At 39.8% G+C, this 122,481-nt stretch overlaps 4 protein-coding genes and 1 long non-coding RNA gene across 7 annotated transcripts; 2 read left to right on the forward strand and 3 right to left on the reverse strand.

Annotated features, from left to right (window-relative positions):
* Nucleotides 1-19,531: 19,531 nt before the first annotated feature.
* Nucleotides 19,532-29,764, reverse strand: MRPL39 (mitochondrial ribosomal protein L39). Its single transcript, XM_068180674.1, has 10 exons — nucleotides 29,636-29,764; nucleotides 28,160-28,366; nucleotides 27,800-27,939; nucleotides 27,062-27,161; nucleotides 25,726-25,793; nucleotides 24,343-24,455; nucleotides 22,760-22,825; nucleotides 21,382-21,535; nucleotides 20,321-20,368; nucleotides 19,532-19,668 (listed from the first exon to the last, which is right to left on the reverse strand). Exons 1-10 carry the CDS (start codon nucleotides 29,676-29,678, stop codon nucleotides 19,582-19,584), a joined length of 1,026 nt encoding a protein of 341 aa, XP_068036775.1. The 5' UTR covers nucleotides 29,679-29,764; the 3' UTR covers nucleotides 19,532-19,581.
* A 13,156-nt stretch (nucleotides 29,765-42,920) lies between these two features.
* On the forward strand, nucleotides 42,921-88,846 carry JAM2 (junctional adhesion molecule 2). Its single transcript, XM_068180678.1, has 9 exons — nucleotides 42,921-43,105; nucleotides 70,100-70,165; nucleotides 72,924-73,037; nucleotides 74,512-74,664; nucleotides 77,691-77,896; nucleotides 80,482-80,584; nucleotides 81,999-82,106; nucleotides 83,075-83,090; nucleotides 83,833-88,846. The coding sequence occupies exons 1-9, from the start codon at nucleotides 43,051-43,053 to the stop codon at nucleotides 83,933-83,935; spliced, it is 924 nt and encodes a 307-aa protein (XP_068036779.1). The 5' UTR covers nucleotides 42,921-43,050; the 3' UTR covers nucleotides 83,936-88,846.
* On the reverse strand, nucleotides 45,690-47,922 carry LOC137466324 (uncharacterized). Its single transcript, XR_010995122.1, has 2 exons — nucleotides 46,322-47,922; nucleotides 45,690-45,777 (listed from the first exon to the last, which is right to left on the reverse strand). It is a non-coding gene; the product is annotated as an uncharacterized lncRNA (long non-coding RNA).
* A 426-nt stretch (nucleotides 88,847-89,272) lies between the features above and the next one.
* Nucleotides 89,273-93,142, reverse strand: ATP5PF (ATP synthase peripheral stalk subunit F6). Of its 2 annotated transcripts, none has more exons than XM_068180679.1 (4): nucleotides 93,016-93,142; nucleotides 92,501-92,680; nucleotides 91,046-91,170; nucleotides 89,273-89,396 (listed from the first exon to the last, which is right to left on the reverse strand). In XM_068180679.1, exons 2-4 carry the CDS (start codon nucleotides 92,668-92,670, stop codon nucleotides 89,368-89,370), a joined length of 324 nt encoding a protein of 107 aa, XP_068036780.1. In that variant the 5' UTR covers nucleotides 92,671-92,680; nucleotides 93,016-93,142; the 3' UTR covers nucleotides 89,273-89,367. The 2 variants fall into 2 exon arrangements, with proteins under 2 accessions (XP_068036780.1, XP_068036781.1); XM_068180680.1 differs by having other exon boundaries at nucleotides 92,501-92,683; nucleotides 93,016-93,122.
* Nucleotides 93,143-93,410: 268 nt separating this feature from the next.
* On the forward strand, nucleotides 93,411-120,444 carry GABPA (GA binding protein transcription factor subunit alpha). Of its 2 annotated transcripts, none has more exons than XM_068180675.1 (10): nucleotides 93,411-93,597; nucleotides 97,453-97,553; nucleotides 100,273-100,417; nucleotides 101,273-101,357; nucleotides 106,690-106,935; nucleotides 109,094-109,288; nucleotides 110,026-110,082; nucleotides 111,129-111,269; nucleotides 112,633-112,825; nucleotides 117,567-120,444. In XM_068180675.1, the coding sequence occupies exons 2-10, from the start codon at nucleotides 97,477-97,479 to the stop codon at nucleotides 117,793-117,795; spliced, it is 1,368 nt and encodes a 455-aa protein (XP_068036776.1). In that variant the 5' UTR covers nucleotides 93,411-93,597; nucleotides 97,453-97,476; the 3' UTR covers nucleotides 117,796-120,444. The 2 variants fall into 2 exon arrangements, with proteins under 2 accessions (XP_068036776.1, XP_068036777.1); XM_068180676.1 differs by lacking the exon at nucleotides 93,411-93,597 and adding an exon at nucleotides 93,764-93,892.
* The last annotated feature ends 2,037 nt before the right edge of the window (nucleotides 120,445-122,481 follow it).

Below are 122,481 nucleotides of genomic sequence, written 5' to 3' on the forward strand. Positions count from 1 at the left end.
ATGCCTTAGCAAAAACTCCAGTAGTTCTGGAGGAGCTGGAATCTCGGTCCCTGCTGTGCTCCACTGTGCAGAGTTTTATGGAGTCTCTTCTGAAACCAGCCATTCTCCTGGCCTTCACACTTCATAGTAGGATTCAAGCACTCCTGTGCACCAGAGATTCTCTGGGTTGAAATACCTGCCCACAGTTTGATGGCTGCTAGAAGCAGCCACTGATTAGCCCAGACCTCCAACTGCGTCACATTAGAGGAATCTCACTTCACTTTCATGCAGTGACCTATGTTTCCAGGTTAGCCATTCTTAGGCTGAGGTAGCTTGAAATACTGGAATATTCATAGAACTACAACCTACATGGAAATTAGATAGATAGATAGATAGATAGATAGACAGATAGATATACTCTGCTACACTGTCACACTGTCAGCCAGTTTATTAGGTATAATGCTGCTTCTCTGCTCGTATGTGTTTGTTCATATATGTTGTGGCAAGCTCTGTTCTGTAGTATTTTATTTTGCTTTTCTCTAGTTCCAGAAATGTAGATGATCCAGATCCTACTGTTAACAGACATGAGTGTTTAACCCAACACACGACTGGCTGTGTGGGGAAGGACTCTCATCTCACAGTCCTCAGTGCTACCATTCCTTTTTTAAAGAGATCATGCTGGTACATGCAGCTGTAACTTTTCTCAGTGAAGGGTTTTGTTGCTCTCTTTCTAATAAGACAGACATATTGCTTCATCCCTCCCTCCAACAGAGAAAAAGTCTGTTGAGGCTGTGACTCAAAATAAAAGTGATGGCCCCACTGAAGACTACTGCCTCTCCTTTGAAGGCCATGTTAGATGTGATGTAATAACATGATTTTTAGGTACATAATTACTAGTTGGTTTCCCAAGACAACCTGATGCTGGCATAACATGCTGTTATACCCTCAAGGCTTGATTATTCTAGTTCTGCCACTGCCACTTAGAGAAGGCTGTGATTAGGAGCCCTAGAGCTCCTCATGGCATTGAAACACCCTGTCCTCCCTGCAGCCATGAGCTTCCAGGATGCCAGCCCAGAAAAGGCAGACCCCATTTGTTTCCTTTGTTCTAAAAAGCTAAATAGAAGTGAAGTTATAGTGAAACTGGTTATAGTGACATCTTTCCTACCCAATGAGTTTCTGCTCCCAGCTATGACTTTGTGACACTCTCCTGCCTAAAAATCTTTCTCAGAGGTGTGTTACCACCCTGAAAGCCCTCTCCACTTGTTTATGTGTTGCTTTTATTTTACTCGCCTATTCACCCATTTCTTAAACGCAGAATGCTTGTATCTAATGAAAATTTTTGATGACTGTGATTCAGCAAATGAGTTTTTATATTATTTGTTGCTGTTCTTACTATTGCTACTGCTATTTATTAATAAACTTTATTGATGTTTATTAATACACCTTACTAACATTTAAGGACAAAATACAGTTGTGGAAAAATTTATAAAGTTATTCCATTTTCCTAGGAACATGGAAAAGCATAGAATACCTCTAAACATGTAATTTTTCATTCAACATTCCTCTCTCTCTCTCTGAGACAAAAATACTACCATATTACCAGGCAATTTTTTTCTTTCATTAATGTCATGTCTCTGTAGTACCAACCAATGTTGTCATTAAGGGTATCCTGTGAAGGAAATACTCATCATGGAGAAAAAAAGCACAAAATCCCATGTACTTTACAGAAAGAAAAATCATTAATAGAAGACTGACTTCTTCAGAAATTTTTGAACTTTTCTATAGCTCGTAGAAATTCCCCACCCACATTATTGTCTTTGAAGATCTCACAGAGCTGCTCCTTCCATATCTTGCCATAAAACTGTCAGCTGAGTGTTTCATGGTGTGATACAGCTTTCTATCGTACAGGAAATTGACCTAAGTCATTTTCCTGTGAGTATAAAAGAAGGAAATGAACTCCATTAACCCTTTCAGTACATGTTATATTTACACACTTGTAACCTTGCATGTCTTAAAACAAGGAAAACAGTCTCAGTGGGAAAAAACAGTGGCTGTGAGGAGGGTTTTTTTCTTTATGAACTTTTTGTTCTACTCATTGGGTAATTTATTTATCCACAAAAATATTTGTGGATGTTTTCATGTTCTTTACAACATTGCTTTCACTAACAGCTACGACATATTTTTCTCATACAAAACTTCAGCATACTCTTTCAGCCTAGAAAATTAACATCTGGTTTTCTTCTTGATTTGGCAGCTTAGTATGCTCTAGTATGTTGTTGAAACAGAGCTGTGCCATGAGCTCAGACCCAGCTGTAGCTCATAGTAGATATTTCTGATTTAGTTCTTTCTGAAGTCTTTTGCTGGATGATTAGAGATGGGCAGACTGCAAGAGATTAGGAGCTGTGAATAAAATATTGCAAATTCATTATCCTTATCTAAATTTTCCTAGACATCTAGACAAATTGTGGAGCCGTAAGGATATCTTGCACTGTGGAATTCTTAATGATTCTTAATGTTCTGCAGATAATGGCTTATCAAAATAGACACTCACTTAGAAGTATCCTAATATTCCATATGGATAAAATTTGTGATACAAAGGGGAGATGACAGGGCAGACGTCCTTAGTTTACACCATAACAAGAGGTGAGCTGTGATCATAAACTCAAGATTCAAACCCAAAATATGTACCATTAACTTCATCTATGAGAATGTTTTGTCTACTACCTGTGAGTTTTGCATTCTTTTCCAACAAATCCTTTATCTATGCTATATTCTACCTGAATTCTCCTGTTGGAACCCCCAGATAACACCAGGTTGGAAAGAAATTAAATTACAAGATCAACCTAATCTTGCTGCATCTGACCATAGGGCAAAGTGAGTAAACACAACCACCAAAGAGAATACATGCAGCTCAGGAAGGAACAGCATGTGAATCATCTTTAAAGGCAAAATAGGTCTTATTTCAGGGAAAGGATTTTTGACTTTCCAGTAGCATTCAGAAAAATATATATGCAAATACCCCCTAATATATTGCCAACTCTTCTTTTGTGAGGAAACAAGAGGCTTGCCATTCTTTTGCTTTGTATTCAGTCTTACATTCTCATAACTTCTGAACTGCTGCTCTACTTCCCACACTTTTGCTGAGGATATGTCACCATGTACTTTTGGAATATAATAATATTTCAGTAAGTTCAAACAGTTAGTGATTATTTTTGAAGCCAGATGTCCCTTGGTCCAATTTCACATCTAAAACTACTTACCTGGGGAAAGGTGGGAACAAGAGAATAGAGCATTTCTTTCACAGCACTAACCTGGCTTATGCAAAAAACCTCACAATCACAACCCTCAGAAATACAATAAAACTTCTGAGAAAATAAATTCCACAGGCTTGCAGTTTTCTTCAGCTTAAGTGATCAGTAATCTATAGAAATGTTCTTCTGATTCCCAAAAAGTTAATTCGGACTTTTCAGAAGGAAGTAATAACTGAAGGATTATTAACTGGTCTGCCCTTGGGGGCATTTACCTGTGACCTACACATTTTTCTGTATAACTTGTATAAAAATCATACAACTACTGTTCTGACTACTCAGGATACTTATTCTCAAATGCAACACAAAGAAGGCATACAGGAGTAAATGGCCTACAGATAGAAGGAGCTTCCACAACAATGAAGGCAGTCACAGTTTTCTGTTTTCCCCTTCTCTGTGAAAATACAAGTGCAACAGTTGGCTAGGATGAGAGAAAAAATTCTCTTTTGGTTTTGGGTTGAAGCTTAGCTGTGATCCCAGCTAAGACATGTACTGGATTTTTTGGCTTAGTGAGGGACCTAAAGGGTTTGTGAAGGTCATTTCTCCAAGCTGGAGTCACGTTGTCCCATGCCTACCAACACCAAGGGTAAAAAAAGCAAAAGAAACATAAAATATCCCTGCTTAAGCTTACTACATATTTTTGTGGTCCCAGCTTGGACTAAACACACTTTTTGGGTGATTAACTTCCTCAGTCATATTTTCAATGCCTAATGCAATTGTAGACTATATTATACAGCTGAACAGGAAAGCTCCAATAAGTTCTTCATGCGGAGACACATGGAAATTCAACTTTTCTAAACTGTGCTACAAAAGCATCTTTTGCTATTTCATCACACAGGCAGCACTTCCCTCTCCTCAATCCTTTTTCCTCCTGCCAAGCCCACGAGGGATTTCTCTTCTACCTGTCCTATATTGTCCCTTTCTTCCTAGAAACGAAATGGAAAAAGCATGGATGATAAACATAATGAAAAGTAAAGGACTGCATCACAGTCTGCTAGAAATTAAAATTACTGAAAGCCTGGTTCTCCTTTAAGAATTACAGGCTGTAATAAAGAAAACATCCAGAAACTATGCCAGCTCCAACTGTAAGTTGAGGATTCTGTTAGGAAAAATGACATTAGGATATACATGCAAACATTCTTTGATGTGTGGATACAATTCAAAGCACTTAAAAATTACACAGAGAATTCAGGCATTAAAAAACACCTTTTTAATTATACCTGAATTCTATTCAGTCACATTTAGACTTATCCAGGATGCATTAAAATGTGTATTTTATGACCATAGCCCATTCTGCCCTGTAAAGTTAATCTCAAAAGCAATTCACATTAACATCCATTTCCTTCTTGTATTAAAAACTGCTTACTAGTTCCAGTTTTCATTGCTTTCTGAGACTGAGTTTTTGCTTTAAAGAAGTAGAAGAAATCTCTTTTCCATAGGATCCAGCTTTTCAAGCAGTTTTCTCCATCACTGCTGTGTCTTTTCAGGGCTGGGCATGAGGACTTTGGAGTTCATATTCAAATTCTGATGTCTGGTTTTTTCACTGGAACACCCTCCAAGCGGCACTCCACCATCTGCATCACCTATTTATTGTTCTGGTATGTGCTCCTGGATTCCTCACTGTCCATTTTGACAGGAGTGGAGGAGGAATACAAGGTTTTCCTGAGCCTGCACTTCTCCTGGGGCACTGGTTCTAGCTCTAGGTCTTCAGGAAAAACAGGTTCCAAGCAGGTCCTGCAGAGCATCTTGGTTTTGTGGCAGATTTAGAAAGCAGCATCTCCATTGCAAGGACAAGAAAAGAAGGCACTGTTCATCAGGGGCAAGAGAAGGCACTGTTCATCAGTGTTAAAGCTCCACCAGAAAAGGAAGATAGATCTGAGCAATCACATTGTCTTCTCTTTGGCTCATCAGTACAATTTCATTATCACAGTAGTAGGCACTTAATGAGTAGCTTGGGCAGAATTTTAGTGTCCACAAGAAAATCATATTTTCCTATCAAAGCAACTCATTTTACTTTAAGACGCAGGATTACACAACTTGAAGTGCCAGAAACTGCAGCAAAGGAATAGAGGAGAATAGGGAGAGATGATTTTAAAAAGCTTCAAACATCCATCCCAAATGTTTTAGACTAAGCAGTGTGACAAGAACTGATTAAACCATATATACTTTTTGGCTAACTGAAATGGTAACACTTAAGGAACTTTTGTTCAAAAATATCTTATCTAATAAATGTCACAATTTCCATGAAAATATTAGAAGAGTACTGAAGATAAAAATTTACAGGCAGCTTCTATTGCAAAGACAAGTTTTAGCAATTTTGAAATTTTCAGTGGAAAAAGCCTCATTAAGTAACAAAACTTATTTCAAAAGGGAGAAGATAAATCTGGACAGTCTGAAAAAAAATTGCAGCTAATTCAAAGAGAAGCTTGCACATCTAAATTTTTATTACCTTTTCCAGTGACCCATATTTTAAAGCTCTGCATTTACTCATGGAGAAACTCTGTTTGAAAATGGTACTTCTGTCATTAAGCAACTTTAATTAAACCTAGCATTTCCACCTCCTTCATTGTCTGTTTTTTAATAGAACCCAAACTGTGATTTGCTCCTGTCTCTGGTAAGTTATTTGGAGCCTTAACCACTACCTCAAGTGAAGTTAGTGCTGAGTGTTATGGGTCTGACTAGTGTCAAACTTATCTCAAACTCACCTTGAATCCCATAAGTTTTGGACTGGAATCTATTCTTTGTATGAATATATTGCTCACAGAAGACAGGAAACCTAAGCATCTTTGCCTTGTCATCCAGGAGATTTATGTTTCTATGTGAGCTGGACAACTAGAAAGACTCCAGGGTTTCTTACATTCCTGTATGGTGATATTGCTTTGGGCCTCAGAGTCACCACTGGAATCATATGAACACACCTGAAAATGCAAATAGTGTTTATCCTCTCCCCAGAAATTATGCTGCACCATACTCAAATGCAGAACCATGTTGATAATTGCTGAAAGGTGCAAAATAGAGTTTAGGGAGTGAAACCCAGAGGAGCAGGAAGAGAACTTGGGACAGCCTCAGCAGCACCCCAGACCACAGGAATGCCACCAGACCACCTCACAGCATCTGTGGTCTGAGCATTTGGAGCTGCTTTTCTACCTGCCTTCAAACAAATGCATGTACAGAACCCTAAACAGTCTAACCCTAATTAGGCATCAATACCTAGTTGACAGTTATCCTGCTAAATTAACCTGTGCATATTGTTCTAAGCAACATTAGGATTTTATATGTTGTTTAACCCAAAATTCTGTATCAATCAATGTATCAAGTGGTGTTTTCATACATTTAAAATAATCCCTTACAAACCTGGTCATTTTTTGAGTGGCAAAATGAACAAAATTTTATTGCCTACGGAATTGAAAAATTGTCATATTTAATAAGAGTTGAACTCCAATTACCATCCTTGCCACAAAAGGGAATTTTAATAATGTCTTTTCTAATCATCACATTTGTTTGCACAGAAATTATAGGAGCTTCATATCCTCGAAATACCCCTTCATCATCAAATGTGTTCAAATTAATCTCTGATTTCAAGTTATTAGAAAGGAGACCAAAAGATATGCTCACAGACATACAAAATAATTCCCTAAGTCTCATCTCCTTAGGAATATAGGTTTTCAATTTATACTGAAATCAAGTGAATCAAGCAAGTTAAAAAAAAAAAAAAAGAATTTGAGGTAAAAATAAAGAAATTGTCTTGTAATATGATCAGGTTGGACACAATCTCAGTGTCTAATCTCACACTTCCTTCCCATAAAATCTGGCCCCACATAAAGTACCACACAGGAGAAGATCATTGGGGAAGAGGACCAAGTAGCTCAGGATTTTTTCTTTTTCCTCAGTAAGTGCCCAAGAGAAATCCAGCCTTGTTTCAAGCCACAGATGCAGGAAGAACATAGAGGCAACATATGGTGTCTGCCATAGCCTCCTCACCTATCCAGAGGCACGAGCACTAGAGTTCAGCCCAGCTGACCACCCTCCTCTCCTCCAGCAGCATGGGCAGTAGCAGTGTTCCCAGAGCAGGGGGCCTTGGAGACAAAATTGTGTTTCCAAGAGCTGCTTTGCTTGGGGTGTGTCAGGGAAACATCACAGCTTCAGCCACAGCTTAAATCTCATCTCTATAACCATGAAAGCCAACCTCTATCCCATTGTTAATGAGCAATGAGGGTCTGATGGAACCATGGAAGTGCAGATCTGAGGACAAACACCAGAAACTTATGTGAGCTTACTGGGGAAAATTAAGACATTTGTAATCACACACCTAAAACAAAGAGAACAACAGTATGTTTAAGAAGGGACTATTTTCCTTAGATTTCAGTGGTAGGTAAATGGAACTATTGTATTTAAGATGGAATTTGACAGAATTTTTTCCTTATATTTCAGTGGTAGGTAAATGGAACTATTGTTTTTCAGCCATCTTAGTGATATATGAAATAAAATATTATTAAAAACATCATAGAACTTCCAAAGCTCAAGCCAAAAAGATCCTGTATTCACAGTGAAAATGTATTAATTTTGAAAAGGTACAAACCTCAGTGTCAGAAAAATCAGGCAGTAGCAGCCACCATTTTTGCTGCTGGAAATTAAAATAAACTGGATTTTTCAGGGAATATGTTTAGAACCTAAGGATTGTATAATACTCTATCTCCTGCCCGTTTAGACCAAACTGTCTTTCCAGTCATCTGCAGAGGTCTTTCAATGGTGTTAAAAATGCTATATAATTTTAGTAACAGGTTTCCACAACCCAATGGTTTTCAGTCCTCCACATACATCCTAATTTCACTAAAGTATGTCCCTGGTTTTAGAGGTTTTGCAACTGTTCCAGCTACAGCTGTCCAGTGTCTCTGAACATTTCTTGAGGTTTATTTTTTTGGGGCTAGATCTGCCAGGGTTAATTGTTACACAAAAAGTCCATGCAGGACAGACGTGGATGTAAAAGGAATATAGAGAAAAGTAGGAAATGCCTCACCACAGTGAACTCCGTCTTCAGTCAGAAGATACTGGCATGAACTCTCTCTCTCACACAACATACCCACAACCTGTTTAAGTGTACCAGCACCACTAAACAATCATTTGCATTTAGTATTATTATTACTCAATTCAAAGGCTGATGTCAAGATGTCTGAGACAAGGAAAGTACATGGTGCATTTTTTTAAAAATCCACAATTTCATTTGAGTTTTCTGTTTTCCTTGGGGTTTCTCTACTTTTTTTCTTCTTCTTTCTTTTTTTTTTTTTTTTTAAGCTCCGTTCTAAGAAAAGGAAAGCGGGGGATTTACTAAAAGCAAGGCAAGTCGGTTAGTTATGAGTCACCTTCATGACTTATAAAGGGTCTCAAGTTGTTTGGAGCGGGCTTTCTTCACCTAACTCATGCTGAAGGGATATCAGGAGACCAGCCAGACCAACAGATCTCTGTGGCAACTGCTCCTGCCTCATTTTTCATTGACCTTCTTTCTCTGTCTCTCTTTTGCTCTCTTCTTTAAAAGGAAAAAAAAAAAAAAAAAGCCAAGCTGAGTGATCATGGTTAACCTGTGAGATGGAACAAAGGAAGTCTGTGGCCTTCTTGCTGCATTGGTTTTGCTTGTATCTCTGTGTAAAGACACTGCCTCATAGCAGGTAGGTTTTTCAGCTTGGTTCTTTGGTGTTTGTTTATTTTTGCATGCACTCTTTTTTAAAAATGAGAAGCTCATGTGCTAAAGGAGATGGGACCAGGCCAAGGGAAGGGCCCCTAGGGCAGGGCTTAGAGGACTCAAGAGACAAGGAGGCTGAACTTCAAACTTTTGCACACATGCAGAAATACTCTAGAAGGCATCCTTACGGAATATGCCTCCAGCCATCCAGACTCACACAGCCTCCAGGGAATGCAAAGGCGGCCCCCTTGCTGTTTTTGAATTCACCTTCATGGTGACCTCATTTATGTGGTGGGACAGCACACACAGGAAAGGTGCCTGCATGCTGCTTGTTAGCTCATGCACTCCTCCTTTTGTTCTAAGGTCAATAGTTTAAAAGACCATACAACATGGAATAGAATTTCTACAGCATTTCAATTGCCTACTTGGAAGAGTTTCGTGATGCATCTGTAGTTACTGTCTTGCCTACAGCTTGTCAGAGGCATTTTGAGGTGTGGAAAACTAACTCTGTGACTTTTTAAATTTTGACCGAAGAAGTAGTTTTGGATAATGCGTCAAGTTTTTGTCCTCATTTCATAAATAAGCAGCAGAGGAATGCCTTCCTTAAAATATACCCATTAGGCTTGCATATTTAACTATAGCTTGTTTTAATTATTTTTAAAATAAACATGATTCAAATGCTGATACAAGAACTCAACATAGCTTTCTTGAAATCCCTAATCAGATTAATAAAACAGGATCTCAGCATTAATACCTGTCTGGCAAAAACTCTAAGGTTTTATTTGATGATAAAAATTTGCTCTGGATTCAAATTTTGGCAGCAAATATCTAGGATCAATAATTTATTCTACTAGCTTTTCAATATGGTAATTTTTAATTTACAAAGGAGCAAGCAAAATAGTTGAAAGTTAGTATTAAAAAAATATATTATGCAGCTACTGAGCCACAAAATGGAGGCATGTTTTATTATACAGGAAAGTTTTCGGCAGAGAAAAGCTTTTTCTATCTTTATCCACATCTTTGGAGCTCTCCCAGTATCTTAAAAACCTGAATTCAATATTTTTAAATGTTTTTTCAAAATAGCTCTACTTTCTGAGAAATTAGATAAGAAGACTTAAAAACCTCCTGAAAATGTAAACAGGGTATCTGAAAATGGATGGTTGTATACTGTTCATATGTAACAGCCTTTTGTAGGTGATTACAACATTCATAGAATTTTTAAGTTTATTAACTCTAATTCTCTTTCAGTCAAAATTAGATTTCTGCTATTCAAAGCTAAAAAACACCTCTGAAACTGGTACATTCCATTTTGGTTATATTTTTTACAAAAAATAGCTTTTTCCATGACTGCAGAACAATAAGGATTCAAAAGACACTCTCGTACTACAAAAGCATCAGGCTTGGGGTCTATCACAGTCTGATTCTTCCCACATGACTGTGAGTTTGCATACTCATGTATGAGCACTGCAGATTTCTGGCCTTGGTGAACTACCTTTCCTCCCACCAGAAACGGACTTGTTAAAGGTGACAGCACAACCCTAAGCATCAGCAGATAAGGCTTCCCAAAAGGCAGGTTCTAAATTCTTTTTGCTGTTTGGAGAACACATTTTCTCTTTCTAAACTGGCTACTGAATTTTGCAGAGTTGGCATTACTTTCCTAAACTGCACATGCTTTTCATTAAAAAAAAATTATATTGGGAAGTACTACCAAAGCTTGCATGTCTTCTTCCTATCAACCCAGGGACAAAAGGTTGAATTTTATTCCAGATTTATGACAAAGAAGCCCCTCCAGCTGGGCAATAAGTAAATAAGAATTGGAACTGGAGAGGCAAAACTGGCTAAGATTCACATGACTAATGAGCTAGATGCTTCTAATCCTTCAGTGGACTACCGTAAGTCCCCTCAGAACCTTTAGGTACCATACAAAATTGTCCAAATGTACAGGTGGGGAAAGAAGCATTTGTCACAGTTTAACTAAGTACTTTGAACTACACTTTTGATGATACTTCTGAAGGGAATCTGACTTTTTAATTGGACAGCTTCCATGGAGGCAGTAGCAGTGAAAGCAGATATGAAGTCTTAAAATGAAAATAGAACACACACCTGTCTGAGATCACTGCAACAGATGAAGGAACAGAAAAGCAGATGAGTGGATAGGACCTAATGACCAGAGGTCAGCAGATAAGATAGGAAGGATACATGTTTTATTCTGATTATAGGGGAAGAAAAACAGTGCTGGAAAAGAGAAGAGGAAAGTCACACCAGATCTTATTAACTTTTTCTTTATTAATGTTGCAAGGGAAATAACAGGGGATTTTATTTCATTATATTTAAACCTGAGTAGATGGTCACTGTTTCCACTGATGTCAAGGCCACATTTTTAGAGCTGTTTGAGAAGACAGCAGGGAGCAATACAGGTATTTGTTCATGTAAAGGAAACCTGACAGCTGTACAAAAGGCTGTTACAAAGGTTCAGCAAGAGGAAACACGTGTCATTTCTCACCACTTCCTGATAAAGCATGATTTGTATTTCTGCCTTTAGCACACAGAAGCAAAACAGTTTGCAGTGTTGGAGGTGCTGTGCAACTTTTAAATCCAAAACTGAAATGCAAGTATAGCAGCCTAGGCAAAATTATTCCAATAGATAAATCCAAGATCATGGGAGTACAAAAGCCCCAAAGTAAATTCTCATCTGTGGTTATGGCCTTGTGCTTTTGCCAGGAAGGGCTGGCTCTGGAGTAAAGCTACAGAGACCAAGTGCTGCACAAAGTCTCTCACTTCTATCACTGCTCAGCAATACTGCTGGAAGTTGGCATGGGCAAGTACAGCACTCATTCAGCTTCTTTAGAGAAACTAATAATTATTTAGAGAATCTAATAATTATTAGATTATTCAAGTGATCAGTTTCAAAACTATCACTTCTCCAAGTCTGAACACAGGTAGACTGAAGAAAAAAGTACTGTCAGCCACAAAAGTTAATACTTTAACTTGGATCTTTTATCCTTCTCCCATGGCCTGTGTCCCTCACCTTATGAACACATACCACAAATAGACATGCAACATTTTATCACAGGTTTAAAAACTGTTCACTTCACTGCCCACAAATGCAAATCTTACACCACAGCTCTCTGTGCTCAACTTTAGTGGGAGTTTACTCTTAATACTCACCAGAGTTCTGAATCATCACTTAAAACCTGAGGTTTGGAAATTTCTAAACCACTTTTTTTCTGCCTACCAAAATTCTGTATTCACCTTGGAATTTTTGCTTGCCACTCACATATTGCAGACATGTACAAGGCTGGTTTCATTTAGGGTGGTACAAAGTGAAAGGTAATTTCCCTAAAATCTCTAAATTAGATCACACTCTTACTATTACATTTTAACTTCCTCTTAAAACATGTGTTAGTAACAGTAAGGAAGTTATAAATGTACATCAGTTTCTTTAAATTTACATACACAAAAAGATCTCCAAGATTGCCTCATATATAATGTCGCATTTCTCATTTCTCTCTTGTTACTTTTTGATTGAAAAACAAAAAGGTGGTTGTTGTTTTTTTAAGTGGTTACTGGGAGACCAAAGAGAAAACAAACAAGGTTCAACTATTTATGAACACTGCACAGGATCTGATATTTTATTTCAGAAGAATAGATAAAGAAAAATATATTTCAATCAAGACATACTTAGCGGAGAACAAAATGGGCATTACTTAGGCCCTTTAAAACTGCTTGGAAAGACTGTCTCAACAATTCAACCCTTATTATTGATGTAAGTAACTGAAAATTGAAAAAATAAATCAGGTAGTTTAATATATAATGATGATTCTCCATCCTTGCTTTTACTGAGTGTATTTCTATTTCATTATGTGATTTCTTTGCAGATTTTTGAAATTGCTGATTTGTAAAACTGTATCTCCTTGTTTGTTTCCAGAGGAGAACTGATAATAGGCTGAAAGAAGTAAAAAAATGCTCAACTTCAGTCAGAAAGATTCAGCACATTAATTTTATAGTCAAAGCTTCAGTTAATGGACTGGTTAATATTATGAAACAATTAGCAAACAGTTCAACACAGACAATTATATTAATTCATCTCATTCTAACCTACTGGTTAAAGGTAGGTACAAGGGTGTAGGAGCCCTGCATATGGATTCTAGACCAGCAACTAAATCTCTCCAAAAGGTTTTCTTTCTGCTCATTTATACCAGAATCCAAAGGAATATTCATTGCCTAATCATCAACCTTGAATCCTGATGAAACTATGATTGTGTTTTAGCGCTGTTTCTCACATCTCTTAAAGAGTCAGCTCTCCTGAGAGGCATTTTTTCTTAGTTAAATCAGAATAGATCAAGTCGTTTTTGGTTTTGTTTTTGGGGGACTTTAAAACATTTTGAGGAACTAGGCTTATATTAGAAGTCTTCATTAACTGATATCTAAAGGGATACAAAATTAAGCAAGAACATGCTGCAATCTGTATTCTGCCTGCTCAGAGCAGGCTCAATGCACTCACTGCTCAATGCACTCTAGTTCTCTCTCTCTAACTAAAAAAGTGGCAAGTTTGACTGGGTTTAAATATACAGCAGATGGTTCCTCTGTATTTAACTGCAAAAATTCCCTCTCTGATATTTCTCCATCCTCTGCCATAATTTCTTGATATGTTTTTTTTTTCTTTTTTTTTTCCTTTTTATTTTTTTTTTCTTTTTTTTTTTTTCTTTAGGTATGTCAAGGGGAAAACCCAGTGCTTTGAGTTCTTTATGTCTCATACTCCAGTCTCAGGAGTTCTTCTGTTGGCTGTATGTTGTTAATGCTAATCGTGATAGGGGTTTTTACCTATGACTGACTCCTACACATTAGCATTAACACTGTACCATGCCTCTTACCAGAATTCACATGGAACAAACTGTTGCTGTGGGAGGAGGACAGAAATCATGAATCAGTCAGTGCTATGCTGGAAAAAACCTCTGCTCTACATACATAAAAAAACAAGTTGTTCTGCATACAGGCATGCTTGCTAGAATGCTTGCTAGGTATAGAGTCTGGGAAAGTGAAGAAAAAATAGCAGCAATGTGTATTATCAAGTCCTTACTAGGAGGTCGAATGTGTAACATTTTAAATGCAACAACCTGGGTTTTACTTTATCAAATTTTAGCTCTTTTGGTTTTACTTCCTGCACAAATATTTCATTTCTTCATTTTAGAAAAATGATGGATTAAACTTCTGGTGTGTACACCTTCTATTAATTTCTATTGAATTTTATTATACATAAGAGAAAAATTGGCAGAAAATGTTTCTTTGAATTCCATTGTCACTTCTTTAGGAGGAATGGGTCAATGGGTCATTAGGAGAAAATGAAAGTATCTTTAGTTTACTTCAGGATTACCTGTGCATTTCAAACTTTAAGAAGTCTTAGAAAATTGTAGAGAAGCAGGGAAGTATTGTTATATTTATTTTGTGGAAGATCAAAATAGTTCCCGAATATTCACAGTCACAAAACCTGAGTGACAGAGACAGTCCTTAAAACTCTCTCTTATCTCTACTTAAATCCTCTCGGGGGATAGTTTAGCTATGAAACAATAATTTGATGGGAGAACAAAAGGGAAAACTAAAAAACTCAAAGTACTCACCATAAATTAAGAAATATGTTTAATGTTTGTGATGTATCAATATGAACACCTCTTTATGTTATCAGTGTTCTGCCTGTGAATCCCCAGTACACAGAATGATTACAGAGCACTCAAGACCACAGACATTTACAAAGCAGTGGTCTCATAAAAAAGTGTCCCATACAAAAAGTCTCACTGAATGTGATTTTTACACTTAGACAGAACTTCTGCAGGTCAGAAATGTTTTCCAAATCAGGCTTGAGGTTAAGTGGCTCCCCCAGGATGTATACAGCTGGGGGTGGGGGCATAACCACCAAAAAAGAAAAGCCACTTTTATCCCTTCCAAAGTCAGAGTCATAGCTCTGAGAGGGAATTCTCAAAGTGGTGCAGCATATTTTGGTAAAGAAAAGCATACTCCTATTAACTTGCCAGAGAAAATGGCTTTAAAAAGCAGGAAGAAAATTGTGTCAAAAGAGAGAAGAGTCCAGAGACAATCTCATTTCTTGGGTGACACTGAAGCTCCGTTTGATTTCCCTGTCCATTTGAGGCCACATTCAGCAGCACTGGTTTGCTGAAGCAAAGATGATCCCGGAGTGTCTATCCTGTATAGACACGTTAATAGAAGGTGTCTTAAGGAAGAAAACAGATCTTTCCCCTCACTATCCTAATTCATAGTCATGCCATAAAAATCAAGTATTTGTTCCCTCACAATTTCTCTCTTTAAAATGTGACTAACTTGCAAACTTAAGAAATAGATAGCAATTATAAATATGGTCGAATATTAGACCTATTATGTGTATTCTTTCTGCATAGCTGGTTCCCCAGAAAAGCAGACATAGTTAGGTTGTGGATATTATAATAGCAGATACTAAAATAATAGGTTTTCTTTTCACTCTGAAAAAATGTTAATGCTGTCCATGACTGGGGTTAAGTCTCATGCAAAACCACAGCATGATAGCATTACCATTTTCAGATGATTGGTGTTCTTCAAGAAATACCCACTGTCAACTCTTCCAATCAAATGCCTTTATGCTGCCAAGTTTCTGTGTCTGTAAAAACGAATAAAATAAATGTAGCAAGTTAACTGGCTTCAAATATAACAAAGTACTGTGCTGAGTGGAATAGTGCTAGATAAGTTACCAAAAAGCAGTAGAAGATTACTCCTTGACAGAAGTTAAAATTGAAAGGGAAACTTGTTCCTGCTGCTGTCATGAAAGGACTTGGGGTCTACTGATTATTGCTTTCATCACTTGCATGTGTTCAATTTCCCAGGGAAGATCTTTACTGCCTGGTAAGAAAAGAATAACTCTTTCTTAGCATTTAATTCCTTCTGTTATTAAATAAGTCATACTATATCCCAATTGCCTTTTCTATCTCCAAAATCCATGATAACATGAAATACCGAATATTTCTTTGGAAGAAAATTTCTCAGTTGGTTATATTTGTCAGCTGAAACTGCTCAACCTTCCTACTGCCATCTCTTAGGATTAAGACACCATGTAGCTTTAGCCTTAACATAGGGTTTTCTTTTTTTGGATAAAACCAGTAAACAAAAGGGAAAAATTAAAAGTTTCAGCTCTTTCAAACAAGATGCAGAAGGAGAAACAACTTGAATGTGAGAAGCCATGAAGCTATCACTGAGATGTGCAACAAGGAAGAAGGCTTCAGTTCCTGCCTTTTCCCCTGTCACTATAGAATCTTGGAATGGGTTGGATTCAAAGGGACCTTAAAGATCATCCTGTTCCAACCCCCCTGCCATAGGCAAGGACACTTTCCACAAGATCAGGATGCACCAAGTTCCATCCGATCTGACCTCGAACATTTCCAAGGCTGAGGTACTCACAAGTTCTCTGAACAACACATTCCAGTGTCGCACTACTTTCACCATAAAAAAATTCTTATTTATTCCTTATCAGAATCTGGCCAGTATCAGCTTCTGCTCATGTATGTTGGCCTAAGTGACCCTGCCCTCCCCTTTCTTGACTTTGCAGCATTGTGTCCTCCTAGATACTTCCTTACTTTTAGCTGGTTCTGCAGTTCTTTTGCTGAATAAAAATTGCCTCTTTACACACAGAAATGTAATAAAAAGAAATAGCCAAGAAGGGGAATTGGCAAAATTCTGAAGTGTCTTTTGCCCATCTATCCACCCCTAGCCCTTCAGTTTCCTATAGTGTTCAGTATAGAAAATAACATCATCTATTTTCTCATCTCTTTTTGAACTGATCAATGATGGTGTCTTCTGACTATTTCTAATGGAGAAGATTGGACCAGGCCCCAGGGTAGGCAGGAGAGTGCACAAACATCCAGAATCCACACTCAGTCAGAGCTTTGCTATACCCATTTTTGTATTTTATATAACCCCATAGCTTTAAGTTTGGTATACGGTGATAGTTGCAGATATGTGTTTGAGCACTGCTCCTAACAGCCAGCTGGAACCACCCTGCAGTTCAGCTGAAGTTCAGAAAACCTAAGTCAAAAAGAGAAAGGAAGCATCACTCTAACTCAGCTGCTGCAACAGCCTTCTCAGCAGACAATTTCAGCATTTTATGCACCAACAGTCAATGTTAAAATAAATGGCCTTGAACTCAGAGTCGTATCTCCCTGCTGCTCTGTGGCTGCTGGGGAAACTGAGCACTGCTTCCATTTGTTCTCACACTCATTCAAGGAATGTTCAGGACTTTTCTAGCAGTGCCATCACTTAATACAGATCAGGCAGGGAGTACTCAAAATATCGTCTGAGCCAATCCCCCCAAAAAACACAGATGTTTTTCTCTGCCCATATGGCTCTGAATCCCATATTGGCAGAATAGACTTCAATCTACATTCCTATTTCAAAATGCGCTATGCTGAGAAAAGAATGAACACTATTGCTCAGTTCTCTTAACTGTTGCTGTGCTCTGTGAGGATCCTGGTGCTTTTCCAAGACATTCTCCAGATACATCTCTCCCTAAGGGAGACCTGTCTTCTGGACCCCATGGAAGTCAAGGTGTGAGATAGCACAGAGTTCTTTTCCAAGAAAAGAACTTTTGCTTTTCCAAGACATTCTCCAGGTACATCTCTCCCTAAGGGAGACCTGTCTTCTGGACCCCATGGAAGTCAAGGTGTGAGATAGCACAGAGTTCTACAGAAGTTTGAGCTTCCACCGTTTTATGCACAACCTCCAGGGAAGGGTCTGCTACAGACGTCAACAACATTTTCAGTATTGTAGTCGCACACTTGCAAAAGTCCCTTTTGTGGGAATTCACCTGTGGGATGACTTTCGTGCTCCTCCAACCAAAAAAAATTCAAACCCCAAACATAACCAAAAAAAAAAAATCCCTCTCCCCACCCCCCCAGAAAAGAACATATCAGGAAAGCTCTGAAATTGCAGCCAGGGTTAAAAAAGGTATAGTCCTAAGTAATAGCAGCCCTCTCACCTTCCTCTGCAGCTGGTGGAATCCAGGAGAAATTCTGGATACCCAAAATAGCAAGCAGACATCAGGGGGCTTTCTGGGTTGTAATAGAACAAGCTTAACATTCAAACCAGACCACCTGGATTGGATCCCAATAGCAAAATTTCTCTGGTCTTGGGTTAATCAAAGATGGCAAGTACTGCATTAAACAAAAAACAACCAACCGAACAAGCAAAACTAAAAGAAAATCACAACAAAACCCAAAAAAACCAATACAAACAGCAAAATTTTGTGTTTCTCAAGACAAGAAACAATGCCTGCTTCTTCAACAGCACCAGAACAGGTTCAAAGCCAAAGTACACTCCGGCAAGTTCAATTTAATGAAAATATACTGACTGTGTAAATGCATACGTGTACATTGAAGGTAAACTTTGAATCAACAATCTTATTTAAAAAAATAAGCATCTGATACCATTATAAACAGTCCTCTGCAACATTAATCAAGAGGAAAAAAACCCATCTGTTTTCCAAGCATCCTGAGAAGACATGGGTTATACCTAAACATATTTTACTGAACTACTACCCTGCTCCCACAAAACTGTGGTAATTACACCTTTACATACTTTTAAGGGTATCTTTTTAAGATACTATTTGTCTCAACTTTCAGTTGCAGTAGGCAACAACATATGGAGGGACACATGCAATTACTGTTATCATGGTAAGGACAGGGGTAACTTGCAAGTTATTGCAGATAAAAAATTACCTTCCCTCCACCCGCCCTTTTTTTCTTTGAGGAAACCTTTGAAGTGGACTGAAACATTTTGTGTATACCTGTGTCTATACTTATCTATGATTTAGGTCACAGAATTCAATTACTGTCCTAGGGTGAGGTTATGTTTGCATCCCCAGTTGTGGGCTCTGTTTATGCTGGATATTATATTCTGTGCCTTCAAGACTGGCTCTGAGAGCGAAGGCTCTCAGAGAAACACAGAGTTTGTTATCAGCCTGCACTCACTCCTCCACATTCTGCTGGACTGTGTTGTCTGGGTACAGATGGGGCAAAACAGAGCACTCCTTTGCTTTTAGGTTAGTTTAGCTAGCTGAGGCAGAGAAGTTTTCCCTGGACTGGTTTTCTTTCCCTTTTCTTTTAACTGTTCGAACCTGCTCCAGACTGGGACCCAGGGAGCACAGAGAGTTTGCACTCCGGACTGGGACCCAGGGAGCACACAGAGTTGCCTACCAGGGCCAACTCTGGGCAGCAGCCTTTCCCAGCGCCGGAAGAACTGGTAGCAGAGCGACCACCCACCAGAGAGATTTTCCATATTTGTCATCTCTTCAGAGCAGCAAACGAGTTTTGTCATCTGGTATTGTTCAGTTTTTGTGCTGGGGAGTGCTTTGCCTGTTTAAATAAACTGTTCTTTTTCCACTTCTCTCCAAGGAAATTTTTCCTGAACCAGTTGAGGGGGAGGGACCATGTGGGTTTGCTATCTGGGGGGGGCCCCTTTTGGAGGTTTTCTCCCAAATTTGCCCTAAACCAGCACAATTACCCAAGACATTTTTGTAAGAGGCACAAACAAGTCATTTAAAAATACATATTTTATTATGTACATTTAGAGGTTCAACTTAATTTAAACTGATACAGGTTTTCCTTCTTCAGTTCCATCTTTTGCCTCAAGACATCGTGCTGCTGCTTCCAAATATTGTTCTTCAGTGACCTTCAGAAAGACAGCAATTTTGTAATATTTTTTAAAATTATTTCACTCTCCTTGATCCTGAAAATCCTCTCCTCATACTGTCACTGTAACAAGAAAGGACAATCTGCAAAGACTATTATCTTCTCCAAAATTAAACAACCTGAAGGACAAGAATATTCAAACTAAGTTCAGGGAAGATGCCATATCCATGGCTAACAAGTTTTAGAAGACATTAAGTACTTTTTTTTCTGTCTCTTGTCAAACAAGTAAGTAAAACGATTGATTGGAAGGCTCTACAACAGCTGCTTTTTAATTCTTAGAAAGACTTCCTATGTTTAAATATGTCTTGATAGTGGTTATTTGGTTATATGTGGGTTATAATATTTTATAGTTCCATTTACCTTGAAGTGTTTTTTAATTGGACAAATCATATAAATCAAATAGTATATGTTTTTTAAATGGCGCGATGCTTTTTAATAACAGACCTCAGAAACAGTGCTACTGCATCCTCTAATAAATAAGCAGTTAGATTTCTGATTTCCATTCACCTGTGAATATTTCCATTCCTAAAGATATGTTCTTGAGTATACTACCTAACTCTAATTCAAAGTGTCCTCTATCAGAGCATACCTTGGTATTTGGTAGCTTGTACTACACCACTAGTGAGACTTACCAGCCTCTTTGATCTTTCCAGGAGTTTGTGCCACACAGTATGGTGAGCCTGTGTAAAATGTCATTAAATGAAGTTAGCAGAGGTAAAAAATAATCTTATCATAGAACAGGTTTGACAAATGTATAGAAATGATGGTACAAAACCATAATAATGCCCAGTTCAAATGTTCCGTTTTATCAACTTAAAATTTTGGTGTACAATTTGCCCATATTCATGTTGGGGACTTGAATAAATGTCTACCCACCACATGTCCCATCCCTGAAGTGTTTATGGCCAGGTTGAATAGAGCTCTGAGCAACCTGGTCCAGTGGAAGGTGCCCCTCCCCATGGAAGGGGAATTGGAACTGTATGAACTTTAAGGTCCCTTCTAACCTAAACCATTTTATGGTTCTATGATTCCTCCACTGTGTGGAATCCTTGAGGAATTAATTGGCAAAAATGGGAATTATGCTTAGGAAGGGAATACAGAGATGAGCTGAGGAACCCCTGAAAACTTCCACAACTATGACAGTAGTACATGTGCTAGACCACAAGGTCAAAATCATGTAAGTCAACATGAATGGGAATAAAGACACCTGCCTCCACCTTCAGTTCTGCAAAGCCTTTAAGACTCATTAGAGCTAGGAAATTTTTTGGTGCTGCTACTTTTTACTTTGGTGTCATGAAATTCTTTGAATGGTATATTTATCATGAGTATAAATACAAAGCTCTTTTAAGCACTGTCAGTAGCCTAGATGTAAGAAGACTGGCATGCACAACTTAGGCAAGCAGAATGAAATATCCATGCAGGAATTATACAACCGAAACAACACTTTCCATACTGAAAAATAACATAATGGGTCCTCTCATGCACACTTTTCTAGTTCTGACTGCACATCCACAACTGTTTCAGGAAAATGAACCCCAAATATCCAACACAGTCACCATCAGGGGCCCTCCCTTTCTACAGTTCTCAACTATGAATTCAATTTAGCTACCAACACAGCACCTAACAAAGACGGAAACACAGGTAAAATGCTCTAATTTAAAGAAGGAAAACCTGTGCAACATTGATTACTTACCTTCAAATGGACTGGCAAGGACACACCCTGAAATCTCCTGATCAATTCAGACTGGTCAGTCTGAAGATTATGGGCTGCTGTTATCTCGTACTGGAAACAGAAACTTGTCCTTGGAATATGAGGACCTTCACTAACATCTACAAAGTCACCAAACCTGGGAGAACAAAGAAAACCCCAGCTTATATGCCAAATATATTTGGAGCGAAATACAAGGAGATTAGGTTTTATTTTTGATTAGCAAATTCCAATGAACAGAAAGAAAATCCACACAAACCCCAAACCAAATCTAAACAAATCTCCAGCTCAGCATTTTTAAGTTTCCTAAACCAAAAGTACAGGTCACACAATTTCCTTAAATGAACTTAGAAAATTTAAACCTCAAGTCTAGGAAAGGATCTTAGGTTTAAAAAGTTTGATGTCATATTGGCTCTAAAACTGGGATAACTGTCATTCACTAGAAAAAGATTTGTCTCCAAGATCACCTGTTTTCCACAATACAGTATTTACAACCTGCACAGTTGTTGGAACCCTTTCCAGTTCTTGGAAAACTGCAAATCAATTAAGAAAAGAGAGACAACATAGTACAGCAAATAAATACTGAGAATTTCTTTCTGAGAATGAACCTCTCCCAGAAAGCAATAGGTAAGCCCATTTTCCCCTTTATTGAGCAAATCAGAGTGGAAGAAAGGAGAGAATGACACAACATTGTTCTAAAATTTCAAGAACCACCACTGCCAAGTCATCTGTTCCTTTAGATATATTATGCTCTTTAAGATAGAACAAAAACAAATTAGGAACTCTTTAGACATCTACACAACTGAATATCCTACAATAGCCTAAGATAGAGAATTGCCTATGATACAAGCAATTATCCTGCCTCCAGACTAAGAACTCTGCATCTTACACTGTATCCCCAGGATGCTGGCCTATTCTCATCTCTACCACTACAAAGCAGTAGACTGCAAGTTAGGAAGATCATGACAATCCTGAAAGAAAAATCTATTATACAATGCTAACTCTTGTTTTCAAACCAGTATTTGGTTTGTATTTTATTTAGCCTGTCAAGCTCTAAAGATTTACTTAGTTTTCATGTGAAAGCACTGAAAACATTAAGACTTCTCTAGCACTTAGCATCCTTAACATAACAAGAAATAGAAATGTAGCATCACTAAGTATCACAAAATAATGGTTATATTTAAAAAACCAAGCAAACAAACTACACCAACAACTTAAGACACCACAGACATTAATGAATATAAGTGATCTTTAAATTTAAAACCATCCCAAGTACCTCGCTCCTCTCACTTGCAGAGAGTACTTGCAATATACTCAAATGTTCCAGTGAATCATTAAAGAATGGGAGTTCAGTTTTGCTTACCTATGTAATGGTACAATTCCTTCCATATTCTGAGCAGCTTTTCTTTCTATCATCTCCATTTTGTATCTGGACAAGAAAAAAAATATTTTAAAAATCCTCACCTTTAACACCTTGCTCTTATAAGAACACTTCAGAAACTAATTTAATTCATTTTAAATTCCTAAAAATCATGCTTGTATTTATGTGAGCTTTGAGACTGGTTTAAATTCCTAATGAGAACACATATTGACATGCTTCATTAACAGACCTGTTAGTTAACCTCAGTTCATGGAAAAATTACAGAGATTTTACTGAGCACTACTGAAAGGCATTTTAAAAATAGTGCAATCATCAGGCACAGTCAACATGGGATCCTGAGACAGGATGTTTGGGAATGGCTGAATGCTATGCTGGGAGGCAGTTCAAACTAGACATTTGGAAACATTTTCTTAGGAGACAGTGTTCAAACACTGAACAGGCTTCTTGGAGAGGTGGTCGATGTCCCAAGCCTATCACTGATTAAAAGGCATCTGGGCAATGCCTTTAATAACTTGCTGTAACTTGTCAGCCCCACATCAGCCAGTCAGCTAAACTAGGTGGTTGTTGTAGGTCCCTTCCTACTGAAATCTATTCCAGTCTATTCTGTACATATTTTATAGGAGGCTGCTCCCACAGCAGTTTTATTCAGAAAGATACAATGGACCTACTACTACAAATAAAGAGTTTTTCAGGTCACCTGTAAAACTAGAAGACACCATGATATCACCTAAACTGATTAGATGCAATGTGTAGCCCTTAACAGCTGGTTGCCTGCAATACAGGAATATGTTCTCTGTGCTTTCTATACACAATATCTAAAGGTACCATCAAAAGTCAGCTCCCACCTGCTGTCAATGCAGCCAACAAAGTGGAGACAATGATCCATATGTCACATTAAAATGACCTTCAGCATTAAGCTAAAAAATTTGCTATTTTGAAACTTTAACTTTATTGTAGTTTAATTTTGGTTCACAAAATGATAAATTATTTCTCATTTCCCCCCTACATCTCTCCAACTGCCAAAAAGCTGTGAACCAGAAACATGGCTGAGGTATTTTTTTCAGCAAAGAAGACAGGAGGTTTTGAACAAACGTTTTTTTACAGCACAGACCAAAGTATTTTACCCATTCTCCCCTACACAGCTCAAAAACTGCATTTCATTAAATCTTCATTTCAAGATACCAGGACATGAAAAATATTCATTTCTTTAAGTATGGAAGCCTTTCAGAAAAGGCTACCATGTCAAGGCTAACCACCAGAGTTTCAATTTAATACTAGTGGAATCTTGAAGCTCACTAGTGAAAAGAAGATGTCTCAGTCTTCCAGTTTGTCACAAAACTACATCCAGTAAAGCTGCCTGGTGTTGGCTTCTGAAGAGAACAATAAGAACTAAGTAAGTTGGTGTAAGCTGGTGGAAAGAGAATGAGGCAGGCTCATTCAGAGCAGTGGGAGAAGTACCTTCTTACTTCACCTGTCACATCTTATTTTAGATTTATAAAACCAAGCAGAGATTTTACTTGATTTCTAATTGCCTCTTTGAAAGAAAGGCAAATTCAGACACTCACATATTATGCTGAAACATTTCACGTGCTACTTTTGCTTCAACATGCAGTGTTTCAAAGGGCAGGTCTTGACAGATTAGCTTTTTGGCATCCCTTGTAAGAGAACAGAAGTTGTCCTAATAGAAGAACATAAAAACTGTAACCACCTTTTCATAGCTGTAGTGAACAGATAAAGCAAACACTAAATATTAGTCAAAGCAACAAAGATCATCTACTCTAAACCCTAAATATAGCAATTTTACTGTAGGAGTGTCTTACTATTATCATAAGAGCACTATAGATCATCATTGTTTTAATGGACAGATTCAATGCCCAGTCATTTCAATGAGAAATGGGCAGTTTTCCATCAAAAACAATATATATTAATTAAACTGCCCATATAGGCAGTTTAATAGTAGGTTTTCCCTACATGGTACTACATACACAGTCTTGCTACTGTTGAATACTCTTCTATAAATCTTGTTTCCCAGAGTGGTGTCTTCACTTATAAATAAGCTCTATTATGATAGATCAAAGTGAAAAAAGGTACTGAATATTTAATAAATAAAAATTTGTCACCTTGGACCAGAATCTGAGGTTCTGCGTAATTCAGATTTACTTGTAAGTAAGAAATTGTTATGAGGTGGAATTACATTTAAAATGTCATGTAGAAAATATTTCTAACTAAATTACTTCAGCTACAAGATCATACTGAAGAGAAATTTTGCATTGTACCAATATTGCTTTGCTAGCCATACACTCCTCTGCTGGTTTTTGGGCACAAGAACAAGAATGGGCACCAGATGGCTAAAACATTTGTGATCACAAATGTTTCTGAGATTTAGAGTATTCAGATTATTAGATTTACTGCAGAGCATGAAACATAAGCAAGCTATTAAGGAGAGCTGCAGCTGAATGTGCTCACAGATTTTATTCAACAACAAACTGATTCTGCTGTAAACCACCAGAAAATATGCCTTATACACACTTTTGTTTTCAGAGACCCTACTCACACAAAGACTGTGGCTGCATCTACATTACCAGGCAAGAGCAGCTGAGGAGGAACACATCTGTACAGTAACAAATATGTCACTGAGGTCCCAACGGCCCCATCAACTGTTTCTGAACTTGTGCTTCAGACTAGAATTTTCTCTAGCTCCACAGACCTAAAGCCTGAAAGCATGTGGGAGACAGCACAAGGTTGATTTTTGTCTGAAAGGAAATGTGAGAGCACTCTGCATAGCACCAGTGTGTGGTAAATGCAGAGATCAGCTCCCACAGACTACTCTAAAAGTGCACCAACAAAAAGGGAAAGAAAGCTCTGTCTCTTTCCCCTATTAAAAAAGAACAACTGGACAAGGACACAAGGTGTAGAAATTTTTGGGTTTACTCCTGAAAAGTGCTTACATTTGTTGGTTTCCAGTCATTCAGTTTATTGTCCAAAACCACATCACAACAGAAAGCTCCAGAGATCACTGCAGTTCCATTCCAAAGATAAAAATATTAATGTTTGCAAAAAAGTATGCATTTCACAGTCATACTATATTCTTACAACAAAATAAATGAGAAGAAAGACAGAATTACTTCTAGAAATTCATCATAAAACTAAATTTTTCAGCTCTGATTATACTACAAAATGACAGATTGAACTTGTGTTGTTTTAATTTCATTTCACTGAATAAGAAAGTAATTTGAAAGGAGTTTTAATGCAATGTCAGTATAATAGAATCCCAATAAAGAGGGGAAAAAATAAACTGCTTCACAAAACTGCATCTAACACTACAGAAAAAAATCAAAACGACTCACTTTAAAAACACTTCGCTGTTTTTCCATTGTAGGCTTTGTACAATAAATGTGAGCTATTTAATTATAAAGAGGAATTTTTTGCATAGAGAAATCAGACAATATTAGAGCTGTTTATCCATGACACAAGCATGGCACAAATTCCTGGTAAAGGCAACACAAATTTATCTGACAGTTGTTAGGTATTTCGTATATATTGAGTTATGGCTATTTAGAAATCAAATCTATGAATCTAGTAAAATCACACTGTTTCTATACATGCAGTACAATGATATATAGCTGAGCATATCCAAGACTATTCCAAATTCTGGTAGAACTGAAATATTTACCTGTACTCATCAATCACAACAAATGCTAAAATTGCTAAAAAGAGAAGCAGTTATAGCACTCCACATGACCAGCAACCAACCTTCTCATATATTAAATGCATAATTATGCAGGTTTTGTTATTGAAACTACCTCTTCTCTTGTGCATTTTCTCACTTTTCTAAATCTTAGATCACAGATGAGCAGAAGTTGTTACTAAGCTTGTTTGTACCTCAATAGTCTTCCAATTTGGTGTGGACATTGTCATTTTTAGAAACTCAAGGGATGGACAAGGATATGCAGTTATTAAAGCAAATTCCACAGAAACACATCACATCACATCTAGAAACCTTGCTCATTTCACTTCACAATACAGAGGTTTAGTTACTAATTTCAGCTATGAAATCCTAAGTGGTCTGAAACCCAGTGGCCACACGGACCTATTTTCTGAACATTGAAAACAAAATTGGTTTTAGTGTGGTTATTATAAATTAAAGGCAACTACAACAGCATGTAATACACATATCAATGCTAAGTACCATCAATCACTGGAAATAATTTTTTTCTAAGTTTGGTTATTAAACAGTCGCTTGAGAAGCAGCAAAAGACAATCAATATAAAACACTTTTATCACCTGGCACTTCTGGAGATTTAACTAGATTGACTGAGTATTCATCCTTGAATGCTCGCTTTAGCACACACGCCATGATCATGGCACAGGAACGCCAATATGCCTGCAAAGAGAATTTCAGAACAGGAATTTAATGCCTAGAAGCTAATTATTCAAAAAAAATCCCCCAAAACTTAACTGCACGATGCACAAACCTAGCTGCCAACCCAAGCATTCCACCCCTGGAAGTGTTCAAGGCCAGACTGGACAGGGCTATGAGCAACTTGGTCTAGTGGAAGGCATCCCTGCCCATGGCAGGGGGTGGAACTGGATGAGCTTCTAATGACCCTTCCAACCCAAGCTTTTCCATGATTCTATGATTACTTTCTTTAGTATTTAAACTTCTATTCAGAGATGATTCTCCAAACAGAATCAAATAAAAAAAATCAAAACTGCACTTAGAATGCAAGCCAGATGTAACCCTGGAGATATTTAAATCTGAAATCACAGAATAATACAACAGTTGAAAGGAAAGCTAACAATTCACCCAGCCCACACACTAGCCCAGCTAATGATCGCCATGGTGCACCATTAAAAAGACATTAAAAATGTCTGAACTTTAATGACAACAAAGTTCAAGAAAGCAGACAAGCATGGAACTGAAAAGTGCACACAGAATCAAGTGGTCATAATTAGAGCCACCTGCAAGACAAGGTACAGAGAAACCAGGGTCACCTACAATGGAACAGGATAATAACTTACTTTATTTACTTCCTCTGGATCTTCATCTTTGAAGGTAAGGAACTGAATTTCACATGATTTGGTCAGGGGCCTGTACATGTCCCAGATTTCACCATCCACAAAAGCCAGAACAGAGTTCTTGCAATGCCATTCACTTAAATCTAGAGACAGTAAAAAAAACCCTAAAATATTACTTAGTTATTAACCATATTTTTCAAGATCATCAGTTCAGACTGCTGCATTTCTAACTGCAAGTTTCATATTTGTAAATGACCTGGAAGGATGAACTGTGAAATAAGCCTCCAAAAATTAACTGTTTCTATTTCAATTGGCAGCACAACATGCACCATGATGGGCTAGTTCAGAAGTCCATCCACTTACGCATGGCACAGTTGTACGGTGTAGACAGAGCCTTGTTCATGACAAACACACTGCCAGGGTGCAACTTCCCAGTGTATTTCACTTCAATTTTCTCAATGCGTGGGTGAAGAGACAATTGTCTCTCTTTCTCTTTGGTGAAGAGCTCATTACGCATCCGAACCACCTCATCAGGTGTCAGCTGAGAGAAAGCTGGTGTGGAGATGTACCCTGGTGACAGAAGAGATACTGAGTAAGCAAGAATCCTGGAGTAAGCAATCCTCAGGTGAGTCCAGCAGAGCATCCCTCTTATGAGGAAAGCCTGAGGGAACTGGGCCTGTTCAGCCTCAAGAAGAGATGAGTGAGAGGGAACTTCATCAATGTCTGTCAGTGTCTGCAAGGAAGGGTCAGAGTATGGACCAAGCTCTGCTCAGTGGTGCCCAGCAACAGGACAAGAAGCAAGGGGCAGAAAAAGACTCACAGAAGTTCCACATAAACACGAAGAAGAACTCTCCTGTACAGTGACCAAGCACTGGAACAGATTTCCCAGAGAGGGTGTGGAGTCTCCCTAACTGGAGATATTTCAGAACCACATGGATGCAATCCTGTGCCATGTGCTCTGGGTTGATCCTACTTGAGCAGAGAGGTTGGACCAGATGACCCAATGTGGTCCCTTCCAACCTCAACCATTCTGTGACCCATGCTGAGTTTTCAAAGCCTCTTTATAAGGTTTTAGCTTCTACAACATTACTGATCACCCACCTGTCTGTCTCAGTATGTACAAGGTAGCACTTCTGCAGCTCCAGCAAGTGACCATGCTGGGCCCCTGCACTGCCTGCACAAAATCACAACAGGAGGCAACAAAAGGGGTCAAAAGATAATGAGGGGTCTCAAGCATCTCTCTTATGAGGAGGGACCACGGGAGCTGGGCCTGTTTAGTTTGGAGAGGAGAAGACTGAAAGGGAATCTCATTAATGCATATAAATATCTCAGAGGTGGGTGCCAAGAGGTTGGTGCCTGACTCCTTTCAGTGATGACCAGCAACAGGATGAGAAGAATGGCCATAAACTAAAACACAAGAAGTTTCACTTCAACATGAGGAAGAAATTCTTTCCATGGAGAGGGGCAGAGCACTGGAATGCTCCACTCCCTGCCCTGGGAGGGTGTGGAGTATCTCCCTGGAGACGGTCCAAATCCACCTGGACATGTTCCTGTGTCACCTGCTAGTGGTGACCCTGCCCTGGCAGGACTGGATGATCTCCAGAAGTCTCTTCCAACCCTAACTACTCTGGATAGTTGGTCCTATGCAAAAGTTAATGTCGATCCCTAGCTGCAAAGGCCTTTCCCTCAGACAGGCCAACTCCCCCGCGGCCTAATAAGGGCACCTCAGCCCATGAAAGTACCGCCGCAGTACGAGCCCGAGCTCGGCCCAGCCCCGCACTCACGGCTTCTGGCTCCCTCCCGCAGTCCCGTCTCCCTCCGGCTCTCTCCCGCACTCACGTTTTCCGGCCCGCAGCCCGCGAGCGGCCCACGGCCCAGCCATGCTCCCACAGCCACGGTGCCACCTCCCCGGGCTCCGCCGGAAACACCGGCAACAGCCGCGCCGTTCCGCCGCCGCTCCGCGCGCGGCCGCCGGGCGGCAGGAGCCTCCTGGGTCGCGGCTGTCACCGCCACCTTCAGCAGCCCCGCCACAACTCAGAGCCACAGAATGCATTCTCCGTTGGAAGAGAGCCGCAACGATCATCGGACGATCTCATCCTGGTGGGTGAGAGGCTGGACATTCCTCGGCCGTGTGCTCTGGGAGCCCAGAACCCCCCGTGTGCTGGGCTGCCCCCAGAGCTCCGTGGGCAGCAGGGCAGGGAGGGGATTCTGCCCCTCTGCCCCGCTCTGCTGAGACCCCACCTGCAGGGCTGCATCCAGCTCTGGGCTGCCAGCACAGGAAGGACAGGTACCTGCTGGAGCCAGGCCAGAGGAGGCCACCAAGTTTATCAGAGGGATGGAGAACCTCCGCTATGAGGAAAGGCTGAGAGAACTGGGACTGTTCAGCCTAGAAAAGAGAAAGCTTTAGGGTGTCCTAAATGTGGCCTTCCAGCACTTGAAGAAAACTTACAGAAAAGAGAGGCAAGACTATTTACCAGAATTTGTCGTGACAGAAGAACGGAAAATGGCCTCAATTGAAAGAGAGTAGGTTTAGATTAGATATAAAGAAAACATTCTTCCCTGTGAGGGTGGTGAGGCCCTGGTACGGGTTGCCAAGAGAACCTGTGACTGCCTCATCCCTGGAATTGTTCATAGGTTGGATGGGGCTGGAGCAACCTGGTGTAGTGAATGGTGTCCCTGTCCATGACAAGGGGTTGAAATTAGCTGATCTTCAAGGTCCTTTCCAATCCAAACCATTCTGTAAATCTATGACTGTGATTGCAGTCCAGCTCCTGGTCCTGCACAGGAAAATCCCAAGAATCCCACCACCATGTGCCTAAGATAGAGGTTGTGGAGTCACACCATGTTTGCCCAGAGAAATCCTGGAGTCACCCTCACTGGAGATATTTCACAACCACCTGGACACAATCCTGTGCCATGTGCTCTGGGATGACCCTGCTTGAGCAGGGAGGTTGGACCAGGTAGTGTCTTCCAATTCCATTCTGTGATTCTGAGACCATTGTACAAATACTTTGTGAACTCTGACAGTCTCAGTGCTGTTTTCAGTGCCCTGGAGAGTAGTTCTGAGCATTACTGTAGGCAGGAACATCATCCCAGAATGTTGTACCTCCATCACTTGCCACCTGCTCCCCTTTGCTAACACTGCCCACCTGCACTGGGTTTGCATGGCTAGGCTTTGAGAAGATGTGGCAGTTTCAGTTTGAAACTGGGCAGAAATACCAATTTCATGTAGTGGTTTTGGTTTGCTAATTTGAGATTTTTTGGCCAATGCACTAATTAGTGTGGTGGGTTCAGTGCTGGCCAATCACTAGTATACTCACTAGCATGTACTTACTCGTCTCCTTCTGTGAGGTAGGATTAGAAGAAAGGAAAAGCAAGCTCAAAACTTTAAAAGGGTATAAAGAAAAACTTATTAACAGTAACTAAAGAAAGAGTAATAAAAATCAGAACAAAACCTTCAGTACACTTCTCCTCCCCATACAATGTTTTCTTTCCCACAGACAATGTAAAGAGACAAACTTAAAATTTTCAGTCAGTTTACCACCTCTAGAATAGTCTTTCTTCAGTTCATTTAGGGAGAGAATTCCCTCGTGTTAATGTTATGGAGACTTCTCTACAACAAAACAGTTCTCTCGTGGCTCTCCATTTCTACAAATAGCAGTTGCCCGGGGAAATCTGCAATCTTGAAATCGCTCCCATGTTCCACAAGCTTTTCCTACAGCTGCGTTTATGGGCCATATCAACTTATGGGGTACTGATTTAAAGGTGAGCTGTTCAAAAGCAAAGGTTTTCATTATCTGTCTCTGAGATCATCTCTAGGAACAGAGATCTTCTCTCCCTGGATCTTCAGGAACTTCATCACTCTTCTCTCTTTCTCTATTCAAACTTCTTATAGGATCATAGCTACTTTAACATCTACTTACTTTAGCATGGGGACCTTTGCTTGATATCTACAATTTGAACACTTTCATCTCCCCATACCTTCATGCATTACAGGGAAAAGAGAGTCCTTCTCCATAGCTTTACAAGAGGATTTCAGCTTAAGACTAAAGACATGTCCTTATCCCTCCCATCTGAGACCTGACTTCTTCACTGACATCAGTGTCTTCATGTTGTTTCTTTACATGTCTGCACTTTTGTCTTGTTTGCTCAGTTGAGGGAGGATTGAAGCACTGAAAGAGTTAATATCTTGCCCGGGGTCTGTAGATGGTCACTAACCCTGGCTGGGCTGGGTAGCTTGCGGCAGGAACTGTGTCTGGGGCGGGGGAGCAACTACAATCTCAGCAGCCAACACGCATGGGCTTCTCTTTTCCCCTTGCCCGGCAGCCAATAGCGGGGCCCCAGTGGGCACCCTGCAGCAGGGTCTGTCCGGCCCAGCCTGGCCGAGACAAGGGCCAGGCTGGCCATGTTACGTGTTTGCTGGCCAGAAGAGAAAAGAGAAAGTTAATGCGTTTCTTTCATCTTTAACATGTGTTTTTCACAGAGGCGTGTACAGCTTTCCAGTAGTAGTCCGGTGGATTGTCTATTCCCAAAGTCAACCACTGATTAGTTTTCTATCAGACATGAAAGAAGCTGCCAGCAGCCTCTCCCAAAACATCACTTCCATGATGCAAAACCAACACAGAAGCAGAGCAAAGGAACTACAGGTGAGCACCACTGTATTTTTATGTGAGGAGCTACCAGAAGCTTTCCTGGTGTCCAACAGAGCCAATGCCAGCTGGATCTAAGGCAGACCCACTGCTGGCCAAAATTAACCATCAGCGATAGTGGTAGTGCTCAGGGATAACAGATTTAAGAAGGGAAAAGAGTTACTCTTCAGCAGCAATTGTAGGCAGATAAGGAAAGACTGAGAATGTGTGAGAGGAACAGCCCTGCAGACATCAAGGTCAGTGCAGATGGAGAGGGAGAACGTGCTGCAGGCTCCAGAGCAGAGGTTCCACTGCCCACACTGTAAAAGTGTGGGTCCTCCTCATGAGGAGCAAGTAGCAGCAGGGACAACATGTGACAGACTGCCTACAGCCCTCATTCCCCATCCTCCTGTGCCACTGAGGAGGGGGAGAGGTAAAGCTGGGAAATCAGGAGTAAAGTTGAACCCACGGAAGAAGGGAGAGATGAGGGAAGACTTGTTTTTATTTCTCAGTTCCCTACTCTGATTTGTCAGTAAATTAAATGAACTTTCCTCAGTTTAGTCTGGTTTGCTGGTGATGGTCATTTGCGAGTGATCTCTCAACCCGCAAGCCTTTCACTATATTTTCTCTTCCCTGTCCAGTTAAGGAGGGGAGTGATAAAGTGGTTTGGGGAGCACTTAGTTGCTGGGTTTGCACCCGCCATGGCCTCTGGCAGCAGGAATGCCTGGCTAGAGCTGCCCTTGCAGAGGCCGTGGTTGCCACGTGGACGGGTGCTCCAGGGCACCGGCGTTCGCCTCCCTGCTAGTGCTGAGCACTCCGGTGTGGGTCTGCAGCTTCGGTAGCTTCTCTTGGAGAGGAAACAAAGGGACAAGAGAGGCCCACTTTGCCGGCAAGGCTGAGAACTTTTATTTCTCGCGTGGCCGCAGCGGTGGTCGGAGCGGTGTTCCCAGTGTGAATGCAGGGCAAAATGGCCCCGGGACAGCAAAAGCATTGGGTTAAATAGGGGGCGAGCAGACAGGGGTGGAAAACCCCCTCACCCAATAGGGACAGACAACAGGGGAGTGTCATAGAACATGACAACCTATGGGAACATAACAGAGGTGGGTACAGCGTTCTGGGACAAATGGGAATGCAGAGGTAGGGTGATTGACACAGAACTTTCTGTGAGGAAACAGGGAGTGGTTACAAGATTGACAGGTAAGAGCTCCTGTAGTACATAGCTTGGAGCAGACCATTGTGAGGGGGAAATTGGGGTACAGAGAACCAACCTAACTAACATTTATTAAAATCCCTAACTAAACTAACCCAAACTACAACACTTAGTGTCCAGCCAAGGCCAACCCCTCACACTGTCCCAACTGTCCTTCCTCCCCAAAAGATGGAATGCAAGTAGAAACTAGCTGCTGCCCATGTAGGAAAACCATGGTTCATGTTAAAAAAAAAAAATTATGAAATAACTGAAGAGTTCATTTTGATGCTTTACAGTTTAGCTGATGATGGTCTTCATTGCAATCCTGAGCTGGCAATGATATAAGTAGCCATCATGAAGCCAATGTCAGACAGTTACACTGAATTAGTGTCATTAAGAGCTAAAGCATATAATTAAACTCAGCATCAAAAAAATAAAAGACATGGAATTTTCCACTGTGGAAACACATCTGTGGAGCAGTGGGACAGCTGGGTCCCCTTGGTTACCTGGCACCGGCTTCCCTCTTTACCTGGGCTCTCATCCATCAAACCAGAGGTGTGAGTAAGGTAGCTATTTGTGCCCTTGGTTACATTATTTGATAGGTTAAGAATTTCAGCAACTCAATCATCCTGCTTCCTCATTTTTAAAATGAGTTAAATACAAGTTACATAGAATGATGTCAATATTTGCGTAATTACAGCTCAACTACACCATTTCTCCTATTAACTCAAGGAGTCATATGCAGTCAATGATCACATGACATAATCATTTTGGTTTAAATGGTTAAAAAAACATAAGCAGAACAAGGTTACTAGTGTAGGGTATAAAAAAAACACATCTATTCTATAAGTAGATCATTCAGAATGTTCAGAGAAAGAGAGAGAAACAACCATGTTCTCTCACTCTCAGGGAGTATTGAACGCCAGGAGTAAAGTCCTACTTAATACGGCACACTTTATTATACATATCTATTTTAAACTGGCACTTCCTAATCTCTCAACCTTCTTTTGTACAATCTGCTCTGTCCTTTTACTTGTTTGATGTAGCTCTGGAAGCACAATGTAGATTTAAAAAAATCTGAGATTTGTAACACACTGAAGGCTATAGAGAGGAGCAAGGTCATCTGCCTTTTGGTAAACCTCAGCCAACAGAATGACAGTGCAAAGCTGCACCACTCAGAGAAAATCAAAATACATCCAAAGGTGCTGGAAATTTCACACAGTGTTCATTGAGAGCAGCTTGATGTAGAAGGACTTAGGGGTGATGGCTGATGAAAAACTGAACGTAAGGCAGCAGTGAGTGCTCATAGCCAAGAAAGCCAATTATGTCCTGGGCTGCATCCAAAGGAACCTGGGTAGCCCGTCTGTTTATCCCTCAATGCCCAAAGAAAAATGAAGAAGAGATTGCTTAACAGAACTGTCCAAGAAGAATTACAACCTATCAGTCTTCATAAAGCCCTTTAACTTACAGGAAAACCATGTCTATTATTTTGTAGTGGTCAGAAAATACAAGGTTTCCCTCTGAAGCAACAGGAACCCTGTAATTGCTCTTATGCCATGGTATGTGACCCAACAGGAGTGTGTAAGCAACAAACCATGACTGTTTATCACCCTCAAAGTTCCAAAGCCAGCTCTGAGCTCACTTAAAGATTGCTTCAAAAGTAAAATTGGCTTAAAAATTCCTGTGCCTCCCTTTGCCATTCTTGGCTGTTTCTCACTGCTCATCCTCTAGGTAAACAACTGTAGCAGCACTGTACAAGGCACTGAATGCAAGGTCACTGAAGTGATACAAAATGCAGGATGAGTACTGCTGAAAGATAATGTTTTAGTCATATGATTAACATTATTTCTTATACTAATTTTCATGCACAAGCAAAATGAAAGCAGTAATCCATGGCCAGAAGCAGCAACAGCCTTGCAAGACAACATGCAGTGTAACTACATCTTAAGAGATGTATTCTTCATAACACCATAGAATTATAGAATCATGAAATCTTTGAAGTTGGAAAAGACCTCCAAGACCATCAAGTCCAATCTTTAACTGAAAACCACCACATGTATTAAATCATATCACAAAGTACCACATCTACTTATTTTCGGAACACTTCCACCACTTCCCTGTGTAGCCTGTTTCAATGCTTTACAACCCTTTCTGTGACAAAGTTTTTCCTAATATCCAACTTGAACCTCCCCTGGCATGACTTAAGACCATTTTCTCCTGTCCTATCACTTGTTACTTGGGAGTAGAGACCAGACTGGCTACACCATCCTGGGAGGTAGTTGTAAAGAATAATAGGATTTCCCTTCGGCTTTCTTTTCTCCAGGCCAACCAACTCCAGGTTCCTCAGCTGCCCCTCATCAGACTTGAGCTCCAGATCCTTCCCCAGCTTCATTGCCCTTCTGGACATGGTCCAGCACATCAATGTCCTTCCTGAATTAAGGGGCCCAGAACTGAACAGAGGTTTCGAGATGTGGCCTCACCAGTGTTGAGTGCAGGGAACAGTCACTGCGCTGGTCCTGCTGGCCACACTTTTTCTGAGATAAGCCAGGTGCCATTGGCTTTCTTAGCTACCAGGGCATGTGCTGGCTCATGTTCAGCTGCTGTAACCAGCCCCCCCAGGTCCTTTTCCTGCTTTCCAGCCTGTCCTGCAGGGGTTTGTTGTGACCTAAGGGCCATTCCTGGTAACTGGCCTGGTTGAACCTCAGACCACTGGCCTCAACCCATTGATCTAGCCTATCTGGCTTCCTCTTGCAGACCCTTCCTGCCCTCCAGCAGATCAACAATCTCACCCAACTTGGTGTTACCTGCAACTGACTGGGGATGCACTCGATCCCCTCATCCAGATCATTACAAAGATATGACATAGGGTTGTCCCCAATATTGAGCACTGGGGACAGCACTGGTGACCATTTGCCAACTGGATTTAACACCACTCACCAGAACTCTGGGCTCAGCCATCCAGGCATTCTTCTACCTAGTGAGCAGTAAAGCATTATGAACACTGTGGCAAAATAATTCTGAATTTTCCACCAGTGGCATTGTGGCTAATGCATTGTCCACTGTTGCTTAGGCTGAATTGTGTCCTACAATGCCATCCTATGTGATGGATCTTTTTTAGAAATGTACCTTTATTTGCTACTGAGCTGCCTACTCAGTGGCAGTAATTTTGCAAGTTCAGTTAAAAAAAGAAAAAAGAAGAAGAAGAAAAAGGCATTGATTCTGTACTTTGCAAGTCAAAGATAAAATCATAAAAGACATTCCAGAAAATGAAGGTGGGCTGTAGGGGGTTTCACTGAAAAACGAAACTGAGAACAAGTAATTTGTATTGCTCTTTACTTGTTCTGCCCTCACATTTTGTGGCCTTCTTGATTGAAGTTTGGCAGTCCCATTAGGTATGAAATATTTTAAGTCTAATAGCAATACAGTGTTCTATCACTACTCTAGTACATTGCATTACAGCTAGGCAACTAATCCATGGCATGCTCTGTCTTTAAACAGCCATCAATGACAGCTTGGAGAAAAGAAAAAGTATCTGAAAATATTTTTTTTGCTTCTTTTCTCAAATATATACTTGTTCACAGTTTTTAGTTTCAAATTACAAAACAAGCAGATAATTTGTCAGATAAATCAGGGGTTTTTTCCGCAGATGTGCGTTAAAACAATTTGCACGAAGCAGCTATAAAAAATAATAAAATGCCACAGAACTCAAAAGGAGACAAGGCCTTCTGTAACCAGGGGAGTGGACAGCCATTAAAGCAATACCCCAGGACATTGTAAAAAACCAGGTGCGGTGATAACAAAAATTGCAAAAGAAGAAAAATGTCCCTTAAATTGGAAATATCAGCCTGTCCACACACTTACATATGGCTGCTGATTACTCTTTACACTAAAGGGCAAGGCTTTCAAGCTGATAGATTCAATGTACTGCAGGCTGGCAGTCAAAGCTGCACAAAAAAATGCATAGCACATCAATAAATGGACTTTAGGAAAAAAAATTGTGCTACTGATTATAAAATATGCGTATTGGCAATTGAGCTAAATTAAATGGAGGCTGTTTTAGCAGTTTTACAAAATAGTTTTCCATCAACTTGTCCCATAGGTATGCCTGGAATCACATCAGAATGGTCACTTCACAGCTGTGTGCTACTGTATTCAGCATTTATTAGAGCAAATATATGTGACAACAATTTTGTGTGCTTAGGAAAAAATGTGTACAGAGATCTTATGCACAGGCTGTGGCACCAAATCTCAAATGGCACTTCTAACAATCTCAAACATGACATTTCTCTTTTTAGAAATGTGAAAAAATCTGTTTCTTCTTTGTTAAATATGGAAAAATATTCATAGGTGTCTTTTTGATCAAAGCCTGAACCATGTAAGTTCCAATAACAGTAAGCTCTCAACTGTCCATATAAAGAATGATAGGCATGCTTATGCCCAGGAATGCTTTTTTTTTTTTTTTTTTTTTTTTTTTTTCTGTGTCTTTCATTTTCTCCCTTTGTGGTTCCATATTCTACATCTTCCCCACTGCTACTCTTATCATTATCAGGCACATTTATCTGCTAACTTGCTGGGTTATCTGCTATTATAGATGAACCAAGAGACACTAAAAGATTTAAAGAGCAATCATGGTAGGAAAGCACAGGAACAAAAAGGAAAAGCAGCACAGAACTGTAATCCTTTATGCTTTCACTGGCATTTCACTCTGCCAACAAGAGAACAGCTACTCCCAGATCATCACACATCTATACTACCTGCTTATCAACAGGATAAAAATATGTGTTTTCTTACATGGAATGAGGGTTGCATTATTTAATCTACTTAAATTCAATGAGTAAACTTGAGATACGCCTGAATGTGACAGACCAGGGAAACATTGTCTTTCATTAAACTTTTTTCTAAAGTTATTTTTAATGGCAGTGCAGGGATGAACATTCATTATCTTTCCTGCAACTATCTTCTAGTCTGGCATGTGTAAGCCATAACAGAGAAGAGATTCTATAGAAAGTAGCATCTTACTCTTCAAGGTGCTAATTAAACAGCCAGTTCTCTTCATGAACTGCACAGCTTTTGCCCCTCGTCTATGCAGGTTTTTAAGAGGAATCAGTCATCTTCCTTGGTGATCTATCTGTGATAGGTGTTTGAGTATCTACATTGCAACACCTTTGCAACCAAATTTAGCAGTTCTAATTTGTTATACTGATTTTTTATTGTTGTTATTTTACATCAAAGCTATTCCAGAAATCAGCATGCAAATTGTAGAAGAATAAATCTAGAGAGATTTTTTTCCCTCTGCAAAATAAAATATATTTTGAGTAGAGAAATCACCAAAAGGAGGATTCTCTTAATATAAATTAATTTCTCTTTATTCATTTTTAGCATCCTACAGCTAGGAAAGATAAAATGTTTCCCAAGTGAAGAGCCAGAGGCTTATGGTCTTTCACAGAATTTTTCCAAATTATTTTTCAAAACAGTTTTTCTGTTAGGTGAGGAGAAAATAACTCTTTGACTGTGTGTCACAGACTGAAGTGGTTCATGCCTTAAACATTGTTATGAAGGAGTTTTGCCCATTATAGCAAAAACTGTATAAAGAAGCTACAACCTCAGAAGCCCACCCCCTCCTTGAAGATGCCTGACTGGAACTTTGCACTGTGAGTTAAGCCACCTAGATAAGATAAAGGCAACATTATGTTAAATCATTCCAAGTCTGGGGAGAAACAAACAAGGCTGAAGAAATGAATGCATCCACAAGAAAGCCAAATGCAGCAGAGAACCATCCCTGGCTGGTTGTGGGGTGGGGGAGACCACAACCCACAAAGGCCAGGTTTACACAGACTCCCCCCTACCAAGGGGTGAAGAGGAGGTTTCGGATGCGTGGCGTAACCTCTGGTCAGAGGCAGTGAACACCCATACTCCCTTACACAAACCAGACCAGCTGTGAAACCCCCCACCCCACAGGCCACATGCATGGGACATTCACATGGGAGGCAGTTTGAGTGGGTGTCATAATTCATCAAAGATCCCAAAAGGGGTCCCCAGAGGCCTTGCACCACAGGACTGCATGGATGCAAACTGATGCAACAGATCCAGAGTCTGCTGTTAAGAGACTGCCTCCTTCCAGAGGAGGTACCTGGGCATTCCCAGCTGGCCTGGCCTGAGCGTATATTAATCCATTGGATTCTATGCTTTTTGGGGGAGACCTTCACCACCAAGACCAGGTGGCAAGGATCAACAGAACATCGTTGAGATTAACACAGTAGTGATATTTTCTTTGATCTGTCTCTGTCACTCTCTTTCTGTCCCCCCCCCCCGCTTTTCTATTTCTTTCTTTCTCTCTCTCCTTTTCTCTCTCTCTCTGTCTCTCTCATATTTATAATTAAATAAAACCCATATTACTGACTTTGGCGTATGGTCTTGTTTGCACCTTAATTCAAGCAGAGGTATTTCTAATAACTCTAAAAATTGGACCGTAACACAGTGGTGATGCAATAATAAAAGATGTAAACTCATTATTAGAACAGATTATCATCAGCACTTCACATTTGCAATAGAAATTTCATTAAAAAGAGGAAGAATTCCATTGCAATGTAAGAATGTAGATTTATCTAAAATATTGCCTAATAAAATGAGGACAGTCTTTCATTTTCTTAATTCCTGGGATTGTTACAAAACATCCAAATCTTAAAATCATGTTGTAATTACACTCAATTTTTCAAGGCTTTTCTATACAAAGAACTTGACTAGAACAGCTATCACAAAATAAGACAGCAATTGTTGAGTAGTATTTTGTGTGCAGATGTTAAATAGATTATTTTTATTATTCTAAAAAGGAGTGTCTATGGAAAGTTCTCCAAGAATAACTGTTACAGTGAGCATCTCAAACAAATTCTTCCATTTTGGGCTCTATGTGTTATGAAAACATTTCTACTCCAACTTTAAAAGGTAAAAAATATGGATAGCAGTCTTGTGCCCTTCTAACAAAGTACGTAACAGTAATTTTAAGAATACAATTGTCGAGCAAAGTACATAGAGAAAAAGTGCATATATTAAATGAACTATATGTATTACAACCATTTTTCCAGTAATTATGTAATTGCCTTCAAAAGACTAACATTTAGTTGCTGGTGTTTCCTGTAGCAAGTGGAGAAACCATGATCTAGTAATTACTAAAATAAAAGAAGGGAATGGAAAGAAAATATGAACTGTACTAGAAAAAGTCAGAGAACTGTAGGGGAAACACTAGGAATTTGCTTCACTTGCAAGAGAAATGAAACAGTGAACAGAAGAAAGGAACTTTAGTCTGACCTCATGCTTGTATAAAACCTTTTCATTTAAATGGATTTACTATAGTATAAGAGTTGTGTTAATGAATCACAGAATTGCAGAAATCCTTAGGTTGGAAGGGACCTTAAAGTCCATCTCATTCCACCCCCTGCCATGGGCAGGGACACCTTTCATTAGACTAGGTCACTCAGAGCCCCATCCAGCCTGGCCTTGAACACTTCCAGGGATGAGTCAGCCACAGCTGCTCTGGGCAATCCATGCCATCATGCTCACTGTAAAGAATTTCTTCTGTATGTGTAAACCTAAATTTTCCCTCTTTCAGTTTGAACCCATTATTCCTTGTCCTGTCACTACATTTTCTGATGAAGAGTCCCTCTCCTGCCTCCCTTCAGAGACTAGAAATCTGCTGAGAGTTGTCCATGCAACCTTCTCTTTTCCAGGCTGAACAGCCCCAAATCTCTCAGCCTGTCTTCATCAGAGAGGTACTCCAGCCCTCCATCACCTTGGTGGTCTCCTCTGGGCTCACTCCAACAGGTCGATGTCCTTCCTGTGCTGGAACCTCAGAGCTGGTTGCAGCCCTGCAGGTGGGGTCTCACCAGAGTGGGGTGGAGGGGCAGAATCCCCTCTCTTCCCAGCTGTCCACGGGACTTTGGATGCAGCCCAGCATAAGGGGGGGTTTTTGGGCTTCCAGCACACACGGCCAGGGCATGTTAGTTTTTCATCAACTATCAGTATTAATAACATCCTATCCCCTATCCTTTAATTTAATTCCATACTGCCATTTCTTAACATTCCCCATGTTTATAACTTTTCCACCAGACTCTTGCCATATTGAAATGTTATATCAAGACAAGATTTCCATCATTGTCTGACTAAATAGTAAAGCAGTTCTACTGAAATCAATGAACCTTTGTACTTGCCTAAAGCTATGATGTGCTGGGACACACAAAAAACTTTTCTGTTTTCAATGGGACAGTTTTGATTTTATTAAATGCATGTCATGATGCCAGTAATATATACTGGACATACATACATACATGCATATATTTATGCAGATTTTTAAAAGTAAATATTACTTGTGTTCTGTATACATTTTTTCCACGTGAAAAGTAAACTAAGATTTTGCCATGAAGAGCATCATGGCATCCTACTTCCTTGCTCTCCATTAAAATAGCTGTTAGAGATTTTATTTATAAATTATCTTTCTTCATTTCGTTGCCCTCTAACAAAATATAGCCATCATTGCTGTTCTGATTACCAAAAAAATACTTGTGATACTTTTCTTGTTATAGAACTGCTTTACATCAGTGGTAATGCATTTTTAAGATGTCATTGGAAACTACTCAGATACACTACTAACTGTCAAGATGAGTAATTTTCCTTGATTCATAAATTCAAAGAACCATTACACCACCTGTATATGTAACAAAAACCTCTCATAGTCTGGTGTAAAATAATAACATAATAAAAACGTTTTGAAGGTCACCGTGTGACCCATCTCCTGCTGTAGGTGGGATTCTGTCCAATCCAGCTGTATAGACAGGCACACAAGGAGTCACTGTGACTTCTTTCGCCTTAAAACAGCGCCTCGGCCTCACAAGGCTTTTTTGTTAGCCGGGATAGCCGAATGTTTGTTCCGTGATTTCACCCCGTTATCCCTACTTCCTCCCTGGGGGGATTTGCCTGAGGAAAACGCACCAACAGGGACAACGCCCTTCTTAGAGAAATGAAATCTTTTCCTAACGGAAAGTTTATTCTGTTGCAACAAATGTCCTTGAGTTTATGAAGATGTCCCAGCTTAAAAATAAATAAATTAACAAAACGGAGAGAAGAACTGCTGGATTCAACACAACACAGCCCCCGGGATGCGCGGGGGCATTGCGGGGGCGGTAGAAGAGAGGGATGCTCTCGGAACCGCTGCCCGCCGCGGCTCCCCGCTGTAGGGCGGGCGAGCGGGCGGGTGGCCAGGGCACATCCCCGCGTCAAGCCCCGGCTCCTGCGTTCGGAGCGGGGAGACGCCTCCTCGGACACGTTAAAAGTTTCAGGCGGCTCCGGCTTCGGAGGAGGCAGAGCACGGCCGGTTACTGTAATAGCTCCGCGGGCGCTGAGCCCCCGGCCCACCGAGCACCGCCCCACGCCGCCGCCGCGGGAAGATGGCGAGCCGTAGTCTGCGCCTGCTGCTCCTCGTTTGCGTGGGGTTCCTGAGCTGTAAGTGGCCGCGTCCCTGTCCCACGGGGCTATCGCGAACCGCCGCCTCGGGGAGCTCCCCGGGCTTTCCGACCCGTTACGGCGCTGAGCTGTGGGGGGATGGTCCCCGCGAAATCTTTATGTGTATGTTGAGGGGGATGGCTCCTAGAGATGTCGCTTCCCCTCCCTCATCCCGGAGCGAGAGGAGCCAAATAGGGTCTCCAAGAGTGAAATGCAAACGAGCGCGTCCCCCGCCACAGCCGGAGCGGTGTGCGCTGCTTCTTTCCGTGTGTCTTTCCATGTTTTCGCTCAGATGTAACCTGTTTTAAGGCCGGCCTGGTTAAGTGCAAGTCAGCGGCCGTCTGCCGCCGAGCAAACTTTAGGATGAGGGCTGCATAGTTTGTTTTTCTGATGGCCTTTACAAGGTGAATGAACGAGGGGCGGGAGCGCGTATTCTGTTGCCAGCACTGGATGCTGCATCTTCAGAACAGTCTTGAGATTGCAGTATTTTTATGGTCCTAACTCCTTAAAAACAAAAGGGTATGGTTAGAATAAGTTGAGCAAAGATTCTCCAGCCGGAAAGCACGCATAAATAATAGGAAAAAGCAGGTATGTGCAGCACATACCTGCAGAGAACCACTGAATTAACACAGTGTTAGTATTACCAGTTGTGATAAGGCTGTCACTTTCAGATCACGTCTTGCAGTGCTTCTGTTCTATGCTTTTTGTGTCTTACTGATGTTTGGGGAAAGGGCTGTACGTGAAAATAGTGTTTTGAAAAGACTTATGTTGCACCATCTTCCAATGAAATGACCAACTAGGATCAGCCCAGGATGGGTTCTCAATCCATTGTAGATGTGGAACATCCATGGTACTGATTCTGGGTATATTTTGAGGTTTACCTTTCGTTCCTCTTAACATAATGTTACCTAACAGAAAGCTCTGTGAACGTAAACTCCCTTTTTTTTTTTTTTCCAGAGTCCTGCAGTGGAGATACTTGAAGTTACACATGTCTGATAGGTCTTTGGCTTGGAAATTTTTTTTCCTCTCTTTTTTCTCCTACAAGGCCTTATGGAAATGTTGGGCTGTTAAATGAACAGCTAGTGCAGAAATTCTCTTTCACATAGTAACTAATAATAATAAACAACATGGTTTTATTTTTTTTTGCTACTTCATTTCTTCTAAATTGCATGATATATCTGAGCAGGTGAAGCTGTTGTGATTTTTTTTCTTTTTTGCAACAGATTTCAGTGTGTTCAGGTTGCTCAGCCTTCTGATTAGTTGTCTGTTGGCAGTGCTGGCTTTGACTGCTAAGGAGATGATAGAGCGTGCAATACAGTGCATCAAAGTCTGGTGCCTTACATTGTTATCAGACTTGGAGGTTTCTTCATGGTGGGCTTTTTCCCCTTACTGTCCCAATTCCAAAGAAACGCTAGGTGGAAAGCAAGTTTACACGAAAGGTGCTGATAAGAAGTCTTTTCATGAAGAAAGTGATTGTAGGTGCATGAGTGTGCAAATACCTATTGCTTGTGGGAGCCAGAGGAAACCCAGGAAGAAATCCAGGAACCAGAAGTCTGCTGCTGCTCCTGTGGCTGGAATGTGTTTACATGATCAGTAAGGCTGAGTAATTCAGGTGTCCAAGTCAGGCATATGGGCTAAACAGTCTCTTATGTGGGACCCATGTGCTCTGGAGATGGCGGGGAATGGGCAGAAACTAGTGAGGAAAAGGAAGTAGTGATACCTCACAAGCAGCATAGGGGTTGGCCTCTTCTCCCAGGCAACCAGTAAGGTGGCAAGAGGACACACCATCAGGCTGAGTCAGGGGAGGACTTCAGGAAGAACACAGAAAAGGTTGTTAAGTATTGGAATGGGCTGTCAGGGAGGTGGTAGGGTCACCATCCCTGGAAGTGTTCAAGAAATAGCTGGATGTGGCACACTCAGTGCCCTGGTTGTGAAGGTAGTGATTGGTCAAAGATTGGACTCAATGATCTTAGAAATCTTTTCCAGACTAAATGGTTCTGCAATTCTGTGGTTAAATTGTGAAACAAATATAGAGACCTTTCTTGGTAGCTGAGCTGCAGAAATTAAAAGCTTTTGGTCACAGGGCATCAACATAGCCAAGGCAGATGATGTTTGAATTGCTTTTCATTGAGAACTTGCTGAGAAATATTCATGCAGAAATTGTTTCTGTGAGCTAATCTTCCCTTCCACCTTTAATTTAGGGAAAGTAAGGGAGCTGGGAGTCTTTAATCATGTTCTCTCTCAGCACAAGCTTCTGGAACTGACAAAGTTGTAAAAGGTGCCGCAGTGTAAGACTGGTGAGCTCTGTTGGCAAGACAGAATTTGTACAGAAAATGTTATTAACCATCATGGCTTCATGGGAGGAGATAGTATGTACTGACCAAATGGCCTTTCTGAGAAGCATCTAGGTGTGATTTTTCTTAATATTAGTGTACATTGAAGTTAGACTTCAGCTGGTGATTCTGGAAGCAAATGCAGTACCATATGTGTGCATGAGGACAATGCAGAGGCAGTAAATAGTAGTCTTACATAAATATTTGATGGAGCTTACTGGGGTAGTTTGAGCAGTAAGTAAGGTGATATTTTGTTTATTTGTTTTGGCTCAAGAAAACCCCACTCCTTAATTCTCAGAAATCTTTCACTCAGATACAGAGATTCTGGACCAAAGAATCCTTTTGTTTCCTTTCCCTCCCAACTCCGACAAAAAAATCATAAAGCATGACTGCATTGCTGTAGGAAGTGTCAGTGGAAGTGTTTAAAATATGCTTTCTTGACTATATGTGATAGACAACTGATGTACTCAAAATGGAGACTATTGTCAACCCTCAGCCTTTTGTTGAACCCTCTTTGTTTGCTGGATTAGCTTGGTAAGAACTGATTTCTAAATTAGGCCATATTCAGGTGAGATGGGATTTCTTAAATTTGTAAGACTGCATACTTCTCTAGTAATATCTGTTCAACATAATGCTATAAAGCAGACAGCCTTGTTTTGGAGCAGGAGTGGTGGAAGAGACATTAACTGAATGATCATTCTCCTGCTGGTTGAGGTGAGAAGCAGTATTTCTTTGCTAAAGGCTGCTCAAAGTTTAGAAACATGCACAGACTCTTAGACACTACAATGTAAGTTGTAGGAGGATAATAAACTGCTAATATATAAATAAACAAATGAAAACTAAGTACAAAAAAGCAATGTTTGTTTCTAGTCTTCAGCCTAACATTTTTCATTGATCACTGTGGTGAGACTGCACAAGATACCCAGATGCTTCTAAAACTTACACAAATTGACATGGTAGGAAAGACTGTTTCTGTCTTTACAAGGGATACATGCTTCTCTCTAGCTTATTTAGTAACCTTTACAATTTTGCCCTCTTGCTTAGATCCTCATGCCTCAGAAGAAACTGGCTGTGAGTTACTGGCATGTCTCTCAGAAATCATGGCTTTTGCTGCATTTCAGCAAGTCATGCTGTTTTCCTGGGTATGCTGCTTAGAAGGGGCTCTGTATTCCTGAGAGGGCTCAGGCACAAGTGTTGCTGTTCTGTCTCCCTCCTTACTCTCTCCAGCAGAGAGGAGGCAGAGAGAGCTCTTCCTTGGTTGGCCCCATGGTATCATTCTTCTAGGTTACTGGTGCCACAGACTACTTTTGGATGCGCAAAAGAGAAAATGAGGGTGGCTGTCTTCCCTCACTGTATACAGTAGACAAGAAACATGCCTGGAAATGTTACATCAAGACAGTTGCAATTCCTTGTTTCTTTTTTAAGGTGTACTTATGCAAGAAGAGAACTTTGTTATTGCTTGGCCTCCGAGGTCCCGTTTTCTCAGCTTTAAAGTTGCAACAACTCTTTGTTCATGTTGTAGGATACATATTTCTGGTAATTGCGAATATCATAGGGCATCTGGCATTAATAATGACAGTTAAAACTACCGCTGTGATTGGCAGATCTAATTGAGCCTGGATGAGGTCTTCCCATTGGCTATTTAACTGAATTACACAAAGATATTTATGTGATTATTTCATGTATTACACCTGTAATTCCTGCTACAGCCTATTTTGGTAGCTTCCATGTTCTGCTTCCGAAACTGGCTGATGCCACTGCAAATGATTTGGTGAGAATACAGAAGTAGTTGTATTTTGACATCATCTTTTCAATTGATTGATTGAACAGAACACCTGGTTTCATCTTTCATGACCTAGAGCTACCAAACTTGTCTGTTTTCACTGACTAACTCCAAATGCTATTTGGGGTGTGTGCAGACCTGTTTTTAAAGAAGTTAACTAAAAACATTACAGCAGACGCTTACCCTTCCTCCAAGAGTGTCCCAGGTGCTTTAATTTCTTCTCAAGTGATAATAGTCACTAGGGAGAAGTCCTCTTGTGAAGTATGGGAGAATCTTCTTGTACATCTGATATTAAGAAAAATCAGTTTCCTCATAAAGTCACATGAGTAAATAATAGTAGTATTTCTTCACTGAAGATAGACAGTGATATGCATGCAAACCTTCTGCAGTAGCACTAAGCAAGCTTCCTTTGCTCGAGGGGGAATAGATTTGGGTTGGTAGTGCTTTTAGAGAGCCAGGAACAACTAGAAATACAGTTCTGCAGTTGGGATGTAAAATTATCCATCTGGTATGATCTACTTAGAATCCATCAACACTCAAAATGTAATCCTCATGTTGGAGCATTTCTGAAGACACTTACTCCCTGCACATGGTGAACCCTTTTAGGAACACTTTTCTTAAAGTAAGGCTTAGTGTCATACTTTCCCTTAGAAATGCTAGAGGTGACTCCAGAACAAATGCTTATGTAAAGGAAGGTTACTTAGAAATGTGCGCACAGCCAGAAATGTCCACATTGCAATATAAATATCTTGTATATTAAAGCAGTTGAAGCACAAGGTAGACATATGTATTTGTCCTTGCAGACTGCCTTCCAGGGCCATATGGAATGGCTAAACTCCCTTGAAGTTATATAATGAAATCAAGCAAAACAAAATTTGCATAAAATAGTGTCCTTGTGGATGTGTACAATGAGCTTTCTTACTGCTGCTTTTTCTTGTTTTGCTGGTTTTTTTTTTTTTCTCCACCATGTTAACTTTGTGGCAGTTTTGCATATGTGTGGGGAAATGAGATGGTTTACACGTTCTTACTGTCTAGTTCAGTGGCTAGTTCAGTTCTAGTTCAGTACCATGGGGAGAGCACTTTAATGGAAACTGAGGGAAATGTTATGTGGAAGCTGTTTATTTTGTTTCACGTCATTCATTCTATTCTGGTTAGCTCACCCCCTCTCCCACCCCACTTTTGATAAGCTAACTTTGTTACAGTTTTACTTTGTAGCATGCCTTCTCCCATCCCCAGTACCTTTGAAAGAACCATCAGTTTCAGCAAAATACTTCTGCAGAAAAGCCTCTGTCACATCTTCCTCAAAGCACTGTGATTGTTCTGTAATTCAACTTCAGGAACCTTAAAGCAAATATTATGTGTCTTGTAATCAAGACAAATTATTTGTTTCCTTCATGTAAATGCTAGGGTTTTTTAGAGAATGGAATATGTATTTCAAAGAATGAGACAGCAGATAAGGCTGTAGAAGCATTTGAATGATTGCCATTGCTTTTGTTCACCTGTATTTCCAAAATCACTTTTTTTTCTGGAGGATTGCAGCTAGTTTTGTCACCTCTATGCACACAATATATCATCAAGCACTCAAGTACTTACATAAAATTTCTTAAACAGGGCAGAAAGTAAGTTTGGCAGCTGAACATCTGGTCTTGTTCACTTGTTGGTTTCTAGCACAGTGGGAGGTGGAGGAGCTTTTGGAGAAAGAAGAAGGAGAAAATGGCAATTTCTGAAAACAGCAAGTCATATAACAGTCATAGTTCTTAACTACTACTAAGTCTGTAAACCTTTCTGGTTAATAAAAATTAAAGCAGGCATCCAATTTGTCCCAAAGATTATTTGCAGAGAAAACATGAAAAAAAAAAAATCTGGTACTGAACCTTTTTGAATTATTCCTTTTTAGAAGTTCAAAATTTAGCAGTTTTCAGGAAGAGATGGGAAAATAAAACTTGAATTGAAATAGCTACAATTTGATTCTGATTTTTTAAAGAGGTACAAAATGGTGAGATTTGAGCTGGAAAGAACAGACCCTACAAGTATTACGTTTCAATAGATCTATTTCATAGCTCTTAGGTGGATTAACTTCTTAAGGATTCAAAACGCTTTTGACCCCATCCAAACCACTGGATCAGATTCAAAGGGAACAAAATGTATTATTGCCTGGATGGAAAAATTATGTATCATTTTTTTTATGCTAGATAATTTTAACAAAACAGTCTATATTTGTTGTTCACAAACTTCTAATATACTTGGAGGTAATGATGGAAGATTCCTGAGAAATTACATTTGGTCAAATTAATATAATACACAAACAAAAATTATTGTATCTCAGCCTGCAGAAAGTGCCCAGTATGAACTGGGAGACAATCTTGGGGGTGTTATGCACACTTGTGTATGTTTGTTAGAGTTTGACAAGCGTTTGTGTTTGGCACACTTGTAAAAATATGAGGAAAATATATGCAGTGTGAGAAATGACCGCTCACTTAAAAATTTTAAAGGTTTACTGAACCTTAACAAATATAACAAATGACTGAATAAGGAGAAAGAGCAGTGCTGAGAGCATGGAACTAAACCACCACGTGCTCACCCACAAAATGGCTGCTCCACCTTTTATACTCCTGGTGTTGCATGAGGTAACCCTAACACCTCCCAAAGTCCATCAGTCAACTCTTCTTCACCTTCCACTGGTGGAGACGCCTTTCTTGCAATTTGATTGGAGGTCAGGTGCTGCCATGCCGCATCCCCTAGCAACAAGCCTGCCCTCCCCCCAAATGCCCCGACTACCAAGGCCATCCAGTGGCAACAATAAAATGGGGAGGGGAAAGAGGAGTATGGGGAAAGCATATCACAATTACATAACTACACATCAATAAAACTTCTCTTACCATACACATAATATTCATCCCATAATTGCAAGAGCCAACCATTGCATTACCTATGTATAACATGCAGAAAAACAGCATTTTAATGCCTATTATGTGAAGCAGACAGTAGTTTGCCACTAGAATGTATAGACAGTACTTGTCTTTGGAGGCCCTGTCTCAAAACTGAAGCCGTCTAGTAGCTAGCAAAAATGAGTAAAAAAAATGTTGTAGGTTAGGATTTTTCCTTTTTTTTTCTTCTTTCTCTCAGGGAATTTTCTTCCATTTGCTGCCTAAGAAAGGATAATGATGATACTTATGAGACAAAAGATGTAGCTGAGAGGAGGAGGAGGAGGAGGGGGAAGGGTGCAGTTGGCTACCCTCTTAGCTGGCGGGCTTTCTCTTGGGAAGTGCAGAGATACCATGTGATTTTGGCTGGGGCAGGGAGGGGCTGGTCACTGGAGCTAGGCTCAACTCCTTCCTCTTTCTTGCTTTTCGGACCAGAGAAGAATGGTTGGGCTGGTGCTGCTGCAGGGAGAATTTGCTGCCTCCAGAGAGTTCTGTTCTTCACTGCTTCTCTTACTGTGGGTGAGCCTTTGATCTTAAGAGGGGCTGTTGTACTGGTACCTTTTCAACACCCGACCTCACTGGGAAGGACCCTCACCATCAGCTCGGGTGCCTTAGGAGAAAACCCAGGACCCCAGCCCATCGCAGAGGAAGCATCTCCTGGCTGCCACTGTGCAGCTCCACTGTCTTCCACGGCTGCTTTAGGCTTTTTGCTACAATTTAACCTAACAGCCCGTGCCTGCCCAGACATGCCACAGCTCCAGAGTTTTCGCTACACCTTGTTTTGTCACCCTAGTTGTGCTCGCCTCTGCTGTTTCAGCTTTCTGCTCCGAGATTCCTGCTATAATCCACAGTGCCATCTGGAGGGGCACCGGTACTGGCTACCACCACCCCCGCCATGAGTTTGTAAAGGAAGCCCCTTTTCTATATCTCCCACCAGCCCTCCCACCATTGTGGCTTGGCAAGGTGGCTGAGCTCGTGCTACAGCGCCCCCTGCCCGGCCAGGGGCCAACAGCGCCCCTGCTGGATGTGACTATAACTACACCAAAGGGGAGATTGCTTGGTGCACAAGAGAAAGCTGTGATTGGGTCTCTAGGGATTTTTCTGTTTGTTGCTGCTGCTGTTGTTGTTTGTTTGCATTTATGAGAAACGACTGCACACTTTAAAATTTTTTAAAGGTTTATTTCAAACTAAACAAAAAATACAACAAAAGGACTAAATAAGGAAAAACAGCGCTGGAAGCCTCCCTGTGGCTGGCTACCATGTGGCTAGCTCATCTTCAAGATGGATGCTTCGTCTTTTATGTCTCTAGCCCCTCCTAGAGCCTTGTCAGTCAACTCCTTCCTTGCTGTCCAGTGGTGGAAGTCACTTTCTTACATTCTGATAGGAGGTCAGGTGTAACAAGCTAACCTTCCCAAACGCCTGGATTACCAAGACCATCCCATGATAACAAATGCTAGGCGGGGACACATTGCAGTAACATAGCTATACATTTATAAAACTTCTTTTAACATACATATAATGTTCACTCCTTAATTGTGAGAGCCAACCATGTCATTACTCATCTATAACATGTTGTCATATATATACATACTTTCAAGTAAAGAACTGTTATTCCTTTTCCTGTATCTTTACCTGAAAGCCTTGTAATTTCGAAGTTATAATAATTTGGAGTCAAGGGGATCATATTTTCCATTCCAAGTGAAGTTCCTACCATGATTGACAGGCACCTGTCTTTGAAACCAAGACAAAAAATATTTCTAAAATTATATCTGTAGAATGTTTTGGTGTGTTTAGGTGCATTCTATGGGTCGCTTTTGTGTTCTAGTACCTTTACTGTTTTCCATAAAATGGTCTTAACAGTAAATATTGATTCTTTGCACTTTATACTATTGGGCCACCTAAGCTGATTTTTCTGCCCTTTCTCCAGTCTGTGAGGAGGCCACCAACAAAGGAGAGAAGTTCTCTCTTAAACTGCTGGCTTGTTTGTGTCTCTCGTTTAATGTACCCCTGAGCTAGATTGACTGGGATTTGGGGAAGTGTGACAGGACTTTGATTCAGCTTTGACACTGTCCAAAACAGTGGTGCTGAGTACTTCTGAAACTGGGATTCAAGCAAGTCCAAGTTATTTAATAACAAAAGGCAATATTCTGTATTTGGGCAGTCTGATAACCTGCCTAAATAGAAAAAGTCTGTGTGGGGATGAGAAGTGATGGCTTTGGTGTGGCAGGACATAGGAGCACTGCTGGCCAGGAATCCCTGCAGTGCTTCCCTCTGAGGATGGTGAGGCCCTGGCACAGGTTGCCCAGAGAAGCTGTGGCTGCCTCATTCCTGGAAGAGTCCAAGGCCAGGTTGGGTGGGGCTTGGAGCAACCTGGTCTAGTGGAAGGTGTCTGTGCCCATGGCAGAGGGGGCGGAACAAGATCTATTGTTATTGTAGAAGAAGGTATATTCTTTAATAACTTCCACCAGATACATGCCTATTGTTTAATTCTCTGAAACGTACAAGTTTCCAGTCAGGAATTTATACTGCACATGAACAACTCCATCTTGTTCCAGATGTTTGCAACACTTGTAGGAATGATTAAATAGAAGAGGATTATCCCTAAACCCAAAGTATTAGATTATCAAAGAGAGACATCTCTGATGAAAATAGGGAGATGCATCTGTAATGGAAATATGGTTAAATATCAAAAAGTGGCCTTTTGGGCTGAAGTAGTGTATGGTTTTGTTACTTGCCAGTCTAAGAAGCCTTCACATAATTCCACTTATAAGTCAATTGCTTTTTTTTTTTTCCTCCCTTTCATAAACAAGACCTATATCCTGGACATCAGCTAGTGCTGTTTGAATCATATGATACAGAGGTTTTCTGAAATGTATTAGGCATAAAGAGTAAATGGAATTATTCTCTATGTGTTCAATGAAGTGTTGTTGAAATGATGGCATCATTTGTTGAAATGATGGCTCAGGGGTGTTGTTGAAATGATGACTCAGGGGTATTTGCAGAATTCAGAATACCAAGTGAAGATGAAAATACACAATCCATTCATGCAGGTCAACTCCTGCTAATGTCTCCATTCCTTTGCTTCCTCACAGTCTTTTCCATTTTGATTCTTCGTCCTTCAAGTCATCCAAACATTACCCATTTTTTATCCTGAACTTTACTAATAACCATTGTCTTGTCTAAAATGGGACATGCAATAAACTAAAAGTGCACACAGGAGTAAACTCTTGGTATTATACTAAAGTCTACATATGAAATGTCACACCTTAGTGAACAAAATTCAGTATCTGTCACACTTAAATATTCTGTAGCTGCCAACACATGTATGCTTTACTAAGTCTACACATACAGTATGTAAACAGAAGTTAATGTATTTGTCTTCTATAGTAGTTGTCTTCAGACTCTTTCAATAAATAGTATTTTGGGGGATAAAAAAAGTCATCTGGGGAAGCTCTGTCAACAGGGAATCAGCTCTATTTGTAGAGACTGACAAGATTTTTTCAGCTCTGCTTTTTCCCTGCCACTGCACATTGTTTCTTATTTCATTTATGTTCCAGTTGTGTCCCTAGCTGAATGCTCAAAACAGGAACAATCCTCATGCAGTTACTACTCGCTTTCCATTTTTGTTTAAATTCTTAGCCACCTTTCTAAGGGGTAAGAAGGGAAGGAAAACAGTGCTACAGAGGCTTTGCCCAGTTGCTGAAAGACAGTGGCTTTCTAACATAAGTAGCTGTTGGGAGGACTGATTTTTGTGAGAGAAGAATGAAGTGATGCCTCTGTAAGCATTTGCACATATTTAAAGTTTATTCAAAGCTTTTGAAAGCTATGTGAACAGAGAAAGAGGAGGGGGACAGCCAGTTCTTTTGTAAGTACGGACTTTCAGGTGCAGAACATATTTCCTGAGCTAACCTTGTCTCAAGGCATGCTATTTAAATAGTATGTTCAGTGTAGATATATTAGTAACTTAAACACTCTCAGTTTTGAAATGGGACTAATTAGTTTTGAAATGGGAAAAAATATCTACTGCTTTGTGTTGCTATTAAAGCTGCAATCCTGCATCTATATGCTGTGTTTGAATTCCCTGTACCTTTATGGAGCCCTGCTGAAATCTTGCATGCAAAAAAAAAATCTGGTTATTTTAGATTGCCAGTTGTGTTGACTGAACGGTAGACAGTTCATTCTTAAGCTGCCTCTGCTGTGGGATGGGACACATGTGCTGGGTGGACACATAATCTCCAAGGAACTTTTTAAATGGGACAGGAGGCTTTGATATAAAATTAGACTGTTTAAGATATGTGTAGACTTGGCTATGAAGAGTTGCATACAAAGAGTTGCATTACATATCTGTAAACTCTCAAGTGGATAGTCTTTCCTGTATAAGAGTAATTAATTTTGTACTGTAAAGGAACCTATTCAATTTCTGCCCTGAAACAACAACTGATGATCATAAACATAAACAATAATTACTTATGGGCTTATTTTTCAAAGGTTCTTTCAGCAAAACTGTTGAACTTTGACTGAGTTGGTGATGAGTTTCTCTTTGGGAAGAGAAATGCTGGTAGCAATGTATTATTCAACAAGCTATCTTGTTCCCTTTCTTGATTTCTTGGCCACTCATAGAACTGCTGATGCTTTGTATCATCCAGGCTCATTGCAATACGTTCAGCCCGGCAACAACAGTGGGAATAAATCTGTAAATGTACCTAGATCCTGTTATTAAAACAAAACTGTTCTGTGAATTTAGAGCTGAACTCTGAAGACCTTATTTTGTATTCAGGTTCCTTGTGATCACAGTGTTTATGCTGATGTGCATCTGCCTGAATAAGTTGTTTCCCAGTATAGTCCTTGGATTGTTCTTCAGTCAAAGTGGTGTTATTTTGTCTTAATGTAATCAGGACCAGGGCAATGATTGTCCTCCTGTCCTGGGCCCTGGTGAGGCCACCCCTCAAATCCTGTGTCCAGTTCTGGCCCTCACTGCAAGAAAGTGCGGGAGCATGTCCAGAGAAGGGCAACAGAGCTTGGGAAGGGTCTGGAGCACAAATCTGATGAGGATCAGCTGAGGGAGCTGGGAATTTCCAGCCTGGAGAAAAGGAGGCTCAGGGGGCAGCTCACTCTCTACAACTCCCTGAAAGGAAGGTGTAGCCAGGTGGGGCCATGCTCTTCTCCCAGGGAAAAAGTGACAGGACAACAGGAAATGGCCTCAAGTTGTGTCAGGGAACATTCAGGTTGGACATTGGGATGAAACTCTTCTTGAGAAGTGATCTTGAGCATTAGAATGGGGTGGCCAGGGAGGTGGTGAAGTCCCCACTCCTGGAGGTGTCCAATGAATGACTGGACATAGCACTCAGTGCTGTGGTCTTTGAGACAAGGTAGGGGTTGGTCACAGGATGGACTTGATGATCTTGGAGGTCTTTTCCAACCTTAATGATTCTGTGACTTCTAAAGGAAACTTTAAGCAATAATTGTGTCACCCAAGTTTCTAGAGCATCAATATGCCATGAGCAGTTGGTTATAAAGGGAATACAGGCAGAAGAAGGCAAAGTAGATGACAAAACATTAGCTTAAAGGAGCATATATGCTTATATGGCAGGCATGGCTTAATAAAATATGTTGATTTATTGACTCTAACAAGTATTCTAGAAATGTAGTGTTGATTTCTTCTAATCAACCTTGTCCTTTGAGTGTGAAAAACATCTGTTTGTTCTAGCTTCTCTCGGCATGTGTTAGCCTTAATGGCGTTAGAGTGGCTTCAATCTTGTTCACATGTGCCAGAAGATGTTTCTATAAAATTTGGTATTAAAAAACTAAATTGAGGATATTATATCTGTTATCGAAGTATTGCAGACAGCCATTTTGGCCACCAGACTTTTAAGCACAGAAGTTATGCTAGAGATAGTAGTGACCAAGGGGGCAGAACCCTTAATTGCATGTGGTTTACTCTAAAAAAAAAAAAAAATCATGGCTTTAAAAAATATTTTTATTGTGTTTTTACAGAATTGCAGGATTGCTGACATCTTTTTTTTTTGTTTCATTTTTGTCTTAGTTTGAGATGATTTAAAGGACAACACTCTGGAATGAGTTGCTTCCTCTAAAGGGTTCCAACAATTCCTTTCCAGCAATAGGAAATTAATACTAATAGATGAAAATTAAAAAACTGCACAATAGTTTATTAAGAAACAGAATGCCCACAAGGCAGGGAAAAAAGTGAATAACTGCTAGATATCAAACTGATAGATTTCACCGCCCACACACTGGAACAAAGATCCAAAATGCCAGAGATTACCTGCTCTCAACATGCAATATGGGATGGTGTCAGCTTCTATCTTGGGAAGGCAGAAGCTTTCATGGAGCAGTTCCAGCAGCAGACAGAGGCCTGGTGGCTCATCTGACATCAACCTTCTCCCCAGGGCAAAGTACAGCAGACCATGGCAGCTAAAGCAGCTGGGCTGGAGCCTCTCAGTGTGTTTTCCTCCCATCTCAGCGTGGTTCACTGGGGCTTGCATCAGAGTAGGGCAGCTCTACTCCTGCTGACACAATGTCCCTGGTCTCTGACAAGAAGCTGCTCAGTTCACCTTAAGGCAGCCCAAAGACCGCTACTGCAGCGTCTCTGAGCCAAAGAAAGGAAAATCTTTTTGCCTGGGCCAAAAACCAAACCAGCCCAGCAAAACCCATGCCGCACAGAGCCACAAAAATGCTGGGCAGGGAGCTTTTAAAAACACTTGTGCAAAAGCAAAACTCTTCACCCTCCTGGTCTCCCACACACCAGATCTTCGGCTACAGGGTCTTAAAGATACAATACCCATTTTTGAGCACAGAGCAGAGGATCATGAAATACACTATCATAATAAATCACTCTAAGACAGTTTTTGCAACAGTGAAACAGCTTAGTGTAAGTACCTGCAGGCAAGATCATCAAATCCCATTACATGAAGGAGCAAACCACTGAATTGGGAATATTGGCTCATGTACTGAGCTTTCCCTTCTTCTGATGCAAAGCTACCAAGTGTTTCATCAGGGAAATGCTCTTGAGGATGTGGCTCCTAAAACATCTTTCCTGTGGAAAGCTGTGATGATCACCGAGTTAAAATTTATGCTTGATTTAAAAATAGATAAGGCATAGAGTTTGTTTATTCTTGTTTCCTGTGTAACTTTCCAGTGATGTTCTAATGTTTTCTAATCTGAATACCTGTATGTTTTGCTGGTGTAGCTTTTACTATGATGAAGACTATTGTGTTTTGTAGTTAGGTTTTTTAATTTTCTTTGTTCCCTTTAAGGAAAACTTGGCACCTCTTATACTGTGACCTATTGTTCCTAGCTCAACCTTCCGGAGGATTTCTTCTAATCAACCCTCTCCTTAGAGTGTGAAAAACATCTTCTCTTTGCTGTAGCTTCTCTTGGCATATGTTAGTCTTAATGGAATTAGAGTGGCTTGTCTTGTTCAAATATGCCAGAAGATGCTTCTATAAAATTTGCCATCATCAAACATGGCTGTTGGTTGATTCTGCCAGGAAAGGACTATTGAGCAACCTTGGCAATGTAAAAGACCAGTGTTGGAAGGACTTTTTTTTTTTTTTTTTTTTTTTTTTTTTTAATGAGCATGCTAAATACGATGAAGTCATATTAGTGTGTCCCAAAGTCAGTAAAATTTGAATGAGAAAAAGCATGTGTAACACCCTTTTAATAAACTCACCTCAAGGAGTTACATGGATTGCATATAGAAGTATATTCTAGGTCAATATTTGCTTCAGAGAGAGTGGGCTTATAAAAAAATTTAAACTATTTCAGATGTTTTATCTCCTTCATTGGTGGAACATAGTGGGATATAAGGTGGCAATGCTGACTTGGTCATTATACTTTACTGCAAATGAGACATTTGTCCACAGTTGGCCAAATTAGCTATCCTACCTATTGAGATGTTTGCTGTGCACAATTCTGGTTAGTTAGCTGTTCCTATGCCTTTAGAAGCCAGAACTTAATACAATGTTTTATGTACCCATCCTCTGCAGTGTGTTTTGTAGAAATATTAAGATTAATCAAAAAAGTGTTGAGAAGATCCATTTGAGAAGGACTGAGGATGGCAGACAGGTTGAAACTGGATGATCTTTAAGGTTTTTTTCCAACCCAAGTCATTATATGATTCTATGATGCACAAGAAATTTGGTTCCAGCTTAAATTAATAGGACTAACTACAGGATGAGACACCTCACTTTACCAATGTATTTACTTAAAACAATTTTAAATTATACTGTCAAGGTATTCCTCTTAAACATCTGGAAACATGCTCCGACAGTAAGGGAACCTGTCTGACTTCACTGGTTCTGAATGAGCAAGGACTCCAGTTTCATATGGAGTATACTGGAATTGTAAGTAATACTGGTTGATACAGTTTGAACATAAACTAAATCTGTTCTCAGGATTTTAAGATAAAAATGGGTGTATTTATAGGTTTATAAATGAGGTGACTTCATGAAAGTGTTTATTCTTTCCAAATTGTTTGTCAATTCCAGCAAAAGTCACTTAAAGGTTGTAGGAGACTTCAGAGATCTTTGTGGCAAATTGGGGGCCAGAATGGTTATGTTCATTTGGGGAGTGGATTGTTTGTTTCTTCTGGTTTTCCAACTTTCTTGTGTTTCAGAGCTGATTTTATAGTTGATGCAAATCAGTCTTGGTACTATTGTCTTCAGAGGAACATGCTGGTTTGCACTGGGTACCAAGATTTATTTTGCAAATTTAATAACATTATACAGTTTCACGAAGTGTTTGCACAGGGAAGTCTTTCTGCTTCAGTGTTACCCCTAGAAATGCAAAGAGAAATCTGTTTGTTCAGCTTCAGCTTTGCACTGGATGATATGAGGGGGATGGGACAACAGTGGTAAGGGGCTTCTAGACCACTGGCCTATTCACATAGTCTTTTGAAAAAATGATGGCAATAGACACATGTTCTCAGCATCTTGATGCATCTTAAAATAAGCAACAGCTGAAGCAGCTATAGGCTCTCACTGCATTTACAAGCTGTCTTTGAGCTGCCAATGAGTTGCTGTGGAAACCATTGCTGAACAGGACCAGGAGATGGCTGGAAAATAGGCTTTTTTTGAGAGCCTGACTAGTTTAAACCCCCATCCCCCATTTGCAGAAGCTCCCTCTAAATTGCCATGGAGACAAAGAGGAGTACTGGTGTTTGAGACTTGTAAAAGTGCAAGCTATAAATATTTATTTGGCTAACAGCATATGCTTTCTGTGATGTCTCTCTGTTAGAATAAACTCCATGCTACATTGAACCTTTGCAAGTTGCGCATTCTGTGCATTCAAACCCTCTCTTCTGTGTGAGTAGAAAAGAAGGAAGCAATATAAACATTGAAGATAATTAAATTTTACATTTTGATTATTAATTATAAAACATTAAATTATAATTTTTTCCTCAGTATTTCCCCCTCTCGTGCAGTACTCTTTCAGTGCTGGGGACTACTGAAAGCTCTTAGGGGGCTGTTGAGTTTATCTAAAACTGTTGTATTTCTATGTTCACTTTTTCAGGAAGTCTGACCTAAATAATCTCTTGCTTTCTTGCCCCGTGCCACTTGACTTTTTTTTCCTTCCACTTTCTTCTCTACAAGCACTTCAAGTTTTGTGTTTCCAGAGCCAACTGTCCTTGGGGTTCTGAAATAAAAATTAACCATTAACATGACCTTAAATTCTTAGGACTCCCACTGATAACTTTAGATAATTGGCTCTGAAAACTTCAGTCGTTTGTTACTTTTACTTTAAAGACTTTTTTTCTTTTTCTTAACTTGAAAACTAAGACTAAAAACACCATGATGGGTGTGCTGGCTTTCCAGATTTCACTTAACATTTTCCACAAAGCTAAGGATTAGGTAACTGAGTGACTGAAATTGAGTTTCTTTTGCCTGTTTTCCCCCCAGTGATGTGGGATAACTTCCTCTAGCTCTTGTTCAAAATTTGAGGTCTTAATGCTGTGTTTATGTTGTTAACTTAATCACAGGGTCACAGAATGGTTTAGATTGAAGGGACCTTGTGTTGGAGACTGAAATGTTATGGTTTATGGCTTAAACATCTTTATGAAAGACTTTTGCCTATTATAGCAAATGTGCATAACAACACTGCACCAGCAAAGCTCACCCTGGATGGGACTCCTGACTGAAAACCCTGAACTATGGGTTAAACCACCTAAGGCAAATTGAGATAAAATGACACTATTGTGTGAAGCATCTGGAACAGCATCCACGACAGGGCCCAGCCCAGCACCTTTGGGGTGGAGGCCACAGCCCCAGGTTTTTCTGCTGCCAGGCTCACACAGATCCTGCACCAAAGAAGGGAAGGAGGAGAGGTTTTGGGTATGTGACATGGCCTCTGGCCAGATGTAGTGAATACCTGTCTTCCCCTGGGCAGACTGGCCCAGCTGTGGGGTCTTCCACCCCTGGAAGGCCACATCTATGTGAGGGACAACCATGTGAGGGACAAATGAGGTGGTGTCATGGCTCATCAAAGGCCCCTCACCAAAGGTGTCCCCAGACCCTGCACTGCATGTGATACTACGTGATGCAACAGATCTGCATTCTTGAAAGGGACAGTGTCAAACCTGCCCCTTCACCGGGAGGTACCTGTGTGTTCCCACCTGCCCAAATGTATATTAATCCATTGGAGTCTACACTTTTTGGTGGGGGACCCTCACTGTCGAGAAGATGAGATGGAGGGAAGCAGTGAGACATCACTGGGGACCTTGGAAGGGGTGATATGTTTCTACTTAACCTCTGTCACTCCCTCCCTCCCTCCCTCCCTTCCTTCCTTCCTTCCTTCCTTCCTTCCTGCCTTCCTGCCTTCCTGCCTTCCTGCCTTCCTGCCTTCCTTCCTGCCTTCCTTCCTCCCTCCCTCCCTCCCTTTCTTTTTCCTTCTTTTACTATTAAATAAAATATATCCATTTTTTGGTATCAACATCTAACGTTGTTTGGTTTTAATCATGTTTTTTTGGTATATTCAAACTTTTCTGTGTTTGATCCATTTTTTTCACAAAGAGTTAGTTCCCTTTCCTCTTCTCTGCTTAGAGTGGATCGCAACAACCTTAAAGCTTATCTAGTTTCAATCCCCTTGCCATGGGCAAGGACATCTTCCACTAAACCAGGTTGCTCAGAGCTCCATCCAGCATGGCCTTAAACACTTCCAGTGATGGAGCATGCAAAACTTCTCTGAACAGCCTATTCCAGTGCCTCACCACCCTCACAAGGAAGAATTTATTCCCAGTATCTAATTTAAACCTGCCATCTTCCAGTTTAGAGACATTCCTCCTTGTTCTGTCACTACATAGTCATGCAAAATATACCTATCCATGGGTTTTGTAACTACTTTAGGTACTGAGAGGCTGCAATAAGGCTCTTTTCCAGGCTGAATAATCCCAATTCTCTTAGCCTTTCCTCATAGTAGAGGTGTTCCATCCCACTGATAACTCTGATCATTCCTCTGGACTGACTCCAACAGGTCCATGTCCTTCCTGTGCTGGGATCCCAGGGCTGGATGCAGCACTGCAGGCGGGGTCTCACCAGAGCGGAGCAGAGGACCAGAATCCCCTCCCTCCCCTGATGCCCAGAGGGCTTTGGATGCAGCCCAGGACATGGTTGACCATACCAACATGTGAAGGACTTCACACAATGAAGCTGAGTTTATTCCAGTTATTTCCGGTTATATTTTGATGCCTAAATCACCAGTTTCAGAGATGGGTTAAGGGCTTTGGGTAGCTTAGGAGACTACTCCAACAGAGGCTGTGAATACTCCCAGTCTCTCTCCAGCATGCCTGCTGGAGGTTGGCATCCACCAAGCAGAACTGATGGAAGAGGAAGGCTGCTTAACACAGATCCTGACAGTAGTGTGGGTGGGGAAGAGTGGTGAGTCTGAGCCCTGGGTGCCTGTCAACAGCTGTCAGAGTTAACATGGTCCAGCCTGCTGATGCCACTCTAAGCAGGGTTAGTAGCCTTTGGGTTGTAGCAGCCACATCTTGGACTACTAAGAAGAATGGGAGTTACTAGTCTGGGTGTTTTTTGATAATTCATAACTAATCCTGTCCAAAAGTAGGCAGCTTTTCCTCCCCCTTCCCCTTTTATGGACTACGTAGTCTGTGGGCTACTTCTCCTAGAGAACTGCTGAGACACTTGGATATTCATTAATCTATGGGATCAGATGTGATCTGTCCCAGGGTGATGAGGGAGCTGGCAGATGAGCTTGCAAAACCACTCTCCATTATTTACCAACAGTTCTGGCTCACTGGGGAGATTCCAGATGACTGGAAGCTGGCCAATATGACACCCATTCACAAAAGGGTGGGAAGGAGGATCCTGTTAATTACAGGCTGGTTAGCCTGACCTCAGTACCCGATAATGTTATGGGACAGTTTATACTGAGTGTCATCACACAGAACTTAGAGGATGGCCAGGGTATGAGACCCAAGCAGCATGGGTTTTGGAGAGGTAGGTCATATTTGACCAACCTGATCTCCTTTTATGACCAAGTGACCCTCCTGGTGGATGCTGGAAAGGCTGTGGATGTTGTGTACCTGGACTTCAGCAAGACCTTTGACACTGTCTCCCACAGCATACTCCTGGAAAAGCAGACAGCCATGGCTTGGACAGGAGCACTCTTTGCTGGGTTAAGAACTGGCTGGATGGCTGGGCCCAGAGAGTGGTGGTGAACGGTGCTGCATCCAGCTGGTGGCCAGTCACCAGTGGTGTTCCTCAGGAGTCTGTGCTGGGGCCAGTTCTGTTCAATATCTTTATTGATAACATGGATGAGGGGATTGAATCCTTCATTAATAAGTTTGCAGATGACACTAAGCTGGGAGTGTGTGTTGATATGTTGGACAGTAGGAGGGCTCTGCAGAGAGACTTAGAACAGTTGAATGGATGGGCAGAGTCCAATAGGATGACGTTTAATAAGTCCAAGTGACGAGCCCTGCATTTTGGACACAATAACCCCCTTGCAATGTTATAGGCTGGGGACAGTGTGGCTGGACAGTGCCCAGGCAGTAAGGGACCTGGTCAACACCAGACTGAACATGAGTCAGCAGTGTGCCCTGGTGGCCAAGAAGGCCAACAGCATCCTGGCCTGTGTCAGGAATAGTGTGGCCAGCAGGAGCAGGGAGGTCATTCTTCCCCTGTACTTGGCACTGGTGAGGCCGCACTGGAGTGCTGTGTCCAGTTCTGCCCCCTCAGTTTGGGAAGGACGTTGATATGCTTGAGCGTGTCCAGAGGAGGGCAACGAGGTTGGTGACGGGCTTGGAACACAAGCCCTATGAGGAACAACTGAGGGAGCTGGGGTTTTTTAGCCTGGAGAAAAGGAGACTCAGGGGTGACCTTATCACTCTCTACAACTTCCTGAAGGGTAGCTGTAGTCAGGTGGAGGTCAGTCTCTTTCTCCAGGCAGCAACTGACAGAATGAGAGGACAGTCTCAAGCTGCGTCAAGGGAAATATAGGTTGGAGAGTAGGAAGAAATTTTTCAGGGAAAGAGTGATAAAGTTCTGGACTGGCCTGCCCAGGGAGGTGGTGGAGTCACCATCCCTGGATGTGTTTTTAAGAAAAGACTGGATGTGGCACTTGGTGCCATGGTTTAGTTGAGGTGTTAGGGCATGGGTTGGACTTGATGAACTTGATGAAGGTCTCTTCCAACCTCGTGATTCTGTGAATTCTGTGAAGTATGGCAAAAAGGGAGCCAAAACAGGTGTCCTTAAATGATGTGACAATGGCAAAACTCCAGGTATCATATGAGTGCCTTGTGGCAGGTAGTTCCATGGCTGACAAGTTTGCATCAGCACCTAATCATGTAGCTGAGGCTTTACCCTGAAGTGGTCACGTCTGAAGGTTGCTAACACCAAACAGATGTCTGGTTTCCTATTCTCTTTCAGGGACTTCAGTAAGAAAAATTTGCTTTATTCTTGAGATGGACTTCCTAAATTTACAGTATCCTCAGAAACTCTTTGTTAAACTTTGCTTTAGACCACCTGTTGTTTAGAACTTGGCAAAACAAATGCAAAACTGTTTTTTTGCTTGTACTTATAACTTTATTTTGATTCTGATCTCATGTAATTTCTTCCAGGCACACTGTTTCTTTTGATTTGATTTGACTAAAATGTTTTTCCTTAATGATTCGTCTAGCTAGTAGTTTCAGTTTACAGCTGTGATTATTTATCAAATGGAAAGTGTTTTTTTGGAGTTTACTTCTAAACAAACATAGCTACTGACATGTAAAAACAGCTTTTTTTTTCTTTTTTTTTTCTGACCTTGCAAAAGCAGCCTGAATAAAAGGTTTACTGGTACAGTAATATGTCATCTTTTCACTATTGCTCTTTATATGGTGAATTAAAATCCAAAGCTGAAGACTTGGATTCTGAATATTTGACACAGATGTTTCTTGAAGGATGTCTAAGGGAAGAGATGCTCTACCTTTAAGGACCTCTCCTATCTTTCTGCTTGATCACAATATATAATGGTTTTAATATAGCAGCTGTCTCTGTACCACCTTACATTACTGTTTGAACTCTACAGCTTCTTGAAAAGGATCATGTGTATGTGTGGTTTATGTGTGTGAGGAGGAGGGTTGTGTGTATGTTGAACTTCTTTCTCTCCCTTTCTCCACCTCTTTCTCATATTTTCTACTTAATTGTATTGTATAATGGAATCTTCATGTATTCTATAAATCCCTTGATGTAAGGGTAAATATGGAGACTTTGTGCAATTGCAAGCTCCCAATAAAAAGCATGCAAAGTAATTCTGTAATGACTTCCATAGTGGAAAGTAAATAACATAGTCCTGCCCCAGAAGTCATAAAATATGTTTTCTTTTTGTGGCTTCATATTCTGTGAATTATTTTGATCATTGAATATTTTGAGCTACATGACACCTGTATTAATGAGAAGGAGAGAAATTTCCAGGCCCATGAAACAGCTTATATAAAACAGCGGTGAATTGCATGTACTAGAGCTGTTTTGTGTCCAGACAGAAGAGGTTGATGAGACAATAATTTATAAATGGTTTTATCCACACATTGGACACCTAGAAAAGCTTCCTTTTGAAATGTTATCAAGCGTTAGCTGCTGTCAGAGTCTCAGAATATAATGCTCCTCCCCATCATGAAGGAAGATGTTATTTCAATAGATAAATGTGATTTGTTAACTACTGGCATCTAGAATATGGGGGAAGAGGGGGCAAGAGGAGTATTGTTCTAGAAATATGATTTGGGTAAAAGACACGTTAATTTTTTTCCCATGAATCTAAATAGGACCTAATAGGTTAAAAAGTTACTTGCTGATTCCAGGCTATCTAGACCAAGCCTGAATGAAAAAAAAAGGAGCTGGGCTGTGTGTGGGCTTGCAGGAGAAATTATTGCTTTGGGAGGAGCTGGAGAAATGGTTTCCTCCTCTGGTTTTAACAGGATGTGAGGGAGCTTATACAGAGGATTTAAAAAATTTCTTTCTTTAAAGTTCAGTAGGGAATTTTCTTTCTTGGAGGGATGAAAAAAAATTTATAAGTGCTATTTGTAGTGCAAATATTTTTTTTTTTTGCTACTTCAGTATTCTCAGAGTATGTAAATGTCATTGCTAGAATTCTTCATGTGTTATTTACTTCATATTATAAACTTCTGATTATAACTTTTTAGGGTAACATAAAGTGGATAAAATTGAAACATATTACAGACAGGATAGCTATACACAATTTGGATCTTTTGGTAATGTGCACACATGAAAAGTCACTTTACACTGTCAGGTGAGGCTATGTTCTTTTAGACACAAGAATTGTTGGACATGTATTTGGAAGGGCATGTGAGATAGCTAGAAAGCACCACAGAGAATCCATGTTGGAGCAGGCTCCTGGCAGTAACTGTGACCTATAGAAAGCAGGCCATGCTGGAGTAGAGGATAGCATGAAGAAGAATGAGCAGCAGAGAAGAGCACATTCCCACAACTACTCTATTTACTCTGTTTTAAACTGGCAGTAAATATAATTGTTTTTTCCTAAATTTAGTCTGTTTTGCCTGTGATGGTAACTGCTAACTAAACTCCCTGACTCTCTGTCTTTCTCTTGACCCATGAGGTTTTTAATCTTATTTTCTGCTTGGTCATGTTGAGGAGGATGAGTGAGAGAGCAGCTATGTGGGTGTCTGGCAGCCACCCACGGTCAACCCAACACAATGCACAGTGAATGAATAACTGAACTCTTGCTACAATGCCAGAGACTTAGATACCATTTCTGAGTGTTGCTCCATGACTCAGAGGCAGTGATTATAGATACCTGTAGAACAGCAATTTGTATTTTTAAAGGATGCTGAAAAAACTCAAGAAAATTAAGGAGGAAAAAGACCATAGGAACAGAATGAATGAAGAATTCCCTCTGTTGTGTTGGACTTAAACCATAAGGAATGTTCTTTAATTGAGAAGAAAACTATGATAGGGTACTATGGTGTATGGGATCAGTGCTGTTTAATGTCTTCATTATTGACATAGACAAAGGGATAGAGTGCACCCTTGGCAGATTTGCTGATGACACCAAGGTGAGTGGTGCTGTTGCCTCACTTGAAGGATTTGATTGTCATCCAGAAGGACCTGGACTAGTTCAAGAAGTGGCCCATGGGAATGTCATGAGGTTTAAAAAGACTGAATTCAAGGTGCTCCACCTGGGTCAGGCCAACCCCTGGTATCAGTCTGTTGCACTAGGACACGAAATAACTTATGCACTCACAATAAGATTAAAAGAGTAAAAGGAAGAAACTTTTATTTCTGACTTTGTAATATATAAAATTATAAAAGTGATAGTGGATTGGAGGAAGAAATTGCTACCTCTCTAACTACACTGGTTAAACTAACAGTCTATCAATTCTCCTTCCACAAAGAAGAATGTAAAACAATCATTTACATGAACAGTGTGTGAGAACTCTAGTAGAAATATGTAAACATCAGAAGGCATAGAAAACTTTTTAAAGAGCTTTAAAACTTTTAAAATAACAGAGTGACATCAATCCAGGCTGGGGGATGAACAGAGCAGCCCTACAAGAGGACTTGAGAGTGCTGGTGGGTAAGAGGCTGGACATGCCCCAGCCATGTGCACTGGGAGCCCAGGAACCCCCTGTGTGCTGGGTTGCCTCCAAAGCCCTGTGGGCAGCAGGGAAGAGAGGGGATTCTGTTTCTCTGCCCGACTCTGGTGAGACCCCACCTGAACTGCTGCATCCAGCTCTGGGTTCCCAGCATAGAAAGCACATGGACCTGTTGGAGCAAGTCCAGAGGGCCACTAAAATGATCATGGGGATATGGCATGTCTCCTGTGAAAATAGTCTGAGAAAATTTGGGTTGTTCACCCTATGAAAGAGAAGGCTCTGGGGACACCTTATTGCAGCCTTTCAGTACTTACAGGGGACTTATAAGAAAGATGTGGACAAACTTTTTAGTAGGGCCTGTTGTGGGTTAGGACAAGGGGTAATGGCTTAAACTAAAAGAGGGTTGATTCAGACTAGATATAAGGAAGAAAGGTTTTACAGTGAGAGTGGTGAAACATTGATACACATTACCCAAAGACAGAGTGGATGGCCCATCCCTGGAAACATTCAGGGTTAGGCTGGATAGGGCTCTGAGCAATGTACTCATGTTGAAGATGTTCTTGCTCATTTGCAGGGAGCTTGAACTAGATGACCTTTAAAGATCCCTTCCAACAACAAAGCATTCTGAGATTCTATGATGAGATCTTCAAACAAAGCTTTGAGCACTGAAAGCCCAAATGGACTCACTCAAGGCAGAAGTGAGGCACTAACTTCAACAAAAGTAATCAACTGTTAAAAGAAAGCCATAAGAATCAAGAGATTGTTTGTTTGTTTGTGTCTTCAGGTCAAGACTAGATATTCATCTGCTAGGGTGTGTGCAACTCTTCCTCCATTAAGCAGGGGAAAGAGAAATTAATTACTTAGGGATAGACGAAGAAGGTGTGTGCTTAACAATGTCTAATCTTGCTATTTTCCTAGTTTCTATCAGTCAAAAGAAGGCTATTTTTAACCAAGTTTCTAAACATTGATGGAAACAGGTTCTCAGTTCTTGTCCATACTTGCTATAGCAATTGTTCAGTTGGCTGATGCAGACAGAGGAAATGGACTGCATTAGAAGTGTCCATGCTGTCTTCAAAACTAGTACTAAACCAAGAGAACTTGAGATGCTTTTTGGAAAAAAAAAGTAGACTTGTGTAAAGAACTGTGATCAGCTATTGTTAAGAACTTGCTAGCCTGATGTGAATTAATTGTAATACCTGTGCCCAACTCCTGGTAGCTGGGTGGGGGTTGATGTAGGTCTAGTGGTTATTTCACTTGTTCTTTCTGGAATTTCAGTGCTCCCAATACACGAGTGTGAGGAACCAATTTAATTTTGAGTTCTGTCTCAATATTGTTTGAAATTACAGGAGGTGTGGGGGGAGGGGCTGTACAAGTGCTACTTGCAGGAGGCAGCTAGGAGAAGATGGAAAGCCCCATCTCTCAGGTGACTTTGCTTGGCAACCATCTCACATATAATAGGCAATCAGTAAGAGACCACTAAGGACACTGACCTTCCAGAGAGCTTCTCCAATCAGATGGTGAAAGGGCAATGGGCTGCAGTGGAGTGTTGGATTGGGCCAATGATCTCCTCTCAGCATTGCAGACCTTGGGAGGAGCCAGGGGGTATAAAAGTAACTGTATCACAAGCTTAGTAGCTTTTTGTGATTTTGCCCTGACTAGCTGGTTCTTTTGTCCCCGTTTTTGCCTTCTTTGGCCTTTGCTTGCCCTCGCTCTCTTGCTGTCACCCCTCCCTGGCTGGACACTTGCTGACCACTTCCTGTGTCCTGCCCTACCACTTCATCTCCCTCACATGCTCCAGCTGTCGCCTGTCCTGCCTACCTGCGTTCCTGCCCGATGCCCTACCTGCTTCGTCTCCCTGCCTTCTTTGTTCCTGGCTGAGCCACCTGCTTTCAACTCTTGCGTCGCTAATCTAGCCTGTGTCCATGATCTCCACTATGACCCTGTCCAGAGTTCTGCACCTCCTGCCTGAGTGCCTGCTCACCTCATGTCTGGCCGCCCGTTTATGCAGGAACCATGCCTTTGCTCTGAGAGCTGCAAAGGCTCCCCCAGGAGGGGCATGTGCACACATCACCTGCCAGCTGGACGTCGACAGCCCACTCTGAGGTTCTGGTAGTAACACCCATTTTTTCTCTCAGTTGCCCCCTCTCTTTCTCTGCCCATTCTTTTTCCTTCTCCTTGTTTATTTTCTGTCTTTTCTATTCTTCCTTGGTAAGACAAAATCCTTTTCACTACCAATAAATGGTTCTCAGATATAACTTGCCTCATTTCACATAATTCCATCCTCAGCCATCTGTTTTAGAAGAACCCCCTGCAGTTCCCCCTTAGTGGAATGCAACAATGAGATATCCAAGAGTGTATGGGGATTTTTTCTTTCTTTGAGTTAAAACTAGATAAATCTTCATTATCTTCCTTCCCTTTTCAAGAAGAATTTGAGATACTTGCCAATTACTGTACATATTTTTTACTCTGTAGAATCTGTAAGTGGTATTCTTCAGAAAATATTAATGCCTTGTAATAAGAATGTTATGGAAGATATACTTATGGATTAATAGATGTCTCCCCAGTAATAAACAGACATTACCATAGCATAAAATGTTTACTGTTTATATAGAACTTCTTGCATGTAAATATCATTATACCATTATAAAAAAGAAATATTATTTATTTTTTACAGATGCCAGAACCTGGAGAAAAAAGATGAACTGTTCAAGGCCAGCCCTGGCCTAGCTCTTTGTTTTTACTCTTTCTTGTAGGCAATGTCTAACTTGTACAGTGTGAGGAGGTCTCAAAAATATTGTTTGTAGCTGCCAAAAACATGTGAAATCACAAATGTTTATTGCTGATTTGTCTTTTTTTGCTGTTCCCTTGCAGATCCTGAAGTGTCTGGAATCTCCATTGAAACAGATAACAAAAATGTAAAAGCAGAGGAGTTTAAGGGTACAGTATGGGCATTGTTGTGATAATTTTTAATATATACACAATACATGCTAACTATGAATACAGAAGCTGTGCAGCTATTGAGGTTGTTTTCCTCTTTCCTGTGCCTAATCTCTCCACTGATTCTGTGTTATCTTGGTCTTGTCCCCATTTTCTCTTACTCAAGGTGGAGTTGACCTACGTGCTCCCCAGAGATCCTTTTCAACCTCACCTGTTCTATGGTTCTATGACTTGTGAGTCAGTCTTGTAACTTCTGCCTGGTTTCCTTCCACACAGTGTCATGTGAGAAACATTAAATATCTTACAAGACAGAAAAGTGAGGGACTAGAGAGAGCAGATATAAGTTAGTTAATTGTAAATAACAATAATTTAATGGCTATTTTTACTTGTCAGTAGCTGTAATGGCTATTTACATAGTTATATATATGCATGTATATATATATATATATATATATATATATATATATATATATGTGTGTGTGTGTGTGTGTGTGTGTGTGTCATATATAAAATAGCAAATTTATTCCAATAATGTGGTGGAGAACTTAGAGAGGCAAAGAGGAAAACCTGTTTGCTGGGTAGATGAGAAAGGGGAGTACTGTAGTGTGAGGTTTGTGGGTTATGTGGGCTTGTTTTTTGAATTTGGTTGGAGTGGAGGTGGAAATTCGGGATCAAAAAACCTGTTCTCTCAGCTTTAAACCCTGATTCAGCTTCTTGAGGTAATAATCAAATATTTTAGAGGTCTCTAAAATTGTCATCTGGACTTCTGTTAAGTATTCTTCTCTTGACAGAATGCATTTAGAGCTCAAGGCAGGCAAAACCAGAGAGAAATGCTTTTGGTAATATTAAAGCTTGATTAGGTTCTGTCTTTTTATATGGTATATGGCTTGTATTTTTTCTTTTGTTATTTGTACATTGAATGGAATCAGTTTAGCACAGCCCAGATGCCAAGCCAAGTTCTCCATGTGTAGCAGCACTAAGGAATGGTAGGGCCGATAGTTATTCCACTGAGTGCAGCTGGTCTGAAATGCATTTTCCTTTTCTCCTCTAACTCCTCTTACTGTAGAGGAGGATGGTCAGGCACTGGGACTGGCTTCCCAGGGGAGTGGTCATGGTACCAAGCCTGACACAGCTCAAGAAGCATCTAGGTGACACTCCTTGTCATGGTTTTGTTTTAGGTAGTTCTGCAAGGAGCAGAGAGTTGGGCTCACTGATTCTTAGCATTCCTTGCAACTTGAGATATTCTATGATTCTATCGCCAATGATAGCCTCCAGACCAGATGTAAATCCAAATTAAATATTATGCAGATGTCTCCAAGATTCCAGAGGGCTTTTGAAGGCCTAGCAGTACCAGTGCTGATGCACGGTATCCTGTGGATCTACCTTAATGCAAGTCAAGTACACCTGCTCTGGAAAATACCTCTCGCTGACTCCATTACTGTGGAGAAAAAGTGGGAAAGGGGAACTATAACTAAGGATGATTTTATTATGTTGTCTCTGTTCTGTGCACACTCCCTTTCTTCTATCCATTCCTTTTCTCTGAATAAGAATAGAGGGTGGGCATCAGTGCTAGGTTTTTTTCTAAAGTGAAAACATGTGGCATGCAAGAAAGGGGCAGCTTATTTGAGACAGAGGTGACTTGTTCAGCTGAGAACACTTCAGCTGAGCTGTCTCTGTGTCAGCTAATACAGACCAGCTCATTTGACAAGCCAACTGTCACAAGGCCAGTAGCAAAAGCAAGCTGAGCTTGAATTATGGTTTTTCTTTGTTAGAAGGATACAAAAACAAAATGGGAAGGAAACTAGCAAATCTTAAGATTCAGGAAGCCTCCACCCATACACTCAACCTGAAGTCAGGAACCTCAGACTTCCTGAGTGCACAGTATGTTTTTCAAAACAGCCAGTGCATGTTTAACATGTTTCTGACAAGGAATGCCCTCCTGCCTCAATTTTTCTTTCAAGTCTGGATATTTTTTCCCCTATGAGGTATCACCAAGGCTACCAGTCTGGGTTTTTGTTTCTTTTCAGAGCCGACCTAGGAAATCAGACTCTGAAGGGCAAAGGAGTAGATCTGTCTGCAGCTCTTAATTACCTTCCAGCCTCATTTGTTTAGACTGTAAAGAAAGATGATGGTTGTTTATGTTTGAGCAGTGCATGTTGGCATTATGAAAGCTAGACGGGCCTTGTCAAAACTACAAAGGCTTTTGCTCTGGATATTGTGGCCTGTATTGGAAAATTAGCATCTTACAGGTAGCAAGGTCTATATTGCATTTGTTTCTTTAACCATCTTACTGGAATATTTTTCATCTCCATTAAGTTATACATTTAAACAGAAAAACTATTGATGCTGAATTCAGAATGGTAATTCAAAAAATATGGTTATAACAGGGTCAGAGCCCCCCTTTTTAGGGATGATCTGCTTAGAAACGTTTAAACTGAGGGTAGTAATAAAGAATGTAATGGATAAAGTAGATATTCCCACGTTACATGGGGAAAGTAATAAACCCTATCCAGCATGGGAATCCCCAGCATCTGAAGTTTAACCCAAAAGCCACTGAAGTATAAGAAAATTGCTGGTTTCTTTTTCCCCATTGTGTGTACATCTGGAGAAGCATCACTTTGAGAAGCAGATCTGGCCATTGCTGACTGTTCAAGTTCTTTTGAAGGAGGAACATGAATTTCAGGGAGCCTGAATGCATACAAACACAATACAAACATCTCTAATTTTCCCTTTTGCCTTTTTTTTTTCTTCCCTCTAGAGGCTATTCTTAGTTGCAAACACAAATTTTCGAAAGGGATGAGTTTAAGAATAGAGTGGAAGAAAATCCAATCTCAAGGAGTCTCATTTGTCTACTACAATAGTGAATTTACAGGTACAGTACTGCAAATGGATGGTTTAACATGTCATTCTCTAGCAGAGCTATTGACTCTTTCTTGGGGAACAACACCAAGAAAAAGACTGAAGAAGAAGGCTCTTGACTGTTCATATAGAAGAGCTGTCCTTTTCAGAAAGAGAATTCTTCTCTGGGGAAAAAAGGCATTTCTTTATAAAATCATCAATTATTACTTACCTTTTAATTAAGTTAAATATAATAAAATTAAAGACTAAGAAAAATGGTACTGCAGATTCCTTAGGACTTTTCAATAGTGAAATTACATGCAGATGTAAACTCCCCTAAACTACTGCAGGCTCTGCACTCCTATCCTAAAAAGAGGTTTCTGAAGCCTCCTGTAAAGCAGGAAGCAGGAGGCTTCAGAATAATGCAGCATTTTTATAGACCTAAAATATAAACTCAGCTGTGTATTATAAATTATTTGTATTCTTTTCAGAAGTAGAATTTCTCTTTGTATGTTTTGAAAAGGACTTCAGCTTTGTGTGTTGGAGAACATGAGTCTCTGTTACATTGTACACAATAAACAAAGGTTGAGAAATAAAATAAAAGCACAGAGATTTTGTTAGTTTGTAGAGCTTGTAGATGTGTTGACCTTGATGAACTTGTTTTTTTCTGCATATATTTAATTTAGAGAAACACTGGGACTCATGCTTCTGTGTGTTCATGTAACTTTCATAATAAGCTGTAGAATTAAAAAGACTTACTCATTCTAAGAAGTCAGATGGCCGTGTTTTTGCTAAATCCATCAAGTTTTTCTTGCCAAGTTAAAATGTCAAATTCCCTGGTGTGGTCTCACTCACAAGTTTTTCTTTAAGGTAATTAAGTTAGTGATTGCCATGCCTCTAGTGGATGTCTTTCAGTCACCTCAATACTGCTATACGTATTTTCTTGAACCACCTGCAGAAAAATGCATTCCATCATCCAAGTGGATACTGTATGGTAGATGGAGGTTTTTTGAATTGAAGGTGGTTTTTTGGACTAAATGGAAGGTTCACACTGTTTTGAGAAGGGGATTACATATTGCTCTTTGCTGATAGGTAACTAACACTGAACAAATGAGCAATAGTTTCATGTACAATATGATGTAAAATATCAATAAATTGTACATGATTCCAGAATAAGCCAGTGAGCCATAGATATTTGCTTCAGACTGAAAGAGGGGAAATTTAGGTTAGATATACAGAGGAAATAGACGAAGGAAATTCTTCCCTGTGAGGATGGTGAGGCACTGGCACAGGTTGCCCAGAGAAACTGTGGCTGCCCCATCCCTGGAAGTGTTCCAGACCAGGTTGGATGGGGCTTGGAACAATTTGGTCTAGTGGAAGGTGTCCCTGCCCATGGCAGTGGGGATGGAACAAGATGATCTTCAAGGTCCATTCCAATCCAAACCATTCTGTGATTCTGTGATTCTATAAGCAAAGAACAGAAACCTCTCTGTCTGTTCTCCCTAAAGGTGATCTTCGAGGCCGAGCAGAGATGCTGAATACTGGAATCCGAATTAGGAATGTGACTAGAAGGGATTCGGGGACCTACCGCTGTGAAATCAGTGCCAAGAGTGAAGAGGGGCAACGCCTGGGAGAGGCTACTATTACTCTCACAGTATTAGGTACAAACTTTATTACTTAGGCTTTTTAAAGAAACTGGATGATGAGGTGTTGGGATGTTGAAGGTTAGGGTTGTCCACACAGTGTGTGGCTGCTGGGTTTTTGGGTCTTCTTCAGGCTGGGTTTATAAACACACTTGCACACAAACTTTCTACAACATCACAAAACAGCTTGGCAAAAGTCACACTTGCATTAGAAAGGGACATAACTAGGGTTTTATTAAATCAAAGTGAGTTTCAGTTCTCAAAACTAAAATTGCTCAATGACTGAGAATCTGGATAAGACGATCATGGTGTTTGGCACTGGAAAGTCAGCATCTGTCAACACTTATCAAATATTCACAAGCAGAAGTTCGTTCCAATATGTTACAGTCTCGTCCTGGTTTTGGAAGGAGAGAGTATTTTTGCAATGACAGCCAGAGAGCTGGCAATCAGTGGACTTTATTTACAGGAGAGGTGGTGGTGCCTGCTGGGGAGCAGTTGCTCTTTTTGGGTCTTTGTTTTCTTTCCCAGTTAAGGAATCAATGGAAAAGTGAATAGTGAGCACATTGTTCTCACATTGGGTTTGGTATTTGTTGCACTGGATGAGTGGTGGAGGCCAATATTTTTCTTTTTTTACCTGTACAGGGACAAAAGAAAATATTTGCTTTTGTAGATTCTATATTTGTCCTATTAAAACTAATAATAATTGATCATTCAAAATTATACATGAAGTTTCTAAGTTCTTCATAAAAGATGATAAATGCATGAACTTCTGATTAGCATCAACAATGAGGTAACCCCACTTTCTTCTACTTTCCCAACAGCTTGTCTGTTTTAAATGTGACTTCTTAATTTAAAGTTGAAATCTTCAAGGCCAGAGGAGAAAGGGTGGGGTGGGAGCATGTGTTGCTTACAAACCTTTTTGAAAGCTAATGTGAATTAGTATTTCATTTGGTTTTCTTTATCTCTGCTTTTTATCTTAATATCAACTAAAAAAAAACTATCAATACTAGTTGTCAGTTGTTCTTTTAATGTTCCATGGATGCCTCTTCACCATTATTTTTCTTCTATATAATGTTAAGTACCAAAAAATAAAAAATTAAGTTTCTGTTCACATATTAAAAATTAAAAAAGAGATGTTCATCTTCATAGGAGAAGGAACAAACAGTTCTCCTGCATCTGTGTGTGCGAATGTTCATTTTTAATTTAAACTGGAATGTAGTAACCAATTGGTTTTGGTCCTCAGACTGGGGTTTATAAAGTACCTATGATGACTGCTGATGTTTCAGTGAATCTTTCTGACATCCACTTCTCAAAATTTGACTCCTTTTAATACAAAAACTCTTTTTCCTCTTCCTCGCTTACATTTTTAAATACTAGGGTAGGGAAGGGGCCAGTTGCTTAACTTCAGATTCCGAGTTATCCCATCTGTCTGTGAACAAGAGGTTGCATACAAGAAATAAAGTGAAACAAACTCTCTGGGGTTGGATGAAAGTGCACAGCCTGGAGACAGGATGACACAGCATATGGTGGGGGGAGGCTGGCAGTAAGCATCTCTTTCATTTTTAGCAACTCATAAATTTTACTGTGCTCTCAGTAGCAGGATTGTGCCTTCCAGCCCTTCTCCTACACATCATTTCATTGATATGGTAGTTATCAAACATGCACAAGTGCTCACCTCCTCACAATGACTGTCAGCCTTCTGTCATGTTACCATGATCCCATTAGTAAAGTTCTTAGAAATGCCCCTGCCCAAATTAAGGTGCAAACGAGACCATATGCCGGTGACAATAATATGGAGTTTATTTAATAGTAAATACATGAGAGAAGGAGAGAGAGAGAGAAATAAGAAATAGGTGGGAGGGACAGAGAGTAACAGGGACTAAATAAGGAAAATACCACCACTCCATGGATCCCAATGGTGTTTCATTGATCCTCTCCAGCTGGTCTTCTTGGTGGTGAAGGTTCCCCCTAAAAGCATAGAATTTAATTGGTTAATATACACTCAGGCTAGGTAGGAAAATCCAGGCTCCTCCCTTGGGTGGCGGAGGGAATTTGCCATTTTCTCTTACAGCATGCTGGGTTTGTTGCATCACATGCAGTCCTGTGGTGCAAGGCTTCAGGAATGACACTGGGGAGCACTTTGGGGGCCTTTGATGGATTAAGGCACCCCCCCAGCTGCCTCTCACGTGAATGTCCCATGGATGTGGCCTTCCCAAGGTTGGGGGTTCCATAGCCAGTTTGTGTAAGGGAGGATGGGTTCCCTGCCCCTGAGCAGAGGTTACAACACACCGAAATTTCTTCCCCTACATCGGCTGGGGGGAAAAGCTGTGCAAACCTGCTCCCAACAAATGGGTCTGTGGGCTACTGTGACAGCTATAGCTGGTCTATAGCTGCACAGATAATTAGGCCATAACAGATAACAACTCGACCAGCCTCGCTTGTTAGAGAATAAGGAGTAAACAAGTCCCCAGGTTTTAAGTCGATAGGCTGAATTCAAGTTCAAACAAGGGGACCCCAGCCAATCCCTTTGAACCAGGAATGTACCTGTATCATTGGCCAGTGAGCTGTGCAGAGTTAAGACCTTTGACCAATAATATCTGTAAGCGTGGGAAATTCAAAGCCCCTATATAAGAGGGCACACATCAATAAACTCTGGCTGTTGCTGCATGAACCTCGGTGTGTATATGTCGCATTCCTGTCTCCACTATCAGTGACAGTCTACGGCTTCCCTCACTCCAAAGCAAGCCTGAGATGATTCTTAGCATGGCTGCTGGGTTTGGCTCACATTCTTTTCCTTGCTTACTTGCTTGTTTCAGGTGATTGAAGAATGAGTTTTCACTTTATTTAATCTCAGCACTTTGACTTTCAGTCCAAAGTCCAGGTCAGGTATCTTTAGGGAGGCTTCTTTGGTTGTAACTTCTTTATACAGTTTTTGTTATAATGGGCAAAACTTTATATCAGTGTTTGAGGCATGAACTATTTCAGACTCTGACACATGTGGACATTATAAGTACGTGTGTAACAAGTTCAATTTCACTGTCCAGTTGCTCCGACTACTCCAGTGTGTGAGATACCGAGCTCCGCAATGACAGGAAGGGTCGTGCAGATGAGTTGTAAGGAAACTGAGGGCTCCCCTCCGTCTGAGTACCAGTGGTACAAGAATGGTGTTGCCTTGCTGGAGAAGACAGGAACAGGCAGTGCTAGAGCAGCAAACATAACTTACACCATGAATAAAAAGTCTGGCACTCTGGTAAGTGTAATAACCAACTCTGTCATAGACAGCTATCAAGGAGACCAAATTTACTGTTCAGTAAAATTATGCACAGGGGTCTAAATCCAAAAATTCACATAGTCTTTGTTGGAGGTCAATGTCATGCTGAAATGTGCTGAGAAATGTAGACGGTGGTTTCTGCCTCAAACCAGTGACAAGCCATAGACTTTGCATGATACACACAAACTGGGTGAGGTGCAAGGCTGCAGTAGTGATAATTGAGAATCTAGAAATACATGACAAATTTTACCTTGTCAGTTGGTAAACTAGTGCCAGGTGAGAATGAGGTTTTGGTATGGCAACAGAGATATATTTGACAGAACCTTAAAATTTGGAATAGTAGCTTCACACACTTCAAGGGGAGTGCAGCACTCAGGGCAGTACAGAAACTCTGCAATCCAATGCTGTGGCAAGCACATTTTTCTCTCTCTCAGGATTTTTAAAAAGGTGCACAGAGAAAAGTGAAAGAGAAAAAATTTCTATTTCTGCTCCTTGTTTTTCTCTTGTAGAATGTGTTTGGAGAATTTTTTACCTGCAGCGAATGCCTGGTTAGAGCATGGTGGATTGTTTGGGCCTGATGGCCAATCGGATCCACCTGTGTCTGGACTCTGGAGAACAGGGTCACGAGTTGTGAGTGAGTTAGATATGATAGTTAGAGAGAGTAGCATGTAGTTTTTAGTATCCTCTTTTATATAGTATATTAATGTATCATAGCATAATTATAATAAAGAAATCATTCAGCCTTCTGAAGTAAGTCAGACATTATCATTCTTCCCATTGGGTTCACCAACATCTACAACAAATGCCATTTACAAGTTCCCATCCAGAACCTGTGAAGTCAGTGCGAATGAGTTGGGACTGTAAGTAAGCTTAGTTCTTAGTTTTAGTTGTAGTTTGTTTTGTGGGTTGTGATGTTGGGTTTTATTTTCCTTCAGAGCTGGCTATCTCTCTCATTCTTCCCCCATTAGCTGATCCTTCAAAAGAACTTGATGTTACTTAGGAAGCTGAGATTTTTCAGAAGTAAAGAGCTGTACTAAGAACACTACTGTTGTGCAAAATCAAACATGGAAACTGAAGTATGACTAAGCATTCAAATGTTCTGAATGCTCACCACGGAAATCAGGTGGACTACTCAAACTTACTAATCACTTCTGAAAATATCTAAGTATGGCATACATTAAAAAGAAACAGTTAACAGGTCTAATAATTAAGAAAATAGAAATACTGGAATTGACATGAGGTCAGTTTCTATCCATCTCTTTGTTATGGATCAAGTGAGAGCTTTAGAAAAGCCCTGCCTTAGGCTTAGATTTTTTGCAGCAGCTCTACTTAGGTGACCTGCACCTAAATCACTCTGGCTCACAAGTTCATAAGAGTGAACAGTTAGGTCTGTTATAAAATGAGTTACTTATCGAATTGGCAGAAAGTAACAGACAAGAGGCCTTAAACAGTTATTTGCACAGTGTAAAATAAAAGAACTTCTAGTAGATTCTATAAAACAGTGCATGACATTAAGGTACCTATATTACAGCTAGCAAGGAAATAGTATAGGTTAGGAGTCAATGTAACTTACCACCCAAATTGATGATAGCATACACAGAGTCCTTACACTCAGCCCCCAGGAGACTAACCACAAAGTGGGGCACTGATTTTGGCGAGGAGACCCCACACATTTCCAGGGAATGTGCAGAAGATTTCTGCTTTGTGAAAATAATGGTGTAGCTTTTATAATTTGTGAAGTGTATGTCAGTCAGAAATTCCAGCTTGTCTTCCCACATCTTCTTCCACTGTCAGCTGAAATCATCGATCCCATGGCAATGAAATAATTCACTACAAGATTGAGTCCTGATTGAGTTACTTCACCAAGGCTCATGTGAGGCTCATGTGAGAGCAAGATGCTCTGAGTTATTGCACCAACTAACAAGCAAGAGATAAGCTCTTCTGTAGTGGGGGGAGATGTCCTGCTACAGTCTCATTTTCATTTCATTTTCATTCTTACAGTAGTAGTATTTGATAAATAGTATTGTTTAGCATTTTTCTACTGGAAGAAGACAAAGTACATTTTTGGAGCGTTGAGAACCACCCAAACGACTCTTTACTTCTGAAAAATTTCAGTTGACAATGCATCGTAAGTAGTATGTGTCAAGTTTTTGGAAGGATCAGTTAATGGGGTTGTTGTTTTGACAAAATGAAGAAACTTTGATTTCAAGTATTCTGAAATTAGAGACCATCTAAAAAAGTGGATATTATTATTATTATTATTATTATTATTATTATTAAAAGTTCTTGTCCACTGAAAATTAATTTCCTTGTAGATACACTCCACTGAGTTAAATGTCCATCTAAAGGAACCTCTTAGGCAACAAGTAGAAGTTGAAGGACCAGGGAATGTGACTAGGGAGCTGTTACAAGGTTGAAATGGACCAGAATTTCTTACTTGCCTTCAGGATTTTTTGGGTTTCATTTGTTTAAAACAAACAAATCTACATTGACATGTCAAAATTTCTATCCTACAGGATTTTTTCCCCCTGTTCTGATAATGGTTTTGGACTGTTTCTTAACAGCTGTTTAATACAGTTACAAAGAATGACACTGGAGAGTATTTCTGTGAAGCCTCTAATGGGATTGGATTATCTCAGAAATGCTCAGTGAAGCGAATGCAAGTTGGTATGTGTTAAAGAAAATAATGGTGGAAAACAATCTTGCAGTAGGATCTATGTAATTGCATGGTGAAACTAAGAATCAGATTGAATGAAATCTTTTTATTTGATTATGGCATTTGGGGGGGAGGAGAAATAATACTTTCCTTATCGCAGTAATTAGCTTTTAGATTGCTAAACACTGAACTTCACAGAAAAACATCAGCCATATGAGAACTTTAATATTTCCAAATGCTTTTGTGGAAGGCTTACAGAAGAGTGTGCCAGTCCACTGGGCTGTTTTCTTTACATAAAGCCTCCCTTTTGTGATTCATTCATGGGAAATCTTAATGTAACAGTCTGTAATAACCCAAAATGTGTGAGGGTTTTTGCAAAATATACAACTATTTCCTGCAGATATCACAGGAAAGCAAATGGTAACAAATCCTAATAACTACTGCAGGGAAGATCCTGTCCAAGTGTTCCATAAAGCAGTACATGGAACTGCAAAGTTCCATATGATGCTTTCATGGAACTTAGATGAAAATCACTGTGTCATGGGTTTTAATGCATTCTTGGTGGATTACATGCAAATGTTCCTCAAGCTACTGAGATAGAATTGCTTTGTGAAAATATGCACTACATCCTAAACTGTGTCAGCCTAAATTGTACAAAAATTTGTTAGGTTTTGGGGTAAAAATCTCAACCATATATTAAAATATGCCTAAAGTTGGGATCCACATAATTGGAAATATAACAAAAACCTATGAAAATGTTTCTGCTTCTTGATAATTTTGGTTTTCCTAAAATGAATAATAGTCTGAAGCTCTTAGTGATTATATCAGGATATGGGTGGGGTCTTTGTCATGGTTGAAGTCAAGCCATCATTTCAAAATAAAAATGGCCAGATGTTTCAGTAGCCTGGTGTAGAGTTTAACTTCAGGAAACTCAACTTTATTGTGTTGTATTTTAAAAGCCTTGCTATTTAAAAATTTAAAAATCATTGAATTTCAAATAACTCATTTGAAGAGTTCTTTAGAAGTGGAACTCCATTGCCATCAGCTGTTTCAGTTGTGTTAAGCAAGTTAACTATATGAAGAAACTTGCTTTAACACTTACAAAGATTTAATTATGTTTTTCCTCAGAGATATACGACTTGGGTAATACTTATCTGGGGTAGATATGATAAGGAATATGTATCCCTTGGTCCTTACTTTTGACCCAAACTAAGCAGTTGATGTGTACCAAGCACTTCTGTTAAAGTGACTGTGGCAAATTAGTGCTTTTTTACTGCTTAAATACATCTAACTGTCACTAATTAACTTACACATCTTGGGCCAAAGCCCACTTAGATACAAAAATGCCTGTGTTAATTAGAGAAAAATCCAGCCAGTGGAAATTTTTACACTTTACAACATAGGACTTCTGCTTTATAATTACAGATGACCTGAATGTAAGCGGTATCATTGTGGCTGTAGTATTGGTGGCTCTGGTGATGGTGCTGTGTGGCCTTGGAGCATTCTGCGCCCAAAAAAGGGGTTACTTTGCAAGTAAGTAGAATAAAATCACTCCTTTCTTGAGTCAAAAAATGTCTTTATTTAGCAGTGTTTCCATGATACTCTGTCTTGCCTAGAGAAGCTGTGGATGCCCCTTCCCTAGAAGTGTTCAAGGACAGGTTGGAGGGAGTCCCGAGCAACCAGATCTAGTGGAAGGTGTCCCTGCTTATGGCAAAGATTTAGAACCAGATGATCATTAAGGTCCCTTCCTACCCAAACTGTTCCATGATTTTATGATTCTGATGTCCTCCTTTCCATAAAGGTTCTAGCTCCATGGTACTAAAGCTAGAGAGCATTAAAACAGCAACATTTTGTGCAGACATTTTTATTCTGCCAACGTCTACTGCAAAAGGTACTTTGAAAATGACATGGAGATGTTTGTGCAGTTGCTTAAGGCTACCAAACAACAACCTAGGGAAAGCAACGAGCCTGACTCTGGTTCTTAGAACCTCTCCACCCTAGTTTTGATAAGGAATGCCTAAGAAAGGCAAAATAAAATTAAGCCCATTTTAGTCAACAATGCCTGACCAATTAAATTCTGATGAAAGGGAAACTAAATTAACTGTCTTCTTCCTCTGGGTCATGGAAAAAGTTTGCTTTTAGGGATTGCTGCATAAAGCTTGACATCCAGCAACCCCCTCTGTAGCCTTTACACTGGTACCTATAGGTTTGAGCACAGCAACAACAGATGCCATACATTGGGGTCTGTAAAGGTCAGCTGCCTGAAATTACCAGAGGCTATAGAGCTGCTCATTAGAGTTCACTTGGAGCTTCATTTACCCTTGAAAGCAACCTAATCTTTCTTCTACCTAAACTCACTACACCAAAAAGAGACATTTGGTTCAGAAACTCCTTCTAGAAACTGAACAGCTGAATATTCTAGGAATAACTACTTCAAAGAACTTCAAATCAGCTAAGAAAACTGTTCTTGTGCTAATTCTTTTCTTTTCTTTCTTTTTCAGAGGAAAGTTCTTCCCAGTAAGTAAGCAAGTACATAAATCACTGCAAGCCTCATTTACATTTCAGATTATTTAGTAACTATAATGATTTTTACAGCCTAACATCATTTTTGTGCAATAGCTTTCTTGACACTGAGACAAATCTGATCCTACACACTAGCTGCTTTCCTTAATAGAAACTAGTGTGGTGGTCAGAAAGTGAATCATTACATTACTGTGGCAAATACACAGATATGTGTCTTTTTACATAGTTATAGCTTACACTCCTAACTCAGCTATCCATGTGTCTCCTCTTCAAACTAGACAAATGACAATCAGAACCAAATTGAATTGCTCTCATATCCATATCTACAAGTTATTTCAGGAAGTGTTTTGTAAAAATATAACTGGTGGAAACTTTCTGACAGTGCCAGGTCTATTCCTTTGATATGGATTTATTTCACTCAAATTTCTTAGTAGCAAGTCAGAATTCCTCAAGCTATTTTAGTTTTGGTCATGAGCTAGACAAAAAGTGTAACTGAAAGACTTGGAAAGACAAGCTAGAGAAGGTGTTTGGCAGTGGTTTATGAGATAATGACTGATATCTAAAAGCATTCAATGGATTTGTTACTGTAAGTTTTTTCTAAGAGGAGGGGAAAAAAATCCCCAAGGATTACTGAAAATCTGGAAAAATGCATTAATATATAAGGCTTCCAAAGGGGTAAACCCAGCACTGGAAAAGTCGCTATTTAACCTGTATTCCTTTCCTGCTCTGTTAACAGAAAGAAAACAAACTATCAATCTGCAAGTGAAAAGGCAAGTCTTTTGTGTTCACTAGTGTATTTTAAAAGCTTTAGATATCTTCAAAGTTCCTTAGATCTGTAATATCTTTCCACATGTACACAGACTCCTCACTCCTGCCGTGCCCATACCTGGCAACACTTTATCTCTGTCTGCATTTACAGCTTTCTATTGCATAGTCTTAAGTGCAACACAGCTGCAGCACTTTGCTCCATACTTTGCATATTCTTGTACACATTGATTAACTAACTGAGACACAGTCCAAGACAGCAATGAGAGAAAGATTGGGCCCTAACTCTTCTAAGAATATAGTGGGTCAAAAGACTTGACTAAATATGGAAGCTGAATTTACTACTTCCACCCCCACTTCCTTGAGTCAGCTCCAAGGGCTTTAACTACATCTACATCATTCCAGCTTTTCAGATTGGTGCAAAAAGAATAGAGTTCTAAGTAAAACTTCAACTAGGAGTGACTGAATATCACTATCTACAGTTTAAGGACATTAGGAGTTTAAGTAGCATGAGTAATACTGATGTAATCTTAAAAGATCCCTGAACACCACCCATTTCCTTAATCGAAACAAAACATACTAAATTCCATAAGCTTAATCCTTGAGCTAGTATGTATGTAAGAAACTTCCTGAGACCATCTGTGTGCTCTGAGTAAGAAAGATAAAGCTTTGAAGAGCTATGGTATCTGTTTATCATTGTTAATGCACTTAAAAATCAGATGCTGAACAGAGCTGTTTGATACCTGTATTTATGTGTAGAGTGCATTTTGTAGACGTCCTGTCTCAGAAAAGAATAAACATTTACTAACAGTACATCAGACACATTTCTTGTCAAGCTCAGTGCCTTAGTTTCTTCTGAAATGTACACTAAATATTAACCTGCTTAAAATCTTTTAACTATTATTTATTGTAACCTTGTTTGCTTCATTTAGGATTTCAAGCATACCAAGTCCTTTGTTATTTAGAAGATTTCAGCCTCTGTGAGGGACATCAAATTACTACTTGTCATACAAAAGTATCAATGTCCTAGTTTCAGCTGGGATAATTTTTTTCATAGTAGCTGTGTTTTGGATTTAATGTGAGAATAAAGTTGATAACACCCTGATGTTTTAGTTGCTGCTGAGTAGTGCTTACTCCAAGTCAAGGAGTCCTCAGATTCCCATGGTCTTCCTGTGAGGAGGTGCAAAAGAAGCAGGGACAGAGCACAGCTGGGACAGCTCATCTGAGTTGTCCAAAGGGATACACACAGAATCACAAAATCATAGAATAAGCTGAGTTGAAAGGGACCCATCAGGATCATGAAGTCCAACTCGTGGCCCTGCACAGGACACCCCAAGAATCACACCATGTGCCTGTCACATTTCCCAAACACTTCTGGAACTCAAACAGGCTTGGTGCTTGGTGACCACCTCCACGCCAGAACATCATGCCCAGTATTTAAATTGGGGAAGTTGGCCTGGAGGAACCAACTGCTGCTGGGGGATAGGCTAGTCATCAGTCAGTGGGTGGTGAGAAACTGTTGTGTATCACTTGCCTTTCTTGGGCTTTAGTCCTCTCTCTCCTTTTCACTACAATTCATATTATTGTTGTTATTAATATCATTAGTATCTTATTTTACTTTGTTTCAATTATTAAACTGTTGTTCTCTCAACCCACCAGTTTTTTTCCTAGTTCTCCCACTGGGCTGGGGTGGGACAGTGAGCAAGCAGCCATATGGGACTGAGCTGCTGGCTGAGCTGCTGACTGAGCTGCTGGCAGTTCTTTTTGGCACTCAATATGGGACTCAAAATGTTGAGATAAAAAAAAAAAATCTGACTAGAGCATGTTAAAACATGTTTGCTATAAGCCTTCATTGTATTGGTTTAATAGTTGCTGGTCACCCTATTGATTCATTTGCTCTAGGCCTAGGCTAAGGTTATCACTGTGTAGTTCTGTGTTGTACTGGCTTGTGATATGATAGAATGGCTGGTCATGAACCTGTCTGGTGCGTGTCCCCCACTGCCCTTTGGGAGCCTTCTGGTGGAAACTATCCACAGTTACATCTACTGCCTTTTACCCTCAGAGAGCAAACCCACGGGAAAAACATCTTCCTTCCCCTCCAGGATGATTACAATAGCATTTCAGAATTTTAAAGACTTTGCATATCCTGTGACTACCCTTGAAACCAACCTGGTCCTTTTGGTAGCATCAGTATGTTGTTACATATGGTTCAGGCCTTCTTTAGGGTTAAGAAACAATCTGTGGCTACAGAAACCCCACCAACACATACTGTACCTACACAAACTTCAGTAACAGGCCAACAAGAGGCAACCACTCAATCCTTATTCCTGAGTGAGCTGCAGGATATACATAAATATTTCAGCTGTTGTCCTGATGAGCATACTACCACATAGCTGTTCTGATGCTGGGATAATGGGACTAACGGAATGGAATTAGAGGGTAGGAATCACTTTCTAAGAAAGCATGCATTGACAAGGTGATTGCAAGAGAGACACAAGTTCCCAGCCTCTGGAAGTGACTCCTGTCAAGCCTGAAGGAAAGGTATCCCTACAAGAATGATGTTACATATCGCTATGCAAGTGGAAGGCATGAAGAATTGGGATGGGAGACCTACCTTGACCCTAGAGACATGAATTGTAAGGAAAACAATCACAAATAGGGGTTCTTCCAGGAAAGCTGCTACTCCCGTCTCCAGTGGATTGTTTCCCAGGCAGAGTGGAAGGGCTGAATTTACTCCTGATCCTATGGAAAGGAATTCTAATGCATTTCTTAAAAAAGTAAGCTCTCTTAAATGTGTGTTTTTTGAAAACGCATATTCTGAACCATGTAAGCTCTCTTTATCAAGCGATTCAGAAGAATGATTTCACATGGAGCCCTGAGCAACACCAAGCTTTTGAACAGAATGAACTAGAAATACTTGGAAAACACTTACAGATGCTTGGGCCAAGGAACATGGGTGGGTATATTGTAACATGCACCAGCTGAGAAAATGACATGATCCACTGGACTGTCAGATTACACTGAGAGCAATGGCCAGAGGCAACCTTCAAACATTGGGATGCACATTGGCAAAGGCCACCTGGTGAGACAGCACTAGAAGATCTGCCAAGTGGGCTGGCCCTGCCCAATCAAAACTTTTACTGTAGAAGAGAATAAAGTTCCTGTAGTGCATATGAAAACTGTGCTGCAGAAGAGTTTGGGTTGTTCCTGCCTTGGACAAAGGCAAACTTATCTATGGGATTGTTTTTGCTCGAGGACTTGGACACACTCATTAAGACGGGAGGATGGACAAGTCTGGTTTGTGCATTGAGTTGATTTGAATGAATAGCCAGTTTATTGTGTGATATTAATTGCTGTGTATTAGCACTTCTACGTCAGCTGCATGCCCATGATTGCACTGGGCGCCTCATGGTACCTGTCTCCACCCCTCCAGCTTTGGGGATCTGAACCCAACTCCCCTTCAACTGCCATATTAAGAATGAACTTTGATGTTAACTGGACAAGCAGAGCAGTGATGGAATGAGAACTGGCTTCAACATGCAACAATCCAACACTAGACCCCCCCTTTCCTGCCCTGAAAGACTGTTTATGACACTCACAAGTCACGACTGTCATAAGCCCCCCACTTTCCTGCCCTGAAAGACTGTTTATGACACTCACAAGTCACGACTGTCATAAGCCAAAAGTCACAGACTAAATTAATCCAATAGACTTCTACAGAGATTGTCTGTAGATTAAGGAAATGGTGTATGTGTGTGTGTCTATAAAGATGGGAAACGTGGTGGCATATCAGGAAGTGTGGGATCTGGCATGACAAATGATATGGAGTAAGCAGCTACTACTTTTCTGGTTTCAAATGGGAGTTAATTTTCTTCCTAGTAGCTGGTACAGGGCTGTTTTTTTAATTATTATTAGAATAATATCAATAACACAATGTTTCAGTATTTGCTCAGCAGTACTTACCCCGAGTCAAAGACTATTCAGTGTCTGATGCTCTGCTAGTGAAAAGGTGCTCAAGCCATGAAAGAACAGAGCCAGGACCCTGACCTGAACTGGGCAAAGGGATAGAACATCATGCCCAGTATTTAAATTGGGGGGAAGTCGGCTGGGAGGGGCCATTTGCTGCTGGGGAACAGGCTGGGCATCAGTCAGCGAGTGGTGATTAGCTCTTGTGCTCTGCATCACTTGTGCTTCTCAGGTTTTCTCTCTTTTTCCCATATTATTACTTTGGTTCAATTATTTAAGTGCTTTACCTCAACCCACAAATTTTGTTTCTAATTCCCTTCCCTACAGTAGGGGGAGGGGACAGGGAGTGACCCAGAGGCTATGGGATGCTTAGTTGCCAGCTGGGGTTAAACCACAGCATCAAGGGATCTTTTGACCTCTGCTCTGTAAATATTGTTTCCATGTCTTACATGCTGAAAACAGAAACTACCAATATTTAGTCAACCTAGCTGTGATGGCATTTCAAAAAAAAAAAAAAAAAAAAAAAAAAAAAGCCCAAATAAACCTGAAGACAAATTAACTTGTCTATTCAATTTAGTTCTGTGTGAAAGCTTCTCATTTTGTTCATATGTACATGCAGCAATACAAGATTCACTCTTGCAGCTTGGAACAATCTATTCAAATAACTTTCATAGATGACATCACTAATTGTGTCTCAATCATGGTCAAGGGCTCAATTTCTCCTGCAATTCTGATTTACTAGGACTTAGAGATGATTTTGGCAAATCTGATACAATTTCAAAGTGCGTAGAAGTAAACTCATTATGCTGACAAAAGAAATCCTCCTGTAATAAAAGCTCAAGCAGTGTTTTAGCGTTTAATGTGGAAGTCTCTCTCTGTAGACAGTGTATGTAGTTTCATTCTGAAGAAAAATCACATCAATGCAATTCATACTGTAGTATGTAGACTCTAACTGTCAAAGTGTTTATGTAGTTTCTCAGATATAATCATTATAAATAAACAACTCCTCAGAAGCTAAAGTGTTTGTGTCAATAGCTCAGTTGCAGAAATTTCACACCTTACAATCTCTTTAGCAGATTTCATTTTCTTCTGGAAGATTAACTTCATCACCTTTGCATTCACTGATGCACTGTAGAATTAGGGCATTTGTGCCTATGCTTTTGACTGTGCAGCTCCATCACTACTGTAGGGCTTTGCTACAGACTTAAGGTTCATGGAGACTTTTTTTCTGCAGAAGCCTTTTGGATAAACTCAGCAGAACAAATAGTTCCTTCCTGGTATATCATTATAAGTGTTATAATATCTAAACATTAAAACATAGCACACAAAGGAGTTTTGCAGTTAACACTGAGCAGCACTATTCAGCTGCCTCTGTCATGTAAGAGTTGATGATCACAGCTAGCTACACTCACCATGCAGTTAAGAGCTTCTTCACACCACTGAAATCAAACTGAAATACTACATTTATTAAATTACAACTGGTGCAATTTTCAGCAACTCCATGCCTGTACATTCCTGTTTGGTGTACAAGCTGCAGAGATCACTTTGGAGTCTCCTCAAACTTGGGCTCTACAGGAGGAATGGGAGAGAGAAAATTCCTGTTAGTCTCTTTTTATTCCATTTTCAAACACCACAATTAATTTGTAATTCAAAGAAAACTAACCATTACACTGGCAAGCTAAAGCAGCGCATTGCAGTCTACACACCCACTGACTGATTAAATGTGGGCAGCAGTAAACAGTAACTAGGCTGGAAACAGGTCTTTTTCACCTTGTGGGAGTTATGTATCAAGGGTAAGCCTCAGTAATATTCTGCCTAAACAGCTTTTAGTGACACCTGGGATAGGGGAGAAGACAGCAGAGAAACTGAAGAAGTCAACCAGAAGTCAACCAACTGGACAAGTATATCCAACAGCTCTAAGAACAAGTAATCTCTCTTCTCTCCCTTTCATTAGTGTATCATCAGTGTATATTAACAGAAAGGAGCACACAATTTCAACTCAACTCAGCAAGATACTCTCCACATGCAAACACTGACCAAGGAGTTCTTGATGTCAAAGGTACAGGCTCACACAGGTTAGGGATTTGGGCTACTAATGCCTGCTGTCTTTAATACAAAGACTTAGGGGCAAGGCTCAGCTTACAGTAAGCATCCCTAAGGTAAAAGAATTGATGTTCCTACTCATATAATTACTCATATTAATTACAATTTGAAACCTAATTGAAATTAGATCAAAGATAGGAAACAGTGGCAAAAGAACAAAGTCATGTTGTGTCTGTGCTTTGCTCTGTTCCTATGGTCACACAAATTCTTTTTTCTTACAAAAAAAAGTAAAATTTTAATGTGCGTAGTTTCACATATGACACAGAAATAAATCTGAATGTAGAGAAATTACATCCCTAAAATTGTGGAAAAATAAAAAAAGGAAAACCATAGATCCTACTTTACAGGTACTCTGTTTTATCTGTGCCAGTAACAACCTGATACCAACTTTACCCAACTGAAATACTTACAAAACCCAAAACATTTTCAGGTGTGTTCCAAGTCTAAATTAGAATTCCCAGACAGTCTGATCAGAACTACAAGTTGATGAGTATGGTTGCTTGGGCTTGGCTGGCTGCCAGATACCCACCAAGGCTCATGTTGTCTGCCCTTTCCCTTCCACGCTAAAACAAACTTAGAGCAGTTAAACAGAAGTCATATCCAAACAGATGAAGAAAAAGGTTTAATATAATTTAGCTACAAAATATTCATAAATAAGGAAGTTAAGTACTACGTTCATTTTCTGAAATCAGTGGCTTTCCAGAGGAGCTTACAAAATCAAAAAAGTCACAGTTTGGATGATATTAAGACTGATATTCACATTATAGTCTGCTGATCTTTTTGGCAAGATGAGAAAAATACAGACCCTAGGTTATTTTTATTTGAGCTCTTTCTTTAGGCTGTCCTTCTTTCTGAAGGACAATTAAGATAGTCTGATCTGACTGCGAGTTTTGTTAATCATTAGTATAATGAAGACCACATCTCTGCTAGAAAAAGCAAATAATCAAAATAGCAGTCACATGGAAACGGATGTGAACTGTGCAAATGCGCAAGATTCCCAGAGGGCATTTTACACAAAATTAATGTTAAAAATATAAACTAAAGGGGAATTTAAAAAACCTGTAAGTGAACATGTTTGTACTTGCAATTAGAGTTCAGTAAGATTGTTAACTCACCCTCAAATTTAAATTCTGGAAACTTGGTGAGATCCCCCTCACCATATGCCCGTTGGAGTCTTGCAAGGGATTCATTCATATCTTTTTGAAACTCAGGTCCTGTATCAACAGGCCCTCCAGCTTGCCTAATAAACATTAAAAGTTGTGATTAACAACTCAGTTCTAATATTTCACATGGAAAATTCTACGTTTTCAATCCCACTTATAAATTAAAATCTTCCTAACAGCCAGTCAAAGGAAATAATTTAAAATATTTCCAAAACTCAAGATATGACATCTTAGGGCCTCCTCCTTACCTTACACACAAACAAGAGTCTCAGGGTAAAGGTTTTCTGCTGTCAGTGATGAAAATCCAACTATCAGGGATGAAAATCCAAGCCTTTTGAGACAAAAGGTGGTCTTATGAGGCAAAAACACTGATGAATATGGAGGCTCTCCAGGCTTTTAGTTTTGCTTGTTCCAGGTGTGAATTCCTAACAAAACTGTGATTTGCAACTCTTCTGTCTCAGAATTAGTTATCTCAGTTAGTAAAGCTTAACTGTTCTTACCAAGAAAATGCATTTTGAATACTAAAGAAGCAAAAATCCCCTCCAAAACAGGAGCTTCTTGGGATTCAAGGATCAGATAACTAAAACAGTAGCTCCTTAGATTGCCAGCACTCAGCTGTACCAGCACAGGATCCATGCTTAGAATTGGTAAAACCACCAAATATCTGCCTCCCTACACAGATGGGTTTGTAGGTAAGGACAGACACATCTTCTATCAGTAGAGCTAAGAAGCATCTTAATTCCTTCCCAGGAATATTTCCCGAGAATAAATTACACAGAATTACTATAGTTTTCATTGCCTGGTCAGCAGTTCATTCAAATATTACAAGAATCTAAGATTCCATTTGAAGGAATTGCTTATTAACTTAAGATGTTAAATGAACCATCCTAATAATTCCATTAATTCTCAACTGGTTTTGGAGGCTATTTCCATTCAGCTTCTGGAAACAAAACTACAGAATAACTGTTTTCCCCAGACAAAAAAAAAAAAAAAAAAAAAAAAAAAAAAAGAAAAAAAAAAAAAAAAAGAAAGGGTTTGTTTAGCTTTTTTCCCCCCTATTTATAGAGCATGTAGATGGGTAAAAATTACCATACCAGTACATTCATGCAGCATGCAAGAGACTTTAACTGGGTGGCTTAATTGTCCAAGAAGAATGACATCAGATTTTTTCTTTTTTAAGGGAAAAAAAAATTGGTATTTTCTATTAGATATGCAAGAACAACCTTTCCCACTAGTGAAACCATAAGTGTTGCAGGAAAACACACCTTAAATATTTACAGACCAGCCTACAGGAGTATCAAATTGTCAAAAATCAACCACCTTCAGGTCTGATGTTTTTATGTCAAAATCAACAGATTTTCCCCTTTTGCCATCAGCCCCCTCCTTAAGACAATTTCCTTTACTTACTTGCTCTTCGTGTTGTACTCTCTGATCTTGTCCAAGAAGAGCTTCTGGACCGGGTCGAGATCTTTTGTCTTGTTGAAGACAATCGCAGAGAGCCCAATGTTCCTGCGCACGTGAATGGACACAGCGGAGTGGAAAAGGGAGGAAAGCCGCAAGATCTCTTGTAGGATCATGATGGCACTACTACTTTAACCATTAATAAAATACAAAAGCAGGAATAAAGAGTTAGTCACAGAGACATAATAAATGCATTTAAAAAATAGAAAAAAATAGCTTGGAGCTGAAACCAGAAAAGTATCTAAAAGATATTTCCTTTGTTATTAAGATTAATGCATAAGAAGAAAGAAAAATGTATTTTAGAGCGGAACTTTAAAGCAGAGAGGTATTCAAAGGTTTTTTAAAACAGCATGGGGGGGGAGGGGAAATTCCAGCAATCACTGAACCCGAGGGCACCGTGATCCCACGGCAGCTCCGCGACCCGTTCGGTAAGGAACCACGACAGAACAACCCAGACAAACCGTGAATTCCGCTCTTCGCGTTGTTTAAGTAAGAAAAAAGGTGACAATTTCAACCCCAGAGTCACCTTGGCCGAATCACCGCCTCAGCCCGGCCCCGCCGCCCTCGCAATGCGCGCCGGGAACCACCATCCCATCCCATCCCATCCCCGTCCCCCGCTCCCCGCCACGCACACCCGGAGCTCCTCCATCCGCACACACAGTCTAGCCCCGCTTGGCCCCCGCTTGGCCCCCGCTGGGACCTGGGGTAGCGCTGGAAGAGCCCCGGGAGAGCCCAGCATGCACCGTACCCGCACAGAGCCACTTCCAACTGAGGGAAAGAGGCTCAGGCCTTCCGGAGCCGCGGGAACCGCCGGGAGCCGTAGTTCCCGCGCGGGGGCCGCCGGGAGTCGTAGTTCGTGCGGGGGCGCGGCGGTGTCGCGCGTTTCCCTGCGCTGGGCCTGCGCGCCGCTCCGATTCTAGGGCTACCCGCTCCCGGAGCCGGTCCTGGACCCGGAGCTGGGGGAGTTCCCTGACGCGGACGGACGGCGGGACGTGTCGGTGCGGCGGGCGAGCGGAAGGACGGACGGACGGTGGCAGCGGCGGGTGAGCGCGGCCCGGCCCGTGTTTTGTTTCCGTTTGTCTCCCGGCGGCTCCGCGGTCCCATTTCCGTTTCGGGTTCAAACAACGCCACGGAGGCGTCGCGGGAAGCGGGGCCCACGGGGAGGTGGCGCCTTGGCGGTCGCGGGGAAGGGCCTCTGGGATCAAGAATCGAGTGCTCCCGCCGTGGGGCTCGCGAGGCCTCCCGGGCGCTTGAAAAATTATCCCCGCTTGTAAAAACCTTGTTTTGGCTGAAAACGTAGCAGGATGTGTGGCGTCTTGTGGTTCTCCCCTTGTAGTGGTGAGAAGCCCCTCGAGTGATGTGGCTCGAGTTGAGCCACTTTAAACGAGAAGGGCATTAGAGGGGCTGGAGCGAGTGGAGAGAAAGGCAGCGGAGTTGGGAAAGGGTCTGGAGGCAAGTCTGAGGAGGAGGAGCTGGGGGGACTAATCCCGGAGAAAAGGAGGCCCAGGGCGGACGCTCTATCTGTTCCCAATTGCCCGACAGGAGGTTGCAGCCAGGTGGGGGTCGGGCTCTGCTCCTCCGCAAACCAGTAATAAAGAGTCTTAAGCTGTGCCAGGGGAGGTTTAGGTTGGACAGTAAGAGGAATTTCTTCACCTAAACGGTGACTAGACATTGGAACAGGCAGCCCAGGGAGGTGGTGGAATCACCATCCCTGGAGATGGTAAAGGAAAGACTGGATGTGGCGCTTAGTGCCATGGTCTAGTTGACATGGTGTTCAGTCATGATTTCAAAGGTCTTTTCCAACCTAATTGATCCCATGATCTTGCATAGTTTGCTTCCTAATGTTTGGCCAGGTACATGCTGCACAGCCACAGCTCTCAGTTTGGCTTTATTTTCTCACTTCAGGCTGTTGATAGGGAGTTTAAACACATCAAATCTGGTGTGATTTTCCCCCACCCTGTTCAGTGCTCCACTGTCTCCATCATAAAACTGAACTGGCTCATGAGTTGTAAAAGCTGATCTGTAAAGGACCGGCTACTTACTTTGTTACCTGCTTTGTGTTGATATCTATAATTTGGATAATGTGGATGGATAAGAACCATGTGCTGCACACACCAGAGCTTCTCTGGGGCACAAATAACTTCAGTGACTGGGCTTCAGTATCAGCTGACTATGTGAATGAGCTCCAGAACTGGACCCCATCTCACAATTACCTGGTGGGATAGCAAACATAATTCTCCTCAGAGAGTTTGTGCCCATTTCACAGATGACTTATTCCTTGCTTAACTCCTTGTGTTCTAGGGAAAAGATAAATCTTAAACAGAACAGGGGGACTGCTCTCCTTACTGTAAAAGATACTGGAGTAGCACTGGGCTATCACATGGGAAAAAGGCTCTGTTGACAGGTGCCTTCTTGTATGTTAGTGGAGGTCAGTCTTCTTGGCTAAACAGGTAAGTCTTAGGGCTTGTTAGGTTGAAGGAAAAAAGTAGAAACAAGCAAAAATCAGTATGCTGAACCTTCCAGGAATCAACCACAGGTTTTATGTTCCTTTGAACAAATGCTGCTGTTGTAGTGTTCCTGCCACATGAACCCTCCATGCAAGCCAGGCTCTTTGAGCCTTCTTGGCTCTCAGTAGCCTTCAGGGAAGGGGCAGGCAGTTCAGTCTCATCTAAAGCTATATTCACTTTCAAACTGCATCATCTTGTAGGAGCAAACTGCTAGACTTCATGTCAAATGTTTATATCGTAAGAAATTTCTTTATGCTAGTATAGGGAAGACTGAATAATTTTCCCCTTTAGTTTTCTATGAACTTTAATGAATTTATGTGTTTACATTATGTTGTTATTCTTTATACCCATCTCCCTTCTTTGTATCTGTGCTCAGCAGAACCATCTTTCTTCCTCTTTGTGCACCTGCTTTTTGTGCCTGGGTTCCTCTTTCCTGCCCCTCCAGGGATCAGGAAATACAGCAAAGCCTGAGAGATTCAACCATGAACTGCCTTTGAAGAGGGAGTGAACAGTTACTAGTCCCAGCTGCCAGTTTGGAGTCCAATCCATAGGGACTTCTAAATGCCTGAACTAACTCTGTACTGCTACTCTGGGCAGTAATATTTTCTCACTCTGTATCACTCTGCATTTAGCCGTCTTGAATAATTTCTGCCAGAAATCTATCGAGGTGGTGAGTTCTTTCTCTAAGTTTGCACTGTCTTCTCAGTAAATAATGTATGAATATGTCAAAGAGCAGAAGTCCCAGCCTAACCCCTTTGTGACCTTACTGGTAAACTCCCTTCATCACAAAAAAGACAATTTACCTTTGTCTTGTGTTTTTAATCTGATTGCTAATACAGAAAAGACATTCACCCCTTTTTTATCATATCAGTTTGCTATTTTGGGAGTTTTCAGCAGGAGACATTGCTCAGATACTGGGTTTGAAATATTTTGTAACAGTCTGACAGATCACCTGTAACGATGTGGATGTCAGTGCATTCAGATATTTAAGCCTGTCTGCATTCTTCAGAAGTTGTGTTTCTGTGTTTCCCATTTATCATGAGAATCATACGCAAGATTAATTGATACAGGAATTGGAGTCCTGGGGCCCTATTCAGTGGACACTACACCAGCCCTTTGGAGATTTTCACGGAGCCAGATCTGTGAACAGGTTCTGGGTTTGCTTCTAGTGGTGAGATGTTGATAAGGTGATATTTTACTTCCTAACTTTGGTAGTTTCTTACAGAATGAACCACATGGAGCACTTAATTTCTTGACAGCTGATCTTATAAAATAGTTTTTGATGGAGATGATGAGTAGTTTGAATTTCTTTAGACAGTTTACGGAGCAGCTGTAAAACATAGTTGGTTATTATTACTTCTGAGAAGATTTAAAGATTAATGCATATCCTTATTATCTTGTCTTCAGTAGATACTTTAGCTAACAGTTGGGGTGGGATAGAGTAGTACCTGGGAAAAGATGATTCCAGGATGGAAATCTTGGTGATCTCTTCTCTTTTGGATATTTAAATAGTAGTAATATTTTGCTTTTTCTCCAGTGTTTGTTTTTTTTCTTCCTCTGTACTTCTAATTCCTACTTCTTTTGCTATGAGTTCATGATGTTATTTATTGTAAACTGTTAATATAATTTGGCCTGGCTTTTATAATATGTATTTCATAGTTACGGTATATGTGCTGGTTAGTGAAAAGCAGTAATAACAAACTAATTATGTTTTTACAGACCAAGTGCTGTAATTCTTTGTTTCCCACTTATGTTCCCAACAGATTCCAGTGTTCTACAGGGCATGAAAATCTGCAGTGTTAGTGAGAATGTTGTCACAGAATAGCTTTTCCTCTCATTACTAACATCCTGCTTTAGTTTGGGACGTCACAAGATACATTAATTGTGCTCATGTCATCAACTGTTCACCTGTGGGAAGCATGGGTGAAAAGAAGGGGTAGTAAACAAACACTTTGTTGTTGACTTTATTTGCCTATGAAGAAATCATGCATCTTCTCCCTAGCTGCCTCCTGCAGCATTTCATGTAAAATGCTGCTTGAATTTATAAACATCTTTCAGCCATGCTAGGAAGGTAGTTTGGATTTTCAGATGTGCTTTGCTGTGGGTGGCCTGTAGCAACAACAAAAAAAATCCATAAATTTGGGTGCCTCCAAGAGAATCAGGCTTTGGGCTCTGTGCAAATGTCTTAATAGTCCCATGTTTGCTTCTAGAACATTTGTTTGAGAACAGGTATAGTAATATATTTTGTGAAATATGTGTTAGCTTTTGGATTTATTTTTGGCTTTAAAAGGCTATTATGGTATTTGATTTTAAAAATGTGTGCTAAGACACAAAATATTGTCTAGTGTTGTTGGTCTGTCACTTACACAAAAAATTATTTTCTGTTCATAGCTCTGTTCTTAAGACATTGCAGCCATGACTAAGAGAGAGGCAGAGGAGCTGATAGAAATTGAGATTGATGGAACTGAGAAACAGGAATGCACTGAAGAAAGGTATGTACTGTCTTTACTTTTTGGCATCCTTAGGCAGCAATTAATTGACTAATTCATTTTTCTGTTTCTTGTCTAATTAAACGGCGGTTTTCCAGAAGATGATATGTAGCCACTATAGGAAATCAGTATAGTGCTGTCATGTTCCTCAACCTTAAGTATCTAAATCCCAAACTGTTTTGGTTATCTCTTGCTTTGTTATTAGTACTTTACTTTTCCTATTTTCATGTCTACAGTAGTATGTCTGTGTGTGTGCTGCAAACCTTTCAGCTTCAGTGGATCCTTCTGTAATTGAGATGAACCTTTCTTTATCTCCAGTCTTTTGCTTTATTGTTACGCAGGATTTGTACAGGATGATTTGTTTTCAACAGAGCAGAAATGATGCTGGGTATCAACTATACTATTGTTAGGACTATTGAAACTGTACATACTGAAGAAGGATACCCTCTGATTTAATTACCTCAACCTGGATTTTTAGTTTCTAATGCTTCCCTTCTAATTTTCACTACTGTGTTTGGAAGCTCAGAGCATCAGTTAATACATAGGATAGTGTTGCAATCCAGTCTAAGCACAGAAAAGCAGAGAAAGCTAATTCTCTGTGAATAAAACAGATCGAACCCAGAAAGGTATGAAATAGATCCCAAAACTTGTCAAATAAGTTAGATGTTGATACCAAAAAATTGATACATTTTATTTAAAACTAAAAGAGGTAAAGAGAAAGAAAGAAAAAAAGAAATAGAAAAAGAAGTGGGAGGTGGGGTCAGGGAGGGAGTGACAAATATTAAGAAGAAGCATATCACCCTTCCAAGGATATCTCATTGCTTCCCTACATCTTGTTTTCTTGGTGGTGGCAGTCCCTGCTGAAAAGTATAGAATCCAATGGATTAATATACATTTGGGCAGGTGGGAACACACAGGTACCTCCCGGTGAAGGGGCAGGTTTGACACTGTCCCTTTCAAGAATGCAGATCTGTTGCATCACGTAGTATCACATGCAGTGCAGGGTCTGGGGACACCTTTGGTGAGGGGCCTTTGATGAGCCATGACACTACCTCATTTGTCCCTCACATGGTTGTCCCTCACATAGATGTGGCCTTCCAGGGGTGGAAGACCCCACAGCTGGGCCAGTCTGCCCAGGGGAGGATGGGTATTCACTGCATCTGGCTAGAAGCCATGTCACACACCAAAAACCTCTCCTCCTTCCCTTCTTTGGTTTAGGGATCTGTGTGAGCTTGGCAGCAGAAAAACCTGGGACTGTGGCTTCTACCCCAAAGGTGCTGGATTTAATCCTTTTGTGATAGATAAGTAATGTTGACTCTCACAATTAAAAGGCAAATATTATGTATATATTAAGAGAAGTTTTATAGTTCTGTTTTACCCCCCTTGTGTTGTTATCACGGGGTGACCTGAGTAGTCAGGATACTTGGGAGGACCGGCTTGTTACTGTGGCAGTGCCTGACCTCCAATCAGATGTAAAGAAGTGAACTCCACCACTGGACAGCGAAAAAGGAGGATAGACAGAGCTTTGGGAGGGGCTAAATGATTAAAAAGCAAAACGTCCATTGTGTAGATGAGCACACAGTAGGAAAAATCCTTTGCTCCTGGCACTGTGATATTTTCTCTATTCAGTCTTCTGTTGTATTTTTGATAAGGTTTTAATACAACTTTTAAAATTTTTAGAAGTGAGTATCATTTATCACACTCTTGTGAATGTATTCTTTTCTCCCAGCCCAGACTTAGGTCACTTTATCTTACCTCTATTAATTTGCAGTTGAGGGCCTCAAGTCAGGAGGCCCATTCAGGGTGTGGTGGTGTGTTCTTGTTACCCGCTTTTGCTATAATAGGCAAAAGTCCTTCATAAAGATGTTTAAGCCGTATACCATAACATTTCAGTCTCCAACAGGTAGAAAGAACTGAGGCTGGTTAGGTTAACTACTCTTTAAGAACCTTTTCTGGAGAACTGATTCAAAGCCACTTACTAGTTTCTTATTGCTCTAAGTTCCTTGTGTATTTTTACCACTTACAGGCTATATCTGTGTACATTCTGGTTTCCTTCTGTGTAAATGAAGAGACTGTGTAAGGTCATTGTTACAACATGTGTCCCATAACAATGACATTTCCAAATGCTTGTGCCAGTGCTGTCAATGTTGTCGTGCGGGACAGCCATGTCACGTGACTAATAGTTCTTTCATGGCTCCATGTTGCTGTACTTCCTTCTGGTTGTCCCTTTTATGTGTTAAGCTTACTATTCTTGTACTGGTTGGTAAAAAGACATGGAAAGTTGCTATGTATGACTGTGTGCATTTATTTCCTTCTGTTTTCCCTGTCTGTGTTTCTGTGTTTGCTTTTAACTTGAATATCTTTTAAATACAGTCCAGGCAAAGCAAGTAAAATTAGTTTATTCTACATGCAAGTTAACAATATATAATATGCTAACCATGGCTTACTGTCATGAAAAATGTGATCTGAATCTTGGTATTTACCTGAGCTTTTTAATGGTGAGAGAGTGAAAGAAGAATTACACAACTGTAAAATTAATGAGACCAAATTTAGTAATTGACTCTACTCAAACAAAGAGTACTCAAACTAATACTGCATGATATTAAGATTTCAGAGTCAGTATTACTTTTTATCTAGTTTACTTCCAACTTTTATTAAGCTTTCCTGTACCTGCTCTATTAACATGCAAGTAATGATTTATTATATTAATTTGCTATTTAAGCATTGTCGAGCAAAGCTACACCACTGCAGAATTTGTGAGTCAGGCTATTGACATCAGTGAACCCATTGGAAATCTTAAGAAGTTGCTGGAACCCAGACTGCAGTGTTCCTTGGATGCACACGAGATTTGTCTGCAAGATATCCAGGTAAATTGAAAGGTTATGAAAGGTTTAACTTGGTAATGGAGAAGTGTTTTACATACTTTTTCCCTTTTTTCCATTATCGAATTCACGCTTCATATGGAATATTAACTACAGTTAAGAGTTTAATTCCATGTCAGGTTCATTATCATCAGACCATTTAATATATGCACACTAGTTCAGTGTGAATACAGTCAAAATATTCTTGGAGTTCCTGGTGTGAGGTTAAGAAACCACTTTGCAAGTGAAAGAAGAATAAGGGCGATGACCATACTACTTTCTTTTGAGGTAGCCCACATCATTTGTTGCTGCCAGAACTTCCATAATTCTAATCTTGTTTTTAATCTAAATGAGAAGGTTTTTATATTATTGAGGTATAGAGGTAGCAAAGCATTACTCAAGAATTTCCTTCCCCCCTTGTATTTACAGGCATTGGTGCATGTTAGACAGTGTAACTGTTTTGTGTTTCATTTGAAGTTACAATCAGACATCTGTGGCTTTTCCCGAAACAACAGAAAAATATTGTTATGAAGATTTGAATTTTTATAAAGGTGTTAAAACCTCAGAGAAGGAACTGTAGATAGTTTTCAGGTCTCTCCCCCTATTGCATTACTTCTTTTAGGTCAAAAAATGTTCCTGTTGCAAAAATATCTTAAACAGAATGGTGTGGCAAGTTTCAAATATGATCAAATTTTTTTCTGTTAAGTACTATGTCTAGACAGTAGTAAAATATTTTCATGCTTCTTCATAAAATTTGCTGCAGGCACCCACTGTTTCTAAAATTTAAATGAGAGTAAGTTTATTTTATCTATGAGACTAATACATATTTTTAATTTTTAAATTTTTAATGCTTTTTTCAAGCTGGACCCAGATCGAAGCCTTTTTGATCAAGGAGTGAAAACAGATGGAACAGTGCAACTCAGTGTACAAGTAATATCTAGGCAAGGTAAGCAGTTACGTTTGTCTGTTTTACAGACAAACTAATATTGCACGCATACTTGTGAGCAAACCTAATCTCTTATTCCTAGCTATAAAATTAAGAAAATCAATGAATGGTCACAGAGTTTCAGAATGTCTTTTTCATTGTGTACTGTAGTTCTAAGTAGTAAAAATAAAATAAATGTCATGCACTAATGCTATTTGAAATGTTTGTTAAAGGAATTTCATATCATTTTTATAAGTAATGAAATTAAACACAAATCCAGAACCCAAACAACTCTTAGTCGAGTAGTATCAGTTACAGTATGAGATTTTTCCTCAAGGTTGAGTAGTTCCTCATATCAGACCAAATATCGATGCAGCCAAAAGATTTTTCTGTAGGTAGGTGGCAGTTTCATCCCTGTGAGGTGAGTAAGCTTGTATGCTTTAGGAACAATTACATTTTGAAAGTAAATGTAGCCAACTGAAAATCCTTATCGAGGTCCATGATCATTGTCTATTGTCTGTTTTCTTTGTATGAGAAGTCAGAATAAACCATTGTGGAAGAGGAACATTAACCGGTTGGATACGGATTTGTTAAGGCATAGTTTTTATTTGTATTATCTGGTATGACACAATTTCCCCTTGTCAAATTCTCAGGAACTAGCAGCTTTGTTGTTTTACTTTTTGTCCAAGTTTTCTGCTTTTCTCCCTCCATATGTCTTGAGTGGAAGGTTAGCCAGACAGCCATCACTCTTTATAGACCATGTACATACTGAGTTGTGGGAACAGCTATATGTGTTTATTTTTGTATTTTTAAACAGAGACAAGATCGTACAGGAGTAGGTTACTGTATTGAGTTACATCAGCAAAGCAAATGAGCAAAATTTGGGGAGCACTTTTTGTTTCCTTTTGGCTTCATTGTAGATAAACAGAAAAAAACTTTTCTGCTTTGTATTAACAGTCTTCAGTAAGACACAATTTGTGTTTAATGCTGAGTGTCAGGTGACTAGTGCTAGGTTGAGTCCTCATTTCCACATATGTAATGGGAAGTGTACTACCTTTCTGCTTCTAAAATAGAATGGAAATATCCTTCAGGGAACTAGAATAACTGCTCTTAATTCATGCCCAGTAACTTCTAGTATTCAGTGCTCAGACTTCCATTTTCAAAAGGATGTGAGTGATGAATATCTTCACTATCATCACTATCATCTTTCATGTTTGTCATGGCTTTGCATGGGAGACATTTAGGGAAGTGATGCAAAACTTCCAGCCACTGGAAAGCTGGACATGCCTCTGTGGAAAACATGAAAGAAATGTGGGAATTTCCTCTTTCTCTTCCAGTCTGCAAAGAGGTAACATGCCCCAGGCTGGGGCCAGGCGGTCCTGGCTGTGGGGCTGGGCCTCTTCCCCCCAGGGTGCCTGCCATCCCCCTCCCATCGGCTGCCAGGCAGGGGAGGGAGTGCCATGGGCTGGGCAGGCTCTGCTGTGGGGCCGAACCCCTCTCCGGGAGTCCGGCGGGGTCACCAAGCCCCACCCTGCCCAGGCCAGGTCCCAGCAGCTGCCTGGCAGGAAGGCGGGGAAGGCTGCAGAGCCCTGGCTGAAGCAGGGCTGGAGCACAGCTGTAAACATCTTGCTACCAGGTCCCCTCTCCCCAGCGCGGCCACTGCACCAAGATCGAGCAGCTGAGACCACCACCCGTGCAGAGTGGCCCTGCGGCTGGAATTGAATGCACAGAAAACCAAAGACCAGCCATGCAGCCGATCCTGACAAAGCCCCAGCCACAGTTCCAGCCTCTGGCACAGAGTGACCATCTTCAGGTCCTGGTGAGATGTTAACTCTTTCAGTGCTTCTATCCTCCCTTGAGTGAGAGGAAGGAACAAGATGCAAGCATGTAAAGGAGCAACATGAAGACACCGAGGTCAGTGAAGAAGTAGTCCCGGATGGGAGGGATGATGAGATGCCTTGATCTTGGAGCTGAAATCCTTTTGTAAAGCTGTGGAGAAAAGACACTGTTTCCCTGTAACACATGAAAGCCATGAGGAGATGAAGGGTACAATTTAATATCGTGCAAAGTCTTCCATGCTAAAGTAAGCAGATGTTAAAGTAGCTGTGATCCTATGAGAAGTTTGAACAGAGAGGAAGAGCAGAGTGGTCCTGTGCCCCCAGGAGAAGAAGACCTCTGTTCCCAGAGATGAAGATGATTTTAGAGATAGATAATGAGAACTTTTGCCTTTGAACAGCTCATCTTAAAAATAGTACCCCATAATTAGACATGGCCCATAAACACAGCTGTGGGAAAAGCTTGTGGAAAATGGGAGGGACTTCACGATTACAGATTTCCCCAGGCAACTGCTATTCGTGACAAATTGAGAGCCATGAGAGAACTGGGTTTTTTTTCCCTCATGGAGAAGTCTCCATAACATTAACAAGAGGGTCTTCTCTCCCTAAGTGAACTGAAGAAAGACTATTGTAGAGGTGGTAAACTGACTGAAATTTCAGGTTTTGTTTCTTTACATTGTCAGTGGGAAAGAAAAGGTTTTGGGGGAGGAGAAGTGTTCTGAAGGTTTTGTTCTGGTTCTTACTACTCTTTTAGTTACTGTTAATAAATTTTTCTTTATAGCCTTTTAAAGTTTTGAGCCTGCTTTGCCTTTCTCCTAATCCTACCTCACAGCAGAAAGTGAGTGCATTGGGGATTGGCCGGCACTGAACCCACCACACTCCTTGGTGTGCCACCCAGGAAATCTCAAAATTGGCGAAATCTCAAATTGGTGAACCAAAACCACTACGTGAAATTGGTGTTTCTGCCCGGTTTCGAACTGAAACTGTCACAATGTTCTTCCTGTGTTTTGTTTTTTCCCTTTAATATAAAACTGAGGTTCATGATCACATAGCACAAGGAGCTTCTTGCTCCCTGCCCCCATCACACCTTTTCGCTCTCTCTCACTCTCCCTCTCTCCCTCCCTCCCTCCCTGCTCCCATCTTAAAAGAAACACTTGAATATTAAGTACTTCTGTGTCACTTTGGAACACTCCTCAGAGTTGTTTTTCAGGCCTTGATACTTTAGCAGCTCCTTAGATACCTGTTTGCTGAAGGCATGTAAAATATGGCAGGGCAGAATATCAGAAAACAATTAGTATGCATATAAACAAAAGGAAGATAATTCGATTGCTAACAAGCAAATGGACTTCATACTCTTGACCACAGTACCCCTTTGAGCTAGATGGGAAAAAAAATGGCTTCTTACTCCATCCTCGTATTTTACGTGCATGACTGAGGTTTTGAGAGATTCTCAGTTCACTTATGTTTGTTCTCCCCTCACTTATGTAATGTATAGAATTCAACTAAGAGTAATCAGTGATGCTAATCCTTGTGGTGGATTGGACTCTCTTATTTCTTGAAAGAAGAGCTGCTATGTCAGTTCAATTGTTCTACCAAACTTTGATAAGCTGGCTTTAAATTCAAAGACAACAGGTGAAACATAGTTCTTCTATAGTTGAACTTGAGTGTAGTTCTTTTTTAGCATTTCATTCTACAGCAGATGAAATAGCATTCCTATTTTTTTCATTTTACTAATAAGACTCTTACGGAGCTCTGCCTTGCCCTAACTCATTTCCTGTGTTTGGAGGAATGGGAATCTGGAGCTGGTCATCTCTTATACGATAGGTAAAGGGAGGAGAGATGCAGGAAAACTCAGGGAATTAATGTTGTTCTACTGTTGCAGTAAGTTAGATGGCAGATTGTTAATTCACATTTTTACTTACAAGGTGTTTCCTCTACAGAGACTCATTGCTTTGATCTCCATGTTTGTATTGTGAATGAAGCACAAAGTTCTTTTGACATGTAGTTTTATGACACACAGTGAATTATTTTGTTGAGCAATAATGAACTGTACCTCTTTTTTCTTTACTTTCTTTTTTGAAGATCAAAAATAGAATCATAACCCCTAGTAGCTTCCCTTACCCATTTTCATATGATTTTGAAAGCCTGTGTTGTGCATTTTTCATGGCCATTTTTCATGGCCTAGATAAAACGCTCTCCTAAGTAAGGTATTTGTTTCCTTTTTCTTCACATTTGATTCTTCATCTAATCAACCACTTACTTGTTGTCAACATCTATTTTCACGTCCTTGATTTCACATTGCTGAATTTTGTATTCCAGGGTCTTTATAGTGTTTGTTCCCTAATATTTTTTTCAAGCTGAATGCCTATTAAAATCTAGAGGAATGCTTGTCTGAAAAAAACTTGTTTTTTCTTACTTGTAATACAGGTACATACTCCATTTGTTTTCCCTTACAAACTATGACTGGATTGTGGATTTAGCATTTAAGGCCATTACCTGCAGAACCATCTCATGCTGTGCTTTAATATAGATTAGAAAGGAAGCACACAAAGTAATATCTTTACAGTATAAGATACTGAAGTTACTCTGGCCGTATAATGTTCTGTGAATCCTATTTTCATCAGCCTAACCACAGTCATGGTTTTCCAACTCATGATAAAATAGAATTGGAAGGATTCTTTTTTTATGTGAAAATATGTTTGATAAAAATATCTTAAAATAAATGTGGTTGTTGGCATTATAATGAAAATTGTATGTCACAAAAATGGAAATAATTTTGAAAAATCTTCTGTGCAATGTATGAAAATTGGTGAGGCACCAGCTGGACAAAGAAGACAACAGAGAAGGTGGTGATACAAAGCATTAGTGAATGTGTTCTTTCTTGCTGCAGAATAGATACATATCTTGTTAGCTCCGTGATCTAATATCTGAAATGTCAGACAAAAAGCCAAAACATTAATAGCTGTTAAGAAGAAGCCTAAGATACGAAGAATTTTCTGTGTTTCTTTTAATTTGCTGTTTAACATACTGTCTGCTTCAGGGTACTGAAAGAAAATGTTAACTGCTTTGTATAGACCCTAGAGATATCAGGGAAGTATTGTAAAAGCTGAAAGAAATGCCTTATGGTTGGAGTAAAGCTGGATACTTGTTCTGGGTCCTTTTGGAGGTTGCATTTTCTTGTTTGGGGGTTTTTTATTTGGTATATTTCTTACAGACCAAAGTACTGTGCTTTATGCTCACATTCTGTTCAAGATCTGTGAAATAGATCACTTAAATAGAACAGGAAGCTGTAATACTGGGGAAAGGAGGAGGGACAGCTCTGTTATTCACCTTCTAAAGTATATGCTCTATAATAGAGTATGTCATTTTAATTTAGGACACTCACAGAAATTTGATGACACTCCTGTGTCCTGCTTCTTTCCTGAGTTTGCTAGCCCTACTAATGAGAAAGTTTTAAAACAATGTTTTTGTCATATTTGCATTGCTGTCTTTAAGTTTTGTGATGTTTCCATGCTTAGGGATAGAGCCCAAGTTGAACATCCTGGAAATTGTGAAGCCTGTGGAGACCGTGGAGGTTGTGATTGATCCAGATGCTCATCATGCAGAGGCTGAAGCACACCTTGTTGAGGAAGCTCAAGTGATAACATTGGATGGAACAAAACATATTGCAACAATTTCAGATGAAACATCTGAGCAAGTGACACGATGGGCTGCAGCACTGGAAGGCTACCGGAAGGAGCAGGAGCGCCTTGGAATACCTTACGGTAATAGCGCACCGCTATGGGTGCATTCAGCTGGGGGCTGGTCTCTTCTGTTCTGTGTGAGGTTGGTACTCAAGGACCTCAGGGGAGAAAACCTGTGGTAGGGTTAGTACAATGCAAATAATCTGCATAAGGGAATTGAAGAAACATGGAATGTTTTGGCTTGGAAGGAGCCTTAAAGACAACCTGGTTCCAATCCCCTGCCATTAGCAGGGACAACTTTCCACAGTTGCTGAAACAAATTGTTCATGGACTGGAGGATGCTGAATATTCTGTTAAATTAGATTTTGTATGAGAAGCTGTGCTGGACTTCATCATACTGGAGGAAGATGATTCAGCATCTTCCAGTAGATAAATAAATATTTATTTATTTACTGGAAATAAATAAATAATTTTTAAAAATGAAATTACCTAGAAGGAAGGAAAATATTAATTGTTAGGAGAAATAAATGCAGAAAATGGAGCAGCAGAAAGCTTGGAAACCACAGAAGTGGTTAGAGAAAGTAATGATTTTTGTTTCCTTGCAAATTGTGATCTCTCAATGAGAACAAATTAGCAGCTTTTTGATGGAAGCTCACTGCTGCTGATGTTTGGTAGATCAGCCCTCCTGTGGTGTGCCTTTTGCCACAGGATTACATTGCATTGTTTTAGGTACCATTAGTGAAAAATGATACCATGTAGCTGTTCTTTGTTATCCAAAATTAAATTTGTAGCTCCTAGATAAATGTTTATAGACCTAGGATACTTGTCTTTGTCTAAATCTTAATTTTCTTAGTTTTTCTTAATGCTTAATTTTATTTGTTTTAAATCTTAAAATAAAAAATTGTCAAGGTGACATGTGCTTGGGATATCAGAATTTAAAAATACATAATCACTCTGCTCCAGTGAAAAGTAGATATCCCTTGTTTAGTTTCTTATTCTTACCTGTTGACATATTTTAATATGTTGTATACAACATTAACATCCCAAAACTTGATGCTCTGGCTGAAAAGGTCAGGCAGAAGCAATCACTCACCTCCAGTAGGCCAATGCTCACACAGGCTCTGTGTAAGGGATACTAGAAAAAAACCTGGTCCTCAGTTTTATTGCTCAGTATTCCCTGTAGTGTGGAATATGCCTTTGGTCAGTGGAGGTCAGCTGTCCCTCCTCAGTTTTGTGTGCACCCCCTGTCTACTCGCTGGGGTGGCTGAATGAGAAACAGAGAAGGACTTGCATTGGAGTCAAATAGTCTGACAAGATAGTTTGTTCTTCGAGATATTCCTTGTGTGGAGGGTGTAATATTGAATATCAGATTTACTTGAAAATCGTTGATATTACATGGGATTTCTGGTTTACTAGAGTGATATGAGGTACATTAAAACCCAGCACAGAGGTAAGATATACTTGAATGAATACAGCAGTTTCAGAACATTGCACAATCCCAATCCCTATCCCAGCAAGATTCCTGGTACAGGTGTCTGTAATATACTCACCATCACAAGGTTAGGTGTTCCTAATGGCCAGGAAGGAGAACATGGGTTGCAGCCAACTCAAGTCCATTGTTCTCTTCGAAATTCTCTTGCTAGTTTTGTGGTTTATGTTCTCTGTGTTGGGCCTAGTCAAATCTTTGTGGCCTCTGCCAGCTCTGCTCAGCAGTGGACAAAATATCTCAGTGTGTTATTAACAGTGGTTTGGTCACCAGCCTGAAGTACAACACCATAGAGGCTTCTGAGAAGAAAATTAATCCATCCCAGACATACCCAGTGGTGGTTTTTATCAATAGAAACTGAGATGATGTGAATGAGTTTAGATTGTAGTATTTTGTCATAATCACAAACTGATCAATATTTTTGAAGGAGAGTATCCTTCTGTGAGAGGGGGTACTCTTCTTGAAGCTAAAGACCTGTGGAAGAAGAAAATTCTTTTTGTGTGTTTCAGATATGTCAGGCATAGACCTGATGTAAAAACTTTCTCTAAAGAAAATAATTCTTTCACCTTTTCTGTCACCCCACCAACCCACACCATTCCATCACCATTTTAAGTGCAGTCTCCAACTTTCCAGGTAGATTTGGTCTCAGTAACTCTACTTCTTGATGTTGTGCTTCTACTCTTATGGAAGTTATTATATAATTATCTTGCAGTGTATGATAAGGTGATTTGCAGTTTCCTCCATCTTTTCCAGACCCAGTTCAGTGGTCGACAGATCAGGTGCTCCACTGGGTGGTGTGGGTGATGAAGGAGTTCAGCATGACTGACATCGACCTCAATACACTCAGCATTCCTGGGCGGGACCTCTGCAACCTCAGCCAAGAAGATTTCTTCCAGCGTGTCCCACGGGGAGAAATCCTCTGGAGCCACCTGGAACTTCTTCGAAAGTGTATGGGAGTTTGTTTTTTTTTTAAGACTTTTTTCATGAATTATGAAACCAATTATGACCAGTTATTTTTCCTTTACTTGATTTGATGGTAAAAACGAGAATATCAATTCATGATAAGAGAAGGTATTAGAATGTCTGCTGCCGTGAAACATTGTCTGCATACTAAACACTGCCTGTCTTTTATCAAACCTCATAACTGGTAGAAGGTAGTGAATGATTATTCTGCCTTTGTTTTTTTGAAGCTTCATAGTTTGTGCATCTACTGAATTTGTTAGTTCTATAATTAAATATTGTTTTTGAGTTATTAAATCTACATTTCTGTGTCATATTGGATATTTTTAAGCACAGGAAGTTAAATCCTTAGATGGTACACAATACAGCTTCTAAGTGATGCATTGTATGTGCATAATACAGGAACATATATGTGCATTTCAGATGTGCCATGCTTGGAGGTAACTTGGCAGGTTACTAACTATTTCTGTCTTCATTTACATAATATAGCAGAAGGTTTTTGGGGATGGAGCTAGTGGAAATTTGCCATGTACACCCTTCTGAAAATGAGTGACAGATGTTAAATGTCTCCACTTATAAGACCATGAACTGCACATGTCTCTTGATAACTGATATCAAATTTTTATTTCTTTTTCCCCTATGAAATAAGAAAGTTTTTGATCTTCAGGTGACTTGCTGTTTGTGAGTTAAATATAAACCTGCTGGATTTTTTTTCCAATTTGTAGATGTGTTGGCTAGCCAAGAACACTCTGGAGAAATAGCAACTGTTACAATTGATCAGCGTAAGTACTTCTGTCAGCATTAATTCGCACAATTCACAGTGTGCAGGTTTAGCACTGTACTGTAGTTCAGAGGTATAATAGTACAACATTTAGAAAATCACTTCAGAGAGGATTTTTTCTTTGGGAAAGGGAGGAGGACATATTTTAAACTTCAAAACATAACATTGAATTTCTCTGTATTTTGTTACTGGCTGAAAGGTAGTGTTTGACCTGAGCTATGAAAGTTTATAACTTCCATTTTGGATGGTAGATTTTTCACTTTCTTGAAATAAGCTGCGTAGGATACATATTTGAGGTTTTTAGTTGTTTCAGGGCTTTAGGTTATATATTGCATTAATAAGTGGATCTCTTTAAATATTAATTTCAAATTAAAAAGTGTTTCCAAAAACTGAAGGTTTCTGTGGAAGAGATTACTTACTTAGCAACCAGTATTAGAAATAATACATTAATCTCCAGTTATTTGAAACTCATTCTTTCAGCTAAGCAGTGTCATCACTTATTAAAATGAATAAATTCTCAGATTATTTATAAGCATCTTATATGTCAAATAGACATACTGTTTATTACATCCTGTGGTTGTGTCTAGTTAAAGCCAGCTTGAGCGGGGCATCTGCATCCTCCTACACCATTGCAATGGAAGGTGTTTGTTGTTTGAATATCAGGTATGGAGGTTGTGTAGTGACTGTAGAGAAAAGGGCATTAGGGCAGATCATGTGGGAACAGCATGAAGATGAAAGTAAGGGCTTACGAGAGTTTGGGTTCTTTTTGTGAAAGCGTGTAATACACATGGTAATAAACTAAAACTGGTGTTTTATCTGTAACGTGACACTTCTGCAATGAGTCTAAAACTGCAATTTTCATATAAGAGGTGAAAAGGTCTTTAAATTATACTTAGCATTGTGACTTAATGCAGTGTGCCTTTTGAGCAAAGGAAAAAACTAGCTTCTACATGTTATGATAATAGAAGTAATAAATAAAATATGCCTATTTCTATTTCTGTGTGAGCAATTTATAGCTGATGTTCTGCAACATTCTCTGCTCTACAGCTGTGCAGATTATACCAGCATCTGTACAGCCTGCTACCCCAACCACCATCAAAGTTATAAACAGCAGTGCAAAAGCAGCTAAAGTACAGAGAGCTCCAAGAATCTCCGGGGAAGATAGGAGTTCCCCTGGGAACAGAACAGGTATTGCCTCCAATATTTTTACATGCTAATGCACTGAACCGTAACCCATTAATTTGAATTGCAGTTTGGTGAAGCGCATCTTTGTAGCTCCAAATGTGAGGTTTGTAGGAGTCTGTGTGAAGAGAGTGCTGTGAAGGGAGCCATAGGTACAAAAAATCTGTGGTAAGCACAGGCAGCCCTGGCAGGTTGGTCAGCTCACACAGGCACCATATCAACATGATACTGCAGTTTTTCCATCCTGTAGCAAATAAAATGGATATATTTCCTCATCACTTAACAGTCTGTCCTCTCAAACCACTGCATGGCATTTATTCAAGCTTTAGCTTCTTTCTATTTGCAGAAGGGGAAGAAAATAAACTCTATGTTGTAAAATGTAACCTAGCTGCTACTTGCACTGTCTGTTGTGCTCCTCTTCTCTTTTTCCCCAATCTGGTGACTTCAAAATTTGTAAAGTTTGATATTTCTTTTTTAGTTAAATGAATGCATGTCTGGAAAACTGTGCACTAAATTTGCAGTTTAATTTTGGAATTACTGTTATTTGTACATACTCTTTGTTTATTAATTTCTTTATTTTTTTCTTGCTGGTTTTGGTTTGCTTCTCTTTAATGTTGTGAATTTTTCTGTTAAATCCTTCCTTCTCTTCCTCCTTGAGTTTTTATTTGTTTTAGACTCTATAAAGGCCTCTAATGAGGCCTTGTTTTAGACTCTATAAAGGCCTCTAATGATATCATTCAGAATCTTAAGGCCAAGGTTTTATTGGCTGACATTAGTGAGGAATATGCTGTGTTTCTCTCTTTAGTTATCAGGTCTTCTCTCTTTATCTCGTTGCGAATTTAGGAATTTTACTGCGGGTACTTCAGTTAGAAAAAAACCTTAATGATTGGATGTGAAAGATGCAACATTGATGTAAACTGAAATTTGGGGGTTTCTTTTGTGTTTCTCATATTTCATGTTGAAAATTTGAGACCAAATTTTTTTAAAAGAACAGCTATTACACATACATGTGTGTGTGTGAAGAGGAATTAGCAGCTCTTGATAAATCTGTTCTATTTTAAGGACAGATATGCTTCTAAATTATTATGTTAGGGGAGTTGTATTTTTTTAAGTTCTAGGGGAAGATTTATGTGAAATCTTGATTAATTTTTTCTGGTGTTCATAATTTTTTTAATATAAATGGATACTGGTGACTTTGCAAGAAAATGTTTGCAAAAGAATCATTAGAAGGGATTAATTAAGTGGAAGTTTTCCTTCCATCATATAGTCTGTGCTGGTCTGCTTTAATATGTTGGTTGCAAGGTTTTAGCCATGATTGGAACATGAAAAGGGCAAGTTGAAGTGAAACTTGTTATTCCTATCTTAACAGGGAACAACGGCCAGATCCAGCTGTGGCAGTTTTTATTAGAACTTCTCACAGACAAAGATGCTCGGGACTGTATTTCTTGGGTTGGTGATGAAGGAGAGTTTAAATTGAATCAACCTGAACTGGTTGCACAGAAATGGGGACAGCGCAAGAACAAGCCCACAATGAACTACGAGAAGCTTAGTCGGGCTTTGAGGTAAGAAACTTAAGGAACTCATGGGGTATGATTTGCTTTCATTTGACTACCTAATTTTTAATTAACATAATGCAAAACTTGCAGCTTTTTTAGTAAAGGCAAATCTTCTGAATCTGGTCCTTGCAATGAGATGCTGCTAATCTTAGGGGAGAGGTATTTGCTCAGCTTTTTGCCTTTGTTTTGGTTTTTATTTTTCATTTTTAAAGACGCTAGTAGAATAACTTCTTGAAAATAGATTTTCTTTTTTTAAGAGCTTTCGTTTGGGCTGCTCGCTTCCAGAAATGTACCTCTTTTTTATTTATCTTCAATATTTATGCTTTTAGTAGCATGCCAAACGATATTGATTATAGATGAAAGATACAGAAATATGTGAATTATTAACTTATTTTTATGTTCTACTATCCGTGTTCCACTTGCTCTTGTTATGGAATAAAGCAGATACTTTTCTGTAATTGTTAGTAATTTTCTGTATGTAAGAACCTTTTCTAACTTCAAATATCCATTGTTTCATTTCATTGTTCTTATTGTGTGGATCTTAAATTGAAAAATACATTTGACAGCTATGTTCCAACAGTTGCAATTCCAACATCACAGTGATCTGAAAAAATTGAAGTGTTTCAGTATCTTCATTTTGTTGTGATTTTTAGTTTGACATTGATAAAAGGGACTTGTATTATTGATTCACTGTGGGTGAGGTACTTGAGGAAGGGGAAGAGTGCAAGTACCTGAATTTTAAACTACTTTTCCCGGATTATTTTAGTCTCTGGAATAATTTGAAAATTCATCCATGTTCTTTGAAATCATTGAGAGTGAACTTCTGATTTCTTATTCTGATATTATTAAATATATTTCTCTTGATTTGTTTTCAATAAAGATATTTTTTGCCTAATCCTGCAAATTTTTCAAGCAGGTTTAGAAATTCTTTTTGTGTGAGTGAAGTTGCATTTTGATTGAGGTCTGTGTTTTACTTACTAGCATTTTCACTTTTGGATACGTGTTGTTTGCTTGATTGTTTTTTTCCAAATGTACTCCTCTAGCATTATATAAAAATATCAACTTCTGTTTGAAAATAGAAATTTCTGTAAGACATGATGGTAAAGTATCATATTCTGGCTTTCTTTACCCTTTTAGGGAGTATTTAATTAGCATTTGACAGGCATGAGATACACAGCTAAACTATACCCTTTTGTTTGTTTTAGAACTTCTTTAGGCACAGTACTGCAGATGCCAAAATTATTTTATGTGTTTGACAGACAAGTGGAAAAATGAATGAAAAATAAATATTTTGAATGATATTAGGTATTGAAAGATGCAACTTATAAGCGTTCCTGAGCCTCAGGTCACTAAAAGCAAGGAGGAGCATTGGTAGATGCTTACTCTCATGCTTTTCCTTAGGTCTCTTGGAGTATTGTTTCTTGTTTCGGTCTCTTGGAGTCTGTTCCTGTTCTAGATGGATCGTTAGTCTGGTCTTGTATGACTGTTCTTGCATTATTTATATATTAATGAGAATGTTAATTTTTTTAATATAATCACAGACTCTCTTGGGTTGGAGGGCTGCAGGAGGTTTCTGGTCTAATCTCCTGCCCAAAGCAGGACCTTTCCAGTACAGCTCTTCCCCAGCCTGTATTGTTGCAATACCATTCCCATGTTTCCAACCTGTGTATCTGTGAGTCTGTGTACAAAAGACAGATGTGAAAACCTTCTGATACATAAAAATTGTATAAACCATGCTGATGTTTTTGGGTTTCGTCAACAAGCTCCATAGAAGGTGCCAAAGGCAGCTGAAGAACTTTGGAATAATGTTCTTATCAGTGGGATATTAAACACCAGTTTCCATAAATCACTATTAGAAAAGTTTTGCATTTGTAGTTTAGTCACAGAATTACAGAAATCACATTTGTCAAAGTGGTGTCATTTTGGCAACTGCATCAATACTGACATGTTTTCTAACAGTTCAATGTCTGAAGGGATATTTAATGTCTCTTGCTACTCCTGTGATAAACACTGTTGGCAAGCTGAAGTTTAATAAATTATTATATGTTTTGTTTACTAATGTATTGAAATCACTGTGTCAATTATTGATTAATACAGGAAATTATGTTGGTATTATTGAGAAATATACTGGCTTTTCTGCCCAGAAGAAAAAGGGAAGCAGGAAAAGGAAAAGGAAAGCAGGCATATAGAAACTAGGGGAGAGAGGTAGAAAGGGAAGAGCAGCTTTTTTTTTTTTTTTTTTGTTATATATATATATCTTGGTAAATGTTCTAAAAATCCTGATCTGTTTAGTTATCCAGTAGGGAGGTGAGACTTGAAGAAAAATAATTAATCTCTTGTATTATTCTGAAACAAAGTCTCCATGTGTCTTGGAATGTTCTGGTAACTTTGTGAACTTCCATGGGTATTTAATTGTATGTATTTTTAGCTTTCTATATTTTTGAGTAGGCAAATGCTGTAATCAGAAATACATTCAACATAGTATTAAAAATATCCTCTTGCCACATTAACTGATTTTAACTTGAGTGTTTTGAGCATGAGATGTGGGAATCTTGCATGTTTTGCGCCTTCATATAAACATGATCTAATTTCTTGTGATCCTTTTCCTTTCTGATCATATCAGTAATGTGGACTAAGTAATTCAAAGTATATTCAGTTTTTTAAAGCATTTTTCTACAGCATTTTTTGAGATAGGAATGATTGTATGGGACTGTACAATAAATGGAAAGGCTTGCACAGAGTTAACGAACTTTAAAATAATGATGACCACTGCCACTTGACATATGCCATGGTCACATATTGCAAACTTTGTTTTTCTGCTTCATATTGACCCAAGTGAGCAGAGTTCAGTTTCTCTATGTCCTCTACCCTGTTATATTCAACATGAGAGTCTGCCCAGTGTTCCCACACTGAACCCAGTGTTCCCTTTCATACACAAGGGACACACCAGGTTATTGCTCATCCTTCTCTAGTTCTGCCCAGTACTACAAGACTCTGCTTCAAAGTTGAACATAAATTATGATCCCACCCTCATGTTTACAGAGTTCATTCAACCCACTGCAACTAAACCTCAGTAAGAGGCTGAAAGTCCTGGACACCATTCCACAGCAGTTCCTTCAGCTGGTGCTGAGATGTTTTGGAGGGCAGGGCTGGCATGGAGAATTGCTGGGTGGAAGCTGTAGTAGCAGCCGCCAAGAGTAAGCATAGAGATGCAGAGAAGGAAATGGAGGAGTTGATGGAGGCAGGTAGTAAGTAGTTTGAGGGGTTGAGTGAGGAGAATGACTAAAAATGAAGCTTTTTTATAATTGTATGTCATTCAGGAGAAAGCTGAAGGAGCACTTTAGTAAACAAACCACACTGGCTTTACCCACAGAGCAATAATAAGCTACTCTGACACTTCCTGTACTCCCACAACAGACCTCTGTGGTATCTTGCATGATCTCAGTAATCAACAGATTTACTAACATTGTTTTCTACACAGTCTCTCTCTCATCTGTCTTTGGTCCTGCTGCTTAGGTCCTAACCCTCAAAAGTAAGAAATTACAAAGCTTTTTTTTCCAGATCTTGAGATGTCTGAAGAATTTGCTGGGATTCTTAGTTACTTACCTCTTTTCCACTAGAGCTGGGAGTCAGAAGTTCGTCTTATAATTGACTTAATTGTGCTACTGAACAAGAATCATCTTTGCTTTGTGAACATGTCATAGGATTGAGTTTTAGACAGTCAAAAAATCTGGGTTGTTTTGTTCTGCATCTGGGTGATGGTTTTGAGGAAATTATATTGTGTGAGTTGTGTTGGTTGAGTTTTTATTATTTTCCAAATTTATCACAAGCTTTCAAGCTCATCAAATCCAAGTTACATCCCAGTCACTTAAGTTTCCTTAATGAGAAATGTGATATGCATTCTATTAAAGCTTGTAGTGAGAGAAGAGCAGCAACAAAACTGCAAAATTCTAACTTCTGTTCTATTGGTGTGACCTAAACCGTCTGGGGCGGGGGTGGGGGGGGTTCATGTAGACCTTGTTATCTTACTATATTTCTGCCCAATCTGAAAATTCTTTTGTTACACAATATAAAAGATATTTATAGTTAGAGAGCTCACTTTTAGTTGTAAGTAAAGGCAAAGGTGTAGTTTTGACAGCATATGAATTATAACCAAAAAACCCCAACCCAACAAAAAACAACCCAAAAAAACTAAACCAAGAAAACCCCACAAATCCAATCCATGCCTTTATAGTTTTATTTTCATCTTTGAAGACAGTATGGAGAGAACAGCTGCTTTCATATCATAGAAACTGCCTGGTAATTTTCAACCTGTTTCCAGCATTAATTTTTTTCTTCAGAAAAGCAAAGCAAAGGACCATAATAAGGGGAAAGACAGTATTTTCTTATTAAGGCAAAGCACTATATATAAGAGATCTTCCCTTCCAAGCTGTTTTTAAACTGCTCTAAGAGTTATTCCTGAACTGGTGCTTCCAGTAGCCTGGAAATAATAAAATAATCACTTTGTTTTATGCTACACTTTGTATATGCTAAAATAATCACTTTGGTTTATTTCTCCTTAATATACCAGGGTACAGAGACAATTTTCAACACTTCCCTTTTCTCATATTAGAAAATGCCTAAGCAATATATTGGAATATGAAATTATGAGAATCTCAGTGAGAAAAATAATAACCTTAAGTGAGTAATGGATGCATATGAAAATTACAGATGCTAAAATTCTCTGTTGCTGATTTCTGTTTTGCAGGTATTACTATGATGGAGACATGATCTGCAAGGTGCAAGGCAAGAGGTTTGTGTACAAATTTGTGTGTGACCTGAAGACTCTGATTGGATATAGTGCAGCAGAGCTGAACCGCTTGGTCACGGAGTGCGAGCAGAAGAAACTGGCCAAGATGCAGCTCCATGGCATTGCACAGCCAGTTACAGCAGTGGCACTAGCTACAGCATCCCTGCAAGCAGAGAAAGATAATTAAGCACTGGGACCTGTAAGTGAGAACCTGAGGCCTTTCCTCTATAACCAGAGCAGTTGGTGCTCTTACCTTGATCAGAATTGGAAATATCTTTTGTTTCTTGATTGTACAATATAGAGCATGAATTTCTATCAAGAACTCAGACTTACATAAATTTGGATCTTTTAACAGCGTATATTTTAATGTAAGTTAAGGGATTACCCCAACTTCTGCAGCTAGTGAGAGGTGGAGCCTGTGACCACAGCTGTACAAAATAATTTCTGCAACACTTAAAACAAAAATTAAGTCCCTGTAGTCCCCAGGCTGATCAGTTGTGTGACTGCAGCCTTTTCCAGTCTTTTGTTTTCTGCTGAACTACCAAATGGCATTTGATGCTTTCAAAATTTACAATATATTCATTATTCTGTTAATCAGGTGGAGCTGAAAGACATGTTAAATGTTACAAAGCATCAAGTTCTAAAAATAGCTTCTGTGTTTAATAGCAAAGGAAACTTAAGACTAAACTTAACTGGAGATCAGTGCTGAAGAAGAAGAAGATCCAGGTTTAGATATGGCTTAGGTGAAAAGCCAATTATGAGTATTTCATTGTAGTACGCACGTAATATACATATATGAGGGCAAATACCTGTTTTGAAATACATACTCGATATTAGCCATTTCGCAGAAAGCAAAGGTGAACTTCTTCCCCCCATGCCATCCCCCATCAGGTAATTCAAAAACTTGAAAAAACAGCCCTCACCCAAAGAGTAGATTGTTTTGGTGGGGACTATTAGTGCTGTGTTCTGCAAGGTGCTTATACCTGCATGGAAGTCAACCTTGGTATCCAAAGACTTAAGTTAATCACAGTCAGTAGTCCCTGGTTAGGAACAGAAAGCAAATTGAAAATAGTTTTACATAAAACTGTAGTTTAATTTCCCAATCATTGTACAGTAACGTATATTAACTACAAAGAGGTACCTTTTATTTAAAATTAAATTCTCTTTGAACTTCGAGTGATATTTTTGAAGCTTCTTAAGCTAAATGTATGCTCCAGAACTGGGTGCAATTGAAGTCTGGATGATGAGTTGGAAATAGTTGGGATATATCCTGAATTCTGAGCTACTCAGTGCTTCTTGCAAACTTACACATGCAGCAAAAAGTAAGCTTCAGCTTTTGAGTTTCCGTACTAGTGTCTGTTAGACTGCTTCTTTTGATGTCTGAGAATGGTATGATTTGGGGATTGCTTTTGCCTCTTCCTGCTAATAAACAGCATAATTACTATGTCAGCACTGATGTTCACCAACTTTTATAAATTAAACGCCCTCTGGTAACACTTAACAATTACAAGGGAAGACCTTTAATTCTGATAGGGATCGAGCTACTCTTAAACCTTAAATCCGAAGTCCTTGAACAGTGAGATTCTGAACAAAGTGTGTTTGTGCTGAGCAGTGAGAGCACTGGGCTCCTGCTCTTGAGCCAAGCAGGAATGGTTACACTTGCAGGCAGAAGGCAGAGAATACAAAGACTTGTATCTATCCTAAAGATGTATTGAGGACAAGGGTTTTTGTAGGGGGATGATCATCTGCAGATAGTTTTTGCTTGACTAGAAGGTTTGCATATAGTTCTAACTTGTGTTTTTTTTTGTCATTGACATGATTATAAAATCAAAGTTTTTTTGCTGGATAATTTCGGTAACTTACTGTTGTTTTCATCCTTGAGTTCTTACAGCACTCCATCTGCTGAGCATGCTGATGTCATTTTGCTTTTAAAAAAAATTGTAATCCCCGAGCAAAAAATGTAAATGTATCTGTCATGAAAGGTCAATATCGCCCCTTTTCTTGCTGTTAGAGTTGATGTCACTGATTGGCAAGTGTTGGAGGTGTCTTATGCAGGAGATGCTGGTTTGCTTAACCAAGAATTATGTGAAGTTGATGTTTGAGGGCAGCAGCTCTGCTTGTAACAACATTCTGTGACTAAACACAAGTCCAGTACAAGTCACTGGTTCTAGTTAGCAGAGTTCTTGAGACACCTTTTTAGTCAAAATACAGGATAAAAAGAAAAGAAGCTTAAAATACCAGCTTTCTATATAAAACTGGACTGTGGGTAAACACACAGCAAAATTGAAAAGTAGTATCAATACTTCATTCCCCTTCCTCTTCTTGTTACATGGTAAGTCCCATGGGGGCAACTACTGCTTCCATCCTTTGTGAGTACATCCTGTTGTTGCTTTTGCAGCTTCAATAGGAGTAATGGTCATTTGGGTTCTTTGTTGTGGCTCCATCTGCTTTTCCACCATGTTCTAATTAGTAAAGAAAGAACTTCTCAAGCGGTATAAAATTATTGTCACGTTGTCTGTAGTTGAGGGAAAAATCTGTGACTAACTTGATGTTTTCGGTAAAACAAAAGATGTGGAATATATTGTCAAAGGATTTTCTGTTGCTGCCAGAAGGAAAACATAGAATATTCCCAATTTTTGTAAAACAGAAGGGGTTTTGCATACTTTTTACTCTTTAAATAAAGACACTTATACTTACAAATTTCTTTTGTGTTTTCCTTTTTTTTTTTTTTTTTTTTTTGTAATTTTCCATGAAGCAATTATTTTCTGTTTTTACTCTGATAAAGTATTTGTGGATAAAATGTCAGTATAGTAAAATAAAAATGTTATACCACTAATTTGCCTTCTTAATTTTTCAGACATTTGTAATGTCTTTCAGGGACAAGCAGTTCAAAGATGCATAGCTGCCCTTTATTCTCTTTTCTCTTAAAATCAGAAGCTCAGTACAGAAAGAAGGCAAACTCAGCTTATATTCTGAAGATGCATCTTCTTTGACTCAATATTTGGCTATGTGTTTCTACTTTTAAACTGTAACTCAGTGTCCTTTATTTCTGTAGCAGCTTTCTTTAACATCTTAATTGTAAATCTCAGAATGTTGCTTAGATTAAACAAATTATGAAAACTCAGTAGGACAGAATGGAGCCCTATGAAATTATTCCATTTATGCTTTTATCAGTGTTTAAATCAGAAAGGTTTATGTTGACCTGTAAACTTTGGACTTTTTCATTCATGCAGATGGCCCCATTTACTTCATGTGGCTCTGCTAACAAAACTGGCAGTGCTGTCCATGTTAAAAACAAGATAAAATTCTGATTGTACTGCTCTTACTTTATTTCTACTGAGACACAATTTAATAATATTCTCATTATACTTCTGAACTCCTCTATCTGGACTGCCAAATTCAAGAGTGAAATACTTTGTCATCTTTATACTTAGCACATCACTTGATTTTAAAATGTTTATGTTTATCTTAGCAGAACAACATATAATTGACGGAAAATACCGGTTTTCAGACATTTCAGTAACTTGTTGGATCTGATGATCTCAGAAGTCCTTTCCAAGCAAAATGAATCTATTAAAGTTCACTTACAAGTGCTTTGGTGTCATATTAATGGAGGACCTATTTGGGTTTATAGCTATTAGTATATTTATCCAGTGTGAGTTTCTTTTGGGATTGCTACCATACAGAAATTGTTATTGAAACAATGTAGGGAATTAAAACTAACAGCTTGCAATGTCTTTCTTAATCAAGATAAGCTGACGTGGGACTCTACTGCCAGATCAAGAAACTGTTTTATGGTCCATTACAGGTTTGTGGGGAATATGTTTACTGATTGGACTGGGGTTTCTTATTCTTCAAGGTCATACATATTCTTAAATGTTGTAGATTTAATATTGCTGTGTCCGGGCTGTTGAAATATATTTGGGTTGATACTGGTTTTTTTTTTTTTTTTTCCTTTGGAAAAGTAATTCTTAATATGAATGATGCTTAACAAGAAATTAATTAAAGGAAAGGAATTGATGATTGACTGGTTTTGAGGGTTGTAACATGGAACCCTGTGCATTAGATACATTATTGCTCCATTACATTTTGCCTCATTATTTCATGATTGGAGCCCATAGAATCTAATCATGCACTAAACTGAAATTTTACCATCTTGCAATTTTAGAGTATTGACATCTTACCCATTAATAACTTGAAACAAAGGTTAAAAAATGCTGAAGAGGGAGAAACAAATATTGTCTGATATTGCAGGGGTCTGATTTTAATTAAAATTGCCTTTTACTTGTGAAACTGGGCTTCTGAAAACCAAAATTAAATGCTTCTAGTGGAAGTTGTATCAGAAGATGGGTCTGGAAGTGAGAACAGTTCTCACTTATTTTGAAAAGACAGAGGAATCAATTGTTTTGTTTGTGGTTTGTGGCACGCAGTGTCCATGTAACTTCTTTTTGTAGGTGGTATCACTGTAACCAGCTGTGATGAGAAAAAAAGAATCCAAAGAAGTAATTATCGTAGTTTTAAGCAACTTACTTGAGCAGATACTAAATAAAAGTCAGTTTAAAAGAGAAGATAACTATAAAGAAATAATTGGAATCCTCATGTAAATAGTTACCAGAAAAAGTGAAAAAGTAAGCTAAATAGAGCATTAGTTTTTCATAGTCCAGCAGTTCTTGACTTACAAAACAACTACTAGACATAAAATATTTTAAAATATCAGTTTTTAGTAATTTTCATATTGCAGGAGTTAAAATACTTGTTCAGAAAAAACAGAGAAAATGCTTGTTTAGTTTAGCACAACTTGGGGGAGACTGAAAATTGTCAAAATTTTCCATTTTGTCTACTGAATTGCTTCAATTATTTGTTACTAATGATC

This window comes from Anomalospiza imberbis, chromosome 2 (genome assembly GCF_031753505.1).
Source record: "Anomalospiza imberbis isolate Cuckoo-Finch-1a 21T00152 chromosome 2, ASM3175350v1, whole genome shotgun sequence".
NCBI classification, from domain to species: Eukaryota; Metazoa; Chordata; class Aves; order Passeriformes; family Viduidae; genus Anomalospiza; species Anomalospiza imberbis.

Coding starts and splice junctions, on each gene's coding strand:
- MRPL39 (XM_068180674.1), bottom strand. CDS start 29,678: ATGGCTGGGCCGTGGGCCGCTCGCGGGCTGCGGGCCGGAAAAC. Junction 22,826..24,342: donor GAAATGTTTCAGCATAATAT/GTGAGTGTCTGA, acceptor TTTCTTGTCCAG/ATACAAAATGGAGATGATAG. Junction 19,669..20,320: donor TGGAAAGATCAAAGAGGCTG/GTAAGTCTCACT, acceptor GTCTTTCTGAAG/GTCACTGAAGAACAATATTT.
- JAM2 (XM_068180678.1), top strand. CDS start 43,051: ATGGCGAGCCGTAGTCTGCGCCTGCTGCTCCTCGTTTGCGTGGGGTTC. Junction 73,038..74,511: donor CTACAATAGTGAATTTACAG/GTACAGTACTGC, acceptor TTCTCCCTAAAG/GTGATCTTCGAGGCCGAGCA. Junction 80,585..81,998: donor AGTGAAGCGAATGCAAGTTG/GTATGTGTTAAA, acceptor TTATAATTACAG/ATGACCTGAATGTAAGCGGT.
- ATP5PF (XM_068180679.1), bottom strand. CDS start 92,670: ATGATCCTACAAGAGATCTTGCGGCTTTCCTCCCTTTTCCACTCCGCT. Junction 91,171..92,500: donor GAGTACAACACGAAGAGCAA/GTAAGTAAAGGA, acceptor AATGTTTATTAG/GCAAGCTGGAGGGCCTGTTG. Junction 89,397..91,045: donor TCCAGAATTTAAATTTGAGG/GTGAGTTAACAA, acceptor TTCCTCCTGTAG/AGCCCAAGTTTGAGGAGACT.
- GABPA (XM_068180675.1), top strand. CDS start 97,477: ATGACTAAGAGAGAGGCAGAGGAGCTGATAGAAATTGAGATTGATGGA. Junction 106,936..109,093: donor GCGCCTTGGAATACCTTACG/GTAATAGCGCAC, acceptor CATCTTTTCCAG/ACCCAGTTCAGTGGTCGACA. Junction 109,289..110,025: donor CCTGGAACTTCTTCGAAAGT/GTATGGGAGTTT, acceptor TCCAATTTGTAG/ATGTGTTGGCTAGCCAAGAA.